Raw genomic sequence first — 138,810 nt, 5'->3', positions numbered from 1 at the left:
CTTGATAAGCAACACCCTCCTGCTTTGCGGTTTTAGCCTTTAAAAACTAGCCTGTAACAGATACTCAGGGTCATTCACCTCCCAATGCTGAGGGACCCTGACATATCAACAATTGGGACTTCTGATGTGTCAGTAATAAATTTTACCTATATATCCAGCCTGTGTGACTTGAGTGGTCTCTAGCGGTGACCCCCTTCCTGAATTGGACTCTAGGGTCCAACACCGTCTCTTGCTCCAGCCTGCAGTCACACAGCTTGCTTCCACTCTCAGCTCCCTCTTGGAATTTACATGAACAGCCCCTCGCCCATGCATGATACTCTGATTTGCCACCCTCTCTCTCTTCGTCTGTCAACTCAGAATTTATACAACAGCTTGGCTTCAGTACCTATCAATTGCCAAAAATCAGTGCACTTGATTCCAAATTCTCACAAATTATAACAATTTCTGCTGCTGCACAAACAGATGATTTCCAAATTTCTTTTTTTTTTAAATTTTTATTAATTTATTCTTGTTACATCTCAATGGTTATCCTATCCCTTGTATCCCCCCATTCTTCGCTCCCTCCCATTTTCCCCTTATTCCCCTCCCCTATGACTGTTCCTGAGGGGGATTTCCTCCCCCTGTATATGCTCATAGGGTATCAAGTCTCTTCTTGTTAATCTGCTATCCTTCCTCGGAATGCCACCAGGTCTCCCCATCCAGGGGACATGAGGCACCAAGTTAGCGTGAAAGTCATACCCCACTCACCACTCAACTGTGGAGAATGTTCTGTCCATTGTCTATATCTGGGTAGGGGTTTAAAGTTACTGCCTGTATTGTCCTTGGCTGGTGCCTTAGTTTGAGTGGGACCCCTGGGCCCAAATCTGCCTATCATAATGTTCTACTTGTAGGTTTCTAGGACCCTCTGGATCCTTCTACTTTGCCATTCTCCCATGCTTCTCTCATCTAGAATCCCAATAGGATGTCCTCCCCTCTGTTCCAGTTTCCTGGTAAGTGAAGGCTTTTGTGGGACATGCACCTTGGGCTAGTATGCAGATATAAGTGAGTATATACCATTTGAGTCTTTCTGCTTCTGGGTTAACTCACTCATTATGATCATTTCTAGCTCAATCCATTTATCCACAAATTTCGGGCATTCCTTGTTTTTAATAGCTGAGTAGTATTCCATAGTGTATATGTACCACAGTTTCTTTATCCATTCTTCTATTGAGGGACACTTAGGCTGTTTCCATGATCTGGCTATTATGAATAAGGCTGCTATGAACATGGTTGAGCAAATTTTCTTGTTGTGTGCAAGAACATCTTCTGGGTATATTCCAAAGAGTGGAATAGCTGGGTCTTGAGGAAGCCCTCCCTATTCCCAGTTTTCTGAGATAGCACCAGATAGATTTCCAAAGTGGCTGTACTAGTTTGCATTCCCACCAGCAGTGAAGGAGTGTTCCTCTCTTCCCACATCCTCGCCAGCATGTGGTATTGCTTGAGTTTTTGATCTTAGCCATTCTGATGGGTGTAAGATGGAATCTCAGAGTTGTTTTGATTTGCATTTCCCTGATGACTAAGGAGGTTGAGCATTTCTTTAAGTGTTTCTCAGCTCTTTGGTATTCCTCTGTTGAGAATTCTCTGTTTAGTTCCAAGCCCCATTTCTCAATTGGGTTATTTGGTGTAGTGGTGGTTAATTTCTTGAGTTCTTTATATATTTTGGATATTAGACCTTTGTCAGATGTAGGGTTGGTGAAGATCTTTTCCCAGTCTGTAGCTGTCGCTTTGTTCTCTTGACAGTGTCACCTGCCTTACAGAAGCTTCTTAGGCTCATGAAGTCCCATTTATTAATTGTTGACATTAAGGCCTGGGCCGTTGGTGTTCTGTTCAGGAAGTTGTCTCCTGTGCCAATATGTTCCAGGCTCTTCCCCACTTTTTCTTCTAAGTGACTTAGTGTCTCTGGTTTTATGTTGAGGTCTTTAATCCACTTGGATTTGAGTTTTGTGCAAGGTGACAAATATGGGTCCAGTTGCATTTTTTTACACATAGACCTCCAGTTAGACCAGCACCATTTGTTGAAGATGCTATCCTTTTTCCATTGAATGGATTTGGCTTTGTCGAAAATCAAGTGACCATATGTGTGTGGATTCATATCTGGGTCTTCGATTCGATTCCACTGATCAACCAGCCTGTTGCTGTGCCAGTACCATGCTGTTTTAAATACCATTGCTTTATAGTACAGTTTGAGATCAGGTATGGAGATTCCTCCGGAGCACCTTTTATTGTACAAGATTGTTTTAGCTATGCTGGCTTTTTTGTTTTTCCATATGAAGTTCAGAATTGAACTTTCAATGTCTTTAAAAAATGGTGTAGGTATTTTGATAGGGATTGCATTGAATCTATAGATTGCTTTTGGTAGGATGGCCATTTTTACTATGTTAATTCTCCCGATCCATGAGCAAGGAAGATCATTCCATCTTCTCAGGTCATCTTCAATCTCTTTCTTCAGAGTTTTGAAATTTTTTTCAAACGAGACCTTCACTTGCTTAGTTAGAGCAATTCCTAAATATTTTATATTGCTTGTGGCTAATGTGAAGGGCGTGGTTTTCCTAATTTCTTCCTCTGCAAGCTTCTCATTTGTGAATAGGAAGGCTACAGACTTTTTTGAGTTAATTTTGTGTCCAGCCAATTTGCTGAAGGTGTTTATCAGCTGTAGGAGTTCTCTGGTGGAATTTTGAGGGTCACTTATGTACACCATCATATCATCTGCAAACAGGGATAATTTGACTTCCTCCTTTCTCATTTGTATATCCTTGATCTCCTTTTGTTCTCTTATTGCTCTGGCTAGAAATTGGAGTACTATATTGAAGAGATATGGAGAGAGTGGGCAGCCTTGCCTTGTTCCCGATTTTAGAGGAATTTCCTTGAGTATCTCACCATTTACTTTGATTTTGGCTATTGGCTTGCTGTATATAGCCTTTATTATGTTGAGGAAAGTGCCTTGTATCTCCGATGTCTCTAAAACTTTAAATATGAATGGGTGTTGGATTTTATCAAATGCTTTCTCTGCATCTAAAGAGATGATCATGTGTTTTTTTTTTTTTAATCTTCAGTTTGTTTATATGGTGGATTACATTGATGGATTTCCGTATATTAAACCATCCCTGCATGCCTGGAATGAAGCCTACTTGGCCATGATGAATGATATCTTTGATGTGTTTCTGTATTTGTTTTGCAAGTATTTTACTTAGTATTTTTGCATCAATGTTCATAAGAGAAATTCGTCTGAAATTCTCTCTCTTTGTTGAGTCTTTGTGAGGTTTAGGTATCAATGTGACTATGACCTCATAGAATGTATTTGGTAATGTTCCATTCATTTCTATCATTTGGAGTAGCTTCAAGAGTATCGGTATTAGCTCACCCTTGAAGGTCTGGTAGAATTCTGCACTGAAACCATCTGGCCCTGGGCTTTTTTTGGTTGGGAGACTATCAATGATTGCTTCTATTTCTGTAGGGGAAATGGGACTATTTAGCTTGTTTATCTGTTCTTCACTCAACTTTGGCAAGTGAAATTGATCAAGAAAATCATCCATTTCCCTTAGATTTTCAAATTCTGTGGCATATATGCCTTCAAAGTAGGATCTTATGATTCTTTGTATTTCTTTAGTGTGTGTTGTTATGTCTCCCTTTTCGTTTCTGATTTCGTTGATTTCAATACTGTCTCTCTGCCTTTTAGTTAGTTTGGCTAATGGTCTGTCTATCTTGTTGATTTTCTCAAAGAACCATCTCTTGGTTTTGTTGATTCTTTGGACTGTTTTCTTAATTTCTAATTTGTTAATTTCACCCCCGAGTTTGATTATTTCCAGACATTTACTCCTTTTGGGTGTTTCTGCTTCTTTTTTTCTAGGGCTTCCAGTTGCGTTGTTAAGTTGCTTACGCGTGATGTTTCCAATTTCTTTTTAAAGGAACTTAGTGCTGTGAATTTTCCTCTTAGCACTGCTTTCAATGTATCCCACAAATTTGGGTATGTTGTTCCTTCATTTTCATTGAATTTCAGAAACTCCTTGATTTCTTTCTTTATTTCTTCCCTGACCCAGGTGTCATTTAGCAGAGAGCTGTTTAGTTTCCACATACGTGTAGGCTTTTTGTTATTTCTGTTGTTGTTGAATTGCAGCCTGAGACCATGGTGATCTGATAGGATACAAGGTATTATTTCAATCCTCTTGTATCTGTTGAGGCTTGCTTTGTGACCTACGATGTGATCAATTGTGGAGAAGGTTCCATGGGGTGCAGAGAAGAAGGTATATTCTTTCTTGTTTGGGTGAAAGGTTCTATAGATATCTGTTAGATCCATTTGACCCATGGCATTGGTTAATGATGTTATTTCTCGGTTTAGTTTCTGTTTCAATGGCTTATCCTTCAGTGAGAGTGGGGTGTTAAAATCCCCCACTATTATTGTGTGGGGATCGATGTGTGGTTTAAGCTTTTTTAGTAGATCTTTTACAAATGTGGGTGCCCTTGTATTGGGAGCATAGATGTTCAGAATTGTGATGTCATCTTGGTTGACTTTACCATTGATGAGTATGAAGTGTCCTTCCTCATCCCTTTTGATTAATTTTGGTTGAAAGTCTATTTTGTTCGATACTAAAATGGCTACGTCTGCTTGCTTCTTGTGACCATTTGCTTGGAATATTTTTTTTCCAATCTTTTACCCTGAGGTAATGCCTATCATTATGGGTGAGATGTGTTTCTTGAATGCAGAAGAATGTTGGATCTTGTTTATGCACCCATTCAGTTAGTCTGTGTCTTTTTATTGGAGAATTGAGACCATTGATGTTGAGAGATATTAATGACCAGTGACTGTTCAGAGTCTTAATTTTGATGCTGGTTCCAGTCGAGCGTTTGTGTAGTTGTGTTTTTTGCCATGGGATAGTTATCTATTTCCTGAGTAGTTTTGGTTGTAGCTTGACCCTTTGGGATGGAATTTTCCTTCTAGTACCTTCTGTAAAGCTGGATTTGTGGATAGGTACTGTTTGAATTTGTTTTTGTCATGGAATATTTTGTTTTCTACATCAATGGTTATTGATAGTTTTGCTGGGTAAAGTAGTCTGGCCTGGCATCTGTGGTCTCTTAGGGTTTGCCGGATCTCTGTCCAGGCCCTTCTGGCTTTGATGGTTTCTGCTGAGAAGTCGGGTATAATTCTGATAGGTTTACCATTAAATGTTATTTGGCCCTTCTCCCCTGTAGCTTTTAATATTTTTTCTTTATTCTGTATGTTTTGTGTTTTGATTATTATGTGACAGGAAGTTTTTCTTTTCTGGTCAATTCTATTTGGTGTTCTGTAGGCCTTTTGTATGTTTATAGGCATCTCTTTCTTTGGATTGGGGAAATTTTCTTCTATGATTTTGTTGAGAATAGTTTCTGGGCCTTGGAGTCTGATATCTTCTCTTTCTTCAGTGCCTATTATCCTCAGATTTCTTCTTTTCATGGTGTCCTTGATTTCTTGGATGTTTTGTGTCAGGGGTTTTCCAGATTTGGCATTTTCTTTAATGGTTGCTTCAAGATCTGTGATTGTATCTTCTAGACCTGAGATTCATTCTTCCATCTCTTGGATTCTGTTAGCAAAGCTCACCTCTGTGTTGCTCGCCTTCTTCTCTGAGGTCTCACATTCTTGTTTTTCTTCTGTCTGTGTGTTTATCATTGAATCCATTTTCATCTTCAGATCTTGAACTGATTTTTTGATTTCTTTCATCTGATTGTTTGTATATTCCTGAGTTTCTTTCATTGCCTCTTTATAGGTCTTCAGAGCTTGAACCGTTTTCTTGATTTCTTTCATCTGGTTGTTTACATTTTTGTGAAAATTTTCCAGTTCCACTCTTCTCTGAGGTCTCACATTCTTGTTTTTCTTCTGTGTGTTTATCATTGAATCCATTTTCATCTTCAGATCTTGAACTGATTTTTTGATTTCTTTCATCTGATTGTTTGTATATTCCTGAGTTTCTTCCATTGCCTCTTTATAGGTCTTCAGAGCTTGAACCGTTTTCTTGATTTCTTTCATCTGGTTGTTTACATTTTCGTGAAAATTTTCCAGTTCCACTCTATGTGCTTCTTTTATGTCTTTCACCAGTATGGCTGTATTCCTGCATTTGATTACAAATTTTATTTGTTTTCTCCATTATCATCCTCATTACTCAGCATTTGAGGTCATTTTCTTGTATTTCTGTTGTGTTTGAATTCTCTGGATCATTTTCTTTGGGATATCTGGAAACTGGAGATGCCATGTTGTTTTGGGTTTTTTTGCATATGCTTTTATGCTGTCCTTTAGACATCTTGCCATCTCTGTTTTTGTTGGGTAGCTTCCAAAGTTGGGTGGAGGGAGTCTGATGATAGATTCACTTGTTTCCTCACAATTTCCCTAGGCCTGAAGCTCTGATGCTTCACTGCTGTGGATGGCAGGAGGCTAGCCCTGTCGTTTGGACTCTCACAGCCAGTGATCCTCAGCTCCCCTGTACTGTGCGTCCTGCAATCGTTCTGTGTCTCTGAATGACCATTAGGTCAGGCCTTCTGCGTCCCCTGCCAAGTCTAGACAGGGACCCTGGGCCCAAACCACATGCCCAGCTCAGCTAGATTCTCAGGGCCTAAATCATCTGCTGAGCTCAGCTAGGGACTCTGGGCCCATTCCATACAGTGAGCTCCCCTAGGGACTCTAGCCCCAAAAGTGCATGCAGAGTCCAGCCAGAATTTTTGGGCTGGGACTGCGCACCAAGCTCAGCTAGGGTCTTTTGGCCCAAAGTGCATGCTGTGGTCAGTTATAGACTCACGGCCCGAACAATCCACCAGGCTCAGCCAGGAATTCTGGATTCAAACTGTGCACTGTGTCCAACCAGAGTCTTAGAGCCGGGACTGTGCTAAAAGCTCAGCTAGAGTCTCTGGGCTCGATCTGTCTGCCAAGTTCCACCTGAGTCTCTGGGGTGGAATTGTGCACTGAGCTCAGCCAGGGACTCTGGACCCACACTGCACACTGAATTCAGCCCGGGACTCCAGGCCTAAACTGCGTGGAGAGTCCAGCCAGATTCTTAGGGCCGCTGAGCCTGTGCGCAAAGCTCAACTAGAGTCTCTGGGCCCACCTGCCCGGCAAGTCCAGCTAGGGACTCTGGGCTGAATCTGCATGCTGACCTCAGCCTGCGTCAGCACCCCAGAACTGCATGCTGTGCTGAGCTAATGTCTTGGGCAGAACTGCTTGCTGAACTGAGCTAGCACATCGGGTGGAACTGAGCGCTCTGCCCAGCCTGTGTCACAGCAGGGGAGCTGTGGCTGAGCTGAGCTAGTGCCTCGGGCAGAATTGGTTGCTGAGCTGAGCCAGCGTCTCCATGGCTCTGTGCAGTGAGCTGAACCCGGGACTTTGGGGCTGAACTGTCCGCCGAGTCCAGTTTGGGTCTCAAGGCACCGCGCGACCCAAATCCTGCCCAGAGTCCCCTCTCCCGCAGCAACTCCCACCAGCCACCACACCAATCATCTCCACTGGAAGGCTCTGAGCCACAAACCTCAGCCACCACCCCTGCTGACGCTGGTGCCGCTGGTGTTCCGATCCGAGAAAAACCGTGCTCCTCTCATGTGCAGCAGCATGAAGGTCCTCCGCACCCTAGTCCCTCCGAACCGTGGAGCACTCCTGCTGCCATGGTGTGGGGACCTCGGTGTTCTGCCTCAGAAATCTGTGTACTTCCCTAAATTGTTCACTGGAGCTTTCAAACACAGTCTACACTGCTTGCCGCCATCTTGGATCTCTCCAAATTTCTTATATCTTCCAAAAGTCTCTTATCCCTAAGGTTCTACTTCCTACTCTTTTTTTTTTTTTTTTTTAAGATTTATTTATTTATTATGTATACAGTATTGTGCCTGCAGGCCAGAAGAGGGCACCAAATTCACTGTAGATGGTTGTGAGTCACCGTGTAGTTGCTGGGAATTGAACTCAGGACGTTTGGAGGAACAGCCAGTGCTCTTAACCTCTGAGCCATCTCTCCAGCCCCTCTACTTCCGACTCTTAAAAATCTTTTATCTCTATGATTTTTCTGCAGTCTGCTCTCAAAAAAAATTTCTTAAAACTATGCTATGTAAACTGTATCTCAGGATTTTTAAGTTTATTGCCTATGGTTTAAAATCTATAAAATTTGTAACAAAATTTGGCTTAAAACTTATAACTAAAGGCTTACTATATATGTGATCCAACTTTTGTCTAGAGTATGTTGTATATATAACTTAGATTCAACCCTTGTTTAGGAAAATAGATATTTTAAACACCAACCACTTGGTTGGCAGCTATCTTTACTAAGGTTAAAGAGTCCATGACAAGTGACTTCACCATCTTAAGATGACCAAATGGCATAAAGTAACAATTATAAAACTTCTCTGTCCTATTGAGCCCTATGCTTATAATTGTGTCTCCTTTTTAGACTAAGGAAGCAACAAGTCTCAAATACTTTGGATTGGTATGGAATTTTATATTATGATAAAAATTTAAGGTTATAAAGCTTTAATCAGATTAACAAAGGCTGATTAAAGATGTAGGTCTAACTACTTATGTGTTTGATAACTGTTCAACACCAGGCTTCTAGAAAAATTGGATAAGTAACAACTTATACTTAATATATAAAGTATATTTGGTAAATAGGATTTATAAGTTCCTAACACCTACTCAGATTCACAGTAATATTTGTCTAGCTTCTTTGTCTCTGCTCACTTTGTTATGCTTTACCTACTTGGATAAACTAAATCATACAGAAAACAGATAGTCTATTTTTATGCTAAAGATAATTTAATTAAATATTTAACTCAAGATGTTAAAGTTCATTCTTAACAGGAATAAAGCTATAAAATCCTAATCTTTTTTATTATTATTTTGTTTTGTTTTTCGAGACAGGGTTTCTTTCTGTAACAGCTCTGGCTGTCCTGGAACTTTCTCTGTAGTCCAGGCTGGCCTCAAACTCACAGAGAATCACCTGCCTCTGCCTCCCAACTGCTGGGATTAAAGGCATGTGCTACCACCACTGGCTTAAAATCCTAAAACTACTAAATTGTAAACTATTATGTAATTTATTTAATGACAAGCTTTATTTATTTAGCCTTCTGTATGTGTTTTCAAACACATTTTAAAATCAGATATACCTAATATATAGATAGGTCTCAAACTCTTCAGAGATCTGCTGTTTAATTAAAAAAAAAAAAAAAAAGTTTCCCTGCTGGCATGGTGGTGCATACTCAGCACTCAAGGATGCAGAGGCAGGCGGATCTCTGAGTTTGAGGCCAGCCTGGTCTACACAGCAAGTCCAGGACAGCCAAAGCTACCAGAGAAACCCTATCTTGAAACAAAACAAAACAAAACAAAACAAAACAAAAATGTTTCCCATAATAGAACTGTCCTGTCTTAGCAGGAGCCCTTAAAGTCTCCAGAGAAGACAGATGAGGCACAACAACTCGACCTGAACTGTGGTAACCCTAACCGCTGGGAAAAACTGCCCTGTGTCTCACCTGCCACCAGGGCCCTGTCCTAATTGGACATTTTTGGGTTGATTGCTGTACTTTGCCTGGCTAAAGTAAGGCCAGTTTTCCCAAGTTCCTTGACCGGAAAAATCTCTCAGTCCTGAGTCTGATAGCTCAGTGCCTGTTCTGCTCTGTATGAGAGCTGAAGATTAAATACTGTCCTGTATGACAGCCAAAGACCAACTATTTCTGCCCCAGAGAACCACAGAAGCCTAGGTAGGGTAACCCATCTAAGTAATGAGCTTTTAATTCATACATAGGTCATTTGGGTTATACTTCCAGCTATAATTTATCCTTCTCAGATCTCTGATATCCACTGCCTTGCATAGCTCTCACTGCAGCAAGCACCCCAGCTCCCTCCTAGAGGGCTTCAGTTGCCTTCTCAGTCTCTTCATATGTAAAAATAAGGCCCCAAGCCTCACTTTCTTAGGCCCCTAGCTGAGAAAGACAGTTTAATTTGCTGCAAGACTCTGAAAGGAGATAAACTCATAAAATAGGTTTCAGTGTAATATTTTACTGTTCCTTTATATTTATTTATTTGTTTGGCTTTTCGAGACAGGGTTTCTCTGTGTAGCCTTGGCTGTCCTAGACTCACTTTGTAGACCAGGCTGGCCTCGAACTCACAGTGATCTGCCTGCCTCTGCCTCCCAAGTGCTGGGATTAAAGGTGTGCGCCACCACCGCCTGACTTATTCCTTTTTTTAAAAAAAGGAACTTGCTTTACAAGGGCTCAACCACCCATGTCTCGTGGTAAATGGTTGGATAGAAAAAAGTTCAAAGTTTATACAAGTTATAAAGATCTAAGAAAATATTTTAAATTTCTTTGGTTGGTTTCTAAGTATAGACTTGAAAGTGGTTCCTGTTGTGCTAAGAAAATCTTTGTCCAATCTATACACACCCAGTATCTGGATAGAGGAAGACGTGTGAATGCTTTTAACCCAAAATTGTTTTTGAGTTCTCCAACCTTTAATCAAGGGAGGGAGGAGATAAAATTAAAAGTTTATTTTTCATTGACTCTTAAAAGTTTTGAGATGCAGCTCAGGAAAAAAATTGCCTCCCGTAGACCACAAGTAATGAACAGATTATCTCTGAACTAAAAGTGATCTTGCATGCATGGGTGCCAGCTACTGCCTGGTATCCACTTTGCTCCCCCCACTGCTGCTGCAGCTGCAGCTGCCCAGCCTTTCACTGTCCTGGGCACTGCTGCTACTGAGCCATTGATGCTATACAGCTCTTGCAGTCCCATTACATTCTCTCTCATGTCTGAGCTTCCAGCCTATGTCTAAGAGCCTCATGAAGACTACAGTGCCCCCGTCACCTTAACTTCTCCTTAATCTTTCTGATACCAGCCTGTGCACCTTGTTTATCGTAACAGGTCCCTATTCCTCCTCAAAGTGCAATGCCTGCCGTAAGCCAGAACCAGTCCCAAAGTCCTATTTGCTCTCGGTCCTTTTCCAAGTGAAGCAGGTCTGGGGGAACCCCGGAGAGTACACATTACTTGGATTGAAGCTGAATAAAGAGCCTCTATTGAAGAATTTCTTGTCACAGGTCTAATAGAACTTGCTAAGATTGAATTTAGAGGTTGGTGAGATGGCTCAGCAATCAAGAGTGCCTCCTGCTTTTCCAGAGGACCCAAGTTAGCACCCATGTCTGACTGGTCACAACTGCCTGTAACTAATGTTCCATCAGATCCTGCATTCCCTATGGCCTTCATGGGCACTTGTATGTACATGCATATACAGACAGACACACATCTACATAAGTACCAATCAAACATAAGTCATTTTTGAAAACATGTATGTGTTTGTCTGTGTGGGTCTATGTGCATGTTGAGTACAGGTAGCTCTCTGGGAACTACCTGACATGGGTGCTAGCAACCAAACTAAGCTCTTTTTCAAGAGCACTGTGTACTCTTAACCACTGAGCCATCTTTCCAGCCCCCAAAAGAAATTTTAAAGCATTCTTTACCCTTTTAATTTTAAGTGTGTGATTGTTTTGCCTGTGTGTGTGTCTGTGCACCATGTACACACCTGACTCCTGTAGAGGTCAGAAGAGAGCGTCAGATCTCCTGGAGCTAGAGTTATGGATGGTTTTGAGTCACCATATGGGAACTGAAATCTGGCCCTTTTAAAGGTCAATAAGTATTCTTAGCTGCAGAGCCATCTCTCCAACCTCAAAGAGTAAGACTTAAGTAAATGGTCTGAGTTTAGTGTCCTAAGCCCACACTGCACAGCTTTCTGACCTTTACCAGCACTTTCATCTTAATGAGTAAAAGCAGAGCTAGTGGACTGCTGCCCAAAGTTAAAAGGGCTGAATCAGATGGATGATTTTAATAAACAGGCAGCCAAGGACAGAGCTTAAGTCCAGCATTTCTCAGCTCGGGGACAGGCTATTTATCAAGACTTTAAAAATTATTAACTGCACAATGTGACAATGTGTACAGAAACTCTGTGAACCTTTGAGAGATTTGAGATTTTTTTTTTCTTATAAAGGAAAACATTTAACTGGGTCTGGCTTAGTCAGAGGCTTAGTCCACTATCATCATGGCAGGAAGCATGAAGGCACACAGGCAGACATGGTGCTGGGAATGTTCTACATCTTGATCAGAAGGCAGCAGGAAGAAAGAATGAAACACTAAGCCTGGTTTCTCAAAGCCACCCTCCAGTGACACACTTCCTCCATCAAAGCCACACCTCCAATAATGCCACTCTCTATAAATGTATGGGGGCCATTTTCATTCAAACCACCACACTTCCTGGAGCCATATATTCTGTATATATCAAAGGGATAAGATACAAACCTGTAGCTGGGCATGGTGCTGCATGCCTGTAATCCCAGCACTCTGGGAGGCAGAGACAGGAGGATCTCTGGGAGTTCAAGGCCAGCTTAGCCTACAAAGTGAGTCCAGGACAGCCAAGGCTATACAGAGAAAGCCTGTCTCCAAAAAAATCCAAAATACCAAAATAAATAAATAAATAAAAAGAAAAGAAAAAAGAAAGATACAACTCTGTATCTACAGCCTTGTTGCGTACTGTGTCCTTAAAGCTGCGGAGTCTAAAGCAATCTCTAAACAGTGTAAGAATTAAGTTATATTGCAATATTTTAGACTTACCTTTCTGAGCCTTTGTAATTCTTTGTCAAGTCAGCCAGGGATGGTATGTTTGTGAGATTCTGTATCATATATGGACACTGTGTGCTTTTTTTTTCTTTCTTACAGGATTTGTTGTTGTTGTTGTTTTATTCTCTGATCCTTCTCAATGTCTTTGTTACATAGTCTGTCTAGGAACAATCCATATATTTATAGGGATTTCCTTTCTCCCAGTGACTTCTCATTTTCATGATAGTACCACCTCCAAGATCTGTTTAAGTACTCCATTTGTCTTTCACTAACTCTCCCGTCTTCTCAGTTCACCTTGCCTTTGTCTCCTCAGCATGATACTTTCCTTGCTCTGATAAAATCTCTAGTTCCTTGACATAACTGTCACTTCTTTCATATCTCCAGTTATCTCCTATCCAACTTGGATTCTACGCAGCTCATTTAGATTGCTCTGCCTTTATTATAGTCTTCTTGTGAAACTCCAGATCACTCTCTACCCTGTTGTTGTACCTGAGTAGCAGCATGACATGGCTCTGGAGAGATGCTCTCGAGGATGTTAGTGGTAATCAGTGGTGGGATTGAACCTGATGATTATACCTGTTAAAAGATTAACTAAAGCACATTACGATTTAAGATTTACTTTAACCGGCTGAGAGATGGCTCAGAGTTAAGAGCACTGAGGTCCTGAGTTCCCACAAGGTGTCTCACAACCATCTAGAATGAGATCTGCTGCCCTCTTCTGGCATCATGTGTATATGCAGACAGAGCACTGTATAAATAATAAATCTTTTCTTTTTAAAGAGACTTATTTATTATGTATACAGTGTTCTGCCAGCAATGTACACCTGCACACCAGAAGAGGGAACCAGATTTCATTATAGATGGTTATGACACACCATGTGGGGCTTGGGAATTGAACTCAAAACCTTACTTTAAAAGTGCTTGTGTGTGTGCATGTGTGTGTGTGTGTGTGTGTGTGTGATGTGCACATAAGTGAATGTGCTCATGGAGGGTAGGAGAGGGCACAGGATACCCTGAATTAGAGTTATAGAGGGTTGTGAATAGCCTGACTCTGGTGGTGGGAACTGAGCTCAGGCCTTCTGCAAGTACAGTCCATGCTCCTAACCCTGAGCCATCTCTCTAGCCCCCAGTTTTAAAGTTTATGTGAGTCACCAGCACTGCCTGAATTGGACTGGTTCATATGTGAAGTTAAGATGTTTTGTTTTGTTTTTGTTTTTTACCCTCAAGGAATGTGAGTGGAAGGTTTTCTTATCTGGTTAACATAATACCAGGCAAAGAGATAATTTTCTTGCTCGATGTTCAACTCATTGCTTTATCTGGACTGTCCCCTTCAAAGTAATGTACTTGCAAATTAATGTACTTGCAAAGCAGTGTTCTTGGTTTGGATCTTAAATACCTTCCAAGCACCATGTTTTGTCAGTATATATCCTGCTCCAAATTCAAAATCCACCATGATCAAGAAGCCGTGAGCTCAGTACAAAATGGAGGATTTCCTCTTCTCTGCCTGGAGAGCCCTGATCCCCACACCCTCTACCAGAGGAATGTCACATAGTCGTTAGGGAAGTTACAGGTCCAACTCCCTTTCTTCTGATAAGAACCCATCCATCATACACCTGGGATTCCTGGCAAACCGTGCACCTGGTAAACCTGGTATTCCAACCCCCAGCCACTGATCTGAACACACTCTGGAAATCCCTACCCCATTCCCAAAGTTCTATATAACCCTTGTTCACCCTGAATAAAATTGAACTGCCTCGCTGAAGCTCGTCCTAGAAGTCTTTCATTTCTGTTTGTGCTCATGGGCCACTGAATTCCCAAATCCTCACTTCTGCTCCTTTTTCCCTCATGGACTGATATCTACCCATGACCCCTGGGGAAAGGGAGGGTCACAATGTATTAAAGACTTGTTATCACTGGGGCAGGGTGGCACAGGCCTGTAATCCTAGCACTCGGGGAGGCAGAGGTAGAGGCAGAGGCAGAGGCAGGCAGATCTCTGTGAGTTCAAGGCCAGCCTGGTCTACAAAGCAAGTCCAGGACAGCTAAGGCTACTGAGAGAAACCCTGTCTCAAAAAACAAAAGAAACAAACAAAAGACTTGTTATGGTCATGTGATGCTACTGGGAGGTCATGTGGAACTGGAAGAGCTGAGGGCAGTTGAATCTTGTGGTGAGGCTCTGTAATTCCAGCTACTTGGGAGGTGGAGACAGGAAGATTTCAAATTTAAGCCCTATCTGGGGCACAGAGTAAATGCAGACCAGCCCGGGTAACTAAGTTAGACCCTGTTTTGAAATAAAAATCAACAAAGGATTGAGATATAGCTTGGTGGTTTGGCTCATGCCTGGGTCAGATTCTTAGCACAAAACAAAGAGGTAAGGCTTAGTGAGATGAAGTGAGGCTCTTGGACATGTGACCTTATGGGACTAGTAGAAATCCAGGCTGTACCCTAAGACCTCTCTCACCTCTGGTCTCCAGGAGATGAGAATTTTCCTGGCCATAGCTCTTGCCATCACACATTGTCTCACCACGATCCAAAGGCAATGAGACCAGATGGCTCAGGACTAAGACCTCTGAAACTCTGAGCCTATGGGAACCTTGCCTTATTTCAAGCTGGTTATCTCAGGCTTCCTGGGGCAGTAACAGAAAAATGACAGCATAATTCTAATAATCCCAACTGGCTGCTTGTGATGGACCAAGCTTATTCTTAATTTTCTTTTAAATTCGAAACTTTAGGTTTCTGTTTTCTTATGTAGGGACCTGGGTGTTTAGCTTCCCATTTAATTACTTTGAAACACTAACTACGATCTGTACTACTTAAACTGTGCTAAGATGCACGTGGATATGTCACACTTTCCCTAATTTTTAGCCTTCATCTCTTCGTCTCCACTCTTATTTGGATGAGGTTTGTAGGTAAAAATGAAAGAGAACATTCTGCATGATCCCCGAGTACCCCCATCAACCCAGGCTTGTCTTGGTCTTGTAGGGGTATTTGTTTAACCATTTTTATTGGTTTCTTATACCTCTACCTCCCTTTCAACCCTTCTCCACCCTATCTCTTCCAACCCCCAACATTAGGTAGAAGAGAAAGAAGGTTAGACTGGAGAGAGTTAGACCTCTATAGGCAACTTCCTGCTGATAGGGTATGTAGTTCCTTGGGGCAAGTCCAATTTTCATCTTCAGGATATCAGCAGTCCAGCAAACCAGAAAACCAGCAATAGCAAACACAGCAGCAGGATGAAACACCAGCAGTGGGGGCAGCATCCACCACAGGCCCTCTGGGGGATCTCCCATTTATACTCTCTCAAGAGTTCCCAGAATTAAACTATCTGTAGTTGGCACAAATCACACCCTTGCCAGAGCACAAGACACACTGTGGTCATCTGCTGTGGACAGTGTGAAGCAGCCCCATATCCCACACCTGTGATTAAAATTTGGTTTTTAAAGAAACCAAATTCTTATTATAGGTCCTAGCCTGGGCCATTTTTCCACTGTGCACTTGACCTGTCATTCTTTCTCCTAATCAAGAACATCACTCTTCCAATTAACCCTTTGTCTTATGTGTTAGGGTCCAAAAAATCCAAAACAACCCAAGCAGACACATGAGTCCAGCAAAGCAAGATCTTTATTTGAATAAGGCAGCAAAATCTGACCAGTTAGGCACAAAAGCTCAGACTCAGAAGTTGACTGGTCTTTGGACATTTGTCATAGTAAGTATTTAAGCAGATGATAAAAATATTGTACTCAGGCCACTACTGATGATCAGGGCTGCAGTATAGACTCGGGAGCTTATGCGTGATCTGGAGCCAGAGTGGTGCAGAGTTTTTAAGCATGTGTGTTTGTGTGTATGTTTGCATACATGTATATGAGCACAGGAGGCTATTAGAGGCTTAGTTTCTCTCCTTTCACCATGTGGGGTCCTGGGATCCTCAGACGTGGGACAGTTGAGTTGGCCTGCTGATCCAGAAGATTTTTAGTTTTGTTTTTAAATTCTTGATTTATTCTATAATCCATTCCACATGTGGGGGGGGGGGCACTACATTAGATACACTTTTGGGGACAAAACCTCTTTTTTCTCAGGGGTTTTGTTTAGAAGCAAGCACTGTAACTTGGCTGACATCTTAACACAATGCCACTCTCACATGTCTGACAGAAGCATGGAGAAACTGATTAATACAGTAACTCTAGTATTAATATGGACACATTTTACAGCTGAATGCGTAATGTTTCCATGGCGCCAGGGTCTGCCTTCGCGGAGTCCCTTCTGCTTCCCGTGTCTTGTTTTTCTTTGCACATCCTCTCATAACACCACCAGAGGAAATTGAATTGAATGTGCAAATTTGATAGACTTCACTGACTCCTGCAAAGCCTTATTATAAGGAAAATAAATATCATGTTCTGCTGATAGCGCGACCTCCGTACTTTAGACAGCGATTAACACGATAAACATTAACTTTAAAAAACTCAACAAATAAATAAACCAGTTCTTTGCAAGCACAATTTACATCCAGCTGGAGTTTTACATGCAGCTGGAGTCCAAAATCTACCTTTCAGCCCTGGCTCGGCTTTAAAGGGGCTGTTACTCTGTGCGAGGGGCGTGGCGTGGCGTGGCGTGCCCAGAGCCACCCGAAGGCGGCTTGCAGGACCGCAAGGGCTGACGGTCGCGTACGCGTGACGCAATCGCCCCGCGTCTGCGCAGACGAAGACGCCAAGGAACGTGGAGCCCAGGGACCATGGCGGCCCCTGCCCAGCAGTCCCCTCAGCCAGTCAGTGGAAAGCGCAAAGGGAAGGCCCAGTTCCTGCCGGCCAAGCGGGCCCGGCGCTGTGATGCAGGCGGGCCGCGGCAGCTGGAACCCGGCCTGCAGGGCATCCTCATCACCTGCAACATGAACGAGCGCAAGTGCGTGGAGGAGGCCTACAGCCTGCTCAACGAGTACGGCGACGACATGTACGGGCCCGAAAAGGTACCAGCCTCGGGGAGAGCGAGCCGCCTGCAGGTCTCTTCCAGGCTGCGGAGGCAGCAGTTGCTGCGATGCGTCTGTACGGTGCTTGCACGACCCCATTTACCTTCCCGCCTCCTCCGGGTGTGGCTGCTTTTGCAGGCTCAGGCATGGTGGGTGTGTGCTTACGGGCTGGCCCCTTAGGCTTTTCTGGCATCTCTAAGTCAGTGGCTCCCGTGTATTGATTGCCTCCTGTGAACCAGGTAGTCTGCTGAAGACCATTCAGAGGCGTACTCCTTGCGACAGTGCGAAGTTGCTACAAGCTAAAATCCCTAGGAGGTAGTGGAAATCTGTCAGGAATGCTATTTTCCAGGTGCACTTGAAAATGCATTTAAGAAAACAACTCGTGAACCCCAAATTGGCTGCCGCGATATTATTGAACACACATGCACACCCTGAAGTGTGGAGAAAGTTAGTGCAGTGGGCCCCATTATTTGAGAGGAGAGGGCAGAATATGAATCTGTAACGGCCTCTTCAATAAGCAGTTGTTTTCGTTACCTGATTGAAAACCCTCTTGGTAGGACAGAAGACTGGGTAACAGGCACATGTCCTGGCTATGCTGATGCCTGTGCAAGTTCTCTTTTGGTTGTGTACTTTTGGCCACACGTAGGGATTACAAGCATTGGCCACTGTATTGGGTTTAAGCAAGCTGTTGACTTCCTACTGTATGCCCTGTTTTTTACAACAGGAGTAAAGATTTTTAGTTCTCTTACACATTTGGTTCTAATCTTCCCAAAAAGAGGGCACCCTGCTGGTCACAATGGTATGTAATGGCCTTCTTAAGGTCCACTCTGACACGTTTCCTCTGGTGAGCACATTGCCTGCCTGCCTGCCATCATCAAGGTGGGTCTCAAAGCATTTTCAGACGACACATAAAGAGAATTCATTTTTTAATGTACGTTTTGGAATTAGTATTATTTTAATCTAATAAAAAAAAGTTTATTGTCAGCATTAAAACCTCTGCCACTGGGGGTTTCACGTAAGTAGTTAATTATGGTGTTTGAACATGAACTGTTGTGTAATTTTTCCCTGTTGGTTTTTATATAAACAGTTTATAGACAAGGACCAGCAGCTATCTGGAAGTGAGGGAGATGATGATGATGTGGAGGCTGCCTTGAAGAAAGAAGTTGGTGACATTAAGGCTTCTACACAGATGAGGCTGAGAAGATTCCAGTCAATGGAGAGTGGAGCAAATAATGTGGTCTTCATCAGGACACTTGGGATAGGTGTGTCTGAGAGATAAAGGTGCCCTAAGATTGTCAGCCCCATAGTATCTGGGCATCTCTTGTCTTAGCAGCTACTGTCTAGACGGTGGCTTCACGGGTATGCCTGTTAATTTCTCTGCGGTAACTTCCCTATGTTTCACCAGCAGTATATCAATGTCAGATGACATATACCACACTCGGGGAATTTGCTTCTTACTCCCCATTTTGGAAATGGTGTTATTTTAGTTTCCTAGTAATGTGGAGAAGTAGAGGGCGGTGAGCATAGCATTGGCTTAAGGGTAGGGACCTGGCTGTGCTGCGTCCTTTCATTGCATATAACTTAACATAGAGTGAAAGTGTATATTGTGTCTCAAAAGAGCAGCTGCTTCTCGGTGCCAGACATAGTTACCATTTAGGCATGGAGGGCCTGATCCAATTAACTGTAACCTGGAAATAGAACTCCTTTGGCCCTCAAATGTGATCACTAATTTGAAAACATGATGTCTCGGGCAGACGTGTGCACTTGAGAAGTAGACAGTGAGGGAGGCACTGTGTCGTGGTGCGGGGCCTTCCCAGCGGAGAGCCGGGTTTCACTAGGGGATTGAGTAAAGCTTTAAGTGATGTGCAGATTTTGTGTTTATGAATGTGCTGTGTAATGCTTGTTACTCTAATTTGTGTTAGAAGAAAACAACAGTGTTATGGTTTAAGGTGGGACATCTCCAGAGCATTGATTTTGGAGACTCTTCATCAACATTTATTTTTAGCAAAGGCAGTAAAGATGATGAAAAGTTAAAATGCTAGATATATGATAGGTTCTGGAGAAATACCAGTTGATAAAAAAAAACAAGCTTTATTTTCCTGTGTTGCTTTTTTCTTTTTCCTTAGAACCTGAGAAATTAGTGCATCATATTCTCCAGGATATGTACAAAACCAAGAAAAAGAAGACACGAGTTATTCTGCGAATGTTGCCCATCTCGGGCACATGCAAAGCTTTCTTAGAAGATATGAAAAAATATGCAGAAACATTTTTGGAACCCTGGTTTAAAGCCCCAAACAAGGGGACATTTCAGATTGTATACAAATCTCGTAATAACAGCCACATGAATAGAGAAGAAGTTATCAAAGAGTTGGCAGGTAAGGTCTCTAAGTAATTTTGTATAGCTGGCTGTAGTTAACACTTATACTCAAGGATTTTTAAGTTTAAGTAGTACTACATTTTTTTTTCAATACATATATCAGATCTAACTGATACTGGTATGTGAGGTAGATTCCCTTGTAAAATCAAAATTGAATATTTGGAAAAGTATACTTGTCTGCCCATACTGTTGGGAGTTTAGTCATTAGATTCCCCCGGAGATGCCAAAGCATGTGAGCGCTCAGGTAAGTCTTATGTAAAACTGGCTGTTTCGGTGTAGTATTTGCATAGAACTTGGAAACATTCTCTTGTGTGTTTTATATCATCCTTGGATTACTTAGAATACTAAGTTAAGCTGTCTTGTTTAGGGATAATGACAATTAAAATCAGTCTGTTCATGTTAAGTACAGATATTATTTTCTTCACTAAGTATTTTGATTCATACTTATTTGGTTTGTACACCTGAGTGCAGTGCCCACAGAGGCCAGAAGGGCTGCCATAGCCTTTTAAGCTAGAGCTAACAGGTGATTGTATAGCCTCCAACATGAGTGCTGGGAACAGATGGGTTCTGCAAGAGCAGTGCATGCACATAGCCACTGAATCATCTCTCCACTCTGCCCACTGTTCTCTTATTAAACGTCTCAAGGCCATTCATATTAATTGATTAAAAGCATTGATGGAGCCAGGCACACATGCCCTTGATCCCACAGTTGAGAGGCAGAGGCAGGAGAATTTGTTTGAATTCCAAGCCAGCCTGATCTACATAGTGAGTTTCAGGCCAAGTCTAGACCTTGTCTTGAAAACATTGAAAACAAAAAAGTATTAATGAAAATTGATTGATGGCCACAAAGAACCATGAATTTTTATAAACCCTGTTTTAACAAATCCCAGGTAGTAAAGTATGAAGGTCTGTTTGACTCCATCAAGCTTAATGATGCCCTTCCTTCTCAGCCCATTTTCCTATTTGTGTTACAGGAATAGTCGGCAGCCTCAACTCAGAAAACAAAGTGGATCTCACGAACCCAGAATACACAGTGGTAGTAGAAATCATCAAAGCTGTGTGTTGCTTGAGTGTGGTGAAAGATTATGTGCTGTTCAGAAAGTACAACCTCCAAGAGGTAGTGAAGAGTGCAAAAGACTCACAGCCTCAGCCTAAGCTGGGAAATGGGGAAGAAGCAAAATTGGAGCCTGCTGGCAAGTTAAGTCATAGTGATCCCTGTGAAGAGAAAAATAATCAGCAGGCGGCACCAGAGAGTAGTGAGGAGCTGGAACAGACAGAACCAAGGTCTGAAGCCCAAGCTAACCCTGAGGGAGACGCTAAACCTGAAAGTCAAGTGTCAGAAGGACCCACGTCAAAAGACAGTGAACTTTCATAGGTCATTCTGTGGGGGAGGTGGGTCTCAGCTGGGGTCACAAGTAAAATTGTGATAATATATTTTGACTTTTTGTGTGCTGCTCAGTGCTGGTCACAGTCCCTGTTGACAGTTTTGTTAGAGCCCTTCCAGGCCTGTGTGTCAGTATGTTCAGACCATGTGCAGTTTCCTAAGGGAAGGCGGTAGGAGGATGCCCTAGGCCTCTGCCTCCTGATTACTTTGGCTAGCTTCCTCTTAAGCACTGCCAACTGATGTGACCTGAACAACATCTGAGTGGGAAATCAACAGGACGTTCTCATTCCGAGGAAGGTATGTAGCTATCCCTGCTGTTTCATTGTACGCATAGAGAGTGGGACTGGGAATTGTATGGGAGTCACTTTGCGCATGGCTTTGTTGTTTCTGTGTTTTTCTTGTTATGTTTATTTTAACATTAAGAGCAAATCTGATGGTTCACCATTGCAGTTTTGTAGAGTACATGTCAGGTAGAGGAGAACTGTTCTGGGTGTAGAGCTATGGGTGTCCTGACAAGGTTAGGGATGAGGAATTACTGCTGAGTCACTTCTATATACTAGTACAAAAACAACGTAGGAAAGCGGCTGTACCAGGGTTTCATTGGTCGCTGTCCAAGCTGTCCTGTCAGTTCTTCACAGGCAGAGATTGAAAAGACAGAAGTGACGGATAAGCACAAAATGAACTATCCAGGTGGGAAGTGGGTTTGTGCTTAAATCTTAACACAAGTTAGTATAAATGCTAAGGTTCCTTGCACAGGTGGCTAAGTAAAGAGTTAGTGACATGAGAAGATATTTCTGCTCACAACCAGAGGTATGCTTGGTAAGCCAGGCCAAAAGGATATGGGAGAAGCAGAGACTAGGCAGCACCTTACTAATGCTGATGGGGCCTGAGCATCCTCAGGTGTTTTGACGTGTTAACTCAGGTCTGACATTGAAACCTAGTGTCACATAAGGGAAAGGGAGGAGAGAATCTTGGTGCCTTCTAGTTTCTTCCTCCAAGATAAAGGGACAGAGGGTCTGGGCATCAATTACTGTTTGCTCAGATGTGAAGTCTGGAGCGTGGTGAAGTTGCTGCACTCAGATTTCAATTTACACTTTTCTTTTGATTGCCTTTTTGTTTATTTGTTTTTAGAGACCAGAGTGTGACCATCTATTTGCCAAATGTACAGTGCTATGTGCTCTTGGAATCTAAATTCACTTGCTGATTGTGCTTTGCTTTTAGATTTGCCAACTTCATTTTCCCTGGCATTTCAGTGTGCTACTTTATATGCCATCCCAGGGTAGGAATTGAGTGGTTGTTTTAAAGCTATACCAGTTAAGACAGAAAATAAGCAGAAAGCAAATCCTTGTGCTGTGGTCAGTGTGCCTGTCCTGCTCTACAGGCTGAGTGAAGCCTGGGACTGTGAGGCACATCCTCCAAAACAGAACAGTTTTCAGATATTCTTACTTGCATTTTGTTCTTGGTACAGCTGAATTTCAGGTTGTTTTCAAAGTTCCTGATATTTTAAAAAATAAAAATGAATTTGTCCCGTAAAGTTTCACATGCTGTACTTTTTTTTTTCCTGCCCCATATTAAATGTCTTTTGATATGTATAGTATGTTTACCATAAAGATGCTTATGTATGCTTATATATAAAAAACCTGGGTTCATAGTTCCTAAAAAGTAAAGATAGTTAAAATTTTATTCATGAATAATCAATACTCCCCCAAAAGAACCAAGTTTAAAGCATTTTGCAGGATTTATTTCAAAATGAGCACCAATCCCATACTGAATTTTACTCCTTTATACTCCTGATTTGAACAATATTTTAATCTTGGGGGGGGGGTGATTTTATACAGACTAGTTATGCAGACATCTAAAACATTTCTCTTAGGACAGTTCATCTTTCTGTTGGATTAATTGGGACAAGATGAATAGAGCCCACTTCATTGTATGCCTGTCTTTGGAATCATTTGATCCTTGACCCTGGAGCTCATTCTCTGTGTTGCTTTGATCATCATAACAGTATCATTCACAATATGTTTAGGGTTTTTTTTTTTTCTTTCTGTTGTTTTCCTAAATACAAAGTAGAAACTATTTTCAAACAAGAAAACACAAATATTAAAGAGTTATAGAAGTGCAGTCACTGAATTATCAGGAAGCAAGTACTAAAATTAACTTCACTACTCAGTCCAGCTTTGTTCACTTTAGCTATGCTCGTCCCCACTCCTGGTCTCTTAACACGTTGCGTTTGATTTTCCCTGTGATTGTCTTCGGGAGTTCTTGCACAAATTCCACCTAATAGACAGAAAAACACACCGTGAGGCACTTGGTTCCATTTGTTTCATCCCAGCTGTCAGTGAAACAGGAAAAACTCTGCCTAAGGGTTAGGGTTGGAGACTTAGGATTCGACTGCCCTCTACTCTACCTGATTGAGAGAAAAGGCCTCTTCCTTAAAACGCTGGGCTTTTAAAAGCTGGGATCTAAAGAGTCTGAGGAAAATCTTAGTGATAATTTAGTATGTAGGGTTTCACCTAAACACCCTGACTTGGCCATTCACCCTTTTCTTCCTCTCAAGATAATACCATATCTTTAAATTCCTTCAGGTCTCTTCTGAAAGTCAGTTATCAATTTAGTTGTAGTGGAGAAAGTGTGACGATGGTTAGATCAGGTCACTGACATGAATACATTTTGGTCCAAATGATGAGATAGTCTTGTAATTAACCAGTAGCAGTTGATAGTACTCCAGTGCCAGAAGGTACTGCAGCCATCCTTGTCTCTAAGTGTGCTTGTTCAAAAAGAGTCCTCTGCATGTGTGTGGGTGTTCAGGTTTAAATGAAGCCACTTGAACACCTTGGGCACTTATAGGGGTATCATAGCCAAGTTTACTCAGTTCATTAGGTGCCACTTCTAAAAATTAGGGACTTAGTGATTCTTTTTTGTTTTTGTTTGTTGTTTTTTCGAGATGGGTTCTTTGTGTAACCTTGGCAGTTCTGGACTCACTTTGTAGACCAGGCTGGCCTTGAACTCACAGCGATCTGCCTGCCTCTGCTTCCTGAGTGCTGGGTTTACAGGTGTGCGCCACCACGCCCGGTGACTTAGTGATTCTTAATTTCCATTCCTTTTCCTCATATAAAGTGGCCTTGCTTAGTCCTGAAAACATTCTTAGGGTTACAGTCTACTTTTTCTTTTTTCCATTTGTGTCTGTAGGCACATTTTCTTTGCGTGTTTGAGCACACCTGTGTGGGTACACAGGCATATGTGTGCAAGTGCCTGTGGAGGCTGATACTGGGGACAGGGATCAGTTAATTCTTCCACCTTTCATGGAGACCAGGTCTCAGTCCCTGGTGTTCTCCTACCTCAGCCTTCCAAGAGTTACAGGCAGGTGGGCCGGCATACCCACCCCGCATATACCTGGGTTCTAGGACTCTGAACCCCAGTCCTCACACTTTCACATCAAGTACTTTAATCATACTCCTAACCCCTGCAGTGTTGTTATTTTTAAAAGTTCTACTTTTTAAAGATCCTTCGTAGTATCCTAAATATAAAACACTTTAAAACAGAAACTTTCAGAGTAAGCAAACTCAAGGGGCATCTTCTAGGATACATCGCAAGTATAGGGTCAAAATCCAACACAGTCAAAGGTAACTTGCACCTGCCTTTCTTGGGTACTTGTAAGGTGCTGTTGAGTTTTTCACATGGTCCTGCAGTTCAGCAGTTAACTTCTCCCGGTTGGAGGACTTGAAGGGTGCAGCTAACACCACAAACGCTTTCACCACCTGCAGCAGAAAAGCCATTGTCTTGTAAAACACAGCCAGGCTTTGGAAGCATTGCCGAACACAGGCCTTGGCTGTTGGAAGCAAAAGCCAGAGATGCTGAATGAAGCTTGAGTACAAGCTATAAGGTACATTGGAGGATCTCTTTCCAGAGGAATGGACTGACCGTGGGGAGTGCCGAGTTCTGTTTATGTATCACATGAGGGCTGGAGAGATGGCTCAGTGCTTACGAGCCCTGCCTGCTCTTCCAAAGGACCCCGGTTCAGTTCCCAGCACCCACATGGCAGCTCACAACTGTAACTCCAAGATCTGACACCCTCACACATACATATATACAGGCAAAACGCCAATGCACATACAATAAAAATAAATTATTTAAAAACAAACAAACAAAATATATCACATGAATTTAACATTTCTGCTCCATTGATTGTATAGGGCAGTCCTTGATTTTGAGGTGCACTTTTATGCACCTTTATAGTTAGAGGCATGTTGAGCAAGACAAATGGAGAGTCTAGAGAATATGGTCTGAAGGAGATCTGACTGCACAGAATCAGGAATGATCTATCTATAAGAGGTCCTTGCCTCCTATTTTTTTTTCTATGTGCTTTGAATACCACTTTTAAGTAGTTATTGAGGTCAATTAGTACAGTGTTTCTAATTGGCATTTGCTTCTGGAGTTTGGTTGAGATCAGTTATACTGAAAAGGTGTGGATGTGGTGGCAGGAAAAGAATATTTTGGAGATTGGAATAGATCAAGAGTTGAGGGGCCAAGAGGATGTTGTTCAGAGTACCCTGTGGAAGGTCACTGGTACTTGAGGGAGGCACAGAAAAGGGTGTAGCAGGGTGCTGAGAGCCACAGTGCCTCAGCATTTTTCTGCTTGCTAAGCTTTCAGAGAACTCCCCGAAGTTTTCTGAATAGACCCACGGGAATTTTGGGAACCTTGGGTACAATTTCCTGTTCTTGATTCTGTAAGAAATGTACTTTGAGCTGTAGCAGTTCTATGAGAGTTGAAATCGGATGCTGTTGCTTATGAGTGTCTGTTCCCCATGGTACAGTAGGACACCAGTTGTCTAAGCAACATCCCCTCACTTCCTTCTGACAGGGCTACCAGCACTTTCTCCTGTGACCAGCACATCAGCCAGGTCTAGCTAGTTGGCCTATACAGATTGCTGAACAACACCGGCTTGACATGTGGTGGAATATGCTTGAAACAGTTGCAAAAAGGTTTCACTCCTTCCTGGTAGAGTAATGAGTGATACGTATTTGTGTCTTGAGCTGATTGCTATGTGATGGGAGGAACTAGCAGGAAGTATCCCAGGCAGACAAGGGAGACCGAGCCTCAGTAATGTCACAGGGATGCTTAGATGAAGTTTGAGCCCCTGAGTTGAGGGGAGTTTCTGTTATGGGCCACCCAAAGAATCCCAGACCTCTTTGTGGGCAGAACTCCTTTGTAAGATAGATGACCTAGCATACATGTACCTTAGGATGAGGATTAAGTGGGTATCCCAAGCTGACCTTTGCCATAGACACATGGACAGCACTTGTCAATGTAATTGTTGCTTCAGCCCTGACATCTACCCTACCTCTCCTCGGATTGGATCTGGACTGCTGACAACAGCTGACTCAACTACTGCTGGGTGCTCAATCAGCGCACTCTCCACTTCAAACGGCCCAATCCGGTACCTGCAGAGGAGAGGCAGCCTCTGATCATCACATTCCTCAAGTAGGAGACCACCCATGCTGCCATGTCATCACTTTCTAAGAACAGCAAATGTACAAACCCAGAGGATATTATGACATCATCAGCTCTGCCAACAAACCAGAAGTATCCATCACTGTCCATCACTCCTCTGTCTCCAGTGACATAAAAATTTCTTCGTATTGTGGCATCAGTCTTTCCTGGGTTGTCCTACCAATCAAAGATAGCATTTGGTGGTTAGTCTGTCTAGAAAAGATGGGTGTGACACCCACTGAGTGACTTACAAATCATATTTCTAAAAGACCCTTTCCTAGAATAGAGCACAAAGGATCTGAACTAAACCTTTCCTGGGAACTCGGGAGCTTACATGCAACCTCTTCTGCCTCAGCTGACCCACCTTCCCTCTCCCAGGACAACCACTACAAGTGGTTTCTTATTTGTAGAGTTTATCTGAGAACTGTCACAGATTTTACAGTTGATGAGATAGACCTGTATTTGACACTGAAGCTCGGGCCCATTTCTGTGCCCAGGCACGGCCATCATGCCTTTTCTGTTCCTACCACATATTCAGAGAAGAAGCAGAAGGGCCGAGCCGACTCCAGCCTCAGGGCAATTTCCCCTTCTTTTCCAGATGGTAGGATATTTCCATTTTCATCTATAATCTGGAATAAAAGAAAGCAAATGGGTCTTTGCCCTTTTTAATATATATAAAATGAAAACAGGTCATGAGTAGTAATTCAAAGGGGAAAAAAGCTAAAGCATTCTTCTTTTCTTGAACCAATCAGATATTTTCTCAACATACCTGGACATCATAGGGCTCTACTCCTTTACCCATGGAGCCTGGTTTAATTTTTTGTCCCTTGCGATTGGCGCAAATGATTCCCTATGAAGAGGACATGTTTTGTGTAAGTGTATAAATTCTGACAACTTAAAATTCCACTATAGGGGCTGGGGAGATGGCTAAGTCAACAAAGTGCTTGTCCTTGAAGATGAGGACCTAAATTTTGATAAGCCAAGTGTACTTACGGACCGATAAGCCCAGTGCTGGGGAGGAGAAGACAGGTGGGTCTCTTGAGTTCATTGGCCAGCCAGTCTTACCTATTTCGTGAGTGCTAGGTTCAGTGAGAGCCTCTCTGGTGGAGGTGGGGCCATTCTGGAGAGATGCTTCAGTGTTTATCAATGCGTACTGGTCTTCCAAAAGTCCCAAGTTCAGCCCCTAGCATTTATGCCTGGCAGCTCACAACTGCCTGTAGCTCTAGCTCCAGGGAAGCCACCACCCTCTTTTGGCCTGTGCAGACACTCATAGGCTAGTGTACAAGGTTTACTCACAATCTCTCTCTCTCTCTCTCTCTCTCTCTCTCTCTCTCTCTCTCTCTCTCTCTCTCTCTCTCTCTCTCTCTCTGTATCTCTGTCTCTCTCTCTTTCTCTGTCTCTCTCCTTCTCTCTCCCCCTCCCTCCCTGTCTCCCTTCCCTCTCTTTCTGTTTTGGTTAATTTTTCCAGAATGCAAGGTCATCTTCTGGGGTGAGGTTTTTAGAGTATTTGATCTGTGTATCAGAGTCACCCAGTGCACTGTTTTGTTTTTTTTTTTTTTTTTTTTTTTTTTTACCACATTTCTATATGGCATCCATGCTGCTGTTTTGAAGACCTTAGTTCTTTCTCATTGTACTGTTTGGACTTTTTGTTTGTTTGTTTTTGTATTTGTATTTGTTTTTGTTTTTCGAGACAAGGTTTCTCTGTGTAGCCTTGGCTGTCCTGGACTCACTTGTAGACCAGGCTGGCCTCAAACTCACAAAGATCCACCTGCCTCTGCCTCCCAAGTGCTGGGATTAAAGGCGTGCGCCACCACGCCCAGCTCCTATCTGGACTTTTGAGAGAAGCTCTCAAAGTCTTATATAATAGTGGAGGCTGGCCTTAGACCACTGATGTAGCTGAGGCTAGCCTTGGATGTGTGGTCCTGTTGACTCAGTTGCCTGTGAACTGGAATTACAGGCATATCCTGCACCTAGTTGATGACCACTCAGCTGAAAGCCATACCTTCCAGGCTTCATTGTGTGCACATTGGAATAAAGTCTCCCAGAGGAAGTGGGGAGGTCCTTCTCAGTGTAATGGAGAGATGAGCCACTCAGGCCCAAACCCCATCAACCCCTAAATTCCCTGAGATATCTCTTGTTCACGGAGGAGGCAGGAAGGCAAATCATAGCAATTCACAAACTATGATAACTACTTGCAGTGAGGTATTGTGAGAAATTCTATAAAGATTTGGGGCATGAGTGAGGCACTTCAAGAACTCAGTGTTCAATCCTCACTCCGAATAGCCCCAACATACTGCCAGACCTCCACATATACACCGTTTGTATCCTTAGAATCAACTATCAAAGGATTTAAAGTATGGTCTTTTTTTTTTAATTGCATCCATATTGAATATACAAGCATTGCTCTCTTGCTATTTCCCAGTAACACAGCATAGCAGCTATTTAAATACTACCTTTAAATAGCAATTTCACATTGTATTTGGTACCATAGGTAATCTAGCAATCTAAAATGTAAAGGAAGATGCATTTATGTTCTGTGAAAATTCTGTCCCATTTGATATGAGAAACATGAACATCTGAGGATTTTGATATTATCTGGGGTCATGGATCCAATCTTCCACAGCCACTGGGGAAAAACTTTCTAAACAAATCTTGTCCTTTAGTATACCACTTCGGTCTGTCCGTAGCCCTCGTACAGCTCCAGCCCAGTTTGTGCCTTCCACTGCTCCAGCACCTCTGGATTGAGTGGCTCCCCTCCCGTCAAGCAGTGCCGCAGCCTCTTGAACTGGTATCTGGAGAGACAGAGTTGCGTGGTGTTAGGGGTAGGGAGCACTTCATCCCAGCTTCAGATGTTCAAGCAACAGAAGAGCTAGGAGAAACAGGTCTTAGAGCTATTCACAACGTAAGTATTTCCTGAATGCCTCCTATATTGCTGCCTATTTTTTAGTTGTGTGAGGCACATGAGGGACGAAAAAAAAGTTCCTGAAGAAACCTATGTTTTGGCAGGTGGAGGACTTAGAGGGGAAAAGGGTAGATAAAAACGCTAATGGTAATATAAGACATTGTAATTATGAGATAAATGATACAACACAGATTAATGGTAGTGGCTGTGTGTTAATAACTCTAGGAACATTCCTAGATTTTTTTCACAGCCCCTATTTTACAGTTGGGGAGACTGAGATCCAGTGAGGTTATAATAAATTGCAAATGCCTTGCTAGTAATAGAGCATCGAGTAGGACGCTCTATACCATGAACCGATCCGGCTGACGTTCCAAGCATATCATCCATGCTTAATCCTTGTCACAGTGGGAGATGAAAGTAATCAGGGCTTACCAATGCCATGTAAGCAAGTAGCAAGGCCCTGCCTCTTAGACTTTGGCTCTGTACTTTTAAATAGTGGCCCGTTAGACTCAGACAAGAAAGCCTGGGCCAGTCTGACTCTCATACATAGTGAGACTCCAAGTAAGCAGGAAGCTACATGGGCAAAATCTACTGTGTCGTCATCATCTTCTTTGTCATCTTCTTTTTCGTTTTTCAAGACAAGGTTTCTCTGTTTAGCCCTGGCTGTCCTGGACTCATTTCGTAGACCAGGTGGGCCTCAAACTCACAGGGATCTGCCTGCCTCTGCTTCCCAGAGTGCTGGGATTAAATGTGTGTACCATCATGCCTGGCTATACTCTGTGTCTTCAAGCAACCCCTACATAGCTTTGGATTTTGCTTAAAACGTGAGGCAAGAAGTTCCCATTGATAGTCACAAAGAGGTGATGCTGACAAGGAAAGAGGAGATGCCTATCTGTGTCACTCTATCTCTCACAGCACTTCCTCCTCTGGGCATCCAGACCTCAGTACCAAAGGAAGATGGCCAAGCCTACAAGACTCAAATTCTTCTTTTTTCTTTCCATGTATTGTGCAACAATTTCCTCTAAGATGGATACTTTCTATCCTGCATGGAAGTTTCTTAAAACTGGAAGACTGGAAGGTAAACAACTAAAAATAGCCCAGGAAGTCCCATAACTGACCAGATTCACTAGACCCTTCTCTGCCAGAGTAAGCAATAAAAGTTGAAAAGAAGGGGCCGGAGATATAGCTTAGGGGTTAGGAGCACTGATTGTTGTACCAGAGGTATTGAGTTCAATTCCCAGCAGCCACATAGTGGCTTATAACCACCTGTGATGAGATCTGCTACCCTCTTCTCAAGTGCAGGCACACATGCAGGCAGAACATTGTATACATAAATAAGTAAGACAAACTTTAATTTAAAAAAATGTTGAAAAGAACACTCAGACAAACCAAACTTCAAAGAAGACTCTGAGAGCAGAGCAGCTGCCTGGACTTGGAAAGGACTTTCCACCCTGCTGAGCTGCCTGCAGACTGTGCAGTGAGTTCCACATTCCTATATTTTGTGAGCTGTCACTGGTGGTGGAATAGGCTCTGGTGATGCTGCTGTTTTTGAGTCATTTCTGCTCCTGTAAGTAATCACTCAAACTCAAGTAAGTAACCCCAATAAAACTCATTGGTTCTCTAAGTTGGATTTGGTGGTTTCTGTATTTTGGTCTGTCATTAGCTACCTATCTGGGGTGAATAGATGCGTATGTTGTGTCTCCCCAGGGAAAGTTTTGTCATACAACACCATATGCTAAATTGTATCTAGTTATATACAAATACATTGCAATTCTACCTGCTAGGTGGATGATTTGGCTAAAGCATATATAACCCTGGAAGCCTTAAGTTTCATTAACTTCTCTTGAAGGATGCATATGGGTGTTTTTTGTTTGCCTGTCTTGCTTTGAAGGGGCTGATTCTAAAGTGTGTGTGTGTGTGTGTGTGTGTGTGTGTGTGTGTGCATCTGTGGTCCTGTAGGTGTGAGTATATGTGCGTGTTCAGGTCCCCATGTCTGTATTTCTTTATGCCTATGTAGGTGACAAGGCAACTTCAGGTGTGATTCCACAGGTGCCATCACATAGTTTTTTGAGATAGGGTCTTTCTCAATGCTTAAGGGCACTGAGCTCCTTAAGCAGGCTCTTCTGGCTTGCCAGTGAGCCAGGGATCTGCTTGGCTTTGTTTCCACAGTATTAGATTACAAGTACACACTACCACACCTGGTTGTGGCTCTGGGGACCAAACTCAGGTCCTATGCTAGTGTGGCAAGCATGTGACTGAGCTATCGCCCCTGCCTGCCTCCCGGATCTTAAGCTGGCATAAGGTATTTGGTAATATCTTGGGACATTTTGATTGGTGAGGATGAAGTAAGAGGAAGGGAGGATGCTACCGGCATCTCCTCAGTATCATATAGAATAACCCCAGAACACAATGTTATTTGGTACACAGTTTCACCACCATGAGAGTCACAGTCTTGGGCCACCCTGTGGGAAAAGGAAGCTCTGTAATGTTGGATGACAGCTTCTGTGTGTGGTTCAAATGGAGAGATCTGCCCAGTACCTCTTAAGGTCCTTTTGTACGAGCATCCGGTACACAGTAGGAGCGCTGCACAGGGTTGTGATGGGATACATGGTGAGCGTCTGAGTGATGGAGAAAGGCAGACATGTCAGGAGTGGCGAGCTGGAGGCCGAAGCCAGAGATGACATCTCCCATCATTTTTTTTTTTCATTACTGCCTGCTAATCATGGAATAAGAAAGTAAGTATTTACCAGATATCATTAGTGTCCTATGCCTAGGAAAAGGCATAGACTATCAAAGTCAGTAGGTTAATTGCTGAGTGTGAGAACAATCAGAAGTATGAACCGGTTTACTCAACTCCAGAGCTCCGTATGGTGAACTCTTGTAAGCCCCCACCCATATTTACCCATGTGTGCTGTGTTACACTGAGACTGGATGTATTCTCTAACCTACTAGGGCCTTTCAGCAGCACCTGTGAAGGACAGCCCACCTTCAGAGAGCAGCGAGTCAGTGCAGACACAGCCACTTTAAAGGACTTAAACTTTGCCAGGCTTACGACACTTCCAGTTCCTTAGGTCAAATCCTCAAGTCTAGTGTGATTCTCCTGTGTTAGTGGCAAATTCTCATGCTCTTAATGGAGGGGCATGCTCCACTGCATCCTTCAGTGTGCTCACAGCTGGTATTAAACATGAGCATCTGGACAGCATTGTCCACATGAACGCAGGCCAGCTAGACCGTCATGATGTCAAGAACACCTCTTAACTCACACAGTATCTTAACTCTCTATGCACCTGCTTTAGAGGCTTAAATTCTTTTTAAGAAATGTAATGTGTATGTCTTAGAATAACACAAGTCCTATAGTTTTACAACTACCATTATCTTGGTAAAACAAAAATGCTCTAATTTTGCAAAAGAAAAGTTGTTGGTTTTTTTTGTTTTGTTTTGTTTTTTGTTTTTTTGAGACAGGGTCTCTTTGTGTTAGCCTTGGCTGTCCTGGACTCGCTTTGTAGACCAGGCTGGCCTCAAATTCAAAAGATCCGCCTGCCTCTGCCTCCTGAGTGCTGGGATTAAAGGCATGCACTACCACATCTGGCACGCAAAAGAAAGTTTTGAAACTGTGGAGTAATCATTTATTTTATTATTTCAGGACACTTGCTAAACTTCATGCAGAGTGCCCCCTTCCTGATACTGTATTTCTCTTAAGGCATTCAAGCCATCTTGTTAGACCCCTTACCAAAAAGTCACAGGCTGAAGGCAGCTTTGACTCACGCACAGGCTGCTTTCTTAACTCTTCGGATGAAATCATGTGTTTATCAGGCTACAGCTGCCACATATTTTTATTAGTATATAAATTTTCTTTGTTTTTAATGAATTATGAAACCGCATTTATATCAAAGAATTATTCTAAAATAAATTATGATTTACTGTCAACAGTGTTGGATTTGTTTAACTGTAGAATTGTATAAGTATTTCTTTGTGAGAAAAGGTCAGAGTGGCAATGTTTAAGAAGCCCTGGTTTAAAAAAAAAAGAAGCCCCGGATTATGGAGATAATAATAATAATAATAATAATAATAATAATAATAATAATAATAATAATAATAATAACAACAACAACAACAACAACAACAACAAATTATTATTATTATATGTGTGTGTGTGTGTTCATTTAATACACACACACATAAAGGCAATTAGCATGTGTATATCCTCAACTATAATCACTTCTATGTGTTGACAATATCTAAAGCTCTAGTTATTTTGAAATGTGTTTTAGGCTACAGATAGGTGCTGTGCTATCAGATATCTTAAGTAGCCATCTCTGGTGGAAGATATGTGGACCTAGTTTGCTAGAGTATTGAAGTCTATGAATTACAAGAGGAACACAGGATGGGAGAAGAAATGGGGGGTGGTGGTGAAAAGAGCTACTGTAAGAAAAAGATAACCTCCTGAAATTAGCTGTTGTCCTTTATGCATTAGAGCAGAAACAAAATATCTGCTTGAGTCTTATGTTATTTAGAACTAGGCTCCTAAGCAGCCACATTTTATCCACCAGTGAGCCCTGAGTGATTGACAGCTGCAGCCTAGATTTCCCATTGGGAGCCGAGAGTGTGTGGTGGGTGGTTCCCCTCCATTTGAAAGCATTCAGAAGTCAACTCCCTGAGACTTTGAAAAAAGTCTTTCTTTGAAAAAAAAAAGAAGGAGAGAGAGAGAGAGAGAGAGAGAGAGAGAGAGAGAGAGAGAGAGAGAGAGAGAACAAACAACCCCCAGCCCCCAAAACTGATTTTCAGAACCTTGGAAAAACCCTAGAGTCTGAGGAATTCCTTTTTTATGGTTTTGTGGGGTCAAGACTCACATCTAGGAAGGTATCAGTGTCGAACTGGGCCATCCGGTGCACAAAAACACAGGCACCTCGAAGCCACGTAGAAAACACACTGCCAATAGCAGCCTTGATCCAGCCAGTGTCTGACATGTTCCACATAATATCTGAGGATGCCAAGTCCAGCCAATACCTATGTACAGAAAAGCAACAGACCAGAGAAAAATAAAAAGTAAAAAGAAAGCAAACAAAATGGAAAGCAAACACTAGTGTTTTTGAGGAGTAGCCTTGCCCAATGCCACAGTGGAAGCAATTGCAGGGTTCTAATTCCTCTTCTCCTTAGAAGGGCTTTTCTGAATCTTACATCATCCGGGAGTAGAATGGGGGCTGGGTTTGGTGTACTTGTCAATGCCTTCCATTGATATAACAAATATTTAGTGAGTTAATATTATGTAGAAGACATTGTTATTGGGAACCACACAAGACAGATATCTGCTTTTATTTTAGGGAAACAGTGTAGGAACAAGCACACAGTAATGTGAAGCAAGAATGTAGATATTATTGGAAAAGTAGATAAGATATTTGCTTTCAAAGTGCTGTGATAAAATACTGGCAAAAGGAGAAAGGGCTTAATTTTGCTCACAGTCCAAGGGTAGAGCCCATCATGCTGGCAAAGAGCTGGCTCTAGGAGCCTGTAGGACCTGATAACACTGAGTCAATAGTCAGGAAGCAGAGCCCAAAGAGTGCTTGCACTCAGCTCACTTTCTATTTTTTATACAGTCTAGGATCGCAGCCCAGGGAATGGTGCCGCCCACAGTGGGTGGGTCTTACCCCTCAGGGGACTTCATCAAGGAAGAAACTCCTAGGCGTACCAGAAGATGATCCCTTGGGTATTCTAGATTTTATCGGGTTGATGATTGAGATTAATCATTGAGTGCCTTAATTTGAAGAGAAATTAAACAGAGGATGTGACAGTTTTAGGTCAACTTGTTTTTAAAGACCCTTCTAGGTAGGTAACTGGCAATGAAAAGAGAGAGGCAAAGGTGCTATAAATCAAGCCCTGATCCTAAATTCTTGCTTAATCAATTAATTAGACAGCACCATTTAGTTAAGGTGGGGCATTGAGAGCTCTGGTTTTTGGATCTATGTCAGAGATACCTTAGTAGCCATTCAAGGAGAGGTGTCACAGCAGCAGCGACACCCACATTAGCAGCCTGGGAGACTGCATACAAAACAAAGACATGGTGTGGTGGTGCACTCCTGCAATACCAACCTTTCTTTGCAGTCAAGTGAGGTAGGAGAATTGGCATAAATCTGAGGCCAACTAGGCTACATAGTGAGTTACAGTCCAGATCAGGCTACTGTGTAACCAAAATAAGAACAAAACCGTAGTTTTCTCTCCTACCTTCCACAAAGGGCATACCCAATGCCAAGGCTGCTCTGTGAGTGCTGAGCCATCTTGGGGGAGCCTGTGGTCCCACTGGTGAAGTAAATGGCCATTGGTTCTTGACTTCCTGTCTTCACGCAGCTGTGTTCTTCAGAGGCTGATCTGCAGATGAACCCCAAGATAGAGGCTGAAGACAGATGAGTTGAGTCTGTGTCATTGTTCTGTGCTAGCTTTCCTCTTACCACAAGGGAGTTAGGGACTGAACCTACCACAGAGGTTCCCTGAGTAGAAATGTAGAAGGACTCTAATGACCAGGGCAACGAAGCAAGAGTGTAGGTCACTGTGTTAAAGGTCATCTTTCTGTGAGCCAAATAGACAGCCAAGGTAACCCACCACATCAACAACAGAAGCAAATACACCTTATTTCAGTCTTTTTTAAATTTATAAAAAATTTAAAAACAGCATTTAATCTTCATAAATTGATACCAATTCAAGATTTAGGGCTTAGAGGAAGATTTAGATTCCAAAGCCAAATACATTAAGATCAGACTTAAGATTTGTTTTTGTTTTTGCTGTTGTTGAGTACCTTCAATATCTCTGACAGAAACAGCTCGTAGCTGACTGAAGAGCCATCCCATCCTTTTCCTGAACTAATAAAAGCCTGATTTTGATCAGGCACTAGGTAACCACATGCTTTGGGGGAAACTGCTTCTGTTAGTTGTAATTAAGCTAAACCAATCAGGATCATTCTTTTCCTTTCCAGTGATTGGTTTAGAAATGGGCCTTGGAGAATTATAGTCCATAGATATTAACTCACAGGAGACATTTGCCCATTTTAAAAAGAGTGATGAGGGCTGGGGAGATGGCTCATGAGGACCAAGATGTAGATCTTAGCACCCATGTTAATACTACACAGGTGTGGTAGCCCATCTGTGATTTAATTGCTTGGAAGGTGGAGGCAGATCCCTTAGAGCAAGCTAGCTACCCAAACGAGTGGCATTGGTGGGCACTGAGTTCAAAGAGAGCCTCTGCCTCAATGAGCAAAGTGGAGAGAGACTGAGGAAGACTGATGTCCTCAGGCCTTTGCATACAAAATGTACATGTGCATTGTGCCTGCATACATGGGAACACACACACACACACACAAACACACACACACACACACCATATACACCATACACATCTTCATGAGGAAAAAAGAATGATAAATATAGGATGCCACCATCTCCCATCCCATTCATCCTGTCTTGAAGCCCATGAGCACTGTCAATGTATGGAACATATACAATGTGCTTATCTGGAACTCTCCTACTCATGCTGGCATCATACTAAAGATGGGACAGTGAAGGACAGCTGAGTTGGGGTCTGTGCTAGCTTCATCAAGCCAACTAGGAAACCCTCAGTACCATTTGCATTGTCTGCACTTGGATTACTAAAGAGGAAAGCATTTGTATTAGGTGACAGCAATCTGTGTAAGACTGTGTAGACAGCTCCCCAACTCCTCCCATCCTTGGACAAATATGCCATCCCTGCGCTGAAGGATGGAGCAGATGTCCTCCATCCTTAGATCTGGTTGAGGCTTATGATTCAATTTGGCACACACAGTGTAGAGGAGGGTTCTGGGATTCATGGTCAGGCTGCAAAGGCTTCTTAGTTGTTTTTACTGTCCTTGGAGACAAGAAAAGTCAGCTCCAGATGAAGATGCTCAAATTGTCTTGCTTGACAGAGGGGGGCATGTGAGGGGAGCTGAGATATTTCTACTGGCAGGCAACACCAATAGTGTATGAATAAACTTGTCTCTGATCTTCTGACCCCACCAAGCTGAAACAGAGACCAGCTGCTATTGGTGAACCTATACAAACTTATGACTCATGGTATATGAAGAAGTAAAGTGTTATTTTCATATTAAGTATTAGTATAAGTATTGTATTAAGTATTGGATAGGCTGTTAGTCAGTGATGGATAACTGATACAATAGTTCAGATTTTTTGAGGCACACACACACACAAACACACACACACACTCACTCACTAATGAATATTATCCTATTAAACACCTTGTGAAATGCCGGGTATGCATGGTAGTGCATGCCTTTAAATCCCAGCACTTGGGGAGGCAGAGGCAGGTAGATTTCTGTGAGTTCAAGACCAGCCTGGTCTACAAAATGAGTTACAGGACAGGTAGGACTACACAGAGAAACTCTGTCTCAAAAAACAAAAAACAAAAAACAAAAAAAAAACAAAAAACAACAACAACAACAACAAAAAACTTCCTCCTGCCTCAACTTCCTGAGTGTAGAGATTACACACATGTGCCACCACATCCAGGTTATGAGGCACCGGAAAAGTCCAAGGTTCACGTATGCTGGGCAAACACTAGCATATTAATAACACCCCTAACTCCCATCTAATTTTAATAATGACTGAATGCCATTGAATCTGAAAAATAGACACCATTAGGTCACAGACATACTCAGTCTGTAATGCTCAAAAGTAGTTTCACAAAATATTAAGAATTTTTTGGTAATTATTTTTTTTAAAAATAGACTGTTGTAACCTGATTCGCTTGCTTAAACTCTATAGGTCCTCCGTTGAGACCTAGTTTAGTTCCTAGCATGACTGTAGTGTTAACACCAGCTCTTAGCATATCAGAAACCATTTTGACTCCAAGTCTCCATTTTGATTATAAGGTGAAATTAACTTCAAATTCTCAGGCCCCAAATGCCTGAAACCAGGAAGGTTCAATGCTTGCTGCTTAGAATAAAACAATGGGTGATTAATGCATGTTATGCTTGGGTTAAAGATAAATGATGTTCTATTAGAGTTAAGGCCTCAACATCCTGCTATGCTCCTTACTCCCAGAGCTGGAACACCCCCAAGAGCTCTCCTACTGTAAATTCCAGCCAATTAGCTCAAAATGCTTTGTTTAGGCACCTGTTTACAGTGTGCTCAGAACAAAATTGACTCTTCTTGTGTTTGACTGGTCAAAATGATGTAATGCTGCCCTCCACTTGCTTCCCACCCGGTTACCTGGTTGTTACCTGGTTACAGTTTCTCTTACTAAAAGCCTGCCTTAGAAACAGACCACAGTCACAGTCTAATACCCAAATTCAGATCATGGACCTGACTGGTCAGTTCTTGTTCAGTGTTCAAATAAACTTCTATCAATCTGAGTCTGATGTTTCAAATGATCAGTATGTGGCTAATCCTGAACCCTAACATGACAAAGGTCATTGATTTTTTTTCTTTCCCCCGGATGGGGAGACCTGGTGGCACTCAGAGGAAGGATAGCTAGTTACCAAGAAGAGACTTGATATTCTGAGAGCATATATAGGGGGAGGAGGTCTCCCTCAGTCACAGACATAGGGGAGGGGAGAAGGGGAGAAATGGGAGGGAGGGAGGAATGGGAGGAAACAGGGGAAGGGCTAACAATCGAGACGTAATATGAATAAATTAATAAAAAAAAAGAATGGAAAAAAAAGAAAAAACAAAACAAAACAAATATTGGGTGAAATTAGATGTTTTGGGGTCCAGAGAGGGGGATTATGTCACTTTATGTAACATTCTAGGCTAGGGAACATCTCTTGTCTTTGGACATTTTTCCATTCAGTAAGGGAACCTACTAATACAAAGCTTTTATTTACATGTTTACTTTTCACTAAAAGAAGAAACGTTATAATCTCTGAGAGGCATGGAAATGTTCAAGGGTGAAGTCTGTCTTTTCTTTCTCCTTGGCTCCCCAAGTTCTGGATTTTCAGAGCTGACTTTTTCCTGGCAACTCCCAGAGTTTTATCTTTGTACTCGAGACTCATGTATTCTCCACTGGATTTTCTAAGATCCCCGATCTCAATATGGCTGGCGGTAAACTTCCCTCTCTCCCTCTCCCTCACTTTGTTCTTTTTCTTTTAGATAGTATTTTGTTATGAATATTTTCTCTCTCTTTTTTTTTTTTCAAAACAAGGTTTCTCTGTATAGCCTTGGCTGTCCTGTACTCCCTTTGTCAACCAGGCTGGCCTCAAACTCAGAGCGATCTACCTGCCTCTGCCTCCCAAGTGTTGGGATTAAAGGCATGCACCACCACACCCGGCTTTTCTGTGAATCTTAAGATGCCTTCTAATATCACATTCTGCTTTGACCTTCCGAATATACCCTATGCCTGCTTTAATTTCCATTTGTGTAGCGCTGGGAATGGAGACCCAGCAGTACTATGGAGTTACATTGCCTGTCCCATCTCCCTTCAAATGACAGCATTCCATTACCCAGTCTCTCAATAAAAAGCCAACCAGCCCCAACTGCTGCTTCCTCCATCTGCTGTGTAAGCCAGCCTGCAAATGCAATTGCAAAAAAAAAAAAAATTACTGGGCTGTTTATTCCAGCCATTATGTTGGGCATGCCATAGTCCTTTATCTCATTTGTTTCTTCTGCAACCCCATACTGTCATTATCCTGATTTCATAGATTAAAATACAGACTTCCAAAAATACCATTTAACTTACTTGCTTGGGTTCACAACTTCCAAAAAATAACTAGATTTTTAAATTTTTATATAAGCTACTTAAAGATTATGCTATCAATGAACATTTTTTCTCATTTCTAATAACATAGGAAATACTTTCTCATGTTAGTTCATCCTCAAATATGACTAAATGTTTCGGTATAATTATTCCCATTTTGCCTACGCAGAAAACCAAAGTAAAGTGATTTGTTTGTTCATCTGCTTATTAAATTCCTTTAGTACCACACATGTGTTGTTAGGTATTGAAGATAAAGGTATTAGCCAAACATGCAAGCAAAGCCTTGGGTTCCTTCGAGAATATAATTTATGACAGGAGCTGTAATGTTTTCTGGAAAGGGTCAGATAGCAGATATTTTAGGCTCTGTGTGCAATGTAGTCTATATCGCAACTGCCCAAATTTGCTATCATTATATGAAAGCAGCCACAGGCATATACAAACAAATGAGCACCTCTGTGTGCCAATAAAACTTTATTTACAAAATCAAGTGATGGACCAGATTTGGCTTTTGAGTCTGGTTTTCCAATCCCTACCTCAGAGGAGAAAAACTGAATCCAATAGAATAAGAGACTGGTCTGATCATTCTGAGAGGACCCAGTGATGTGGAGACACAGTGATATGAAGGAGGAAAAGCCTTGTGGCTCCCATTAAGTCAGCCAGAGACAGCATCACTTAAAATGAAACATTTGAACAGAAACCTGACAAGAAGGAAAAACCGTGAAAAGGACTAGGAAAGAGCATCTCAGGAAAGAGAGGCAGTGGATGTGAAGGTCCTGAGCAAGATCATGTCCAAGGGATAGCAGAAAGACCAGCAGAAGTTGTCGCCTAGGAGCTGGGCAAAGGCCAGCCTCTACAGCCCACTCACACAGGCCACCGAGGGCACAGGAAAGTCACAACAGAGCTGTCTTTCTTAAGCCTATAAATAATTTAATTAAATGATTCTTTTGGGGACAGGAGAGATGGCTCAGTGTTTAAGAGCACTTGCTGTTATTACCGAGGAGGTAGGTTCAATTCCTTCCACCCACACAGCAGCTCACAGCTATTGGTAACTCCAGTTCTGGAAGATCATGTTCCCCCTTCTGGCTTCCATGGGCACTGCATGCATGTGATGCACAAACACACATGCAGACAAAAACCCCAAACACTTAAAAATATTCTTTTTGGGGAAGGAGCCTAGACCAACAACGGACACTGCTGAGTCTTTGGACAATCAGATTCAGAGATGTAGCTACGATTTGTGCTGTTGCTTGTACCTCCCATCCTATACTCACTGAAGTAATTCTGGAAAGCTGAGCCACCCGTCCCAGTAGTGTGGAGACACCAAGAGTTTAGTCTGCAGGTTGGGACATTCTGACACAATGGAGTCCACTGAGCGGGCCACTTCTTCACTGGCCACAATGCACTTGGCCTTTGATGTTTGCAGCCGGTAGAGGATGTCTTTTCTGGTCAGTTGGATCGTTCCTGGCATGAAGACAAGCCCTGGAACAGAAAGCAATTCCTGAGCTAGCAGTTCTGGAGACTGTGGGAAAATGTGGGCCTTGTGTCTGGGTGGAGAAGAACTTCAGATCGGAGCCCTCAGCCACCTGTGCCTTGGTTCTCTGGAACATCCCACAGGACCCTGGTATGGAGACTCATTACAGCTCTGGGTTTGGAGTCTGATAGGCCTTAGGCCTAGTCCTGCCCTTTCAACTTACTAGCCTTGTAAATTTGATCTCTTTGACCTTTATCTTTAACATGGGGAGAATGACAACATCGGATTCATAATGATAGGTTAGTACTAAGAACCATTTTAATGTCATGGTTGAATTGTGATTATGTAGTGATTATGTAATACGTAAGCATCACGTTACATTTTATGACATATTTTCCATGAACATCTCATTCAATCTTTTTCAGTTAAGGTGAGTTTTGTAAGATAATCTACTGGGTATAAGAGAAGAAAATAATAGAAATTTAAAAGGTACTGAGAAACTAGAATTCTTTTCATGTGCTATCTCCTTTTTGCAAATGTTTTATAATATACACACTTCACCAGTGCAACAGAACAGAGTGAAAAACTTTATGCAGATGGGAAAATGCCTGCCTATTAATTTGTGTGTATGTGTGCCAATAAAACTTTATGTAAAGACACTGATAGTTTAATTTTATATAATTTGCATCACAATTTTTATATTATTTGCTGCAAAATATTCTCCAAGTGTTTACAAATGTAAAGCCATTCATAATTTGAGGTTTATACAATATGGACCATGAACTGGGCATGGCTTGTGGGCATGACTCCTTCACTATATTGCCATGTCATAAGTTAAAAATCTGAACTAAGGAAAAGACAGAGATGACATGGCACACACGTTTCATCGACAGAGCAGCCTGCTCAAGCTCTTAAGTCCTCTAAATATCATTCCTGCTGTGGTTTGTGTGTTTGTGTCTGGTGCAGAGAAAAAGATATATTTATCTATTGTTTGTGTGTGTGTGTGTGTTGCATAGAGGTCAGGTGATACTTTTGTGGACTTGGTTCTTTCATTGTACCTTTCTGTGGGTCTTGGACATCGAACTCATGAAGCTAGGCTTGAGCAGTAAGCACCTTTACTAACCCAGCCATCTCAGTAGCCTAAGACTACTGTCCTAAGCAGGCCCAGCAGGGGCATGCAGTCTTTGGGGATAGCTGACTAGTGGCAGAGCCAGCCTGCAGATCTCTGACATAGTGGTCTGGTACTGCCAAAATTTGCCTAGATGATCATGGTAACGCTTAATCATCCCGCACCAGCTAGAGAAAGAATTTCAAAGCTTCTTGTGAGAAGAACACATGGGGCAGGATTAGATGTAAGATGTAAGAATTAGGGCTAGAGAGATGGTTCAGCAGTTAAGAGCACTGTCTGTTCTTCCAGAGGTCCTGAGTTCAATTCCTGACAACTGGTGGCTCACAACCATCTATAGTGTGGTCTGGTGCCCTCTTCTGGCATGTAGATGTACATGCAGGCAGAACATTGCATACATAATAAATCTTTTAAAAAGATGTAAGAATTACACATAAAGATAAGATGTAAGCAGGTGGCTTGACTCTCTAAAGGGAATCCATGAGATATCCATAGATAGCCTCTGCCTTTCACTGAGCACGTGTCACATGCCAAAGGATGATAACTCATCTAAAGGTCACAAAGTCAGTACGTGGCAAAGCCAGTCCCCAGAGACATTTCTATCACTCCCAAGACCTGTGCTGTATAGGTAGGTATTCCTTGCTGAGTACTCGGCAATCAACAAATAGGAAGTGGTGGGGGCTAAATTCTTAGTAAGGCAACTCCTCTTAATTATTGTTGTTATTATTATCATTATTGTATGTGTGCACACATGCATGCATGTGTGTATGTGTACAAGTGTGTGTAGGCTTTCATGCTATGTTGTGCAAGTGGACAAAGGACAACTTTGGTGAGGTCAGTGTTCTCCTTTCACTTTTAGGTAGGCCTCGGGGACTAAACCCAGGTACCAGGGCTTGCATAGTAAGTACCTTTACTTGCAGAGCCATCTTGCCATCATTTTAACTGATTTAGCTGTTATCTCTTTAAGAAAATACCTTAGAGGATCTCAGAGTAATCAATCAATTTAAAAATATAAAGTTATTTTCTCTTACGAGTTATTTGCTCTTAATGATCCACAAGTATTGATTCCTTGGTGGATTTGTGAATGTGTTCAATGGGAAGATGGCCTCCTTGGGAGTGGAGGGTGGGGATTTCTCGTAATGGGTTCAGACAGCAAATACTTGCTGTATGGCAAGTAACTTAGGCTTTACTTCATATGCCTTGCAGCAAAACCAAAATAGCTTGCCATTCGGTGAGCGTAAGCAATTTAAAAATTTCTCATGGCACTTGCTTGTAATCCCAGCACTTGGGGAGGTAGAGGCGGGTGGGCATCTGTGAGGTCAAGGCCAGCCTGGTCCATAAAGCAAATCCAGGACAGCCAAGGCTACCCAGAGAAACCCTGTCTTGAAAACAAAACAAAACAATTCTCAGAAGGATTGACATTCTGTGGAGAAAATAGATGTGCAGCTGCTTCTCTTCATTTAATGAACTTTTAAAAATACTAGCTTGTGTGTTTTGTATTCATGGATTTCATAATTTAAATAAATCATATTGAGTAATATTAAATGCATATTTTATGACAGATAAAACACCCTTAATCTTCTTCCAGCCATGGCTGATTTTCCATTTATGTCTCCTTTTATATAGTTAATGCAAACATTTTTATATTCTTGCTTTCATCTATTTTATTGGCAGTAAGAGCATCTTAACATCTATGAAATTTTCCTGATTATATTAATATTAATATATTATCACTAGTATAAAATTTCTTTTAAGCACCACCTCATCAAGAGCCAGACATTCAATCGTCAATCAACACCTCAACACAGTTTACATCTTAGTTAGATTACAAATTATATAATCATTTCTAGTCATTTCTATTTAAGCTGTTTCCATTCTCCTATGCCATTTCCTATAACACTGCACACACATCTTTATATTCTTTGCAGTAGTCTATCCTTTGGCATTCTTATTTATTTTAATTGATGTCTGAAGTTTGTTTTTTTTTTTAGACCACAAATCAGAGAATTTTTCTGGGAAAGGACGTCGTGAGTATGTTGGGCTCTGTGGACAGTAGGGTTGTTCTTGGCCTCAGTCAGCATGTTTGCTGCAGAGCAAAAGGAGCCAGCTGTATTGCATCACCATCCTACTTATCAAAATAGGGGGGATCTGAAGTCCATGGCTTACAGAGCCCTGTCTGAAAGCACAAGTTTTTACTTGGGGGATGTTGTATTTGGATATATTAATTCTTTTGACTGGAAATTTTTTCCAATGTGGGTCAGAGTTGTTGATATTTTTTTCAAGCTTTTTCAACCCCAAATACTTGCTCTTCTTTTGTATTTTCATGTTACAGAGAACCCAGATACACACTCTGAAGGGAGAACTCTGGGTTATGGGATGAGCACAGCACACTCTGCTCTGTGAAGAAGTGCTCACACTCACGCTTGCTTTTATAGAGCTTTATGTGTAACTCTGAAGACACAACTCTCATTTTCATTTTTATTTGTGTGTGTGGGTATACGTGTACGAGCTCAGAAATTTCTGTTTTGACTAGCTGTAGCCAGCTAGTGAGCCCTAGGGATGTGCCTGCCTCTGCCCCACAGTGCTAGGGTTCCTGCATGCCAAGCTTTTATGTGGGAACACAGTTCGTCATGTGTGCACAGCAAGCACTTCCCCTGCTGAGATGTCCCCCTAGATCTCTAATTATGTGAGTGTGAGGTGGTGTGACTTTTGGCAACTGTCTTAACATCACTGTGTCTTGATGTCCACTCCTAGAAGATGCTTATCACAGTAATACCAATAATTTATTTAGATTGTTATTACTATTACACTATGATCTTAATTTAAATTTTTCTTTTTCTCCTTTCTGTAAAAAGTAGCATTAGCCAAAGCTGGAGTTTCAGGAAATTCTCAAGTTCTGGTCTCTGTGTTTCTGCATGATTTACACTTCCGACATTTGTGGTACTGACCTGTTCTCATGCAGGCCACATTGATGAGCCACCATTCAGGGATGCGGGGCAGAATCACAGCCACCCGGTCTCCTCTCTGCAGGCCACAGGGCTGCGTGAGCACATTGGCAGCCTTTCGGGACAAGGAACCCAGTTCTTGGAAGCTCCATTTCACCTCATCTCCTTTGCCATTCACCCACCACAGGGCTGGGTTGGCTGGCCTCTCTCCAGACTGGCCAGGGACATATAGGAAAAGAGAAGATAATGTGCTATGGATTGGAGGTGTCACCCAAAGACCCATGTGTTAAATTACACTCACAGTCCCTAAAGACCAATATGTTAAAAGACATGGTCTCTATCCTATGGCTCTCAAGCTTAAAAAAGAGAACAATTAGACTCTTCTTCTCACTCATTCCGCCTCCAGCCCCCTCAGTTGCCCTGGAGTAAGCAACCTTCCTCACTATGCTCTTTCCCTGTGATGCCCTAGGCTGCCACAGGGCTAACTGAGCATAAGGTGAAATCTCTGCACCCATTAACCTTCACGTCTGTATCTTAGGTATTTTATCACAGCAATGGAACGCTGACTACCACGGAAGACAGATAGGGCAGCTACTGTTACTTCTTGGAGACACATCCCTTCAGAGTCTGCCTTTTTTTTCAAGAGGGGATGAGCATGTTACCAAGGTGGAGTTAATTTGATCTCATCTCCAAGGACTTTGGATTTCCTGAGAACAACCAAAGGACAGAAACTGATTGGAATGGACCGTGGTTTTTGGCTTTTGGCACTCATGAGTCTCCGTGGAGCTAACCAGGTCCTTGCCCTCACTAATAAAGAACTGATTTGAACATGACCAGTAGAGCAAAGTGAGAGGACCAGAAGAAAGAGATGAGTGAGCGATTGGAGCTCTTTTTCTTTGTTGTTTTTTTTTTTTTGTTTTTTGTTTTTTGTTTTTTGTTTTTCGAGACAGGGTTTCTCTGTGTAGCCTTGGCCATCCTGGATTCACTTTGTAGACCAGGCTGGCCTCGAACTCACAGCGATCCACCTGCCTCTGCCTCCCGAGTGCTGGGATTAGAGCTCTTTTACCTTCTCCTTTTGGGACCACTGGTCCAGTACATCCGCAGCGAAGTTAAAGCTCTTGGGTAATGGCTTCTCACAGCGATTTATGGCTTCAAAGTCATCGAGCGTCAGAGGTGCCCAGAGCTGGGGATCTCTGTGGAAGTGCCGGCTGGCTGGCTTCACAAACCAGATGAATCTAAGTCTCTGACAATGGAGCCGAACCATCATGACTCTCGGAGGACTTTGTCTTCTGACACAAAGCGGCAAATGCCTGAGGGGAAGACAGGTGAGTGGAGAGTGGCAGCTGGAGCTGGGAAGCGGGTCCATGATGAACGCTCCATCCTCACAAAGTTCTGTCACCATTAGCCCCTGCTACTGAATGCTTCTTCACTCTGTGATCAGCTTAGCCCTAAAAACCTGGACAACTGTAGAACTGTCAAACTCTTAGCTTCTGCCCCTGTTGTCTGGATTTGCTTCCAATGTCTCCCTCCATCACCTCAAACTCTGTTAATTTCTCTGCTTGGGTTTCCAGTGCCAGTAAAAGCAGCCTGTTCCCTGAGAACAAAGAGGCAGCCTGCCAGTCCCCAGTTTCTTCTCCCCACTGTCCCTCCATTATAATTCGCTGAAATTTTTCACTGAAGCCCTGGACCATATGCTTTATCACCATATGACTTTGAGAAAATTATTCATCTTCCCATCTCTCAATGTTCTCATTGGCACAGTGGGAAAAATATAATCCCTCATTCTTGCTTATTACGAAGATTTAACGAGATAATGCAAATCAAATGCATAACTTGTAGAAAAGGACTCTCCAGTTATTAATACTGCAGATTGGATATGCAGTGCCAGTGCCATGACACAGTTTTATGGAATGGCCTTAGCATGTGGATCAGGATACCTGGATTTTATTCCAAATTCTTTCAAACTAGCATGTGATATCAGTAAAATTGCCCACCTTTTCTTCCACTTGTATTTTTTTTCTAATTCTATAGTTTCTTCTTCCTTTGCCCTTTTGTCACTGCACCCTATATTATTCAGATGACAGCAGTCTACCGTATGCTATCATTTTTATACAAGAGTCCTTGCTGTCTAGCCTAACTGCTGTAGATAGAACCTACGCAGCTGTGTATCCATTCTTAGCATCAAGCACGACTTAGTGCTAATAAAAACAGCTGAAGCTCTCGCCTAGAGAGAGGCAAGCACGCTCATCCCTGCTGCTACTGCACATGCTCAATAACAGCCTGGGAGGCTGGCGCTGCTGCTGTTTCTACTTTGCAGGTGAAGACGTGGATGGATGCTGATGCAGACTGAAGAAGCTTGCCCAAGATGGTTTTATTCATAGAGACACAAGCAAAGCTAGGCACTCCTGTGACACGTGTCCTCAACCTTGTGGACAGCATCCTTTGTGTTTCCTTCTTAATAAACATTCTTGCCAATGGTGAGCACCCCTACCCTTCTGCCTTTTCATTCTAGAAAGTTAGTTTACAGAGAATGGAAAATATGCACACGCAAAGGGAACCTGGGTCTGCAGTGTGGTGACAGCAAACAACAGAGCGGAGGCCTCAGGGTGCTGTTCCCTCTCCTTGGTGCTGTCATAACTCTTTGCAGCTCAGAGTGATGTCTGGCTTCCTTGGTGCAAAAATGAAGTTCACTATGGTCATGAAGAGCTATTTCTGTTAGCACTGTTGACATTAAACTCTCTTACCATCTATGTAAAAAGAGGGATTATGCATGGGAACATTATAATAAAACTTATTAACCTGTACAATTAATGTGCATTGCTAATTATTAATATAATTTAAAAAGAGAAGAAAAAAAAACAACAACAAAAAAGAGATTATGACCAGCCAAGGACAATACGTGCAGTAAATTTCGAACCCCTACCCAGATCTAGCCAATAGACAAGACATTCTCCACAGTTGAGTGGAGAGTGGGGTCTGACTTTCACATGAACTCTGGTGCCCCATATTTGACCGTGTCCTGTGGATGGGGAGGCCTGGTGGCACTCAGAGGAAGGATAGCAGGCTACCAAGAAGAGACTTGATACCCTATGAGCATATCCAGGGGGAGGAGGTCCCCCTCAATCACGGTCATAGGGGAGGGGAGTAGGGGAAAATGGGAGGGAGGGAGAAACGGGAGGATACAAGGGATGGGATAACAATTGAGATGTAATATGAATAAACTAATAAATTATATTTTTAAAAAAGAAGAAGAAAAAAAAGAGATTATGTTTAGAGATTAAGATGTTTTTAGGTCTAGATAGATGTTTTAAGTTGATAATGCCAAGATGTGATGGAGATTGATTTACATTCAGAATTTTAGACACACCAAGATAGGAAAGATGTTTTCTTCAAGGCTGTCAAATACAAATAGCCAAAACACTAAGAATATAACATTTATATAATTCCTGATTGTGTCATGGCTCTTCTTGCTATAGGTAGTTTATTGTATATATATATATATATATATATATATATATATATATATATATATATATAAATGTATATGTAAAAATATAAAAATGTTTAATTAATTAAAAAAACATTATGATTTTCTGGCAATGTTGTGGTGGTATCAGAGTAAAGGAGAAAGGAAAGGAGAAGCAGAGTGGGTTATGCTCATGATTTAGCTCTCTGCCAAATTGGGCTGCCTTTCCCCCTCTCCCAACATACATGCACACATGTGCACACACATGCACATGCATGTGTAAACATATGCATACACGTACCACACACACACAGTTTCCTCCATAATTGTATAACACATACATGCACAAATACACACACACACACACACAATTTCTTCTCTGAATGATTTTTTCCCAGTTACTTAGCCTATTTACTTCTCAGTCTCATCTGTGCAGCACAGTAGTGATAATGTCATTTTTACTGGCTGGTTGTAGGGCTTCTGTGAGTTCCTGCCTGTGGCCTGGTACAGATCTAAGACTCTAAAGTGTTGAATAAGAACAATCAAACACCATGCCAGCATTGTGGTTCACGCCTTGATCCTACCACTTGGCAGAGGCAGGAGGATTTTCATGAGTTTGAGATGAGTTATAACTACTAGAACCTGTCTCAGCCAAACCAAAACCATAACAAAACAAAATTTGAACCTCAACACCATTTATACTGGAAGACTTCAGTAAAAGAAAAAAATCACAAACACAAAAGCTAATGGATTGGAGACACTAACATTTGTTCCTGACCCTTCTAGTGAGGTACCCTGCATCTCTGGGACCAACTCCAGCTCTATTACCTGAAGCACCCTCACTGTCATCTCCTCTCCTTTTGTCTTTTCTTGATCTCAGTTTAATGAACTGGAGAAAGTCTCCAGACAGGGATACCCTGAACACTCTTCCTGCCTATGAGTAGTACTAATCTTAAAGGAAACACATTCTCATCTGCATTCTTTCCTCCAAATTAAAAGATAATACTTTATCATAGAGTGATGTTATTTCTATAATTTCCCATGACCCAACTAATCATTACATTAATATTCAAACACATTTAAAACCACATGCTGTAACTATATCTGAACTGACTCTACGTCTTGGTGTCTTCTGTGTTAGGAGCAGAAATAAAGCAGAGTCAATACTGCAAATGCTCACATGATTGAGTAGGTTTTGCCATTGACCTTGAGATACCTTTGGTAATAACATTTCTTTGTTCACATGTTTTTGTTTATGTTTGATTTTGGGATTGACCTTGGTACAGACGGGCCTTTAAAGAGAACAGGGAACTCTGAGGAGTCGCCATTTTGTTTTGAGTGAAGCCATTTCCTGACCTGGGATTTCAAGGGAGAGTATATTTGATTCCACGGTCAAATCTAAAGGTTGCTGAGTGTTTTTAAATTAAAACAACATCTTTGGAGAAATAGGTATATAAACATGCTTTAAAAAATATACCCAGAAACATCTCTATGAGAGTGAGAGAGTTGAACTAAATAATTTATAAACACTTCGTGATTTCCCAGAGTTTAAGACGAAAACTTAACAGTGGGAAAAATTATTGGGGCATTAGTTGGCCCTTTGGGTGAATTCCTTTTTTGTTATACATGACAGAATTCTGAATTTTATTTCACAATTACAGAATTTATTGTCTTGCACACAAAGGAATAAAGGCATTGAGAGAAGAATAATTTACCAGCAGCCATTCATCCAGCAAGCAGCAATTCTAGCTTCACTGGCCATCTCTGTGGCCCAAGCAAGGCAAAGAACTCCTGTTTTCCCTGCGTGGCTGAGAACGCTAAGTAGAACCATCCAAGGCAGATGTCTGGCCTTGGGTCAGCAGTGATCTAGCGTGGTAACACAGCCTACATGCCCGCGGCTGCTCCGCTAGCGCTCCCTCCCTGTTGCCGCATGCACCGACCTTACCAGCAAATGGTACTGCTGAGCCAGAAAGGCCTCCTGTTTCTTCCCAAAAGCTGTTTCTTTCACAAAGTTGCTTCCTTCCTGCCTTCTCTTCTTTTGATGGTGTCTATGCCACTGTAGCCCTGAGCCTCTGGTATACAGTTGGGAGGATCAAAATCCCATGGGAGGAGAGTTTTTGTTTCTCCACACAACCTGCGGTTAAAGGAACAGACGCCTATAAGACACAGCTAGAAGGGAGGAAACAAACGCAGGGCACCCTCCTCCCCTGGCTCAGTGCCAAACAAAGACTAAGCCTGCTCAAAAGTGGATTGCTCTCATTGCCACGGCTGATATCAAGATCTAGAAAGCCCATCCCAGAGTGCCCCTTGATGTGATTACCAAGCACCCAGGGTGTTGGTATAGCTGGATCTGACCTGTAAACCTGTCAGTTTAACAAAGCAAAGAATTTCATCAGAACCCGCAACTGATACATTATAGGAACTGTTTCAGACTCTTTGCTGTTAGTGAGTACCTACTGTGTGCAAGCCTCTATTAAATGTCCCTGATATTGTATCACTTGGAAATCACCTTGAAACAATGCCACTGACTGGTGTATGCACGACTTTCGTGTTTTCCATTTTCCAAAATGGTGCTTATTTTCTATCACAAGAACAAATTGTTAATTTTAAAATAACAATTATAAATTATTTCTAGTGAGCATGAAATACATAGTTAACAGTCACATATGTAAAAAAAAATGCAATCTTTCTTCTCTGCAACTATGCTGTTACCTTCACTCTTGAATTCCCATTTTGCCTCAGATCAGAAGACTTGATGTAGCCACTGCTGGGGAGACTCTATCACATTAAATTTTAAAGATTAATCAATCAACCTTAAAAAAAAACCCTTTTCTTCTTCTCATATCCTTGGAGACAGAATAGGGCTCTGTTGTCCCGGGATCACGGATTATAAACATGAATGGTCCATAGTTACTAATACCTGTTTTTGAGGTGGCTTCACTGAGATACCTTACCCTTGATGACTTTGGTTCCTGCACTCTTGGGCTGTATTCTTGGTGAGATGTTCATATAATGGCCTACTCTGTGGCCACCAAGATCAACGGCCTTCTTTAGGGGAGCCTTAACCCTCCAGTCCTCTCTAAGCTACTTCTGAACCCCTCTTGGTACATTTTGAGATGATTTCCTGAGTCATGTTGTCAGGCTGAGTGTGGTTTAGACACTCTCCTATGCCATGGTGCAGAGACTGAGTGTTGGTGTGTTTCTTTTGGTCTTCACCTCAAAAGTGAGGCTTAGAGCTGTTCACTCCATGTCTGGCACTGGAATAGGACAGGGTCCTTTCTTGGACAGTTTTCTATAAATAAATTATTGTCAGATGATTGGGCCATCTCCAAAACACCTTCTAGTTAACCTTTGGGGCAGAATAAATGTTTTTACATAGTTACACCATCTTCCCTCATTTTATGCTCTGAGGTATCTAGAATCCTAAGAGTTTTTTTGTTTTGTTTTGTTTTTGTTTGTTGGTTGATTTGTTTGCTTTATTCAAAGCAAAATTTCTGGATGGTCTTCTCATACTTGTGTCATAAAGACACACAGTGTTTATTGAAATCTGGCTTTTCAATTGTAAGCCTTATTTTCAAGATCATTGATTCTGTTAAGATTTCAGAAGCATGTTTTAGAACTCTAGCAACCTCAGCCAGGATCTTCAGCTCTCAACCCACCAAGCATCGAGCAATTTTGTAAGAAAAACAAAGTCATGAATTCATGGGTTCCAAATAGTTTATGTAGTGATGTTCCAGAAGGAGGTGGAAGCTCCTCCCCCAGGACCAAATGGTTTGTTTCTGGAGGGTAGAGAGAGTGTGGGGGCACAGAGAAGAAAAAAGTCTTAGAATGAGATGTGGAGTGGAGTGTGGCCCATAGGCTGGAGAGGAGGGTGTTAGCACAGTCTGTCAGACTGAATAAGAGAAAAGCACCAGACAAACCAAAATTGAGAGATTTTCTACAAAACACAAAGCCATCTCTCTTTCAAGACAGAGACTGGGGCTGGAGAGATGGCTTAGAAGTTAAGAGTTTTGGCTTCCTCTCCAGAGGACCAAAGTTCAATTCCTAGCACCCACATGATGACTCACAACCTCTGAAACTTCAGTCCCAGGGAATCCAACATCCTCTTCTGGCCTCTAAGGTCACTGCATGTGTGTGGTACACAGACATATATTCACAAAAGCATCTATAAACATAAAATAAAAATAAATAACCCCCACACCCACAAAATATCAGAGATCATCAGTAACAGGGAAAGTCACAAACTAGAAGAAACTAAGTGTTCAGGCCTGACTGAATGTGATCTCCTGGATGAGCTCCTGGAACAAGACAGGGATACTTGGGAGAAACCATGGAAACAGGAACAAAATGCAGAGCTTACTCAGTGAAGGCAAGCTAGTGCTATCTTGGCCACGAGCAATGTATGATGGTAAAAGAAGGTGCTGAGATCTGGTGAGAGGAATAATCAAAATCTTCTGTGGCTTTTGCGACTGTCAGTCTAAAACTAAAATAAAAATTATGATTAAAATCATATATGTGGAAGTAGGATAAAGAATGGATTTTGTATGTGTGTGCATGTACATGCATGCATACATATGAGTATGGCGTGCCTATGTATGTGTGCGCATGGGTTTTGTACTTCTTCGTGTGCATGTGTGTGCACGTGTATGTGCAAGCATGTGTAGCCCAGAGTTTGAAGTCCTCTGTCTTCCTTTTAAAGAGAAGATCTCTCACTGAATCTTGATTCCTTATTGTGGGCTGACCAATGAAATCCAGACCTTTGTCTGTTTTAGTTTCCCAAGCGCTGGGCTGAAAGGTGCATGGCACCATGCATGGCTTTTTATGTGGGTGTTAGGAATCCAAATGCAGGTCCTTGTGCTTGGCAGCAGGCACTTTACCAACTGAGCTGTCTCCCAAGGCCCAGGAACAAGTACCCTTTATTTTTGTACCTAAGCCATTAGGTATTCTGCAAATAACATCTTGATAAACTCACATTCTATGGAGATTTAGGACCAGAGTTGGGTGGATGGCATCTATCCAGGACAAATCCTCTCCTAAGGTGGAGATCAATCCTCTTTAGAAAGCCAAGGGAAGTCTGGCAAAAGCTATATCAAGTGCATAGTGCTTTTTTGCCAAGGGAGTGACTAGTCTGTGGGCAACTGCAGTATTTTAGGAATGCACTAGGGACTGCGGTGTCATGGTGTATTCCCTGGAAAGTGTTACATTTTGGCTGGAGAGAGATTTGTAAAGAAGATAGTAGATTTGTTGTTACATGTAATGATCTGATGGCCAAGAAAACAGGTTTATGGGAGAATAATGTAGTGGAGGTAGGGAAGGACATCTGAGGGACAGGGAGTATCTGATGGGAGAATAGTGTAATGGTGCAGGGAAGGACATCTGGGGGACAGGGAGTATCTGATGGGAGAATAGTGTAATGGTGCAGGGAAGGACATCTGGGGGACAGAGAGCACCTGAGAATTTAGACATGATCATGTGGTCAGGGTGGCATAGCCATAGACAAGGAAAGACGTTTACTCTGGCAATGCCATGGAGGTTGCATAGCAGATGAAGAGTCCAGAGAGAGATAGCAGTTAGGAATTGTTACAAGGGTGACAAAGAAAGCTGAGTTGGCCAGTGAGTTCCATTTCTGTCCCACAAATGATTTTTTTCCAATAAGTTAATAATGAATAATATGCTATTTAAGGGGCCAGAGAGATGTCCAGTGATTAAGAGCACTTGCTAGTCTTGCAGAAGACCTGGCTTGGTGCCCACTATCTACATGGCAACTGTACTCCAATTCCTAGGGACCTGACAACTTCTTCTGTCCTCTGTAGCTGACAGACATTCACATAGTGCGCACACACAAATGCAGGTAAAATATCCACATAACAGAAAAATCAATCAATCAATCATGTAGATGTATTAATTACGTTTGTTTGCTTATAAGTGTTAGAAACCCAGGAAAGCCTGTCTAAAGTATGGCTTAGAAGATAAAAGAAATTTACTGGCTTGCCAACTCAAGAATGTATTCGTTAGTCACACCATAGGATGGTCAAGGAACAGGTGGATCTTAGGATGTTCTGCTATCATCTTAAGTCCTTCTGTGTCCCCTTTTATGCCATAGAGCTTGATTGAATCGGCTTTCCCTGAGCTTGATTTTTTACTTACATAGCAGAAAACACAAGCTCTTGTTACAATTCATATCTATCTATCTATCTATCTATCTACATATATTTTTTCTTTAAGCTTTCCTAACCTTAAATATATTGGCTGTTCAGGCTGTAATTTGGACACGTCTGTAGAAGACCTATGAATGAGTTTAAGTCCTCCCACAGACCAGTCAAGAGGATAAGGAATGAGGAGGAAGTGAGAGGGAGCTAAGGACGGGGACTTAGACAGAGGGCATATGCTATCCTGGTGACTGTGTAGTTAATAACAGACTACTCCAAAACATTTGGCTGCTGCGCAGATGAACATAGGCTTATGGGTCCGTTAGTAAATGATAGATGTACCCCACATACAGGCCCAAGAGATGGAGAGGAGAGATAGTGCCCAATTTTCTTTCTCAGGGTTATCATGAAAAAAAAAATTACTAATTTTTGGGTAACTTGCTTGTAAACATTCAAGTTCTTGAGTATTTTCTCTTGTCAGCACTTTCATCCAGCCCTGGAGTTGAGGCAGCTTGGGATCTTCTAGACTCCTTGTGAATCATGTCTTTGAATGAGTTCTCCAGATTAAGACTTGATTCCGCCGCCCCCCTCCCCCTTACAAAGGACAGGTTGGTTTCTGTTTCCTTGGCTGCATGGTTGTCAAGCAGGGACTTCTTCAAGTAAGAAGGTAAGATAATAAATCACGGCTGGATTGAGGTCCAGCCCTCAAGATAGCATCTGAAAGGTCCAAGCCTTCTCCCAGAGACAATAAGCCACAGGGACCTCATTATGCAACAAAGCCTAAGGAATAGAGGGGACTCTAGGGAGTTCCCTCATCTCTGGCAAGGGTGGAACTCCAGTGTCTGTAAGCCAGCTTAGCTTTCCGGAGGAAGATGACAAGTTGTGTGTGGATAGAGAATCCACACTTAACCCCTTAGGTGAGTCATCTCCCTGACAAAGACTGAGAGTGCTGAATCACCCCCCAGTTCTTCAGCCCTTCCAGGCCTTAGATGCGGGTTTCACTTAGAAAATATCTACTTAGTAATAGCAGCTATCCTTTACATGGATATACTATTTTTTTTTTAAATTATCTGGAGCTCTTATATTACCTCACTGTACTCAGACTCACAAAAGTCTTGTGGAGCTGGCACAAATCGTGCTACTATTTACATAAGGTAGATTTTGAGAGGCTCATACATCACTGGGAGCCGTGTCTTATCTTAACACTTGGTTCTGTATCTTTGTTGTCTTCATCTGCCTTCAGCTTTGTTGGTGCTCCTGCAGCTTGGAATATTGTGTGTGTGTGTGTGTGTGTGTGTGTGTGTGTGTGTGTGTGTGTGTTTATTTTTTATGTAATTTGGTGTTTGTCTGCATGTTTGTATGTGTCTGGTATCCAAAAAGGCAAAAGAAGGCATTGAATCCCTTGAGACTGGAGTTACTGGTGATTGCTAGCCACCATGTGGGTCCTGTAACCGGAACGTAGGTCCTCTGCAAGAACAAGAAGTGCTTTTAGCCGCTGAGCCATCTCTTCAGGCCTGATTAGTAAATTTTTAAAGTATCATTTTGAGCTCATCAATATGATTATGTACTTATATACACACTCAGAATTTAAATACCGTGCATTCATTTTTTAAAAAATGCTCAAATTGTTCAAAAGTTTTCTCAGTGTGGCTTCATGTCCTTTTCACATAATACTATGGACAGTTGAAAACTTATTCTCCTGAAAAGATGTCCCAGACTCAACTTGCACATTTCCTATCCCACGACTAAAATAAGATCTTTCATCAAGGAACACCTTTTTGGGTGTTCTCACCTTGAAGCCTAGACTGCCTGGAATACACCATCATGGTTTCTTGGAGTAAGAAATGGCAGTTTGCAAATCAGTTAATCAAATGTCATTTGCTATAGTGCTTTTCTGTGTAAGAATGACTAGCTGGGCATGGCAGCTCATGTCATATAATCCTAGCATTTGGGAGACAGGCAGAATTGTGAATTCAAGATCCATTACATAACAGACCTGGACCATATAATGACACCTAATCTATATAATGAGACCTGGTCTCAAAAACCAAAAGAAAATAGACAAACAAGCAAACAAAGTAAATGAAAAGAATAACTAATCAGGTTTGGTCTAGCAGTGTTAAGACTGTGATCTTTCCCCCCCTTCTTCTTGAGACAGAGCCTATCTCAGAAGCCCTGGCTGGCCTGGAACTGAATATGTAGATCACCAGGCTTGTTTCAAATTCACAGAGAGATACCTGCTTCTGCCTACTGAGTGCTGGGATTAAAGGTGTGTGGCCCTGTAGCCAGCTAGAAAAGCAATATTTTAACCCACAGTAAAGATTCATAGAGCAGGACAAAGAGTCAAGTAGTCTCCTGGCTGTTACTTATCTGTACCTGTCCACCTAGCCAGATTCATCTTATTGAGGATTCATTTGTGCCTCAAATATTTACAAATTAATATACTTTGAACCAGACTCTGTGAGTCCCTGAGATACTCAGCGACAGCTGTTACAGCTCGCATGTGACTAGAAAAATGGGAGAGAGCTGTGGAGTCTCATCTTTGTCCCTTCTGGGACTAAATGACACATAGCACTCAGGCATGAGCTGCACTTTTGTATGGATAGAGTGGTTAGAGTCAAAGTCTGTGGTGCCATCGACTTCCGGCTCTGTCTGTACAGCTTTCTTGGCTGGATGGCCCAGTGCCCGGGAGAGAGTGCCCCTAATCACTATTCTTTATGTCTTCAGAGACATCCATGGGAGGAGGGAACTCTGAGATGCTACATTAATTCATCAAAACACCATGTCCACTTCTTCGGCAGGCCAGTGGGCAGTATTCCAGGTGCAATCAGAAGAAGAAAGAACTGTTGTTTCCTATGAATGGAAATAAAAAACTAGTATTTAAGTATTTAAGGAAATCAAAAGATCTGCATTCCAGAGCACCAGGTGCTGTGGGTTGGATTACCACACTTACTGCTTTGGGCATTACCGTAAATATTGTCGAGAGGGTAGCTGTTGGCTTGTCACATTTCTCATTCGTTTAGTTGGATGCTCAGCTCATGAGAAATGGGCAGAGCCTCTACTGACACCATAACCATACTTTAGAGCCTTGTTATCATGTTTTCTTTCTCCATGGAACACAAGCTACAAAGGAAGGACTTTTATCTGTTCTGTTTATTATTCTGTCTTTAACACATAAGATGATGCACAGCACAGAATACTCAAATGACATTTGCTAATTGTATTAACATATTTGTTCCACAGCAACGCTGATTTGTGTAGGTTCTTGGGGGACTTTCTTTTTTCTCTTGCCTGGGTCACATATGGGAAATGTCTATGGTATGTCAGTCACATTGAAAGGGAAAGGAGCCTTCACTCCCATGTCTGGCTGGAACCTCAGCTGAGAAGTAAGAATTGCAGCACAATTATCAATGCTGCAGACATAGAGGCGGTATTCTGCTCACATGGAGATGTTTTATGTTAAAGTAGCACTGAGCCAGGCCTAAGGCCTGAATGTACATGATTAACTAAAACTGCATTTTCTCTTACATGTCATTTGGAATTTTTAAACAAGCCTTCCCAAATCCCTTGGACCTAAACTTTTACATTGTCAATTGCAATTCTGCCAGGTGCTTCCCAAGAACCACCCTGTGATCTCATCCAGATTCCCTGGCATCTGCTTAAAGGCAGTAGCTTCAGGATCTAGCAAGATGGCTGGCTAAATGGATAAAGGCATTTGCCACCAAGCCTGATAACCCGAGTTCAATTCCTGACACCATGATAGAAGGTGAGAACTGAGTCACTCAGGATGCTCTCTGACCGCCAGACTTATGCCCTAGCACACATGCACCTCCAATGAATCAATGAATGAATGAATGAACGAACAAACAAACAAACAATTGTTAATGGTTTCAGGCTCATTTAAGCAATGCATTTGTCTTTTGTAAGATGGTGAAATGAGACGCTCTCTTAGAGAAGCCCAGTCCCATGTTCTCTGGAGCATCTTACTTTATTCTCAAGCACCCTTCTTTCCTTTAACTTTCATGCTTAAAATACATATTTAAAATGTCTTTTAGGACCCGAGGAGATATCTCAATCAGAGAAGTGTGTGCATTCAGCTAGCTCGAACAAATAAATAAACCCAATATTGTGGTGTGCACTTGATCCCAGCATTAGAAACACAGAGGCAGGTGGGTTCCATCAGCCAGCCTATGCTTGGTGAGCTCCAGGCAAGTATAGATCTTGTCTCAATAAAACAAGGTGGATGGCACCTGAGGAATGACACTGAAGGTCGTCCTTTGGCTGCCACAAGTACATGCAGACATGTGATGAGCATACACACACAGACACACACTGACACACAGACACACACTGCTCTCCCAACTCTGCTTCATGCTGGTTCCTCATGAAATTCTTATATGCATGGAATCCAAGGACACAGTTTAATGACTAAGAAAAAAAAAAAACCCAAGGCAGCTGTGAGTAACAGCTTGGAGCTTCGTCTCTAACCCTATTGTCCACTTCATAGTTCCAGGTAACAGCAGCAACTCAGGAGCTAAAACTCCCTGAATAGCCTTCCTAGGAAAGGCAGCATTAAAAAAACAAGAAACACTATACTGTGGAGCTCAGTGGTAGAACATAGTCCTATTGGGTTCTGATGAAAAAGGAAAAAAAAAAAAAAAAAACCAAAAGGAAATAAAGCCTAACACTCCAAAGTGGTTCTTTGTAATGGCAGCAACCGTGGTCCTACATTCAGCTCAGCAGCGATGGATGTAGGTTTTTGGAGTCAGGAAACCTAAGTTCAAATTCCAGATGTGCAATGTAGAGGCTGTGTGGCACTTCAGTTCAAAGATGGAGTCTTGGGCTGGGCTCTGTGTTCCTCTCTTCAGCCATCTCCTCTAAGCTGGGTCCACCGCAACACAGGATGAAGTCGGAGGGAAGAGAAGATGAGAAGAGGACACGGTGCCAGGCACATCCTTCAGGTCCAACATGTTTGCTAGCTTGGAAGATGGAAAAACTCATTTTATTAGTTGGAGTCTCTTGGGCCAGGTCTTTTTGGCAAGCAGAGCCTTTGTGTTCTCAGGAGGTCTGGCAATTAAGGTTGCTCAAATTTCTCTGCAGGGGAATGTTCTTTGAAATGATTTCACTCCCAGGGATTCTGAGTCCACACATGGTTGTTCTCATGTGCCCTCACCACAGACTCTGCAAGTCTTGGTCTAAGAGTGTATTAGCTTTGGGTAGCTGAAGAACGCCCAGGGAGACGTCAAGTACTCTAGAGCCTGAGTTTCTGTGCTGGGGCGGAACCTGGAGGACGGTGGGAGGCCAAGCACCGTGATTCTGATGACACTGGAAGCTCTTCTCACTCACTCTCACCTGCAGCTTGGTCCACACCACTCTTCTCCCTCACTCTTGAACTCTGCCAGGTCTAGAGCCAGCTGCTGGGTTCTCCCTTTCTCTGCTTGTCTCTTTCCTCACCTGTGCTGTTCTTTACTGTGAAGAGTTTCTTAGTTTGACAGAATCTCATTTTTCAGTATTCTATGATTTGGGGTACTAACCAGAATATCACTGTGTGTCTGTCTTCCACAGTGACCTGTGAGCCTCAGGTGTGGGAGCTGTATTGTAGACGGTTTTGTGTGTGTGTGTGTGTTTGTTTTGTTTTGTTTTTTGTTTTTATTTTTAAACAAAACCTGTCTTCTGTCCCTGATTCAGGAGGAGAGGGAAAATGACGGTATTCCGGCTTCTACTTCTTTGTCTCCACAGATGCTTCTTGCATTTACAAATCTCTCTTATCGCCCACTTCTCCATCAGTGACTGCTTCCCACAAACACATAAACACTATGAATTGTTCCTGACTTTAAAATCTGGCTTATCACTCTGCTGCATCCCTTCTTGCTTCTATTTCTGTGCGTTAAGTTTGGGACAGAGGCATTGAATGGAGCATTTTCTTCTAATCATCCCTCAATCCTCTCTCCTGCTGTTGGCCTTCTGGCTCCAGAGCTCCCTTAAGACTGTGTTGGCCATAGCCGTTGACACCATCATTGGCCAAATTTGATAGTTTCTCATTCATCTTCATGTCAGCACTATTTGATGTTATTGACCTGTTTTTGCAGCTCTCCTCTTTCCTGTCAGCTTTCTTTTGTCAGAATGACTGACAGAAACATGTTGGGGGGGATGGCATTTAACTTATGGTTTCAGAGGGGTTTGGTCCATGTGTTTTTGCTTTTGTTTTTGTTTTCTCGTGGTGGCAGGTGTGTGGTAGAGAAGATTCTCTATCTCATAACAGACAGAAAACAAAGAAAGGGGGAATGGAATGGGGTCACTATAACCCCAATGCGTGGTCCTGGTGACCTATTTCCTTCACTGAGGCAGGTCTTACTAAGGGTTTCCCACACACTACCATTATCTGTAGGCCAAGTGCCCAGTCATGAGCCCGTGGGGGCATTTCATATTCAAACTGTAACAGTGTCCATCGTTTCTAAGTAATTTTTCTCTGACCTGTCTGACTTTTCCCACTTCTCTGAAATGTTGCTGTTTCTTGGAGCTTTAGCTTCATCCTGTTTTTTTTTTTGGTGTAATACGCTGTCCATGGCTGACCTCTGTCACAGTCAGCAATCTAGTCACTATTTATATACAGAAATTTGCCAATGAAAATTTCTCAGATTCAGATTCACAAGACCTTAGGGATGGCTGAGGGGAGACTCTGTGACCTGCAGAGTGTTCCAGGGATCCAGCTTCCAAGAGTGTCACCACCCTGGAGTGGGCTTTGAGTGAAGCAGCTGTCCTTGGGTGCAGTTGTTCCTGAAGTAACCCCGTGAAGTCATCGGTTCACCACATTAGACTTTGGTCATTGTTTTTGTCTGTCAATGGTTCTGTCTGGGAGGAGTAGGCATTTGTTCATGTCTCCTCAGGAAGAGTGTCACACAACACCTGTAGTATGTCTTTCCTCTAAGTTTACCAATGAAAATTAACATTTTTCTTTGCCTTTCCCCAACTCTACCCTCAGTACCAATACAGGTTCATGGGATTCTAAAGTTGGAGTGCTTTGATGCATATTTCCATGGTTATTCTCTTTGGATATGTAGCTGGTCTCAGATTTGCCTACTAGGAGCCCTTGGAAGTCAGCTTCTGTATTCTCTGGCCATTTCCTTGACAGTTTTTGACCTCTCCTCAGTTTGAGACAAGAAACTCAGGCTCATCTGGGATTTTCTGTGAGCCACAATTTGAACACATTGGTCAGAGAACTCCTTACATGGAGAATACTGCTAGAAATCAGTCTGTAATCCAGATAGACCTACTACCATTAGAAGCAATTGCTGCTAGCTCCTTTAAATACAGAACACCAAACTACATCTCGTTTTGAAAATTTTGAATTCATGCAGATATCTTCCAATCAACATTTTTTTGTTGTTATTTTTCATGCTTGGACTATTTCTTTAGCATTCCTTGTGAGCCATCAAGTCATCTATATTGCCCCTTTCCCCCAGTTCAGCTTTTTCCTCCTTTAGGAACTTATATAACCAGGGTATTGGCTTTCTGTTTGTTGTGTAAGATGCAAACACTTCCTAGCCAGTCTTTCATCCACAATCTCTGGCCTCAGGTCACCTGCTTGGGGATTTCTGAGAAATGCTCCCTGTTCACCTAGATGAAAACAGATCTCCTGTTTTCAGGGCGCTGTGTGAGCCTTTCCCCAACTGCACCATTTGGCAAATCTTCAAAGCTTATTTTTCTTAAATCTAAAATCTATATCACTAAAATGTTTCAGACCTCAGAGGCACATGGCACACAAAGCCCAGTTACTCCTGTAGCAGGGAACCATCCTGAAGATATAACACATGAGAAGGTTCTATAATGAGATATATGAATGTCCTCACTGCTACGGTTTCATATCTTATCACTTTAGGGGATCTGCCAAATGAAATGTGAAAAACAGTTGTTTTTCAGATTTTTTTTTTTTTTTTTTTTTTTTTTTTTTAAAACGTGTTTTTTTTTTATTTATTTATTATTATGTATACAGTGTTCTGTCCGCATGTACACCTGCACACCAGAAGAGGGCATTAAATCACATTATAGATGGTTGTGAACCACCATGTGGTTGCTGGGAATTGAACTCAGGACCTTTGGAAGAACAGGCGGCACTCTTAGCCACTGAGCCATCTCTCCAGCCCCCTGTTTTTCAGATTTTTAAAACCATGGATAAGAGATGGTGGACGTTTATCATTCTTTATAAGACAGAGAAAGAAAAAAAATAAACTAAGAATATGTATCTTGCTTTCATACTTTTTTCTTTCTTTCTTTCTTTCTTTCTTTCTTTCTTTCTTTCTTTCTTTCTTTCTTTCTCTTCCTTTCTGTTTAGGAGAGGGAAGAGAGAGCAAAGGCAAGGATGGACATGAGTCCTACGGACACACGCCACTGTGTAAATGTAGAGGTGAGAGGACAGTTTGTGGGTGTTGGGTTTCTCTTTCTACCATGTGGATTCTGGGGATCAAACTCAGGTTTCAGGCTCAGCGGCAAGCTCCTTTACACTGTGCCATTTTACTTGGCCCTGCGTATCTTTTCAAAGAACCAATTCTTTATTTCATTGATCATTTGTTTAAAAGTGGGCCTACTGCACATCTTTTCATAAGGATGAAATAAATGCATAAGGCCCCAAGGCCCGGTTTGTACAAAGCAGTAAAAAAAACAAGCCCCTAGGAAAAGCTTTTCAAGTCATACACTTAATTATTCATTCAATGTTTGGGAAAAATTGAACAGGAAAGTTTACAAAACAAAACAAGAGACCCAGTGGCTTTTAAAGGTTTTGGAGGTGAAATTTTTCTGTTAAAGAATAGGAGAAATATTTAAGTGAAACTTGGGTTAAAATATTGAATATGGGCTGGAGAGATGGCTCAGTGGTTAAGAGCACTTGCTGCTTTTCCAGAGGATCAGGGTTCAATTCCTAGGACCCACATGTAAGCTATAACTGTCTGTAACTCTAGTTCCAGTGGATCTAACACCATATTCTGGCATCTGTGGGCACCAGGCATGCATGCGGCACACAGATATACATTCAGGAAAACACACATATACATAAAATAAGTCTTCAAAAATTCTGAGTCATTTTAGATGAGATATTTTATTATTTACATACAATCTAGGTAGGACCATAAAGTTCTGAGGGCTGTTCACCTTCCAACAGCATGAGGCACACCACATTTTAAACTTACTGTTCTTTTCCATTGCTTTGGACCTACTATAGGAGCATGGCTGCCAGACCTATGTATGGTCTTTAGTGGAAGTGAATCTTCACGCTGTAAAGGCAAACTTTCATATTTTTTTTTTTAAAATAAGAAACCTGACAAGCAGTATCAAATCTTAATAAACTAAGTTGTCTGGAAGTGGCATTTTAATGATATTTTAAACATTAATTCTATTATGATGGAAGTTTTAAAATTTCACTTTGTGGAGTCTTCATTCATGGTATACAGAAATGGAACTAATTTTAATACATTTCATTATGTGATGTAGCTTTGGTGAACTTCCTTATTAGCTCCAACACTGGTGTGTGTTTTCTAGAAACACACACAATCATATCTGGGACTAGAGAGAGTTTTACTTCTCCCTTTCCAACTTAGAAATGTTTTCATTTTCTTGGTGAAATGCTTGTCAGTTTTCATCTCAGGAAGGACATCTTTAGTCCCCCTCTGTTGAGCATATTTTAGAAAATAAATAGCAGGCTCTGTGGTTGGAATGCCAGTTGAATTAGAAACCAATGAAGGAGTTATAAACAGAATTTTCCTAAGTTTGGAAATGATGTGGTGCCCTTTTAAAGGAAAAGCTAATTCAATGCATCTTTTTCCTGGCTTGAGCATTCCGGGTTGGAAAGTTGTAGTTTTCAGATTATCCACTGATAACATCCTAATGGACTGTAGATAGTCCCCTCAGTAAGTCACTGCCAGCCTTGGTTTTAAATTATGTACTCGGGATAAAACTACACTACCTTAATGAACTGGAAGTGCAGGTTAGCAGCTTCCAAAATGAAAAAGTGACAGAGACAGTTTACTGCCTGAACAGTCACCCAAAACTCTCTATCATCTTCAGCCTTCTGGCTCAATGTATCTGGTACACACATTTGTGAGACAGGAAGTATTGGGGACTTGCTTACCTGTCTTGGCAGAGTTTGGCCGTTAACTCTGCCTGCATCCAATCTTGCCCATATTTAAGCAAAATTCTGTCTTTTGCAAAAACAAGGACATTTTCTCCAGTGGCTCCTTTGCCACATTTGAAGCCATCTTCATAAGGAGGTTCTTTGGTACTCATCATCTTCTTTGGGGTAGGCTGGGTGTTGCCAGGAGTTAACCTGTCTTGTCAAAGAATTTTTAGAATAATAAAAATCTTTAAATGCCATATTCTGTAGGTCTCAGGCTTTTGAAGACCTTATCTAACTATTTTACCTTATCTATCTATAGAATCATATCAATCTGTTAGACCTAGGATACATATTCTTGTGATAAGAATAGACTAGACTCTGATGGGGTTGAAGACTAGCTAGTTTAGTCTTACAATTAAGCTTAGTTGTTTAGGGGTTAAGATGTTTTTAGGTCTAGATAGATGTTTTAATTTAATAGGGATGAAATATGATAGATATGGATTTTCATTCAGAATTTTAGACTCACCAAGATGGAAAGACATTTACTTCAAGTTTGCCAAATACAAATATTGAAATCACTATTAATGTACCATTTATCTAATTCCTGATTGTTTCATGGTTCTTCCTGCTGTATGTAGTTTATTTTATTTATGTGTAATAATATAAATGTATATGTTAAAAAAGAAATATAATTAAAAAAGAAAAGAATTATTATGCACTAGGGCACAGGAGCTTGTCTGGGAGCCTGCTCCTGAAGCTCCTTACTGCCCTCTTGTGACTCACTGTGGGGCTGCAGCTTTGGCTGTGCCTTGCTGCCTACATGGCAATGGGACCCTGAGATTACACCATGAGACTCACCCAACCCCATAAAAGAAACACCATGAGTTACGAGTTACGGCAATTACATAGCACAAACATGAGCCTATACTGTGAGCATGTGTTAGGTGGCCTTCACTGTGGTGCCAAGATACAGATGAAATCAAAAGAATGGGGTCACTTTGACGATCTCTCCCACGCATTTCAGTTTTCTTTCTAATGAGCCTGGGCCCCCCACCCTTGTTGCCTAGCCCATCCTGAATCAGTTGGATTTACAAAAGCACTAGTTTCAAGACAGGAAAAGAATGGGCCATGGCCCACAGCATTGTTAGCATGCAGACCCAGCTGGTCGCCAGCCTCAAGGAGTGATTTTATGTTACATGGTATGGCGGCACCTTTGTGGCACGGTCACCTTTGGTAAGTGAATCATCCTACTCAAGCCATTCACAGGCCATCAAGCGTATTCCTAGGTATGAGAGGAAAGAGACATCTTTCCTACAGTCTGTCCTGTTGTAAGACACACATGGGACAGAGGGAGGGTGGTGGAGGGGAGGGAAAGGGAGAAGAGGAGAGAAGAGAGGCAAGATGATGATCCTTCCTTTCCACCACATGGCATGGCGTGGCATGTGATGACTCAAAGTTAGCCTGCAGGCTGGGGGGATCGCTCTCCATGCATATGTACCTGAGCTCTGGTCTCCAACCTCCTCAGCATGCCTGACACCCCAGCACCCGGGTGAGGACGGAGAGGTTCTGGTGGCTCACTGGCCAGCCAGTCCAGCCAAACAATGAGTCTCAAGGTCAGCGATGATACTGTTTCATTAAATAAGGCGGAGAGTAATTGAGGAAGACAGACAGCACTGACCTCTACCCTCCACATGCACACACGTGCGCGCACGCACACACACACACACACACACACACAGGCTCACACACGTGCATGCACACACTGTGTTCCACAGAAAATACTATAAAATGAAGTAGGTCCTTTTAGGTCCAGGTAACCAAAGGACCTCCTAGAAGGGCCCACTTTTCTTTTTTTTAAAAATTAATTAATTAATTAATTAATTTATTCATATTATCTCAATTGTTATCCCATCCCTCTATCCTCCCATTCCTCCCTCCCTTCCACTTTCACCTATTACCCTCCCCTATGACTGTGACTGAGGGGGACCTCCTCCCCCTGTGTATGATCATAGGGTATAAAGTCTCTTCTTGGTAGCCTGCTATCCTTCCCCTGAGTGCCACCAGGCCTCCTCATCAAGGGGACGTAGTCAAATATGGGGCACCAGAGTTCATGTGAAAGTCAGTTCCCACTCTTCACTCATCTGTAGAGAATGACCTCTCCCTTGGCTAGATCTGGGTAGGGGTTCAATGTTTACCACACGTATTGTCCTTGGTTGGTGCCACTATTTGTGTAGAACCCCTGGACCCAGATCTGCCCATCATAATGTTCTACTTGTATGTTTCTAGGACCCTCTGGATCCTTCTATTTCCCCATTCTCCCATACTTCTCTTACCTAGAGTCCCAAAAGGATGCCCTCACATCTATCCCACTTTCCTGGTAGATGAAGACTTTCATGGGACATGTCCCTTGGGCTAGTGTCTAGTTATAAATGAGTATATACCATTTGAGTCTTTCTGCTTCTGGGTTAACTCACTCATTATGATCATTTCTAGTTCAATCCATTTGTCCACAAATTTTGGGAATTTCTTATTTTTAATAGCTGAGTAGTATTCCATAGTGTAAATGTACCACAGTTTCTTTATCCATTCTTCTACTGAGGGACACTTAGGCTGTTTCCATGTTCTGGCTATTATGAATAAGGCCACTATGAACATGATCATGATTGAGCATATGTCCTTGTTGTGTGCTGGTGCATCTTCTGGTTATATTCCAAGGAGTGGAATAGCTGGGTCTTGAGGAAGCCCTATTACCAGTTTTCTGAGATATCACCAGATAGATTTCCAAAGTGGTTGTACTGGTTTGCATTCCCACCAGCAATGAAGGAGTGTTCCTTTTTCTCCACATCCTTGCCAGCATGTGGTGACACTTGAATTTTTTATCTTAGCCATTTTGATGGGTGTAAGATGGAATCTCAGAGTCGTTTTGATTTGCATTTCTCTGATGACTAAAGACATTGAGCATTTCTTTAAGTGTTTCTTAGCCATTCGATATTCCTCTGCTGAGAATTCTCTGTTTAGTTCTGAGCCCCATTTCTCAATTGGGTTATTTGGTTTGGTGGTGTTTGATTTCTTGAGTTCTTTATATATTTTGGATATTAGACCTTTGTCAGATGTAGGGTTGGTGAAAATCATTTCCCAGTCTGTAGGCTGTTGCTTTGTTCTGTTGACAATGTCTCCTGCTTTACAGAAACTTCTCAGCCTCATGAGGTCCCATTTATTAATTGTTGACCTTAAGGTCTGGGCTCTTGGTGTTCTGTTCAGGAAGTTGTCTCCTGTGCCAATGTGTTCCAGGCTTTTCCCCACTTTTTCTTCTAGACAATTTAGTGTCTCTGGTTTTATGTTGACGTCTTTAATCTATTTGGATTTGAGTTTTGTGCATGGCGACAAATATGGGTCCAATTGCATTTTTCTACATGTAGACATCCAGTTAGACCAGCACCATTTGTTGAATAAGCTATCCTTTTTCCATTGAATAGATTTGGCTTCTTTGTCAAAAATCAAGTAGGGCCCACTTTTCAAAGGCCAATGTGTACCTCTCAATGATGCCACATTGGGGAGCAGTCCTTAATACATAGACTTTAGAGGAAGTACCTGTATTCGAACCATAACAACCCTCAAGATCATGAATTATGCCTGGCACACAGTAATCAGTGAATGGCATTGTATGAACAAGTACTTATGGAGTTGCCTAAGAGAGAATGATAATTTGAATATGACATTGTCTCATGGCACCGTGCTTTTCTATTTGACTAGGAAATTGTTTTGCTTTTTCTTTTGTTTTAAAATGTGCTGATAACCTGGAGAGTAGAATTCATAATCTTCATGGGTGCTTATGACTTAGTTGGGAGCTTCAAAGACCTTAACTACTGAGGAAACACATCCTCGCCAGTCACCCAAGGTTCCTGGAGGTCACAGTATTCCCCCTCTTTGGTTGAGAACATTTAAGCCCTGTAGAGTTAGACCAGAGGAAAATGGTTTGTTGCGGCATTTTCATGATTCGTGTCATTTAATTCAAAGTGCACTCTCCCTTTGTGTTTCTCCTCATCTTCCCATTTAACATAAGGATACTCTCTGAATTCCTAACCATGATAATCTCTACTTAGTTATTTATCATTAACTCCAAGCACGATTGCTTTCTTAGAAACAAACTTTGCAACTTCATTCCTTTAAAACGTATCGATATTTGCTTTGTGTCCAAAGTAAATAGGATTCTTTTTTTTTTTTTTTCATTTTAAGCATTTTGCAAAATTGCAAGGAAACTTTATTCAAAAGCAGGGGTACAGAGTGAAGGAACAGGTCAGAAGTATACTATGGAGAGTGACCGTGAACCACAAGGGTGAGTATGCACTATGTATGCTTAAGATTTCAGTGTCTCCTACAGTCGTTATGCAGATAAAAACACAACAGATGGACATTACAGTTTGCTGTTAGAATCTTCATTTCACTGATGCTTTTTTTTTTTTTTTTTTTTTATCTGCTTCTAACAGCCATCTCTGGGATCCATGGGAATCCATGTGTTTGTATATTGGATACTTCTAGCAGTTCAATCATCATTTGCTTTGTTCACAGTCAGACAAACTCACTCCTGTGGAGCCTGGGTACCCATTTTTATGCACCACTGGAGAGGGCAGGAACCCCTGAAAAGATGACACAAAGCATCCCAGTTGCTAAGGCAACAAGAGAAGGTAGAGCCAGCAGGAGGAAGAGAGAGTGCCTATTTTCTGCCAATTCCAGTCTCTTTGACTTGATGCTTGTACCTGCTGATCTGCTGACCACTCACCGGACTCACACCAGATCTGTCCCTGACCTAAATTTGGTTCCCCACATCCCTGTTCTTCCCAGGAGTCCAGCTGCCATGCCACTGTCTCACCTTCTTGTTCTTCCCTAACTGCAACCCTGTCCTTGCTTCCAATCCCATCTTTGTCTCCAGGTACAAAGTTCCCACACACAAGCCTCAGCTTCGATTTCTTCTGATGCTTAGAAGTATCTTGAGGTAGCCCAAGACAGGGCGCTGCAGAGGAGGCTGGTACTCTCCTGGTGCTGCGGTTGACAGACTATTTATCTGACAGTGCGGATAAGCACTGGACGCAACACATGATCACTTCTCGTTGGTTCAGCTGTGCCACACTGGAGTTTCACACAACGGAGGTTTTCAGGGGGACTTTGATGGGCACCAAGTCCTACCTGCTGATGAGAACTTAGAAACCATGTCTTGCTCAGCCTGCTAGGGCTCTGGCTACATTTTTTCACTTCCAGATCTACTGTTACCTAGGATGACAGAGTCAAACCTCAAAAATGCTAACAGAAAAAGATGGATTTGTGATTATACTAAACCATAGAACTGTACCTGTTAGTGGTGAAGATTGTATGCTAAGTGATTACATTGCAGGGAAAGTTCTTCTGCAAAGAAATCGCAGGGAGCATACCCACGTCAGAAACCCTGTGTGACACCATTCCTCCCCACAACTGCTGCTAGTTTTTGTTGTACCTGATGTGTCATTGTTTATTGTGTTATTCACGTTGGTGAAAGGCTGGTAGCTCTGGAATCTGTAAATGATCCAAGATGCAAATTCTTGTCTGTTGAAGATGGTCATTTCATACTGTGCTTCCCAATTTGTTACTTGGCCAGAAAGTGAGTGTTTGTCCTTTGTCTTGTAAAATCTGTCCTATGAAGGGTGTGGATGTAGCCAAAGCAGAAAAGTCCTTAGGAATGCTGGAAATAACAGAGGCTAATCTCTTACTGTGAGGTTATCCACTTTATTACTGAAATGTCACACACCCCTCCAGTATAGAGACACACAAGTGTATGTATGTATGTATGTATATCCATTTGTGTGTATGTATGTATGTATTACATATGTATGTATGTATGTATGTATGTATGTATGTATGTATGTGTGTGTGTGTGTGTGTGTACGTCTGTATGTGTGTATGTGTGGCATTGTTGTAGGGAAGACAGAGAAAGGGAGAGAAGGGAAAAGAGAGGGGTTAGGAGATAGGGGACAGAGAAGAGAACATTCCATAGAAACGGTCATATTTGTTTTGACTGACCAGCACTAGATGACTGGACAAGGGCTCCATCCAATGATGAGCCAGAATCGTCCCACTTAAATACCTTCAATCAAATCAAACCTGGTCTGTTTTTTTTTAACACCCACAAGGAGGAAATGTCATAATGGGCCTTGTTGGAACATGTTGTCATTATTACTATCTTAATAATAATAGTATTTTAATATTGGATTATTATTATTATTTTTACTTTGTCTGGCTAAATTTACATAAGTCAGTCAAACCTTCTCATCGCTGAGCAGCTGAGTGTTCTATCTGCCTGGCTTGTTCTAGTCCATCAATCCTCAGGGCTTGGCTTTCAGAGAGAGGTTCTGGGTCTCATTCAGGTCTGACTACATAACCGCTGTCCATGTCCTGCCAGCTACCAAGTGGAACAGGAGCGCCCGTGACTCAGGATGTTTTACCAGCTAGTGGCAAGATGAACTTTGTTCTCATGCATATTTGACCTGGGTCTTTGACCCTTATAGTCGAGGTTACTGCCCTCTGTCAGGTAATGACTGCTTTCCAGAGGCACACTCTGTACTTTCCACAGTTTTGTGGGTCTAAGGGAAAACATTCCAGAACTCAGAGTTTGCTCTTTGGAAAGGGTGCTTTGTCTTGTTTGTTTGATTTGCAGAAAACTAAGGCTAGGTGTCTGGGTTAGTTGGAATTATATTTTAATTTATTTTCTCTTGTAACAATCATAAATATAAATTTTGTAAAATGATGATTGCATTTATTGTCATGACCGTAACTTTTCAAAATTTGTGTTTATTTACATATTAACTTTCATATTGTTACTGATTGGCCTAAAGGCCATATTATGAAACATGAAAGTGAATTTTTATGATTGATTATTTGGAGTCCTTTCTTTTCTTTCTTTCTTTCTTTCTTTCTTTCTTTCTTTCTTTCTTTCTTTCTAAAGCAACATATACTTTATTTTATTTTATTTTTTACCTTTTTATTATTAATTCATTCATATTACATCTCAATTGTTATCCCATCCCTTGTATCCTCCCATTCCTCCCTCCCTCCCGCTTAACCCCTACTCCCCTCCCCTATGACTGTGACTGGGAGGCACCTCCTCTCCCTGTATATGCTCATAGGGTATCAAGTCTCTTCTTGGTAGCCTGCTGTCCTTCCTCTGAGTGCCGCCAGGCCTCCCCATCCAGGAGACGTGGTCAAATATGGTGCACCCGAGTTCGTATGAAAGTCAATCCCCACTCTCCACTCAACTGTGGAGACTGTCTTGTTCATTGGTTAAATCTGGGTAGGGGTTCGAAGTTTACTGCACATATTGTCCTTGGCTGGTGCCATAGTTTAAGCAGAACCCCTGGGCTCAAATCTACCCATCATAATGTTCTTCTTGTAGGTTTCTAGGACCTTCTGGATCCTTCTATTTCCCCATTCTCCCATACTTCTCTCACTGAGAGTCCCAATAGGATGTCTTACCTTCTATCCCAGTTTCCTGATAAGTGAAGACTTTCATGGGACATGCCCCTTGGTGTAGTGTCCAGATATAAGTGAGTATAAACCATTTGAGTATTTCTGCTTCTGTGTTAACTCATTCATTATGATCATAGGGTTTCTCTGTGTAGCCTTGACTGTCCTGGACTCGCTTTGTAGACCAGGCTGGCCTCAAACTCACAGCAATCTGCCTGCCTCTGCCTCCTGAATGCTGGGATTAAAGACATGCACCACCACGCCCGGCTTGGAGTCATATTCTTATAGAACTTTAGTTCTCAACAGTTAATAATGCACATGGTGACTCTGACACACAATTTGTATGTCCTTCAGAAACATGACCTTAAGTTGCTTTTTTAGAACTGACATGAAGGTTGAAAGAAAATTTCAATACTTTTAGAAATTTGTGCTAAGCAATATTCTGTACATAATTATTGTTGGATTAATAACCTAGGCATTATAAAGCAAGGGCCTGTTTCTCTTAGTCATGTTCATAGGCATAATCATGTTTCTGTACACAGTTTTCACATGTTTTTTTTTCTCACACTTTACTATGCATTCCCCATTCTGTCTTTCACATTGTGGGCGTACTTCTGGATATTTCCCAGAGAATTTTAAACAGCTTCCTTATGAGGATTCAGCATAAGGTACAGGATTTCCATCTATTCTAAGTTTATGTTTGTATTTTGGTTTTTAAGTCATCTCGAAACTTGGGGAAAATTGTGTTTAGAGTTTTTAAAATGTGGAGCTGGGGATGCAGCTCAGCTGGTAGAGTGCTTACCCAGAACGCACAAGGTCCTGGTCCAAACCTCAGCACCACAAAGACCAAGAATGCACACCTGCTATCCCATTCATGCAGGTCTAGGCTGCAGGAGCAGAGGTTAACAGTCATCTTCAGATAGATGATGACCAGCCTGGCTGGTGGGAGACCCTGTCTGAACAAACAAACAAACAAACAAATCCTTAAGCATTCTTTTTTTTGTTTGCAGAAAAAACAAAAACCAACATTTTGGGTCCTATATTTTACACACTGCTTAAGCAGGGGTAAACATCACCTTTTAAGAGTACCCATTGTTCATTTTACCCTTATATGCACAGTGATGAATAACCCCTGTGTTAGGAAGGAGCCACCTCTGTCTGGCACAACAGTTTCTTGTCTGTCTGCGCTCTTCCCATTGCTCATCTCCAAAACCAATCTACCTGTTAGGTCCAAAAGAAACTCCATTTCCCCAAGTTCCAAAAGACAAATGACTGTCTGTTAGCATACCAAAAGCCCAAGCTGGCCTCCAGCCTCCTTCAGTATCTCAAGCACCTGTCACACATTTCAAAGTCCATGTTAGCATCTGGGCTCTTCTCTCCTCCCCCCCCCCCCCACCACCCCCATCCTAAACTTCCCCAGCTGGTAGGCTTCCCTACCCCGAGCTACTCACTCTCCCTATGCCCTCTCTCTCTTTCTGTCTCCCTCCTTCTCTTTCTTTCTCCTTTCGTCTATCTCTATCTCTCTCTGCTCTCCCACAGTCTCCACACCTCTCTATCTACCTGCTCTGCCCCTGATTCTCTCATAGCCAGGTCCACTCCGCTGCCTTTGCTCAGTTTACTTCGTTCCCTCTTTGCTCTGGACTCTTCCAGATGCCTTTGCCTAGTAACGCTCTTATATCTACAATAAAAACCTTCCCCTTAACCATACCATGGAGCTTTTATGTTGTCAGTTTATGCACTACCTTTCACACATCCCTGAGTCTTGTGAGGGTGAGTCTCTTATTCTGTACCCCACTACTCAGTATCATGATACACTTGTTTGTGTATTGACAATCTGACCCTTCACAGGGCAGATGGAACCACCTGTGTGAATAGTTCACACTTTCTCTTCTGTCTTATAAAGAGATGTGGGACAGTTTTCCCTTTCGTTCTTTGCCTTCAAACGGAAGCTGGTGCGTTAACATCCCTGCAAAAATTTCCAGCAGATCCCTGCAATCGGAATTGACTTGGGAAAACATCCAACTGACATGTGACCATGTTTATTCAAACTTTAGGAAATTAGTAATTATTTTTAGAATTCTTTTTTGTTTGTTTCTCTTTTTTTTTTTTTGAGATAGGATTTCTCTGTGTAGTTTTGGCTATCTTGGACCCACTTTATAGACCAGGGCAGCCTCAAACTCACAGAGATCTGCCTGCCTCTGCCTCCCCAAGTGCTGGGGTGTGCCACTGCACCAGGTTTACTTTTGAAAATCTTGTTAAAGAGAAAGTTTGCCTCATGAAGCATTTTGGTTACTTTTCTTGATCACCTAAAGCTTAGCCTGAAAATATACAGGCCTGCGTCATTGACTCATTCAGGCTTTCTTCAATGATGTTGTCTTATTTTCCCACTGCTGTGATAAAATACATTCCCTGATAAGAACAACTTGTTGTCTTATGTTGCCTTCTGTGGTGGGAAAGTCTTAGCCATAGGCAGGAAAGGTTTCCTATAAGAACCACAATGCCAGGTGGCTATATTGCATATGCACGCAAGAGATAGGGATTGAACAGGGAGCAAGGCTGGGATACAAAGTCTCAACACCCAGGCCCAGTGGACCTGCTTTCTCCAGGCGGGATCTACTTCCTACAGGTTCCACAACCTTCCCAATAGCATCACCAGCTGGAGACCAAGTATTCAAACAGATGAACCTCTAGGGGCCATTCCATCTTCAGGCCACAGCATGTGCTTTAACCCATGACGGATACTCCCTCTCTCCTCCTTTCTCTCTCCCTCTAGCCAAGCATCAAATGTCTTATTTTGGGTACATCTCAAATTGAATTGTAAGTATAAGTCTTCGTGAGTAGTTAGTGATGAATGTTTTCCATAATTCATATTTTACAGGTCTTTTTCTGAATTTATAAGCCTTTAATACATATTATGTTTGAAATTTTCATTTTTATCAGCCTAACCAAGACCTTTCAGCACCTACCCTGTTACAGTACTGCACAAAGCAGGTTTATCCCCTCTCTAGGCAACACACTCTCATCATGCACTGACATCATGTGTTTGTCAAGTCTGCTCTGCAGTGTGGTTACGCAGTCACATTTCTAAGCAGAAGAGTAGCCATTCCTTTCCACTCCTGACTTTTTTCTTTTTATTGAAAAATAAAATCATTCATATTACATCTTAATTGCCATCCCATCCTGTGTATCCTCCCTTCCTCCCTCCCTCCCGCTTTCACCCCATTCCCCTTCCCTATGACTGTGACTGATGGGGACCTCCTCCCTTTGAGTATGATGCTAAGGTATCAAGTTTCTTCTTGGTAGTCTGTTACCCTTCCTCCGAGTGCCATCGGGGCTCCCCATCAAGGGGACGTATCCAAATATGGGGCACCAGAGTTCATGTGAAAGTCAGTCCCCAGTCTCCACTTAACTGTGGAGAATGTCCTGTCCCTTGGCTAGATCTGGGTAGGGGTTTGATGATTACTGCATGTATTGTCCTTGGTTGGTGCCTTAGATCAAGTAGAACCTCTGGGCCCAGATCCACCCATCATAGTGTTCTTCTTGTAGGTTCCTAGAAACCCACTCCTGACTCTTGAGTCTTGCCCATTGAATGCTTGTCACTGTTGAGTTTGAAGGCTTGAAAATGGCTTAGAGTCAATGTGTTGAATTTGAGAGTGCATATGGACAAGTCGAGAGAAACCGGTAAAGAGCATTGTCAGAGTCAATGGGAACTTACTTAGGGGAATTGTCTTCATTCGTTACTTTAGAGTCTCAAAGACTTAAAACCTCATGAAACTTAGGAAGTCCCTGTTGCAGGACGTTTGATCTCAATGTGAGCTGAGTAGGAAGGTCAGCTGGGTGCTAGCTCTCTGAGCTAGCAGGTTTTTCACCATGACATCTGGCTCCTGAGTCTTTATTGGTAAAATAGAATGATCTGGGATTCTCAATTAAAATAACAAGCCCTCATAGCATTCAAATCGATTTCTCTCTCCCTTGGCTTTCTCCAAGGAGAGATGCAACCATGTCATCTCCCTGTGTGTAATTTGAATCTTTTCAGATCTTTAAATGGTAAAAATCACCTAGTCTAGGAGAAAACTGTGACTGAGAGCAGTTGTTACACAGCACTGGATCCAGGAGCAGGCAAGACCATGGTGAGTTAGAAATTGCACTTCACTCAGGCACTTTCACACTCAAGGCCATGCAAGAAGTGAGAGGCTAGAGGCATCTCTCTTTTTTTATTTTTTCAATATTTAAAAAATATTTTATTAATTTATTCATATTACATCTCAATTGTTATCCCATCCTTTGTATCCTCCCATTCCTCTCTCCCTCCCATTTTCCCCTTACTCCCTTCCCCTATGACTGTGACTAAGGGGGACCTCTTCCCCCTGTATATGCTCATAGGGTATCAAGTCTCTTCTCGGTAGCCTGCTATCCTTCCTCTGAGTGCCACCAGGCCCCTATCCAGGGGATGTGGTCAAATATGGGGCACCAGAGTTCGTGTGAAAGTCAGACCCACTCTCCACTCAACTGTGAAGAATGCCCTGTCCGTTGGCTAGATCTAGGTAGGGTTTAGAAGTTTACTGCACGTGTTGTCCTTGGCTGGTGCCATAGTTTGTGTAGAACCCCTGGGCCCAGATTCGTCCTTCATAATGTTCTTCTTGTAGGTTTCTAGGACCCTCTGGATCCTTCTATTTCCCCATTGTCCCATGCTTCTCTCACCTAGAGTCCCAATAGAATGTCCTCCCCTCTGTCCCACTTTCCTGATAAGTTTCTCTCTTTTTTAGAGCACTGACATTTACTGGAGCTAGGGGTAGCATTCTCTCAGAGGCTAATGCAACCTGTGAAAGATGATTTTTTTGAAGCTGATATATTCTAAATATACCAAGGGTTATTATTTGGAATAACACCATTGCCACCAATATATGCCCTCTATAACTCTTTCAACTTGGGTTTGATTATGTTGGCTTTCCTAAGAAGCCTTTTTATTGCTGCCTTATTGAAACTTCCTATCCCGGCCACTTTCTTTCCAATAATTCTTGTTGTAAACATGCTTGGGCACATTATACTTAAGCCCATTTAAACTTAAAATGTATGCAGAGATTATTTTTGGACCCACTTGCAAACAGTTTTCCCTGGCCTAGAATCATCTCCATTCCCATGGCACAGATGAAGAAGCAGACTCAGGAACAGGAGCTGTATTAGGCAGAAAAATGGCTATGAGAGACTTATGTCTGAGGAGTAGGGGAATCTTGCAAGGTGGAGGAATAAGAGCGACACTTTGTTTATAGTCCAGATTCTATGGCTGGGCACTGACCTGGATGTGAGGCTGAGGCAGCATTCTTGTTTGCAGGCCAGCCCCTCTGTTTGTCACTTATATGGCTGGATATGGACAGTGCCACTATACTCCTATGTACAGGATCCTGAGGCACACATTTTTTTTTTTTTTCGAGACAAGATTTCTCTGTGTTAGCCTTGGCTGTCCTGGACTCATTTTGTAGACCAGGCTGGAAATATTTCTATTTATTTATTTATTTATTTTGAATATAATGCTCTGCCTCCATGTACACCTGCAGGCCAGAAGAGGACGACATCAGATCACATTATAGATGGTTGTGAGCCACTATGTGGTTGCTGGGACCTTTGGAGGAACAGTCAGTGCCTTTAACCTCTGAGCCATCTCTCCAGCCCCTGAGGCACACTTTTATCTTGGCTTTTAAATCACTTAAACCAAAAGCCACCTCTCTCACTATGCTCCCATCCTGACCATGTGACCCGTCCCACAAGGCCACCTTAATTAGACATTTTCTGGCCTCTTGGGATCCAGTCATAGCTGTACAGAATACCCTGCAAATGGGCCAGTGCCTGATGCCATATTTAGAATCCACAAGATGCCACCTTCAGTAAGAGTTTAAAAGGGGCAGGTCACATAAGAGATCATGCCTTATACAGAGCTATGTAGGTATTCCCAAGTGAGACTAGGCTGCTGTGTGTTCTGCTTGGCTGTGTGCTTGCTGAACTTGCATATTCCTTTGAGTGTGTGCATCTTTCCAAGAATCAGGCAGATGTAGAAGGAATTTCTCAATAATGACCTCCCCGTAAAGGTATGACAAGAGAAGAAAGTAAGTTTGTTCCTGTAGCCTCCTCTGACCACGGATTTTTCTGCTTCTGATCTTCTTAGCCTCTAGTTATACCATATGGTGCTACAGACCTCAAGGACCTGAGTGGCAGAATTCATAGAACTAAGACCTTTTGGGGGACTTTGGGTCCCTATAGGAGGCTTTAGTGAGAAAGGTCTATCTATAGAGGAATCCTGGATGAAGAGCCTTGGCAGTGATTGGGGCTCCTGTCATTGTCTTTGGGAAAGGGATGCACATGGTCCCCTCTGGCAGGATACTTGATCACGTTGTGAACTCTAAGATTGCGTCCTGGAAAAACCTATTTTTAATTGTGGTGTGGTTCAGGCCTAGCACACACCTTTAATCTTCTGTAAACAGGATTAAATAAAGTCAACCCTATGTCAAGAAGGAGAGCAAGCATCCAGCTGACAAGAAGTGGACACGGGGAAAACCCAGAGAGTGAAGAGGACATGTGGAGGATGGATAGAGAGATGCACAGGAAGTAGAAAGGAGAGATTTTTCAGTTTGAGGGGTTGTTACTGACAGCATGGAGAAGGAGAAAAGGCTTTTTTCTTCTAGGAAAGTAAGCTGAGTGCTTTTTTTTCCCTCTCTGAGCTAGTAGGCTTTCACCCCTGCATCCGACTCCTGAGCCTTAAACTTTTGTGCTTTTCTTTAAAAAACAAAAACCAACCAACCAAACAAACAAAAACTACAGTCCCCTATGGGGGAAAGCCTGGGATTAAAGCTTTAAGGTCCCTGGACAGGGATGGAGGGATACCTCCTGGGTTCCTGGACAGGGATGGAGGGAAACCTCCTGGGTTCCTGGACAGGGATGGAGGGATACCTCCTGGGTTCCTGGACAGGGATGGAGGGATACCTCCTGGGTTCCTGGAGGCTGGGCCTCTAAGTCTATGACGGTAAATTTAAGGTAGTATACAGCAGCAGCAGCAGCAGCAGCAGCAGCAGCAGCAGCAGCAGCATTATTGTGGGAGGGGATTTGGGGAGGGGAGGGAGAGGGGAGTGGGCTCACCTAAATCAGGATGGAGAAAATGGCTTGGCAGGTAAGTGTTGCCACCAACCCAAAGTTGAGCTCAGTGGACTTCCTCTCTAGCCTGAGCTCTTGCAGGCTTTGGGCAGAGCCCCCTTTCTGTACCCCTGTGTTCTGGCTGTCAACTGCATGTCCAGGGCTCCTCCAGAAGCTGCTGTGAAAAGGGAGAGTCTGACCCTGGAGTACCTCAAATTGACAGTTAGGGAAAATTATGGAGGGCAAGCGTTCATGCACAAAATGACAGACCCCACAGGGTGCTCTCAGGTCAGTATTTTATTCCCACAATCCAGTCTGAGAGCTCACTGTGGCCATCTAAAGAACAAAGGACTTCCAGGAAGGGTAAATTTTGGAATAATAAAAATGTTGAGGTCTTTGTTTTCTCTTTCATACTTACCCTTCCTTCATTCCATCCTCACCCCAATGCCCACCCCGCCCCACCCCACCAGGCAAGGACTGGTGTCAGGTCACAAAGATGCTCTGGGTTGATGCTGCTCATATCTGACCAAACTCCTTTTGTCGAAGTTCTTTCCTTTTGATTTTGCCTGTGACAGTTTTGGGCAATTCTGGAACAAACTCAACCTGGGAGGGAAGAAAGTCGTCCTGATTTAGGTCTTCTGTGGTTTCCTTCAGTCCCGCACTCCTTGCTTTACCTCCACCCATCTCCCTGTCCTGGCTGACACCTGTGGTGACCTCCATGGGCTCTGCTGAGTGTTGGAGTTCTCTCCTGACCCTGGAGGAGGGTGTGGTTGTGAGGCTCACTTTGCCCCATGAATACAGAGTGGAAGTAGAATGTGTCCTATCCATGTGGAAGAGCTTGGAGCCACTAATATTGGCCACTGTCTTCTCTGTCTCTTGCAGGACAAGGCAGGTGCCTCTGTGGCGTGGCCATTCCAAGATCTTGACACTTGGAAGGCTGAGGCAGGAGGACTGAAAGTTTGAGGCCAACCTGGCTATGTAATAAGTTCTAGACTAGCCTATGTTACACAAAGAGACAGTGTCTCAAAAATAAAACAAAGGCAAAACAATGTTGCATACCATAAAACACAACACAATTTTTACCACCAGCTTAAATTGCAGGACAGTTTTCAATTGTCCTGTGACTAGATCATCTCACTATTATTGGACATATTTGCAGGCTTACACATGGCACTTAAAACAAATGTAACACAATAAGTATTTCAAAATATATTGCATGTTCTAAGAATAAATATTTCCTTTTGTTAGCTTCATGTATACATGTTATTCGGGTTGAAAATAGGGTTTATTTCTCACGGCGAATCACATTTAAAGTATTGATTTTTGTCTTCATAAATTTTACAGGATAATAAATAATGTATATAATTTGTAGATACTTTCCTGATATTTCTCTTTTGGCTAATGTACATCAATGTGTTCAACTTGGATTTCTGGTACAGGGTAGGGATTCCCTAAGAAATGCTCCTCCCCTTCTCAGCCCCTCATCCCCTCTCCCCTCAGCCCCCCATCCCCGCCCCATGCTGCCCTCTGTACGGCAAGGCAGCCAGTGAGAGGCCATCCAGCCTGGCTCACCTTCCTGGGGTACTTGTATGGTGCCGTCACTGACTTCACGTGCTCCTGTAGCTCTTTGGTAAGCTGTTCTTGATCGTGTGACAGAAACTCTGGGGCCAGGACAATAAAGGCCTTCACCACCTGCAGAATGGGAGCAGAGGTCAGATGCCAGCCAACTCCTATTCAGAGCTCACCAAGTCAATGGACAAAGCCCACTGTAGGCTGGGGTTGCTATCTGGGCCTGGGAGCACTTTGGAAAAGGGGGAGAACCAGGTTCAACTTTATGTTCTCCCTGTTTCCACTGCATGCAATGGAAAAACACCTGGTCTCTCTTTACCTTAACTTTCTTCTCTGTAAAATGGTTACAATAGAATTTCATTCCTCACAAGGCTTTCATAGAGAGTCCATGAGGACACAGAATATATATGAAGCATGTGGCCTGCTTAAATGTGTTATTACTACCATTACCATTATTGATGTCAATATGTATTTACTGTGTACACTGTTCTGTATCTGGAACTCAATGAGCCATAATAATTATAATAATAAATTAAAACAGCAGTGGCTGTTATTAACAATATTGTGATGATTTATTTTATACCATTAGTTCCATCCCCATTTACCTCACTTGCACAAGTCCTGGTACACAGAAGTGTCCAATAGACATTGTTAAGCCAATGCATGCTTGTTCTGAAACTCACATTCCTCTGTGTACATGTGTGTGCATGCGCACATGTTTGTGTGTCTATTTGCACACGTGTGTGTGCCCCACTACTGTGACTTCTCAACAGAGATGGACTATAACCAGGAAGCCAAATAAACCCTCACGCTGCCCCCATTTGCTTTTGCCAGGATCTTTTACCACAGCAACAGAAAGGAAGCTAAGATGTCCACTGAATTATCCCTGAGGCCTAGAGATTTCATTTTAAAAGGACTGCAATACTTTCTGTTCTACTTTATTTTCTTCGGGACTTAGGCAAGCTACTTAAATGCCCCACACCTTTCTTTCCTATAACAGGAATGTGAGACAAGTCCTCGGGGCACTGAGTTTTGATTTACTTTTTAACTTTTTGCCCTATCTCCAGGCACAGACTAGTAGGTTTCTGGAAGGTGACATGATTTGGCACAGGGCAGCTCACTCAGTGTCAACCTTTTTCAGACCACACCGTGTTAAGTGCGTACATACACCAGCAGCCTGAGTTCCACCTTAGGTTCCTAGGTTATGCTAAGACCTTAGAGGTCTCCCCACCCCAGCCTCTCCAGCTTCTGCATGCAACAAGAGGCATCTGTGCCCTCCTTACCTCTCCTCGAGTCTTGTCCGGGCTGCTCACCACAGCGGACTCTAGCACCGCTGGGTGTTCTGCCAAAGCATTCTCCACCTCTGTAGGTCCAATGCGGTACCTGGAGAAGCAACTGATCTGAATGGATGCCAGGGCTGTAGAGAACCAACTCTTACACCTGATACTTTGAGAGTTTCATAGCCACTTGACACAGAGGGGGGAGGTCATAAACAGCCAGACACTTAAGACTAGTATTTTCGACCCAAACTATGAAGACTGGAGCATTTAATATTAAAACTATGTGGCTCGGATATTCCTAGGGATGCTTCACTTGTGCCTCTGGCGAGGGAGGTGGCAGATTGATGGCTTTTTGTGAATCTCTGTGCATTTGGCTAAAATGGCTTCTCTCAGCATCAGAGGCCTTGGGATCCTCAAATCGTACCCTAGAAATGCTGTGTCCCTTCCTCATCTCAGCATGTCATTTTATCTTTTTGTTTTATAGGTTTTCTCTCATCCTTTCCTTTCCTTTCTTTTCCTTCCTTCCTTCCTTTGTGGCACTAGGGATTGAACCTAGGCCCTCACAATGGAAGGCAAGTCCTTTATTACTGAGGAATATCCCACCCACTTAAAAATTTTGAGATAGAAAGGGTTTTAGAAAGTTGCTCACACTGGCCTTGGAATCACTGTATTGTCCAGGCAGCCTTAGATTTAGGCTCTTTCTGCCTCAGTCTTCTGAATACATGGGATTATAGGCCTGTGTCACTACTATGTGGGCTCCTCTTCATAACTGTGATGTCTTACCCTGCCTTGAACTTTATTTTAATTATTTCTTTTGGCTGCAGGGGTGGTGGAGGTGTCCAGCTACTCAGGTAGTAGAATATTCTAGACATGGCTATGTTCAGAGTCAGACGGAGGCTCCCATCTCCAAGCCGTGGAAGAATGTCAGGCAGGCAAAGTTTCATAAGGCATTTGAAGGTGCCAAGAACCAGCCCAGGACCAGCCACACCTACCCAGAAGCATTGATGACATCATCATCCCTTCCCAAGAACCAGAAGTAGCCGTCGTTGTCAACAGTTGCTCTATCCCCACTATTGTAAAAGTCCCCAGATTCTACTTCAGATGTTTTCTCTGGATCATTCTGCAAAGAGAACAAAGTACCTTTGTTGAAGGTAGTGAGCTTAGAGTTGATGAGCTTAGGGTGATGGCTGGGTTTGAACTCTGCACCTGGCACCTGGCACCTGGATAAGTCCACACAATGTGGGCTCTATCTTTGAGCACCATTCAGCTTGTGTTTAAAAATAGCATCTGACTTTTGTGTAACTCTCCTCTAGAATAGTTTCCATTCTGGGCTATAAGCTCAGCATGTGCACCAAGGGGACAGCTGAGAAGACCCAGGAGCTGCAAGGGAATTCCATTTGCCAAGTACAACCTAGTATGACTCTCACAGTAATTCCATGAGATAGGTGCTTCATAATGTAAGTTTTCCTGTGACAATACAGAACAATATAAAGTAAGAATAATAATAAGAAACAATACCACACCCCCATATGCCCGTTATCTAGGTTCCTCCAATGGTAATGTCTTGCAAAACTATTGTTCAATATTCCAATCATGATATGGATATTGATCCATTCTCCAATTTCTCTCAGATTTCACGTGTGTGTATGCGTGTATGTGTGTATGTGTGTGTGTGTGTCACACAATTTGCTCACAGACAAGGATTCTTCATCCTACCATAGCAGCCAACCAATACAGCAGCGCCATCCCTCTGCTTCATCATTCTCCTCTCACCAGCTCTAATTCTCCGACAACATTTAATTTCTAGGTTTTTTTTTCCTTGACACAATATGATAATTTAGTGTATGTGCGGGGTACAATGTGATAACACACAAATAATGGGTAAAGATCAAATATGGAAAAATGACTGAATTAAAAAATTTACCAGAAGGTTAAAAAACATATTAAAATAGACAGAAAGAACCAGGGAACTGAAAATACAATTGAGAGATGGGGGGTGTGGGTGGGGGGAAGGGGAGGGAGAAAAGAAGAGAGGGAGAGTTGGAGAGCTGGAGAGAGGGAGAGAAAGGAAAAGGAGGGGGTGTGTAACAAAGTGAACAGAGTCTAAGGGACTTGTAGGACATCCCAAGGCCACAAAAGATGCACCACCAGAGCCTCAGAAGAAGGGGAAGGCGGAAGGGGCATTTTTATACATAATGGCAGGAAAAGCTTCCAAATTTGAGATAAACTAAAAAAGCTGTGTCATATGATCTTACAGAAAGGAATTATGCGAAATAGACAATTTCACAAAGTTAGAAAGGAGATGAGAAGTCAGCAGATTCTGGGGTGAAAGGTCAACAGATGCTGGGAGTGAAGGGCAACCAGATGATGGGGGTTAGGGGCCAGTGGACGCTGAAGAGAGATTCAGTACATGCTGTGGTTAGGGGTTAGGGGTTAGGAGTTGGGGGTCAGCAGATGCTGGGTGTGAGGGGCCAGCAGATGCTGGGTGTGAGGGGCCAGCAGATGATGGGAATGTGGGGCAAACAGATGCTGGGGGTGAAGGACAAGCAGATGATGGGGGTTAGGGGCCAGTGGACGCTGAAGAGAGATTCAGCACATGCTGTGGTTAGGGGTTAGGGGTTAGGAGTTGGGGGTCAGCAGATGCTGGGTGTGAGGGGCCAGCAGATGATGGGAATGTGGGGCAAACAGATGCTGGGGGTGAAGGGTCAGCAGATGCTGGGGGTTAGGGGTCAGCAGATATTGTTTTTAAGTTACTAGTATTATCTGTATGCCCGGCTAGCCATCAATCAAAACACTGACACTTGTTATTTTTAAAATAGCCTTAGTTAACCTGGGGCAGGGCAGACATTAATCTCCTAAACTACTCCCCATAGTGGAGCAGGTATCCTATACCTATACCTATACCTATACCTATACCTATACCTATACCTATACCTATAGGCTACCTGCCCCAATCCCATGCCATCTGCTTTTAATAATGTGTATCAAGCTACCTCCCATCCATAATCCCAAATACTTGCTAATGTTCTTCATCTGGGCCAAATCTTCCGTCCATGCTAGCCATGTGTTTCTCTTCTATCTAACCCATGGCAACCTTCTTCTCTTTTTTTTTCTGGGTCTTTCTCCTTCCTCCTTGTAGCAGTCTTTTTTCTTCTTCCCAGAATTCTCCCCCCCCCCCTCCACTCCAACCCCCCCTAGCCTGGGGGATTTTAGCCACACCTCTATCTCCTCTACCCTGCCCAGGTGGGATGGCCTTTATTAATCAAAAAAGGTGAGTCACAGAGACAGCAAGCAGTAATTAACATCAAAATACATCAGACCATGCCCCAACAAGCAGCTGCTGGCATGATGGGTCAAGAAGATGCTGGGGTGAGGGGTCAGCAGCTGCTGGAGCGAGGGATCAAAGGATGCTGGGGTGAGGGGTCGGCAGATAACATCAGAATTTTTGGAGAAAAGAGACGGAGCCTGAGATTAGTCACCCTTCTGTGGTCCATCTTGAAGCCCAAGAATTCCCTCTTTGGGATCACTACTAAGCAGGAAGGTCAGAGTTTGTATGATCAGGGACTTCAGCAGGTCTTCTTACTGTGCAACCCATTTTCTGCAGTCCCCCAATTTCTCATTTAGGGTATGGGGGGGCACTAGACCTGCTTTGCTCATTTGGCATGGGTAAGATGTGCAATGCTTTTAATTGCAAAGGGACAACTGGGCTTATTGGAGATCCAACCTGGTGATTCTGAGGTCAATCTTGTCTCTGCTCCATCACTTAGCTCTTAAATCTCAAATGGGCTAGGACTGAAAGGGCTGTGGCGATGTGCCAAGAGCTTAGAGTGTAGTTAAAATGGGCTTCCTTAGGTTGGAGCGGAGAGAAGATGACTTGAAGTCTTGTGCTGGGTGGGGTGGGATGCGGTTACCTCATATCCCATGAAGAGGCCTAGAGGTCGAGTGGGCTTGATCCTGATGCCAATGTATCCTTCAGTGTTGGGCGGGAGGATGTTGCCCTTCTCATCGATGATCTGGAACAAGGAGCCTGTGAATCCCACAACGAGGGACTCGCCCAGCCCTCTGCGTCACTACTTGGCTCACCAGGAGACATTCATAAGATAATGAGAACTACTCATGGAGAAACTGTCAGAAACTAGAATAAAACTGACAAACTATTTGAATCAGCAAATATGGATCCCAAGATGAGGGGTGCTTTGTTTCATGGGAATGCAGCTATTCCTGCTGTGTCTCCAAATCAGAAAACATTGTCACCAGCGGGTACTATTTATTCTTCTTCCCCACACGCCATGTGTGCTGCATCTCTCTGCTAGGTGAGTTGCATCAGCATCCACAGTAAGGCATTTCTGACTGCAGGCTTCCACAGGAAATTGGGGAGTGGGGTGACTGGTGTGAGGGTATGGCTGGTTCTACCATCTGCTGTCACACATAGCTCCCATAAAGCGCTCCCCATCAACACCCTCAGACCAGACCTGGATGTCAAATGGACGAACGGCCTTTCCTATGGAGCCTCGCTTGAGCTTCATTTCCCGGAGGATAGCACAGCTAATTCCCTGTTTATACAAAAAAAAAAAAAAAAAAAAAAAAAAAAGACAGAATTTGGCTAAAGCAGAGTCACACATATGATGTCCAATTATGAGGCCATTTGTTGTAAATCGGATTTAGGTTCAAGGCATTGACCCAACTCTATTCAAAGGACACTTGTTATTCCAAACATGGGCTGGATCTGTACTACATATAGGGTTGAGAGACTCTAAGGAAAGATTGAAACAAAGCAGGTAAGCCTGAGGCTGTGGCACATCAGGTGAAGGGTGGACATGCATATCTACCTTGCTATTGCGTAGTGATGGGAATCGTGCCTCAGCTCCTTGGGGACAGACTGAGATGGTTTAGGCTCTTATGCCTCTCCCTCTGCCAGTATCTCTTAACCCTGTCTATCTTCCTTGTGTTTTTGACTCCTCCATGTAGTTGTCATTCTCTTTGTTTTGAGTGCTTTACAGTAAGTACACCTATCTCCTCCTCAGCCAAAGGGAGAAAATGGACACTTGCTTTTCATTGTTCTTGGAAATGTTTGGGAACAGCTACCACCTCCTCTTTTCTTGATGTTTTGAGTCAAGGCTTCTCTATTGTGGCCAGGTGAACTTGGAACTCATTATGTAGCAAGCAGAACTTGAACTTGTGATCGTCTGCTTATCCTCTTAAATGACAGGTTACCAGCACACATCTCTCTATGAGGGATCTTTTTACACAGTGTGAAGTGAATACTACACACTCAGTTGAGGACTATCCTAAGAATTATTATTCTAATGCTGAGAAGAGTTTATAGAACATTCATTTCTTGTGGTATTTTCTCCACCCAGTGCCTTTGTGCAGTTCAAGTTCACAGGCATATAACTATTATTTGGCTGTTTGTTTTCCTGAATGGACAGCAAGAATCACTAAGCTATAGACTGTCCCACTCACTAGTGTACACCTAGCATCTGGCACAATGCCTGCCTAAACTACACAATGACCACAGTGACTTTAGTGTGAGCTATGGGCTTAGCAATGTGGCCAGCCCTTAATATATGGCGATTCATCAATAGTGGCGTTATAATAGTATCCATATTAGAAAGAAGAATGCTAACACTCAGAAAGATTGACCGATGGGCCTATGATTTTGAGGTTTATAATGGTCAGGGCTGAGCTCCTGGGTGAAGAAGTTCTTCTCATCTGCTGTGCCAAAATTATCACCGTAAGTCAATGAGGCTATTTCTGTTACTGTAGGTGAGAGACAGAGGCCATTGCTTGTACTGTAGGGCAGTGAGACCATTGAGTTCTCTGTAGGTGAGGGAGACCATTGCTCTCATTGTAGATCAGTGAGGAAAGCATGATTGAATGAAGAATGTGGCATGCATGAAGGAAAAGAGCACCATCCATGCAAAAGTCACCAGTGTGGCTGGTTCTCACCTATTCTTTCCTTGTCTGTGTATAAACTATGAATCATTCAATAACAGGTGCAGTGTCATAACATTTTTTTCAGTTTGGAAGCAAATCAAGTCACTGGTTTGCTTGTTTGTTTGGTAAAAATATCACATAAGTATGTGACCAATACCTAAAATATTCAAGGTATTATAGGGCCTGAAATAGCACACATTCATTTATTAGCTAGAGAGATACTGGGACGTGCCTTCATCCAGCCACTAGACATTAATGGCACATGTCTAGAAAAGATGACCACTAATGATGTCCTTGAGTTTCATAAGGTGCATGATACTGTAAATGCCCTGACCACCTGCTAGCTCTGTGACTCTCTGGGATATCATTCAGTGTGTGCGTGTATGTATGTGTGTGTGCGTGTGTGCATGTGTGCTTTTGTAACATACAGATTGTCTTTGCTTCCTCATCTACTACTGCTACAATCTCATAATTTAGCCTGCATTGTCCTCCTCAATACCCAGACATGAACTTTGAAAGCCAGCTCCCAACCACTTCTTTGTGTAGCTGCTCTAGGATGAGGGTAGAATTGGCAGGATCTGCTGACTGGTCTCTGCCTTGCAGGAGAGATCATTCTATCCCAGTACCCCCAGGGAGCTCCCCTGAGCTAACAAACCCAGACAATGTCAAAGTGTTTTTTAAGTTTTGTCTAATAGCTTTCAGTTTAGTGATCTCTCAATGAGTTGATATGCATGTTCTTTCTGCTAAGTGGGGATAAATTATCCTTGAACCCCAAAGGCTCTCCATTGGCTTTGAGTCACACAATGGTTCATGAGTAGCCCACTGGTTGTGCTCTGTAGCTGAGCCCATTCAAATGGTGCAGAAGGAGCCTATTCACCTACCGTTTCTGACTGTCCATAGACCTCATGAATATGAATGCCTGTCCTTTGCTTCCACTGTTCGAACTCCTCAGGCAGCAGGCTCTCCCCACCACAGGTGCAATGCTCCAAGGTGGGGAACCTGAGACTTAGGGGAAGGCAAATATGTCAGGTATGGATGCTCTGCTGGAAATACAATGCATCAAAGAGCATGCAGCTTGGTCATTCAGATTATTTATCCATATGCTTTCTCATTTTTAAATCTACCTTCTGTTGTTTTACTGATAGCCACAGCCAGAGGGATGGCACTCCCTCTCTATAAATCCCTGCCATTGTTTCTAGCAGGGTGTGAGTGGGTGATGGTGAAGATGTTGGGTCATATCACTGATGTTTTGGTTAAGTTTGGATGTTGATATAACAAGAGGGAGATGAGTACTCATAAGAACTCACCCTAGAAAAACCTTACTATGTGTGCAAAAGGGACAACTCTATAAACAGTAAGTGGTGAGGGACAAGACTCCCAGGGACAGTAGGCCATAAGAGAATTTTACTGCTTTCTATGAGGGATGTGCTTGCTCTGTTCCAAGAAAATAAACAGTGGTTTTATTTAGGAGACAAATAGAAGTCTCTGAGGCATTGACAAAGTTCCATTTTTCTGACTCAGCTCAGGTGAGTGCTTGCACAGGCATTTTTAATAGTTCATTAGTTGGTAAAGTTTCATCATAAGCAATTTTGTATTTTTTGTTATGTCACAAATAATAAACCTCCCCACAAATGAATAAATCTATAAAGGTGTGAGGCTGCAGGCCCAGGCCTTGAGCTAACTAACTAGACTGATAATTATTACTACACCCTCCACACTCCTACCATCAGAAAACCCGAGGAAACACGAACCATTACACTTAGAGATTGCTGTTACCAGCCAGTGCTACATACTTGCTCACTTTCTGCTGAAGAACCATCCGGTATACGGCTGGTGCAGCAAGGCACTGAGTGATGGGATATTTGAACAGTACCTGGAAATGGAGAGATAAGGAATTTTATTTTTGTAGCTAAGGTTAAAAATACCAGCCAATTGTTAGCACTTAGGTTGTGATTTCTCTTCCAGAAAGGCCTACCTATTTATTTTTGTGTTAATTACTTTAATACATGAACAGTAGGCATGGATTTCATACATGGCATGTGTCAGGTACTGTGATGGCAAATGCAAAGACAGCTTATTATTGTTCTATGTAGTATAAAGGAGAGATACTAACAGAAGAGATAAAAAAGATGTGTTTGATAAGGTGGAAATTGGTAGATGTCATGAGACAGATGTAGAGCTCTACCAAGAACACAACAGAGGGCAATAGGTTGGTTGGGTATTCCAAGGAACTTATGGAAGAAGGCACTGTGACATGCACAAGGTGTCCACAAACAGAGAGGTGTGGACGCTCGTGAAGACAGAAGGTTTCATAGGGTAAAAGTCCCAGGAGCTGAACAAACATTTGGCAAAGTAGAATAATGTCACTTTAGATGCAAGGCCAAAGAACTAGAGATAAATGTAGGAAGAATGAGGTTGGAGCCTAAGGCTCTAAAGTACTCAATTTTCATCATTATTTATTAGAGTTGAAGTCATCAGAGTTTCAGATTGGGCTGGAGATAATCTGAAAGAGAAAGGCACATCATAGAGGATGCGTGTCATGGGATCCACCCTCTTTGACTTTAAATGCTGTTGCTTAGTTCATCTGCCATGCTTTCTTTACCCGAAGGTGAGATTATTCACATATTATATTCCATAGGCACTCCTGCTGAAGGGTCTGCCTCCACTCAGTACCTCTCTGGAACAATCAGCTTTGAACTTTTGGCTTCTATTTCAGCAAGGTCTCATGTTTAAATCCTTCCTGTAAATCTGAGTTTGAATCACATCGATGCTCACTGCCCTCATGCCAAGCAGTATCATTCTGCATCCTAATAACCTCCCCACCCCGATGGCAGCCATCTGTGTGTCTAATCCTACTCCAGGCAGATGAGACAAAGTACTGAGATAATTCCTTGTATCCTATCAGACCACCACAAATTAAAGCTGGTTATCATCAACAACAGAAACCTACAAACTCATGGAAAGGGAACAACTCCTCACAGAATGACTACAAGGTCAAGGCAGAAATAAAGAAATTAAAGACTTCCTAGAGTTCAGTGAAAATTAAGGCACCACATATACAGATTTATGGTACACAATGAAAGTGGTGCTAAGAGGGAAATTCATAGCATTAGTACCTTCATAATAAAATTGGAGAGATCTCATACTAGTAACTTAATAGCACACCTGAAAGCTCTACAACAAAAAGAGCAAACACACACAAGAGGAGTAGATATCAGGAAATAATCAAACTGAAGGCTGAAATCAATAAAAAAGAAACAAAGAGAACAATACAAAGAATCAATGAAAGAAAGAGCTGGTTCTTTCAGAAAACCAGCAAGATAGACAAACCGTTATCTAACCTAACTAAAAGGAGGACAGAGAATACCCAAATTAACAAAACCAGAAAAGGAAAGGGGCCATAACAACAGACAGAGGAAATCCAAAGAATAATTAGGTCATACTTCAGAAACCTGAACTCCACAAAATGGGAAAATCTAAAAGAAATGAACAATTTTTTGATAGATACCACTTGCCAAGGTTAATTCAAGAGCAGATAAGCAATTTAAATAGACCTATAATCTCTAAGGAAGTAGAAATAGTCATTAAAAGTCTCCCAATCAAAAAAAGGACATGGACAGATGGTTTTAGTGGAAGATTTTATCAGATTTTCGAAGAAGAGAAAACATCAGTACTCCTCAAACTATTCCACAAAATAGAAACAAACAAACAAAAAACATTGCCAAATTCATTTTATGAGGCTACAGTCAGCCTGATACTCAACTCATACAAAGACACAACAAAGAGAATTACAGACCAGTTTTCATCATGAAATTTCATGTAAAAATATTCAATAAAATATTCACACCCCAAATCTAAAATCACATCAAAAAGACCATCCACTATAATCAAGTAGGCTTCAGCCAGGTGATTCAGGGATGGTTCAACATATGAAAATCTGTCTATGCAGTCCACCATATAAAAAAACTGAAAGAAAAATTCCACATGGTCATTTTGTTAGATGCTGAACAAGCCTTTGACAAAATCAAATCCCCTTTCATGATAAGAGTCTTGGAGATATCAGGGATACAAGATGTAATGATTTAAAATAAGAAATAAGGCAATAAGATAATAAGATGCCAGGCAACAGATATTATATTATATGAGGTTTATTAAATGTGCATGGAGAGAGAAGGAAAGGGGGAAAGGATACCCCAGAGAGAGAAAGAGAGAGAGAGAGAGAGAGAGAGAGAGAGAGAGAGAGAGAGAGAGAGAGAGAGAGAGAGAGAGAGAGACAGAGACAGAGACAGAGACAGAGACAGAGGAGGAGAGAAAGGGGGTAATGGAGGGTAAGAAGAGAGGGTAGCAAGAGTAGAGAGAAAAGGGGGTAAGAGAGGGCAAGAGAGAGGGTGCCATGAGGAGGATCTGTCTTTTATATGCTGGGCAGGGCCACGCCCCCATGGCAAGTAGGCAATGACATCACAGGTAGGCAGACTGAAGCAGAATCCCAACACAAGACCCATACCTAAACACAATAAAGGCAATATACAGCAAGCCAATAGCCAATATCAAACTAAATGGAGAGAAACTTAAAGCAATTCCACTAAAATCAGCGACAAGACATGGCTTTCAACTCTCTATGTATTTAATATAGTACTTGAAGTATTAGCTACAGCAATTCTTCAACTAAAGGATATCAAGGAGATACGAATTGGAAAAGCAGAATCGCTATTTGCAGATAGTATACCCAAGCGCACATAAGCAATTGCAAAAATTCTACCAGGGAACTCTTGCAGCTGATAAACACCTCCCGCAAAGTTGTTGGATACAAAATTAACTTAAAAATCATTAGTTTTCCTATATACAAACAATAAACAGGCTGAGAAAGAAATCAGTGAAACAACCTCATTCACAATAGCCACAAATAATATAAAATATCTTATGGGTAACTCTAACCAAGCAAGGGAAAGACTTGTGTGATAAAAAACACTTCAAGTCTTTGAATAAAGAAATTGAAGAGGATATTAGAAGATGGAAAGATCTCTCATGCCTATGGATTGGTAGAATTAACATAACAAAAATGGCCATCCTACCTAAAGCAATCTACAGATTCAGTGCAATCCCTATAAAAATTCCAACATACTTATTTACAGACCATGAAAGAACAATACTCAACCTCATATGGAAAAACAAAGAATCCAAGATAGCTAAAATAATCCTATAGAATAAAAGAAAGTCTGGAGGTATGACCATCCCTGATACCAAGCTGTAGTAATAAGAACAGCATGGTCCTTACATTAAAAACAGACAGGTTGATCAATGGAACAAAATCAAAGACTCAGACATAAATTCACATACCTATGGACACCTGATTTTTGATAAAGAAGCCAGAAATATATCATGGGGAAAAAAGCATCTTCAACAAATTGTGCTAGTCTAACAGGATTTCTTCATGTAGAAGAATGCAAGCAGATCCGTGTTTATCACCCTGCACAAACTCAAGTCCAAAGACCTCAGCATGAAACTAGATACACTAAGTCTAATAGAAGACAGAATGGGGGAAGAGACTTGGATTCATTGACATATGAAACAACTTCCTGAACAGAACACCAAGTGTGCAGGCACTAAGAGCAACAATTAATAAGAGGGACCTCATTAAACTGAAAAGCTTCCGTAAGGCAAAGGACATTGTCAAATGGACAAAATGTCAGCCCACAAAGTGGCATAAGATTTTCACCAACCCTACATCCAACCTAACAGAGGGCTAATACAGAATATATAAAGAACTAAAAATAACAAAACAACAACAACAAACTAAGCAATTCAATTAAAAATGGGGTACAGACCTAAAGAGATTTATTAACATAGGAATCTCAAATGCCTGATCAATACTTAAAGAAATGTTCAGCATCTTTAGTCATCAGGGAAATGTAAATCAAAATGGCTGAGATTCAATTTTACACCATCAGAATGGTAAGATAAAAAACTCAAGTGACAGCACATACTGACGAGGATGTGGAGAAAGGGGAACACTCTTCCATTGCTGGTGGGAGTGCAAACTTGTACAACCACTTTGGAAATCAACATGGCAGTTTTTCAGAAAACTGGGAATCGATCTACCTTAAGACTCAGGATGCCACTCTCGGGCATATACCAAAAGGATGCTTCACCATATTACAAGGACATCATATTCATAGCAGATTTAAAAAAAATAATAGCCAGAAAGTGAAAACAACCTAGATGTCCCTCAACTGAAAAATGGATAAAGAAAATGTGCTACATCTACACAATGGAGTACTACTCAGCTGTTAAAAACAATGATATCATGAAAAATTCAGGCAAGTCGATGAAACTAGAAAAAAAATCATCCTGAGTGAGGTAACCCAGACCCAGAAAGACAAACATGATATGTATTCACTTAGAAGTGGATATTAGGTATAAAATAAAAACAACCATGCTACAGTCCTCACACCCAGAGAGGTTAAGGAAGAAGGAGGTAAGGGGCAGGGGAGGAAGCAAGGATTTCCCTGGGATGGGGGAAATAGAATAGACTTCTTGGGTGGACCCGGGGTGGGTGGGATTGGGAACAGAAGTGATCAGGTGAGGAAGGAGACAGGAAAAAATAGTGGGAGAAATGACTGGATTTGGGGGGTACTTCCAGAGCAAGATAGAACCCTAGTGCAATGGAAATTCCATGGAATCAATGAGAGTAACCCTAGCAAAGACTGATACTAATTGGGTCAATGAAGCCTGAACCAGCCATCTTCTCTCATCAGGCAGGACCTCAAGTGGAGGGATTGAGACACCAACCCAGCCACAAAGCCTTCAATCTGCAGATTGCCCTGTATGAAGAGTGTGCTGGGACCTGGGCCTAGCAGAATCGTCATCAAAGAGACAGAGAGACTTCATCCAGAAATTGATGGTAGCAGATGCAGAGTATCACAGCCAAACATTAGACAGAGCTTGGGGAGTCCTGAGGAGGAGTGGGAGGAAGAATTGGAGGAACCAGAGGGACCAGGGACACACCATTAGAATAGAGCCCACTGACTAGGACTCATAGGAACCTGCAGAGATCAGGGAGCCTGTAGGGTCTGACGTAGGTCCTCTACATGTATGTTATATCTGAGTAGCTTGGTGTTATTGTGGGGATCCTAACAGGCAGAGGCTGTCCCTGACTCTTTTGACTAAGTATGATACCATTTTCTTCCTACTGGGCTGCCTTGTCCAGCATTGATGTGATGATATGTGCCTGATCTTCTAGCTTGTTATAGCGTGTTTAGTTGATGATCCTGGGAGGCCTGCTCTTTTCTGAAAGGAGGAAGAAAGGGGTGAGTCTGGAAGAGAGGGTTGTGGAGGAGGGAGGAAGAGAAAACTTCAGTTGGGGTGTAATATGTGAGAGAAGAAGAATAAAAAGAATAAGAAGGATAATAATAATTATTATTATAATAAAAGAAGAAGGAAAAGAAGAAACAATTCATAAAAGCACTAAGTAGAAAATAAATCAAAACAAGCTCCCAGAGTTTTTGGGTAGATGTATGGACATACTTTTAAATTATTCAAGGTTACAACAAATGAAAACCTGGGATGCATATGGTATAGTAAAGGAGTAATTTGGCTTGCAATAGAAGGCAAATTAAAATATAGCTATTTTATCTTCTCTCCACAATGATCTCTGAATAGTCCATGTGTGCATGCACCATGCACATGTGTGTGTGTGACATAGATGTTCCTTTAGAACTAAACACTTCATAGTATTTTATTCACTGCATTCTGACTAGCTGTGAGTCTCTGTATCAATGGCCGTACATCCACCCATACACTGGTAGCATTAATTGGACTCAGTTGTTTAAAAACAAAAAAGTACACATGGTTGGGAAAGAAAAGTGGTGAAGGGCATGGGAGGAACTAGAAGGGAGTCAGTGGGGCATGGATTTGACCAAAATACTTTGTACACATGTGTGATATTATCAAATAATGAATAAAAGTATATTTCAAAAGCCTACTTAACACATAAGAAAGCTAAGGCTATAATTGGTGGCTAAAATGTTAATTAATATAAAAAATTGAGTTAAGAGGCTAGGTTTGTCATATCCTAAGAGTTTACACTTTATTACAATGAGTAACATCCCACCCTGGCACCCCATATACCCACACTTGGTACCTGGCCCTAGCAGAGCCAGTACCCAGAGATTTGGCCTTATCCTCATTGCTTTAGCTCCTCCACATATGTGTATTAGGGATTTTCTCCCCACAAAGTTTGATCCATAGATCTGAGGACTAGTCCAGAAAGATGCATTTATCCCAGCTCACACTGTGATCTGATCCTGATACTATGACTCGGGCTCAGTGTCCCACATAGTGAGAAGTTCAGAACCAGGATTACATGAGTTATGCAGCCTTCTTGGCTTTAACTGAGCCTTTCTCAGCTGAGTCCAGTTTTGGGAAACACTCATTTCCTCTCTGAGGGTTTTGAGTCCAGGAAGCTAGCCTTCTTACCTCTATCATGACCTTGGGGTCAAACTGAGGGAGGTGGTGGATGAAGAGTGTAGCTCCTGATGTCCATGGTTCGACCAGGCACCCCACGGTGGCCAGAATCCACCCTGGGTCTGACATGCACCACAAGACGTCAGATGTCTTCAGGCTCAGAAGTTTTCTGCTAACTCCAAAAAACAGTGGCCTCAGCTATTCCACCATGGCAACACGTCAACAAGGACTGCGGAGCCATTTTCAGCCAAGGAATTAACCCTCCCACTCATGTCATATGATTTGTGTGGGGCTCCTGAGCACCCAAAATGCCCCACCATGTCATACTTCCTAGACACAAGTCACTGAAATTAATTCCCTGCTGATGACTCCTCAGACTTTGTTTAAAAACCTGGGGTAGAGCCTTCTGCTGTCTTGCTGGGTCTGAATCAGTCACTGATGTAAGACTTGGTGATTCTTGAAACATCCCTATAGCAGAAACAGTGGCAATATGGAAGGATGAAAACCTAATCTAACCAGAAATATTTGAAGGCTAACCCTGAACTGCTCTTGGCCCTGGGCTAGTAAATCTCCTATTCACCCTTTGGCTTAAAGGGTTTGGTTTTGGCTTTCTGTCCTTCGCAATGAGGAGGTGATTAGTCAAAACGTAATGACCAGAAGATGAAAAGTAGGGGACCTTGCTTGTCTGCTTTCTCTTACTCCAGTGTTGGTTAAAAAGTTAGCGAATGGTGCTCGGTCGGTTCTGAATGTTACCAATTGGAGAGGGAGAGGATAAGAGGTGGGGATGACTGGCTTAAAATTGTTGAAATAATTCACCAAAGCTTAGCTTTAGCCTTCATATATAGTTTTTCAAGACGGTCTTTCTGTGTAGGCTTGGATGTCTTAGAACTCACTCTGTACAGGAGGCTGGCCTCAAACTTACAGAGATCTGCCTGCCTCTGTCCCCTGAGTGCTGGTATTAAAGGTGAGTGACACTGAGCCTGGCTGCCTTCACACAGTTTTGTTCAAGACCTGTTGTAGTTCAGTTCCAGGCACTCCATTAGTAAGAAATGCCAAGTTTGTTTTTCCAATAAAAGAGAAGGGTGGAGGGCTCTTAGGACAGTTAAAGAACATTCTGTCTTTTACTGACTTTTAGAGACACAGTGACTTTTTACTCAGGTGGCTTGCAGAATGCCCTCCTATGAGAGTGTTCAACAGAACCCAGAGGAGCCTCTTGTATCACCCTGGGTCTATATCAGCTAGCATTCAGGTCCCAGACTTTCATCTCTCAGACCGTCAGAGACTGATGCAGAAAACAGGAGCAGGGGACAAGATGGAGACACTTCCAATCAGAGTGACATCCCTTCAAAATGCACATGTGAAGACACCCCTTGCCTCAAAGCTGGAACCCAGCCTTTAAATACTCTTTGCCTACCATGAAGGCATACTGGACCGAAAGGCAAGTCCCTGGTTGTGCTTTGCCATCTTGGGGAAACCTGTGGTCCCACTGGTAAAGAAGATGGCCATGGGATCCTTCATCTTTGACTTAATACAGGTGTGGCCTGGGGATACTGATCTGAAAAGAGAGTCAAGGCAAAAGAAGAAAATAAATCATGCTGTTGCTTTCCCACTTTCCAACAAGGGAACACGAAGCATTGAGTGAGGAACTTGGGACTCTGGAAGCCTGGAGGACAACTGGTGTTCCCATGGGCTGGAGTGGTTTGGATGAGGGGGGCTGCTGTGTCTTTAACTGAAAATGGCGAAATCTACAGGCCGAGACATTACAGAACACTTAGCTAGCACTGTCTGTACAGCAGCACCACTTTAACTAACTGAAGGTGGGAACTCATTTGATGCTCCCAACAGCTCTGGGTGAAAAGCAGGGGAAGCTGTGTCCCTTTGGTCTGCTTGTTTTCAGGGGCATCTTCCCCAAGGATGCTTGTTATCCATCTCTGATTGCAGAGGCAAGCTGTCCTGAATATAATCTTAACACTGAGGATGCACCAGCACTTCTGGCCTTCCTAAGTAAGACCTGGCACCACACTGACTGGGTAATTGGATGGTTTCCCAAACATTTTCTTAATTTTGAACTGTTTTCAGTAAAGTCTCTGATTTTATGGGAGGGCACTTCTCTTTATTGTTGAAACAAATGGCTTTAGAAATGGAGGTGTCACTCCAAGGGAGCAAACCTTGCATGGTTCCTGCCCATGCTGTGAGTATTGTGGGATGTGTCTAAATGCTCACAGAGGCTTTTCCTGGAGGAGAAGGAGTCTTTGTTCTGTCCTATCTTAAGCTTGCTGGGGAAGGTGTCTCCAAAGGTACTCAGGATATAGGACATAGCAACCCCTAAAGTTACTATCCCACTGCAATTAAAAATTCAATTTCTTATTCTTGCTTGGTTTTTAGAAATGATCTCATCATGTAACCCTGGCTGTCCTGGAACACTACCACACAGTGTTTATGCTGTTTTCACCTTAAAATTTCACTTTCATTAAACCTCTTCATATCTGCATTTTTATATGTAAAAGGGTTTCTTATCGACATAGGATATGCAATGCACTCATCCTCTGACATTAATTACAGTGTCCCTTTGCTTGGCCTCAGGGAGGGTGTACTTCAATGACAAAACATGGAAATCCAACTTCCTGATTTTTCAGACAAGGAACTAAGTAAGGGTCAAGAAAACCAAGGAAGAGATGCAAGAAGCCCAGGGATTCACAGAAAAAATATGGCATGATTTGGAGGCGGGCTTCTAGCATCCAGTCTGGAAGGCTTCTTGTACTAGTTACTTGTCTTATGTTTGGGAGTAGGTGATCTCTTCCCCTATTTTATTTTCAGAAACTATATGAGACCAAAACTCACTTCATCAATGACTGGAAGTTAAGCCATCCTTCATGTTTCTGATCAGAAACCACCAGCTTGGTTTTCAGAGCAGGACACTCGGAAGTCACAGAGTCCACCTCTGACACAAGGCTGCCTGTGGTTACGATGGCTCTGGCTTGAGACACTTGAAGTCGGTAGAGGATGTCTTTAGCTTTCAGTTGGGTAGTCCCAGGCATGAAGACGACCCCTGGGGATGAGAAAGGATGGCTTGCTTTCACATCCATGGGCTTAGGGCTGGCTCATCTCCCAAGAATTCCCACAATACTGTGCTAAGTATGGTCCATAGACCACCAATATCTACACCATGGGGGATAGAGAATCTCATACTCTGTGCTAAATTTGCTCAGTCATAATCTGAATCTTAACAGGATCTCCAATTGATTCCTAGGAACACAAAAATTGTAGGCTCATCCTTAATCCTTTCTAGTCTAGATGAGTCCAAACAGAGGTTAGATGGACCTTGGATTGCAGACATTTAAGCCAGATAAAGTTACTGTGCCTGTGAAGACAACATTGCTGGTATTTAGGGCTGGCAACATCACAACACTACCTGCCCCATTCCCTCTTCAGTCCCTTGAAGCCATCTTGAATGCCCTCTGTTCCTTTTACCTCAAGTTTAGCCACATTGTACTGTGAACATTCCTGTATATTCTCTTTATCAATACCAGCACAACTACCAGCAGTGGGTTCAAGCCTGGCTGCCTCACTGAAATCACATCCTTTTTGGATGCCCTGATCCAAATCTCCCTACCACCCCAAGACCACAAAGCACAGGCCATTTCCATCTACCCTTCTTCTCAGCCCAAACACCTATGCACTCTGTCTCTAGGAAAATACCCCATTCCCTGTTCTGACACTGAATGCACCTCTTACTCTTCATCTTCCTGTATCCTTCTTTATTTTTTTCATTTTTAAAATGGCTATGTGTATTCATGTATGTGTGTGCACATGTGTGCACATATGTGTGTGTGCATGTTCATGTGCACCTCTGTGTTTGTGTGTGTGTGTGTGTGTGTGTGCATGCTAGTCCTGATTGGAGTCTTTGCACGTGGGTCACTTCTCTTTGCTTCTAGCCTTCTTTAATTCTGTTCACCTCAGAGGACTCAGCTATGTAGCCTTGGCCTTCAACTAGCCATTTCTTAGTTCAGATACATAGTTTTTCTTCTCTATGTTCTCTTTGCCTTTGCAAAGTAGTAGCTCTTGGTTCCATATTGTATTCTGTTAGGTAGTGAAAAGTAGGGAAGAAGAGAGGAAGGGAAGAAGCAGGAAGGAAGGAGGAGAAGGCATGTGGCAGGAACATGCATGATGAATCCATGCAAGATGAGAATCCATGAGTCCTGCACAGTTTGCATGAAATATCCCTTCAAAGGCTCAGATGTTGAAGGCTTGATCCACAGCTGGTAGAGCAGGGATGGTGAAGGGTGTTTGGATGACAAGGGATATGTGCTAACCATTGGATTAGTCTGTAGATGGACTTATAATAGGATTAGCTTTTGGGAGGTGGTGGGAAGTGGGTCTTTATTGGAGTAGGTCATTGGAGGTTGTCTTGTTCCTGGCCTCTTCCTGCCTCCTGTGTCTTGTTTCCTGGTCCCATGAGGTGGGCGCAATAATCTGACCTATCACATGTGCCCGTAATGATTTGCCTCACCCCAGGCTGCAATGAAGGGAGGTGGCCATGGGCTGAAATCATGAGACAAGACAAACCTTTCTGCCTTTAACTTGGTGTTTCCTCAAATACTGGCTACAGCAATGAAAGTCTGAAATACAAAGGCCCAAGTGGATTCTAAATTATACATAAACATGGATAAAGAATTTTAAAAGGAAGGTAAATCTCTGCATGAGGTTTTAAATTATTAACACATAGATATAGTGATACAAATGAAAAACCTCCCTATAGGCCCACTATTGTAGAAGGCTACTGTGACAACTCTCCCTGTCCTTCCACTTCCTGGAAAAAACAGGCTAGACAGGAAGCTATTGATGAGAACTCTTAGAGACTGTGATAGGGATCCTGAAGTGTATCTCTTCAGAGCTGATGGCTTCTGGTGGAGGTGAGGTGGGGGTGGGGGTGGGAGTGGGAGTGGAGAGGACTCAATTTTCTTTAAGGGGCTTGCCACTAGGAGTTTGACCTTGCTCCAGTGAGTGTATGGGTAGGTAACATGAATTGGACTTGGTATGTTTCCATCTCTTTTTGGGGGTAGCTCACAAGGGTGTGTATGTGGTGGGGGAGGGGGAAGGACTTGGAAGTGAATGTTATTAGGGTGCATTATATGAAATTTCCAAATAGTATATAAAAATATTGTGTGGTGTGGGGAGCGAAGCTACCTATGCAGAGCCAAACCATATAAACATCTCTTGGGGAAAAAGATTCACAGCATCATGCAGGAGAAATCAGGAATATTTACCTCCAGTGCTTGGGGACGCCTCCTGGGAGAAGACCCCTTCACACACACTTAGGAAGACATAACCTTGCTTTGTAGGTCTACAGCCAAGTGCAATTAGGCTGAGAAGTGCTACAAAGAAAGAATCGTAGGTCCAAAAATTGAGTTGTATTCTGCAAAACAACTGGCTTTGATGTTTTAAAAATGTTGCCATGCAGGAAAGTTGAAAACACTACAGATGGAAGAAAGCTGACAACTACATACAATGCACGATTCTCATTTGGATTTAAGGAGGAACGGGCTCTAAAGTATATCACTTGGGTAATGTTTGTTACTCGTGTATGGGTAACTATAGTGCACCAATACCATCCTTGTGTCATAGCTTTGCTGTGGGTTTGCGAAGCGAGCATCTTGGGTTTTAGCAGATTTTTATGTTCCTTTGCTTGGAGGGGCTTACCTAATATTTGTAGGTTTTGTAATATCCACACAGATTCTGAGAGAAGACAGGAGGTATTCTGTTTGGGAGGCATGATATTAATAGTGGAATGTTTGGGGAAAAGGAGGAAGGCACATGAACATATGTGAGTGGGAGAGACATCCTTGAGGAATAAGGAAGAATGGGGAAGAGACAACGCTTTGCTTCCTGATGAGCAGTCTGTCCTCAGAGGCGGCGGTAGGGGCTTCCTCTCTGCTTCCAGCATAGAAGCCAAGGCTGGAGTCTCAGAGCTTCGTCTGTACCAACCTGCAGCCATGGCACCTACTGTCCCAGCACTGAGATCTGATGGGTCCCGTGTCAATTACTGACCTGTTCGAAGGCAGCCCACTGTCACCAGCCACCACTCGGGCACTCGAGGCAGAATCAAAATGAGACGATCTCCCTGCTGCAGGCCACAAGTCTGCTCCAAGACATTTGCAACGCGGCAGGTTAAGTCCTTCAGCTCTCTGAAGTTCCACTTTACCTCATCTCCTTGGCCACTCACCCACCACAGGGCTGGACCTGGGCCTCTCTTGCCCTCCTAGTTAAGATAATATACCAAGCGTTACTCCTGCTTTCAAGGAAAAGGTCAAGCGACGTCCAGAGTCACTTTCCAGTGTGAGCCTCGCACAGTGAGATCCCATCTGAGAAGTCAGGAATGGATTGGGGACTGCCCCCGAGTCACACACACATGACCACAGATACCCTTCAAGCTTCCCATGGAAGACAGACAATTCTGTTTCTTCTTTTGTCTGTTCTAGGTTCACATAAACAATGAGTTTCTCTCTTCAGTTTTCATATCCATGAAATGGTGACAACAACATTGCCTAAATGACAGTGAATTTTAGATAAATAAACCACATTGGTGTTTGGCACAAAGTAGTTGTCTCAGCAGAAGACAGAGCCATTCAACTTATGTGAAGAAACAATGGCCCCCAAACTGCTGGATTTGAGGAAAGACCTGCATAATCTAATAGGAACAGCTCAATTCCTGGAGAAGCCCAAAGTGACCCCTGTGAATTGTAGTTAAAATGCAAAGGCCTGAGGCACAGGAGTGGTCTGAATGGCCAAAAAAGAACAACCAATTACCAATTATTTAACTTTTTTTTCAAATGTGAGGGAAAATTAAGATATTCACAGATAATTCAAACAGGAGGGAATTCATCATCTCCAGACTTGCCTTACAAGAGATGCCAAGAGTCCTCACCTTGAAATGAAAGGAACTGGAAATTAACAAGCAAAAAACACAGTGTTTTCTTATAAACATGGTGACACGTAAGAACATGAAACCATTATTGTCATATTTGCAGCTTGTAACTCCACTATCATTTAAAGTAACCTAATATGATTATTTATTTACTTATTTGTAAGTGTGTATCTGTGCACATGTGCACGTGTGTTTATGGGTGTGCACACCACAGCATGCACTTGGATGTCCGAGGACTACTGTCAGGAGTCCATGTTCTTCTTCTTCTACCATGTGGGTCCTGGCAGCTGAACCAGGTTTGGCAGCAGCTAGTGCCTTTACCTGTTGAGTCCTCTCACTGGCCTCTGCTCTCATTCTTTAGTTGTCTTTAAAAGACAATGACAAGCCCATGTTAAAGTGTGTACAAAAAAAAAAAAAAAAAAAAAAAAAAAAAAAAAAGATGGAATATGCAGTATCAGGAACATACAGCTGGTGTTGAATGGGACAGAGCTGTGGAGTAGGGTTTCTTATGTGATTGAGGCCAAGCTGTTGAAAGTAAAAATAGACTTTTGTTGCTATGGAATATTACATATAATCCCCATGAGAAACACAAGAAAAATATCTATAGAATACACATAAAAGATGGAGAAAAAAGTCACAAGTGTCCCCATAGAAACTCAATTAACACAAAATGACAAAGGACAGCATGAAAAAAGTAACAGAAAATGGTAGGCAAAATGGAGCATTGTCTATCTCATTTATTGTCTTATCCCCATACTAGGTACTTACCAAGTCTTTATTTCTTTGAATGAATGAATGAGTGAAGTGTGTAAGAGACAGAATGGAAACAAGTTGATGTGAATGTGAACTCTCATGAATACATTTGTGGACTGCTTCAGGACTCAATAGCAACTATCTATCATCTGTGTATCTATCTATCATCTAGGTATCTATCTATCATCTATGTATCTATCTGTCATCTATGTATCTATCTATGTATCTATTTATGTATCTATCTATGTATTTATATATGTATCTATATATGTATGTATGTATGTATATATGTATCTATCTATCTATCTATCTATCTATCTATCTATCTATCTATCTATCATCTATCTACTTTCTATTGAAAGGGTTTAAAGATATAGATGGAATGGCCATGATTTAGGACCTGATAGTAATATAGGCTTTAATTTCCAAGAACAGTTGGGCTTGTAAATTTGTAGCCTTAGTGAGCAACCGTATCCCACCCATGGGCTGTGCTGCCTAGCTTACGGCTTAATTTTGTTCTTTGTTTTCTAATGAATGATTTCCCAAAACCCAAGATGATTTTACACAAATACATTACATTTCCATCTTCTATCTAACAAATTAAATGTGTTGAAAAGTGAGTGGAATAAACATTGGCAGTTTGGCAGTGCTGTTGATTGCGCTGCAGATCAGTTTCTGAGTGATGCTTGCTAGTGATTCACAAGAGGTGGCATGGAAAGCTGCAGCTTTCCCAGGAGTGCTAACCAAGAATGACCCCGTGCTAAGTCATCCCACAAGCGTTTACAGAAGGACTACTAGGTGCAAGACACAAAATGTCACCACAGGCTAATGTGAATGGGTCTGAATTACTAACCATGAGTGAGGCAATTAGAAACATTGAAGCAGATAGAGCCAAGATACTTGGATATTAATGGGATGGGAGGTGGAGGTGGTTTGGAGTTACACTTGAAATGGCAATGGCTGACTATGATGTTATAAAATCCAGCCATCTTGGACTTTCCTACAAGATGATGTACTTGGTTGTTAATCCCAGAAGCTGGTGTGTGAACTTACTAACCAGAACTTTATGGAGAAAATGTGGAACAAAGTAATACCAATGCCTTCTTATCACTGCGTTCTCCTTCCCCATCTTATGATTCCAATGCTCTTAACTAGACCTATGATCTGGGCAAAGAAGAAACCCCATTTATTATCTCTGATGCAGAGGTGTTTTGGCCTCTCATGTGGTGAGACTAGGCTAAATATTGGACTGTGGAATCAGTCAGCCTGGCTCCAAATCCTGTTTCCCTATTTGTTAGATAGATAGGAGGTTCCAGCAGGCCACTTAAGCTCTCAGATCTTCACTTTACTCATCTGGAAAATGGGAAAAGCAGAAGATCAAATGCAAAATGGCTGACATGGAACAGAAACATGTTCTCCATGGCAGGGCTGTTTTTGTTTGCTTATTTATTTTTGTTTTGCATTGTCATGAAAGTTCTGAGGGAACAGGATAGTGGAGAAAGGACGAGGGTGAAGGAGATCATTTTGGCCTCAAACAGTGACCTCTGAGTGTGTACTCATGGGGAATGTAACATTTACAGCTGCTCTTGTCTCCATACAAAGATGGGTTCTGGGTGAGTTTTCACTTTGCAGGGCTTGTCAGCTAGGGCTGAGTGGCTCAGAATGTCATACCTATATAGCAAAGACCCCAGTGTCACTGCTACTTTTCTATTAATCTATGTTTTGGGAAAAGACTACCAAGGTGGATTTTCTGCAGAGATGCATAGTGTCTCTGCAGGCCACAGAGACTACTTCTCCCAAAGAGCCCTCTTGAAGCTACTCTAAAGTTTGTATCTGACATGGAGGACACGGGGAGACTTGCCACCGTCATAGGGTAACAGGTTACTTGACTTAGATCAGTGTGGTAAATGTTTCTGTGCATATCCTGAAAGTCTTTCCCTTATCTTGGCATGGCCTACAGTCAATGTGGTGAGCTGAATTCTGGTTAGACACTCCTACTAACTGATGGTGAGAACTCAGGCTTCCATGAATCTGACAGCTAGAACTTTGCTTGCAGAACAAACATGCATCAAATACTTTTACCCACTGTATGAGTGAGTTTTAAAAACAAATTTACCCTCATTTCATAGAAAGAAAAACCCACCAAGGCTTAGAAAAATGAGACAATATCCAAACTAGGAATCTAGCTCTCAGGTGTAAGCCTTTCCCACTACACAGAAGCCTTGAAGAAGCTGGAGGTCCTTCTGGATCTTGAGAGAATCCACGAGCCCCTCTGTGTCTGTTTACCTATTTAGAGTAAGATAAAGCCACTAAGCTACCCCCGTTCCCATAGCTTCATCACCACGCCCTCGTACCTCCTCCATTTGAGCCCAGTAGTCCAGCACATCGCCTGCAAAGTTAAATTCCTCAGGGGAATCATAGTCATTCCACCTTTGAGCTCTAACTTCTGAAAAAGACCGGGCGTGCAGCTGGGGAGGGCTCAGGAAGAAACCGTGAAAGATTTTGCAGATGCTCCGTGGAATCTGGAACATCTTCTGCCACTGCATATTGAGGCAGTCCTCTGGCAAGAGACACAGAACCTTCAAGTCATTGCATGCCTAGAGAAGAGATGGTTTACATGCCAATCAACCTGCAGGAGCCTTCTCTGTACAGCACTGATGTGTGAACCTGACCCATCACTAGAACTGTTACCTCTTGCTTCAGATGGGGATTTCTCTACCCAGCTGAGGAACTACAAGGTATAAAATGCTAGGGAATGGCTGTGGCTGCTACATTAGATTGAGGCATAATCATGAGGGACTCATGAAACTCCCTCTGATTTGATTCCAGGGTGGTAGCCATGTGGCCATCCCTTCTGAAAATCCTGTCCCATACTACAAGTTGTCTTCACTCTGGAAACCTTTCTTTCTGTCAAGCGCAGTCTTGACGTGTCCATGGAAGCTGTCATATCTTCATCTAAATCCTATGCCCCCAAAACTGAATAATCATCCCTGTGATCTTTAAACACAAGCTAAAGCAATCACGGTCCCTCTCAGAAGTGTGTGTGTGTGTGTGTGTGTGTGTGTGTGTGTATGCATGCACACACGTGTGTTTGGTACCAAAGAATAGGTCAGACTGTCTCCCATTGGGACAGAGATAGAATGAAAAGTTGGGGGAGACCCCTGAGGTTATGATTTCTATCATGTGAAATAGATGACACTGACGCCCAGAGACATGGAGATGAGGGCAGCAAGGGTCCTGGAGGTATTCAGTCTGTGGCTCTCAGTGTTGCCAAGGCCCCTCTGCCCCTCTGCCTTTCTGTCTCTCTGCACCTCTGCCTTTCTGCCTCTCTGCCCCTCTGCCCCTCTGCCCTTCTGGACAACAGTTTCCAACCTACCAGAGTCAACACAGCAAATGGAGATGCAGAGAGATGGAGTAATTAAGCCTGACCTAAAGAAATGGTGTCTTAACTTCTGCAACAGGCTTAGAAGGAAGAAGTAGAAATTGGTGTTTGAGTTAGATGGTGCAGGGCAGACTTTAATGCATATTACAATGTTCAAAGACCCTGGGTCTATGTATTTCTGCCTGTCCTCCTGAGGTGCAGATCTTTCTCTATAGCTGCATCTATTTCTGGAACTATGTATCAATGCCTAAAATTTCATCTCTATTTATCACTCTCTGTAGTTATATATCTACATAGCAACAATTACATCAATGCTAATATATAGCTATCCATCAAAGTGTTTGTTGTTGGGCACTAAGTAGTCAACACAATGTTAGATTCTTCCTTTGTCATATTTCAACAAATGGGAGGTGAAAGCTTGAAAGAGAAAAATCTATTGTGTCTAAAGAATGTCAGAATCATAGAACAATTTCTCTTTTATTTATGAAACACTTATTATTCCACATGTATTTTTAGATCTTATTCACTGGAGGAAGGTCTACCCTCTTGAAGGATATATTCTGAAGACACTATGAAATGTTTTGAAAGCCTGGTGCTTTGAAGTGTTTTAAAGTATATTCTGCAAGCAATTTGGCCAAGTGTATTTGAAGTTTTCTGGGCCTAGGACCCTAGAATGACATGTACAGTGCCTTGAGAATCAAATGTATTCAATAAGCCATTAGACACAAAATGTTACTTAAAAGATTGACATGTTTAATTTGTTCTTGAGGAACCTAGAGTTGCAGAGTCAGGATTTGATTTTTGGCTTTGGCTTTACCACCTACCCGTTCTGGGGTTTGGGGCACTGATACTTACCACCCTAATTCCCATGATACTTAGTGGCATAATCACTTGGCCAGCATTGAGCCTAGAACATACTAAGACTTTAAAAATGTTGAGGTATGTTTCAACTGCCAACAGTTCTGATTCTTCCCGTCCCCCACCATATGTGTGTGTGTGTGTGTGTGTGTGTGTGTGTGTCTGTTTGTGTACATGCATGCACATACATGTGGAGGTCAGAGGGCAACATCAAGTATTTTCCTCAATATGTCTCTGCTTTAGTTTTTGGGACTAGGTCTCTCACTGGATCTGGTGTTGGCTGATTTGAGGGTTGTTGAGCCCTCAGGATCCTTATGCCTCTGACTCCTGGCAGTGGGATTATAGGGATGACATAGGTTGCTTTTTATTGCTGTAATAAGCACCATAACCAAAAGCAGCTTGAAGAAGACATGGCCTATTTGGCTCATATGTCTCGATCATGCTCAATAGTTGAGGGAAGTCAAAGCAAGAGCACAAACAGAAACAGAGGAAGGGACTTTGAGGAATGCTGCTTTCTTGGTTTATTTTTAGTAATTAGCAAGGTACCCAGGAGTGGCACTACCCACAGTGCAACTCACACAGGGGGTCCTCCCACATGAATCATGAATCATTAATCATGAAAAGTCCCCTACAGATTTGCCTACTGGTCAACCTGATAGAGGTGCTTTCTCAGGTGAGGTTCTCTCTTCCCAAATGACCTAGCTTGTGTCAAGACAGCAAAAAGCTAACAAACATAAGGCTCATGCCACAGAGCACAATGCCTGAACTTTTGTATGGGTGCTAGAGATCAAATTCACGTCCTAATGCTTGCTCAGCAAGAGCTTTACCAGGTTAGAGGAAGTCACTTTAAAGAAAGTGAACGCTCTGCACAGAGACGTTTCTTTCAGTGACTCTCCTGTCTTCTCTATTCACTCCCAAGCACACCAGTCCCTGCCTGTGAGCCAGCCACAATGCTAAACACAGCTCATGTATGTTCCCAGATATCCCTCTAACCAACATGCTTATCATTATATTACAGTTAAAGAAAGGAAATGTCAGAGAAGTTAAGTGTTTTGACCAAGGATGCATAATTTGTAAGTGGTGTTCCCAGAACTTAAGACTGGATTCTCAGGTTTAAGGCTGTTGAGAAAGAGGTAAATACACATAGACACACAGACGCTCATGTGCAGGCACACACACACAGCCTGGGATGGGGGTGGGTGGGGGGCTTTGTCTTACCTGGTACTGTGCAGAATGCAGGTAGGCTATGACTAGGAGAGGAAACGTGTAGGGTCTGTTCTCTGTGTACAGTCCTTCCCAGGACTGTAAACAGAGCTGTGGAACTTGTCCCCTGGCCGAGGAGACTGTTAAACAGATACTTCGGGAATTGGATGATGCTCTGAGGAGTGGGGGATGGGGTGGAGATGTTTAGCCAAGAGATCAGAAAACAGTGCCGGCTTCCAGCAGGGGCAGTCAACTAGGGGAAAAGACTGTGCAGAACCTTCCCAGTTCTCACATGCTACTTAAGGTGGGGCAGGGTAAGAAAAGTGGAGTCTTCATAAGTTCTCTGCAGCTAAGTTGCTCCCCGTTCCCAGGCACACTTCATCATTTTCATTTATTCTGAAGCTGAAGGGCCACACACCTTCAAAGCTGAGACCCATGTCCCAGAGGCATAGCAATCTCAGTGTGAGCCTCACCTCTGCGTGCAGCACCTGTCCCTTCCTGATTGAGCCCCTTGCTCCATTCCTCATGTCATTTGTACAATAAAAATGATAAGTACTAAGGATTTTGTTTGATTGTTAGTATTGGAGTACGTAACTCTTGAGAGGCTCATAACACACTGTGATAGACTCTGTTGGCTGTGTAATTCTAATTAAGACAAACAATTCTGTGTATGTGCAGAAGGCAGGGCCTTTGTAGTTCCAAATGTTTAGGCTTAAATCTCTGATCTGCCACTTGTAAGAAGAAACCCTGGGTAAATCATAACATCTTTGAATTGGGGCAGCTTATCAATAAATGATGTTGGATTATTGTAAGCTTAGCTCTATGAGATCATTGAAAGGATTATGTTAGTCAGTAGAGAACTCAACCCAGGAATTTAGACAGAGGCTCGATTTTGATGTTGCACTGATTGTTTAATGAAGGTGACCATACACTGTGCCTGGAGCAGTCCTTTTCTATTGCTCTGATTTTGGGGATACTGTTGGAGAGTGGAGGGCCTCCAGGGTTCTGGCCTGGATTTCCCAACACTCTTACCCTTGTAGCCTCTGTTGAACCTGGGGTAGAAATGCCTTGGCTTAAAAGTTACCACCAAAGAAGACAAAGTGGGGGACAAGCCTGGTGGATCTCATCCTTTCTGAATGATTGATTTACGGTGAAATTTTAAGCTCAGGGTAGGCTGGGCTTCCTGAAGATGGCTAGGTGAGGTGACTGGCCACTGCAAACTACAAATTAAATATCCAAAGTACCACGGTGCAAAAGTCACTGAGAGAGAGGTGGAAAGTGAAGCAGGATCTTCACTTCTGGAAAGTGAAGCAGGATCAGGCAGTAGAACCTGAGAGAGGCATTCTGGACCTAGCAGATGTCTGCTGAGCTACCACAGTAATACATGGCCAAGAGGACAGGCCTGAACAGCTTAGTTGCACTGTGAAGGTTTCTGTTCCTCTATGGCTCCATTACAAGATGGCCTGCAGTAAAGAAAGGATGATTCTGCAGACTCCTCCTCCACATTAACATGTCTGCTGTTAGCCTAAAGCCACTGACTTGAAGTTCTAGACAGAGAACTCCAGGGGGATCACAAATCACTTACAGTCTTGGGTACATAATGAAATGTTCACTAATCTTTACCCTCTTGTGATTCAGTTCTTCTGGAACCTGCACAGAAGCAGGACATCATAAAGTGGCAGAGACACTCTTGGGCATCTTTTCTAGGTGACCTTGTGTAGTGGAATCTCCATCCTGGTTCTTTATATAGACTACCTTCTATAATCCTATAAAGGACCTGTGATTCACTCACTCATTACACACACTTACTGAGCATCTTTGAGGCACAGATGTGGCTTTGAATAGGCCAAACAAGGCTATTGCTCTCCAGAACTTTTGGTGCCCTGTGATAGACAGCCAAAAGACCACAAACAAAAACCTAGGAGCACTGTGTTCTGCAATGAGATGCACAGCAAGTCATGATTTATACACAAAGAAACAGATGCTGAAGCTCTTCTAGAACATTCTCAGAGTCACAGAGGACTTTATACAAGGCAGGACAGGACTTTATTTCCATTTTTCTGAACTTAATTTTTCCACTGAGTTCTCTCAAAATATTTTGGTTCTATGGTTTCTGATGTGCCTGTTTCTGGTTTTAGGTTTTTCACCCAGGGAATACATATGAGCTGGCTTACTGAAGCTATTCTTCTCTGAGAAAATGAGTATGGTTTGGATTAAAAATTTTTTCATTGTCTTTCCGTTGCCTGGTCATTCTTATCAACCAGATCTGTGTTGTCTTTGAAACTCTACAAAATCATCCTGTAGTTGAATCTTTGTTGTTCTCATAAGAAGGCACCAATGGCTTTCTTATTCACCTCAGATTTCGTGTGGACTACAGTTTGGAAGACACTTCCCAACACCCAGCACACAGAAAGCATTTTTGAGACAGCAGCTCTCAGTTTACAAAGAGACTTCGACCCAGATGTAGAGAGTGGAGTCTGGGTTCTATATAGATCCTCTGTAGTTGTTATACAACTGTTTCTAGTTCCCCATTTGAAGATGAGAACAATAGTATTGACTCCTATGATAGTTGTGATAATTATAAGTTATATGTACACTACTTAGAGGAGGACCTGGCATGAGTTAAGAGTGCTGCTGTTGCTAATTATAAGGAGAGATGAATAGTAAGAGAGAAGAAATAATATCTGCTTGTTTGTTTATTTGTTTAGGTGTATTCATCAACACAGGCAGATAGTTGACCTAAGAGCCAGCAAGTATTAATCACATCAATACCCTTCATATTAGAGATTTAAAATGTTCATTATTTAAAGCTTATCCCCTGCCCCCTGTTTGTGTATGAGCGCTTGTACTAAATGTGTGAGTATGTACATGTGTGTACATGCCAGATGACATCAGGAGTCAGTTTTCTCCTATTGTGTTGATCAGTCTCTTCTTTTTGTTGGGCTGAGTTCTTCAGGATAAGTGACCTCTAAGCTTCCAGGCAATTTCCTTGTCTTAGAAGTCCATCTGGTCTTTTTTTTTTTTTTTTTTTTTCAAGACAGGGTTTCTCTGTGCAGCCTTGGCTGCCCTGGACTCACTTTGTAGACCAGGCTGGCCTTGAATTCACAGAGATCTGCCTGCCTCTGCTTCCCACATGCTGGGATTAAAGGTGTGTGGCACAACGCCGGGCGCCATCTGGTCTTAAATATTGGAATTACAGATATGTGGCATCAGATCTTAAATTTTTATATGGGTTCCAGGGATCAAACTCAGGTAATCAAATTTGCATAGCAAGCACACTTACCCACTAGCCATCTTGATGGCACTGCTAGGCTGTTTAATATTTTTCTTTTCCTTTCTTTCTTCTTTCCTTCCTTCCTTCCTTCCTTCCTGTCTCTCTCTCTGTCTTTCTGTCTCTGTCTCTCTGTCTGTTTCTGTCTCTGTCTCTCTCTATCTCAGTGATGGAGACTGCTTAGTGGACCATCACTTTACTACTGAGATACATCCCTAGTCTGATTATTTTTGCTTCTTATTACAAAGAAATTGTAAACACAGCCTTATTTAAACATATAGTAAAGCCTTAGGACATATTTTTTTTCTTTTCACTGACTGTTGTATGTATGTATATAAGACATCATGACCAAGGCAACTTATAAAAGAAAGTGTTTAATTTGGAGCTCATGATTCCAGACAACAATAGAGTCTTTGACCACCATGGTAGTGAGCATGGCAGCAGGCAGGCAGGCATGATGTTGGAGCAGTAGCTGAGAGCTTATATCCTACCCACAAGGAAGAGACAAAGAGCAGAGTTGGGGGAGATTCTGGGCCTGATGTGAGCTTTTGGAGTCTCCAAGCCCACTCCCAGTGACCTGCCTCTTCTAACAAGGCCACACCTCCCTAATCCTTCTTAAACAGTTCTAGTTCTACCAACTGGAAACCAAGCATTCAAATACACACCTACAGGGACCATTCTCACTCAAACCACCACACTGACCAAACAATATGAACTTAAATGTATTCTAATTCTTCTACATAAGTCAAGTCACATCATAAAAGACTATGTAGATGTTACTATTATCATGACCATTTTACCAATGTGAATGTTGACACTAAGAATCCAGCCAGTTGACCAAGTTCACTATAGACAGAAAGGGCATTTGAGGCTAGTTTTACCTGAGTGTAAATTCTTGGCTGTTAGTCACTATGCTCACAACCGCATGTTTATCCTGGGAATAGCTCCAGCTCTTTTGCAAGTCCTCTGTCTCTATTTCTATAGTCAACATGTCTTGCTCCAGCCAGCAACAAAGGTCTGAGGGAGAACAAAGCTCAGACTTGAGCTGGTGGTTTGGCTCAACTCCAAATACCTGTTCATATTACTCTGAGGACCCCTAAGACATTTTATTATACAATAGCACATGGGACTTAGTTAAAATTTACACACAGACAATACATGCCGAAGGTTAGAAGAGACTCATCAAATAACTCATGGCAATGAACAGAAAGATAGCAGCAGAGTGGTTTCTGTAATATTAGCGTTCAGAGGCCACATGTGTTGGTGCCTTCACTTCCAGCACTCAAGAGGCAGAGCCAGGAATAGCTTCATGAGTTAAAGGCCAGCCTGTTCTACATAGTGAGTTCTGGGCCACCAAGAACTACATAGTGAGTCCTTGTGTTTTAGTTAGGGTTTTATTACTGTGAAGAGATGTCATGAGCACAGCAACTCTCATAATAGAAAGCATTTAATTGAGACTGGCTTACAATTCAGAGGTTTCTCCATTGTCATCATGGTGGGGAGCATGGAGGCACACTGACAGACATGATGCTGGAGAGCTAACTGAGAGCCCTACATCTAGATGGACAGGCAGCATGAAGAGAGTGAGATACTGGGCCTGACTTGAACATCTGAAACTTCAAAGATTACCCCAGTGATACATATCCTCCAACAATGCCACACCTACTCCAGCAAGGCCACACCTCCTAATTGAGCCACTCCCTGTGAGTCTATGCAGGCCCTTTTCATTCAAACTAGAACATCCTGTCTCAAAAACAAACAGACAAACAAGCAAATCAACATTCCAGCACATATCAATGATTAATCATCTATAAACTGTCTTTCTTTATTAATATCAGAAGATACTAGTGAGGTACTAAAGTAAACAGAAATTGGAGTCATTTTCACATGGAAGGGAGGAAGATTAAATGGATGTCTCATTGTATGGAGAAAGCCCAGACAGGGAGATAAAAGAGAACCTAGCTTCTGTCAATAAGTTCACTGCCTGCTAATGAGAGAGGGAGGGAGAGAGAGAGAGAGAGAGAGAGAGAGAGGGAGGGAGAGAGAGAGAGAGAGAGAGAGAGAGACAGATAGACAGAGACAGAGACAGAGACACAGAGAGAGAGACAGAGAAGGAGACACACACACACACACACACACACACACACACACACACACAGAGAGAGAGAGAGACAGAGAAAGACAGAGAGAGGGAGAGAGAAAGTAATTCAGAAGAACAAATTGAAACTTAAAACCTTTCAGCACAAAACCCGAATTACCACAGCCGAGTGTGTAGTGGTCTTCCCAGAATATGTCAGGTCCTGGATTCCATCTTCCACACCACAGACACACAGACGCTATAGAGACACAGACGTATAGACACTCAGATGCAACAGATATTTCAGAGTTGTTGTTCAGGGGAATAAAAGAGACTCTGCAAATAAGGTAGAATACTGCCATTGCCCTCAGTTGGCCCCACTCCACCAGGACTTCATAGTCAGACCCTACTTCTGAAGATACCACAGGTTTCAGACACAAAATTTAGAGGAATTGAGCTGGAATTGACCTGAAAGACTCTTCCTTGAGGACTAGCTCTCATAATATTTGAATCTATGTAAACTTCCAAGGAAGGAAAGCATTCAGTAGTCCTACCCAGCTGTAAATCTTGCAAGCCACAACAATAACTAGCATAGCAAGATGCTCCCAAGGTACAATAGTGGCACTTACATCTTGTGGGCAAACACTAGCTGCCTAGTTGGACGTAAGGAATACTTAAGGGGTGAATTTTGCCTAGGACTACAAACGTGGCCAATTACTTGTGTGTGATAATCTCATAGACCTTAGAGGAGAACACACTTACGCTACTTTCCTAAACTAGTGTAACTTCTAATTGCATGCTAAATACTTATCTTTGTGCCCAAAGATAGGTAGTTCTTACTCTTCATCAAAGAAGCTACAAGCTTTTGGCTTCTTTCACCGACTCTACCTCCCACCTCAGTTTGTCCTGTGTGTCAAAGCTGGCCTTTGACACCTAAGACTATTGGAAAACACATACATTACAACTCATAACAGTAGTAAAATTGCAGTTATGAAGTAGTAATAAAAGTAACTTTATAGTTCAGTATCACCACAATATAAGGAACTGTACTGAAGGGCTACAGCACTAAGAAGGCTGAGAACCACTGCTATAGGACAGTAGTGGCTTATGGGAGAGCATCATAAATGAGTCTCCTTATAGCTTACCCAATCCCCAGTGGTCATCGCTAAACACTTAAACACTAAACACTAAATACATATATTAGACTGTGTGTGAAGCAATGATTAAAGAAGAGAAGAGTTGGAAGGGGGAAGAAGGAAGAGTGGAAATGATATAAATTAAAACAAATTAGGTTAAAAAAAAAAAAGAAAAACATGACCACTCTCAAGAAAAACAGGTCATCAGTGGGCAAAATTGATGAACAAGATTGGGATTAGTAGATAATAATTTTAATAAATGTTAGAGAGCAGTTTAAGAACTGAAGAGAAGTAGGCTACAGAGAAGCAAAAAGAATCTTTAGCAGAGAAATACAATTTGTATTTGGGAATCATTTACTGAAAAACTTGTTTTAAGTTAAAAATTAATTAATTGGATTTTCTAGTAGAGTCAAGATGATCAATGAACCTGAAATTAGATAAAAAGAAACAACTTCTCATTATAATAGAGAGAACTTTGAAACTGGAACTGGAACATTGGCAGACCTTGGAACCAGTTAAGTGCCAGAAGAAAACAAATAACCCAAAATCTCAGATTTTGGTGAAAAACAAATTTATCGACTCTTAGAATAAAAGAAAGAAGTATAAACAGAGGAAATATAAGAAGAAAACCACATAGGCATATAACCGTATTCTTCTTAATAAAAACTATAGACAGTGCTGAGGAGATGGTGCAGCTGTTATCCGTGTGCACTACCTTTGCAGAGACGAGATTTAGGTTCCTAGTTTGAATGTCAGGAGTCTCACACTACCCCTAACTTCAGCTCCCAGGCATTTGATGCCCTCTTCTGGCTTCCAAGGACATCCACAAAACAAAAAACAAAACAAAACAACAACAGCAAAATGCCTGTGGAGAGAGACTGGGAGAGGGCAAGTGAAGGGAGGAGATGGGAAAGGGAAGAAGAGAGAGGGAGAGAAAACACATAAAATAAATATTTTGAAAATAGAGAAAATGGTGTGAAAGCAGACAGAGGAAAGCAACACAAAGAGACTATGGCTCTAATCACCAGTGACTATCACCAGACACAGAAGGCTAGACCTCTGCAAGGAGGTTTATTAGGTGGTGGTCCTCTTTCATGTGCCTGCAGGTAATCTGTAGACAAAAGCACTTCAGTGGAAGCCTAGGGGCTTGAGTAAGAGTTTGTCACAGCCAGAAGCTCTGAGATCTAGAAGGGTGGTTTCAGTGAACACACTTTGCTCCAGTGTCACACTATGGTTCAAGTTCCAGACCTAGAAATGGCTCCATGGCCCTTGTAACCTTGGCAGAAGCCTTCTGTGGCTTTAGTTCTAATGCCACAAGCTTTGTCAAGGGACCAGAAGTGAGTTCACATACATCCAGCCAATTAGGAGACAAGTCTGTTTCACCTAGTCTCAACTGCAGATCCTGAAATGACACTCTAACACTGCCCGCAGCTCTTCTCAGCTATAGGGTGACATGGTCATCACTGCACATAGATGCAGAGGGAAGTGTGCCCACGTTGGTCTCTAGGACATGCCTATCAACCCTGGCACTGCAGTAGCTCTCGAAAAGGCGCCCAAGCTTGTTCTACTCCAATAGTAATCCCTCCTGCACAGAACAGCTAAGATCTGCCTAGATACATCTCTAGGGGCACATTTATGAACTCCAGGCATAAAGCAAACCCAAAGGATCCAGATCTCAATTCCTCAGTGGTGGTCTGAGAGCAATTCTGCCATACTAGGCCTGAGCAGAAGTCATTTCCAGTGTATTCTTTAGGGCAGGCTTGCCAGCCTCAGTTCCTCGGAGGGCCCTGAATCTTGGTTTCACTTTCTCTCACACGCAGGGGGCTGAACTCTGGGACGTAAGCATCGGAAGAGGGGTTAAAACTTTGACTCTGTCTTAGATCCCGAAGCAACCCTACAGCTTGGTACCAGGGCCTCATAGCCTCAGATTGCATTGATACTTTCTGACCCAGAACCCTCTCGATTTTAAGCAACAGTCCTGCTTGAGACTTAGAGGGAGTTACAGTCATTTGCAAGCCAAGTAAAAGATCTGTTCTGCACCCTGGAGCAAACCCCAGTCCCCTTGCGTTGGTCTAGTCCAACCATGGACCATAAATGTAGGAGGATCCCCTTTTCTACTCCAGGGGGATTCCTTCCTGGACCCCAGTTTAGGCAAAGCCACACCCAAACACCTGTTTTCACAGAGAGATCCTTTATTAATCAGAGAGGAAAAGTTAGAATGGCGTCGTTCAGAACCCATGTCTGATTCGCCAAAAAGAAATGTCAGCAAGCAGTCATGGCGCTGGTTCTAAGAATATTTGGTTGTGATCCTTAAGGCAGCCGTGCCATATCAAAGATCTAAGACCTAAGGACGGAAAGCAGTATTTGTTTCTTCAAAGGTACAGGCCGATGTAAATAGTGAATTACATAAAAAGGAATCAGCCAAACTGCATACCATTAAAGAAAAATAATAAAGCTGTAGCAGCCTACCACAGGACTTAGAGGCCTGTGAGTTACCAGAAGGAGAATTCAAAATGCACAGAAGCTCAGTGAGGTAGAAGAGAACACATTTAAGAAGGAAGAGTAAGTGAGGTTGAGGGGAAAGTAAACATAACTATCATTACATGAAATATAACCTTATAGGCAGAAGTTGTAAACTAATTTAATTATTTGTGCCGAAACTAATTTATGAACTGAGTTAGAATTATACATAATTTAAAAACAATGTACATAGTTTCTGCCAATAAGCTGTCTTTGTGCTGTGAATTTTACTGTATTCACAGTAAATTCACAGTCCATAATTCTGATAACTGGAAGATATAGCAAAAATAAAAAAATACATTAGAGTAATGATAAAAGAATATGTGAATGCTTTCATATCTCTATTCAATATAGTGATGAAGTCCTAGCCAAAACTAGCCAGGGGAACACAGACGCCCTCAAATAAGAAGCGACTGGTACATGAACACTGAAGATGACGGGGTTGCTGTAGAAAAGCCATGAAGACTCACCCACCACACTTCTAGAACTACTAATTTGATAAATTTATAGGGTACAAAGATAAAATATAAAACTCAATGGCATAAAAAAAATGAGTGGCATTTCTATGCACTACCGACAAAATTACCTAAATAAAACAAAAGAAAAAAGAGAATGGAAGCAAGAAAGTAACTCCATTCATAGTAGTTTAAGAGTAAAATAAAATACTTGAAAATCAATTTAACTACAGAGGTAGCAGCCCTGTGTACTTTCTATGCACAATAAAATATTGATGGGAAAAACAGGAGCCATAGGTAAATAAAAATATATTCTGGGTTCATGGATCGGAAAATTATTATTTTTAAAATTTTCATGGTATATACAGTGACCTGCAGATTCAATACAATACTTGGCAAAATTCCAAAATTGCAGAATTCCAAAATTCACACGGAGTAGCAATGTGATCCTGACTACTTAAAGTGACTCTGAGCAAAAAGAACAAAGCCAGAAGCATTGCAGTACCGAATTTCAAAATATACTTCAGGACTTTAGTGATTAAACAATGTGATCCAGACTTGATAACAGATGCTTCCATGAGTGGAAGAGAGTGGAGAGCTTAGAAATAAACTCACGTATTTGTAGTCAGTTTAACCCAGCTGACACACCAAAGGAAAGAGAAGATATCTAATCTCTCTCTCTCTCTCTCTCTCTCTCTCTCTCTCTCTCTCTCTCTCTCACACACACACACACACACACACACACACACACACACACGGAGGCAGGAAGTGAGAGAGAAAAACTACGTAAAATTATATATATGTTAATTAGCTCAATTGTAGTCCACAATGTATATCTCTATTAAAATATTGCATATACCTTACATATTTACAATATATCAACTTCTCAGTTATACTTCAATAACACTGAAAAGTTTCAAAGTAAAACCAATATTTAACACAAATTTAATGAAACCCAAGCCTCTCAGTGGGGGGGGGGGGCATTGTTGCAAATTCTGGGTTTTATGTTACACTTTCTCTGTCCTTCGTTGCTCCTGCAGCCCTCATATGCTGCTTTACGTGCACTATACCAAAAAGACACAGGCTAAGAGGCTTAAACCACAGGATGCATCCTGTCACAGTTCTGAAGGCTAGCCACAGCCAGCAGGTATTGGCATGGGTGGCTCCTTCTGAGGCTGTGAGGTCAGGCTCCATCCCAGGCCCCTCTCAGCTGATGGATGACCATATTCATGTCCATATGATATTTTCTTGTATCTACCTATATCTACATTCAGATTTTTTTTCTTGGTTTAGAAATCTTCTTTTCTGTAGGCCAGTATAAACACATCAGGGAATGGAGCCTATTTCTGTCTTTCTTAGTGACCCATCTATCATCAGTGGCTTCCTCAGCATCCCCCCAAAGGGTAGAAACGGTAGTAGAGTTGGTTTTGAGTGTCAGAAACAAGGAACCTTCCCAAATGCATGAAACCAGTTAAGATGAGAAACTAAAGTCACTATCATAAATAAATTGCCTAGAACATAGTAAGTTGGCAGTGTTACTAATTCTTCCTTAATCTTCTATTGTCAGTTTCTTTTGGCACCTCTAATGCCTACAGTTGAAATTCCATGGTGGGGGGTGGGTGGGTGGGGGTTAGAGACTTTATTTTATATAAAACTTTGAATTTATTTTTAGTGCCCCACCCCTCATGTCCTCATGTGCTTGTGGATGTGGATGACAGGCTTGGACCTTGCTTTCCACCTCATTCAGGCAGAGACTATCTTGCTTCTGGCAAGCACTCTCCTCTGTGGGAAGCCGTGCCAAGTCAGAAATCCCGTGCTTAGGCTGCAGGCTGTGACCTTCCAGTTGCTGACCTTTGCCTGAGGAGGTCTTTGTGTTCCAGGCTGTCTTTGGACTATTTACCTTTGAAAGAAGTAGGGAAGTCCCTACTGAGAAACACATAGAGGCTTAAGGAAATCCTTTCAGAGAGCTACTAAAAAAATAAGAAGTTTTTACAGGGAACTGTTCAGGCTATTGTGTTCTTCTTGCCTTGGGAGCTAGGGAGAGAGGGATCAGAATAGATCCTATTGACCTTACTATATAAAGTCTTACTAGTCCGCATTAAAGAGAGTCTTGATCAGAAATTTCCCGACTTGACTTGTTATTTCTCGTGTCTCTGTACCTTACTTTCAATCCCCACTCCTTCTTTCAGGTGAACCCTGATTCTATTTTTCCCCCAAATCTGGGACTCATCAGTCCTCCAGGCTAGCTAGCTGGTGAGCTTTGGGCCTATCCTCTTGACTCTCTTTTCCATATTGTAACAGGAGTGCTGGAATTACAAATGTGTCACACGTACTCTGGTGCCTCATATTTGACCAAGTCCCCTGAATAGGGAGACCTGGTGGCACTCAGAGGAAAGATAGCAGGCTACCAAGAAGAGACTTGATACCCTATGAGCATATACTGGGGGAGGAAGTCCCCCTCAGTCACAGTCATAGGGGAGGGAGTAAGGGGAAAAGGGGGGGGGGGGGAGGAATGGGAGGATACAAGGGATGGGATAACCATTGAGATGTAATATGAATAAATTAATAAAATTAAAAAAAAAAAAAAAAAACAAATGTGCACCCCAGCCAGACTTTATGTGGGTTCTGGGGATTGTCACCAGGCTTACTCAGAAGGTGCTTTTAATGGCTGAGCCATATTGCCAACCATATTTGTTAAACACTTCCCTCAAGTGTATCCAGCACTAAAAATCATGTATTGGCAGCTGAATAAATAAAGGAGAAGGTCTGAACACTGCCTGGTTTGTGGTCAGACCAGCTGTTAAGCAGCGTCCTTGAGCTTTGTTTCCTTTCCTTCTGGGTTAATAGACTGGGCTCAGCCTGAGAACCTTGCAAGGTTGAGGCTGCTAATCCAAATCTGGACACACTCCTGTCCTGGAAAACTGAAATATTTTTCTGATGCAGGAAGAAATAGAGAACTTGGACACCAGAAGGTGCACGTAAAATAGACAGGCTACACAAAGTAGACTGGAGCATTGAGGGGAAGACTGATTTCTAGAAAATTCTGCCTTCATACTATTTATTGTCACCATCCATAGATTGGCCCTGGAGCAGCACAAAACTAGCTTGTCAATGCACGACCTTTCCTGGGACACTCTTCCACCCAGTTGCCAAGGAATGAAGAAATAATGAACTCTCTTGGAGGCTAGAGGGAGCTCCAGTAGGAGCTCATGGGTAGTGTGTCCGCTAAGGAAGAGGGAGACCCAAACTACCTCCCATCAACTGGACTCCTCCAGATTGACCTCCCTGCTGATCCTGTTGGCAAGAGGCACCAAACACTGACATACCAAGTTTAGGTAGGAAGAGCTCATAGTGAGTTATGGCTTAAAGTATTACTCTAGCTTCTGGAACAATATGTATTATAACATATTTGCAAACGTAAATAAATGATAAAACAATCAGATTGCCCTGAGTAGTGCACTGTCCTCTGGGAGTTCTTCTATAGTACAGATTTTAGGTATCGCACTCCCATATTGCTTCCACTGCTCAGCTTGCTGGAAGAGCTGGACCAGTCAAAGTGGCAATGGGTTGGGCAATTCTTTACCTAGCTTACAGCCTCAGAGGGCCCCAGCTGCCTTATTTTTTGGACCTTCCCCTTTGTCAGCAACCCAGTTCTAGTATGAAGCTAGAAACTGGGAAGTTTTGGGTGGATGTCGACAGAAAGACTGGATCATAGGAGTTGACAGAGCTTCCTTCTCTCCTGCTCATAACTCCCTCCAAACTTCCCCTCCAGCTCCCCCTTTGCAGCAGACAGGCTCTTGTAGTGGCAGAGCAAAGAAAGCCAAAATGATGCAATCAGTTATTTTAGTGCACACAGCCTTGCCTGGATGGTGAGGAAGCTTCATGCTCGCCTTTTTCCTGCACATGCATCTCTCCCACATTTTACTTCCTCCTGCTTGCTTACCTGAACCTGTACAGGGACCGTGTCACTTGCTTTCCACAGACGAACAAATTGAGGGTCCAAGCGGGCAGTGTACCCTTCCTGGTAAGAGACCTAGGTGAGACACGTTTACCTTCAGCTCTGAAAGTGAGTCCCTTTCCCAGAGGGCCCCCACTTGCTTCCTTTTAGGTAAGGTGACACCACATGCCCTGCCCTATGAGCTCTTTTGGCTCTTCCTCTTTCCCACGTCAATTACCTTGACCTATTTTGGCTGAAATATTTCTCAAACTTTGGCTCAGATGGCTCACCTTTGAGTTACTTCTTGGTGCTTGGTGCTTAGTGATTGGTGCTTGGTGCTCAGTGTTCAGTGCTTGGTGCTCTTGCTTCTTGCTTTACACTGCTTCCTTTCTTTTTCAGTGCTACAGAGGGGAAGCAGGGTTTGGGCCACAGCCTGGTGGGGGGTGGTGCTCTAGCATCAACTATTTCTCAAAACCCCCAACATGTTTTTTTTTTTTTTTAAAGGAAATCAATATTAATTCAGCATGAAATCTCCTATGTTTACTCTAACTTTAAAATGAGTTAAGTGCCATGGACAAACAAAACTAAATACTATGAAAACACAAGCTGTTGGCATTTGTAAATCCTATTAGGTCATAGTTTACTGCCAAGTATTTGAGACTAGTTTTGCTAAAGGAGGGGTTATCTTTTCACTAGTTGTTGATTGCTATGGTAATATTGCATAAATGTACAGCTTTCCAATCTCAGGGACTTACACCACATGTATTTTCTTCCCTTGGGTCTGCAGCTTCTGGACAGGGGGCCGTCTGGGCTTATTTCTGCTTCCTGGAGCCTTTGGTTTGGATGACAGTGAGTTCCTAGTGTGTCCCCTCTTTATCAGTGTGGCAGATGGCTACAGATGAAGTCAAACCAGGTTAAGAATTCTGAGACCTGCTGGCACCATTCCTGCTTACAATTGAGATGAGTGATAGACACTGGGCTCGACTTCAGAGAAGCAGAAATCTCTTTCCTTGGGACAGAGGGGGCAGTGATAGTTCTAAATAACAGTCGACTCTATCATAGAAGGTCAGGAAGCCAGCACTTAGCAGTAGTGGAACTTCCTAACTGGCTGGAGGAAGATGATTTTGGTACAGCCATAACTCCTGCCCGAGTACTGAGCTCATAGTGATTCTAAACAGACTTGTCTAGCAATGTGTGGGGTAGATATCTGGAGAGGGAACTAACTGTTGGGTAGAATATATAAGAGTTTGCCATATCACTCAAGCCCCTCCCTCCTTCATAGGCTGCAGCCTTGAATCTTTAACTTTTCTCTCACTCCTTTTCTCATTCATATACATAGAAAGCGTAGATGGCACAAGCGGCTTCTATCCTTTCATGCACCATGGCTCAGCCAACAGTTACAAACAGTGTTCTGACCCACATGCTCAACTGGGTGTTGGTGGGGTGAGGGAGACAGGTGCCCAAATGTTCTGTCACTAGATGTAATGGGCTCTCTTTGGTTCTTTCTGTGGCTGGTCTCAGCACTGCTGTACAGTTCTTTCAGGAGAGTTTCCTTCCTTCCTTCCTTCTGATGCTACACTGGCCTTCTTTCTCCTTAGTGTTCATGCCGCCTCCCTTCCTTTTGTAACCTTTAAGTATTATGTCTTTTCAAGACCCTGTCCTCAGTAATCTTCTGTTCCTCTCACCATGTGTACTCCTTGCCCATCTCAACAATCTCCTGGGTTGCTAATTACCTAAACTACATGTATTCTTTGCCCATCTCAACAATCTGCTTGGTTGATTATTACCTAAACTACATTCAAAGTCTTAATCTCTCTAAGCTCAGACTTACATATCTGACTAATTATTCAGCTGTTGCAGACTAATATTAAACACACTAGATATTAATATTTAGCAACTAGCACTGTTAACCTGAATGAGCATGGCCACCGAGTGAAACTCCATATTCCCACATCCCGCTCTACCCTTCTCAGTAAGTACTGAAACCATAAACCCCAGTTTGCTGGGCTAAAATCCCAAGAGTCATCCTTCAGCAGCCCTTCCCTTCCAACCCCCTCCCCATTAGCTTCCATGAAAAGGTTTCTCTAAGCACTTCCCAGTTTCCCCTTTAACACATTTTCCCTTCAGTCAGCAGATGATTTAAGAATGCACAGTTGACTGAGTTTTTGCTCTGCATTAACTTCTTTAACTCTTCAGACTAAGCCCAAATTTCCTAACACTTGATAAAATGACCTCCTCTGGTACTGTGCAAAGTTGACTGTGGTTCTTGGGTGCCATAGTCTCTAATAAAGAGATTCATCTTTTCTGGTTCTTATCCAGTTCTCCTCTCAGCACGCGCTGGGAGCAAGTCTGTGACAAAATGCTGCAGCTTGGGTACTGGCAGTCCTATGTGCCCTCCACATTGGAAGCTAGAGCTATAGACTGCACTTTTGAGAGGAGGTGGACCATAGAGGTGGCCTGGTGGGGCATGTTTGGTCATTGGGAACATACTCACAGCAGGGGAGCAAGATGCTGACTTTCTTCATTCCCTTTCTTCTCCATGGCTTGTAAGGTGATATTTTGCTCTATTATATACACTTGCCATTATATCCATTTGCCGTGAGGTGTAAGTGCTGCCTCACCACAGTACTAAAATAGTGAGTCCAGGCCAATACAGGGTGAAAACTCTCAAACTATGAGTTCAAACCAACCTTTTCTCTTGATGAGTTGATTAATTCAGTGTCTTTGGTGCAGTAAAGAAATTGAATGAACCTTCAATCTCAGTAGTGGGTCTAGGCAACTAGACACCATCAAGACATATGCAAATGAATGTTTTTTGTTTTTTTTTTTTTTTTCATAGAGATCCACTTGTCTTGCTTCCCAAGTACTGGGATTGTCATGTGACAATGTGGATAGTTTATTTTTTTAATTTTATTTTATTAATTTATTCATATTACATCTCAATGGTTATCCCATCCCTTGTATCCTCCCATTCCTCCCTCCCTCCCATTCCCCTTACTCCCCTCCCATATGACTGTGATGGAGGGAGACTTCCTCCCCCTGTATATGCTCATAGGGTATCAAGTCTCTTTTTGGTAGCCTGCTATCCCTCCTCTGAGTACCACCAGGTCTCCCATTCAGGGGACATGGTCAAATATGAGGCACCAGAGTATGTATGAAAGTCAGTTCCCACTCTCCACTCAACTGAAGAGAATGTCCTGTCCATGCAAATGAATGTTCTTATTTAATACTTGAAGCTTCTCTAGGATCAAAGACAGAGATTGTCAATCATTACTTGTTGACTCTGGACATTACTGGGAAACAAGTTTGTTTTTTTTGTTGTTGTTGTTGTTGTTGCTTATTTTAAAAAGATTTGATCTTTGCCATTCTGATGGGTGTAAGATGGAATCTCAGAGTCATTTTGATTTGCATTTCTCTGATGACTAAGGACGTTGAGAATTTCTTTATGTGTTTCTTAGCCATTCGATAATTCCTCTGTTGAGAATTCTGTTTAGTTCTGAGCCCCATTTCTCAATTGGGTTGTTTGGTTTGGTGGTGTTTAATTTATTGAGTTCTTTAAATATTTTGGATATTAGACCTTTGTCAGGTTAGAGTTGGTGACGATCTTTTCCCAGTGCGTAGGCTGTCACTTTGTTCTGTTGACAGTGTCTTCTGCCTTACAGAAGCTTCTCAGCCTCATGAAGTCTCATTTATTAATTGCTGACCTTAAGGCCTGGGCTGTTGGTGGTATGTTCAGGAAGTTGTCTCCTGTGTTCCAAGCTCTTTCTCATTTTTTCTTCTAACCAGTTTAGTGTCTCTGGTTTTATGCTGAGGTCTTTGATCCACTTGGACTTGAGTTTTGTGCATGGTGACAAATATGGGTCCAATTGCATTTTTCTACATGTAGACATTCAGTTAGGCCAGCACCATTTGTTGAAGATGCTATCCTTTTTCCATTGAATAGATTTGGCTTCTTTGTCAAAAATCAAGTGACCACATGTGTGTAGGTTCATTTCTGGGTCTTTGATTCTATTCCACTGATCAACCAGCCTATTGCTGTGCCAGTACCATGTTGTTTTAATTACTGTTGTCTTATAGTACAGCTTGAGATCAGGAAAGTGGGACAGAGGGGAGGACATTCTATTGGGACTCTAAGTGAGAGAATCATGGGAGAACGGGGAAATAGAAGCATCCAGAGGGTCCTAGATACCTACAGGAAGAACATTCTGACAGGCATATCTGGGCCTAGGGATCTTGCTCAAACTATGGCACCAGCCAAGGACAATACGTGCAGTAAACTTTGAACCCCTGCCCGGATGTAGGCAATGGACAGGACATTCTCCACAGTTGAGTGGAGAGTGGGGACTGACTTTTACATAAACTCTGGTGCCCCATATTTGACCTTGGCCCCTGGATGGGGAGGCCTGGTGGCACTCAGAGGAAGGATAGCAGGCTACCAAGAAGAGACTTGATACCCTATGAGCATATACAGGGGGAGGAGATACCTCTCATTCACAGTCTTAGGGGAGGGGAGTAAGGGGAAAATGGGAGGGAGGGAGGGAGGAATGAGAGGATACAAGGGATGGGATAACAATTGAGATGTAATATGAATAAATTAATAAAATACATTTAAAAATATTTATTCTATTTTATGTGTAGGAATGTTTAATGTTTTGCCAGCACCACATACATAGTTGATACCTCAGAAGGCCAGAAGAAGGCATCATGTGAAGGAATCTGAGTTAGGATTGGTTGTCAGCCACCATGTGGATGCTGAGAACCAAACCCAAATCATTTGAGCTGGCTGTAATGCACTTAACTGCTATGTTATCTCTCCAGCCCCAACACCAAGGTTTTGCTGATATGAAATTTTCCAGCATCTTGAGGGAGGTGTTAGAATGCCCTCCACCACAGTAGAGTTTATTGCCTCTTCTACCCAGAGGATGCAGCTCCAGCATATGTGTGTGTGTGTGTGTGTGTGTGTGTGTGTGTGTGTGTGTGTGTGTGTATGAGAGTATATTATCACCCTGAGTGTCAGGAAAGCTTTCAAAGGTGGTTCAATTCTCTGCCTGTTGGCTGTATTGTCCCTTGCAGTAACATCTAGGAGAGAGACATGTATGGTTGTTAAATTAACATACTCCAAAGCCTACAAATTCAGTGGGGGGAGGGAGCTGGCTCCTGGCCCTATTTCCCATAGGTCTGTTACCTCTCTTGGTCGTTGTTTGTGCTGTTGCTCTCACAGACTGATTGTAGACCTCCAATATTACTTTGATAAATAGATCATTAAATTATCACCTTCACCTGTGCTGCCATAATAGTGTGCCTAATAGTAGACTGAATAATGGCATACCTCAGAAAAATTTGAATAAAGCAATCACTTGACAAAAACCAGGCGTGTTCCTTATATAAATTAAGAAAGAACATCATAAATAAGAGACTGTAACGCTAAGTCATAATAAACCCTAATAAGTTAAGACATAAAGGCCATCCTTCCTCTCATCTCCACCCTCTTCCTTGACATTCCCTTTTGTCCACTCTAGCTCTCTGATCTTGCAAATATTTCCTTCAATGACATCACTACCTCAGTGGCGTAAGCTGACTGTATCCCATGATACTGTCTTGTTGATCAGTGAAGTAAGGCTCCCCTAAATACAGAATTAGGAACTACTGCCTCAGAGCACAACTGTTCTGGGGAAGGGTTACTGGTTTTATAATGTGCTTTTAACTTCTTTGATTCACTTCCCCCGATGGGGTAGAATTTCTGTTGCTTCTTCTAGAATCTTGGACAATCTTGGTGACTTGCTGCTTATGTGGCCTTTAAGGTAGGTCTTAAAAGCTGACTTAATCTTGCTCATGTACATGGGGATGTCAGAAGAGAACTTCGAGTGATGCCCCTCATGTGCTGGACACCATTTTACAGGGAGATGAGGCATCTCACTGCCCAGGAACCTGTCCAGTATGTTAACTGGCTGCCAATCAGTCATGAGGGTCTGTCTGTCTTTGACACTTCTAGTGATAGGCTAATTAACATGTTGAGGTTTTTCTTTTATGTGGCATCTCAGGGTTGACCTCAGGCCCTCATGCTTGCAATGCAGATACTTTGTCAGTTGAGCAACAATCCTACCATGACTTAGTCTTAATTAGCTATTGTCTTAGAGTTACTATTGCTGTGATGAAACATGACTAAAACGCAAGTTGGTGAGAAAAGATTTTATTCAGCTTGCACTTACATATTGCTGTTTAGTATTGAAGGGAGTTGAGACAGGAACACAAAAAGTATAGGTTCGTCAAGTCAGGAGCGGATGCATAGGCCATGGAAGTATTATGCTTACTGCCTTGTTCCCCATGACTTGCTCAGGCTGCTTTCTTATAGAACCCAGGACCACCAGCCCAGGGATGGCACCACTAACAATGGCCCTGGGGCCTCCTCCATCAATTACTAATGAAGAAAATGTCTTACAGCTGGATCTCATGGAGACATTTCCTCTACGGAGGAGGCTCCTTCCTCTTTTATGAATCTAGTTGTGTCAAATTGACACAAACCCAGCCAGTGCACCTAGGTATAAAGTCTGAGACTACTATCCTGTGAGGCAATCCAGCCTTGCAAGAAGGCCTTCCTTTGTTATTCCAGCCCACAGAGGGTCCATGTGAGTGAAATTCCTCTAGAAACTCCTGATTGTATCAATCAGATCAGGTGACTGTACACATTGCACAACTTGAATACCAAACACTTATTTTTCACAGTTGGGAATTCACAGTTGGGAATTCTGGCTAGTTCAAGACCACAGTGATGATTGATTTGTTTCCTGTGAAGGCGCTCGTGCCATGCGGACAGCTCTTTTCTTATTGTGTCCTCATGTGATGGGGAGAGATTGATCTTTTTCTCACTCTCTAAACCCACCATGAGGGATCTGCCATTATAATCTCCTCTTAGCCTGGATACAAAGACCCCTTCTAAATACAGTCAACATACAAACTTGGGGGCAACATAAACTCATCCATCAAACTCTTTCAACTCTCAAGTCATTAAACCAAAAGTCTTAGAAGTATTGGAACATGGACATAAAAAAAATCGCTATTCCCGCTTCATACATAATAGCCAGAACGTGGAAACAGCCTAAGTGTCCCTCAGTAGAAGAATATACTAAGAAACTGTGGTACATTTACACTATGGAATACTACTCAGCTATTAAAAACAAGGAATTCCCAAAATTTGTGGACAAATGGATTGATCTAGAAATTATCATAATGAGTGAGTTCACCCAGAAGAAAAAGAGACAAACGGTATATACTCACTTATATCAAAACACTAGTCCAAGGGATACGTCCCATGAAAAACTTTACTTACCAAGAAAGTGGGTCAGAGAAGAAGACATCCTATTGAGACTTTAGGCGAGAGTAGCATGGAAGAATGGGGAAATAGTAGGATCCACAGGGTCCTGGAAACCTACAAGAAGAACTTTGTGACAGGCAGATCTGGGTCCTGGGGTCCTCCTCAAACTAAGGCACCAGCCAAGGAGAATATAGGCAGTAAACTTAGAACCCTTACCAACACCTAGCGGACGAACAGGATATTCTCCACCGTTGAGTGGAGAGTGAGATCTGACTCTCACACGAACTCTGGTGCCCCTTTTCTTACCACGTCCCCTGGATGGGGAGGCCTGGCGGCACTCAGAGGAAGGATAGCAAGTTACCAAGAAGAGACTCGATATTCTAAGAGCATATATAGGAGGAGGAGGTCTCCCTCAATCACAGATGTAGGGGAGGGGAGAAGGGGGAAGTGGGAGGGAGGAATGGGAGGAAACAGGGGAAGGGCTAACAATCGAGATGTAATATGAATAAATAAAAAATAAACAAATAAATCTTGATCTAACCACTTTAAAAAATCGCTATTCCCATTCCTCTTTCAAATTCTCAGCCCACAGAATTTGTAAGCATAATGAAATGATTGTTTTAAATATCATCATTTGAGGTTAATTTGTTATGTCACAGTGTGCTATAGTGACAGGTTGTGTGATTGTGCATGTTGTGGGGTTGTGAGGCAACTTTCCAAAAGTGGGTACATGAAAGAGGAACAAAAAAAAGCTCACAAAGATGAGGGGGTCAAGTTCCATTATGTGGTGAAAAGGACAAGAGCTCAGACATAGTAGACTGACTTCTGTTAAAAGTACAGGCTGGTACGAGTACTTCCTCTAAACCATTTGCAGGAAGCATACAGTGGAGTGGAGGGAGTCAGAGTCTAGACTGAGGGACAGAACAGCTTTCTCTTAAAGGCAAAGGGCTTCCACTATTCACAGCACCCAAGGCAAGGCTCATGGGCTGGACCCAGTGTAATGGGATGTAGTAAAAATCAATCTCAAGGTGGGAGAGAGAGCTCAGAAGGCAGAGTGGTGGCATGTTCTTATAAGCCCAGATCTAGGGAGGTGGAGACAGGAGGATCCCTGGGCCTCAATGACCACTCAGTCTAGCATAACCAGGGATCTTCAGGTCAGAAAGGAATTCTTTCGTAAAAGAGATGGATGTTGTTCTTGAGGGTGACACTCAACATTTTCCTTTGGTGTTCACATACATGAACATTCATGTGCTTGCAAACTTTCACACACACACACACACACACACACACACACATACACACACACACACGTACATGAATATGGATGAGCATACATCTATACCCACAATTGTTCCCACTACAAGATAATGATAGCAGGCCACAGGCTAAGAACAGCCAGTCAGGATCAACAGAAAAGGAGTATATCACAGAGATAATTAGTATTTAGGTCAGATAGTGTCACTTAGCTGAAACTGCCCAGTGCCCTCCACAATGAGAGAGCTTCGGCTGCACAGAGATTTTCTCCAGTCCAAGAGCTTTCATTAGATGAAGTCCTCAGCATGACTGTTTAAGAGGTAAGCCTTCAGCCACAACTTAATGTGAAAAATAAGCCGAAAGAAAATGCAGAGAAAAGACTTTAGAGAGAAAAGAGGCATTGAGGAATGTCCAAATGCACCTGCAAGCTTTACAGGAGCTGGGTAATTTGTGACTAAATAGCAACTTAACCTTAGGGGTTGTCTTAAGCCGTCCTTTATTCTTTTTTTATTATTTTATTGTACTTTATTTATTCTCTGTCTGTCTGTCTGTCTCTGTCTCTCTTTGTCTGTCTCTGTCTCTCTTTGTCTGTCTCTGTCTCTGTCTCTGTCTCCTCTCTCTCTCTCTCTCTCTCTCTCTCTCTCTCTCTCTCTCTCTCTCTCTCTCTCTCTGTTCTGGGTGTGGGTACTTATGGCTGTCAGAGGACAACACGCTAGTTGTTTCTGTTCTCTTTCAACCATGTAAGTCTTGGGGATTGAACTCAGGTCATCAGACATGGTGGCAGGTTCCTTCACCTGCTGATCAATCTTTCTTTCAATTTTCTTCTAGTGCAGCAAATTGGGGATCTGAAGCTATGTTTGTGTTACATGATGATCAGCCTCCATGTACAACTCCCATCAGCCAATCAGATTTGATCATTTTAGAAGCAAGTTTGTGACATTGAAGCTAGGAGGTATCAAAGTCATATGGTAGGAAGTGAGGAAAGCTCATGTTATGATACCACCCTAAATTTTCACACTGAGCAGGATGGATGCAGATGCTCACATGTGGAGGAAGAGCAGATGTGATCATTTGCTCCTATGGAGCAGAGTGGAGTGGCTGCCTGCTTCCTGCACCTCTCTATTGTTGGCTATACTCCCACAAGTCCTGACTGACAGACCATGAAATGTCTCAGATCTTGAAATAGAACACCTTTAAAAGTCTAATTTGCTTATAAACCTTGAAACCCAATGAGGCTTGATTAAAATAACAGAATTCATTTTCAGATCTCAGTGACTAATTCATAGGTTATTATTGTTGCTAATGCCATCTCCACAAACTTTCAGGATATGGTAACCAGTGTGTGACCCAAGTAAATGCATGAGCCCATGCTGCCTAATACATGTGCCTTGTGGATGAACTCTTTAAAACTTAACAACTCTTCTTTAACACAAACAACTGGGGGTTTAGTGTGTGTTGGGGAGGTGTTAGGTAGAGACCATTTTACATGGAGAATTCTGACTGATTCAGCCTGTAGAAGCCACAGCAAGCACTCTGATGGGGAAAGAGGAGATGCTCAAAGCACAGGTGTTCTATAGACAGACCCTGACTCCATTACTTGTCTGTTATATGACTGGGCTTTATCATTTGATCTCACTAAATGTTGATTTTCTCCTCTGAAAAACTTAAGATAATGGCTCAAATCAGAGTGACAGTGAACAGCTCCTGGCAAGTCTTTGGTAAGTAGTGTTCTGTTATTGTCACTGAGTGTTCTCAAGAAGACTTGCTGGCTCGTGATTTCATTCCCTAATTGCTCAGTTCTACTGAGAACTCACTAACCCTTGGTCTCTAGGTTACAGGTGAGGCTCTGCCCTCTCAACATCATTTCTGGACTCATAGATCTGCTCATCAGGTAGCCTTGGCTGTTTCATCAACAGCATCATAAATCAGTCCTCTAAGGGTTCCCCAGTTCATACATTTCTTCAGACATCTCTCCCTCTGTCTTGCCCAAGAATTCCCTCAGAATTTTGATTTTGAAATGCTTTTAATATTAATTCTAGGAGGCATAGATACAACAAGGAATGTGACCAAAAGTGAGTGGCATGTTTTGAGGTACAAAAGTTGAGTCGGCAGATGTCACCCCGATGAGGCAGGATGGCCCATGACATATGTAGGATGGTGCCTTGTACATGACAAATGTGCAAGTGGTCTCTTCTGCTTATAGACTTGATGTCCCCAAGGATTGAGGCAACTTGGGGAAGATACTAGGGTCCTGTCCACACACTCCTCCTTTTTAGTTTCTTTCTGGTCCCTTCTCTTTTCTTTTATCCCTCTCCTCATTCTGCTTTCCACCTCTCCTTTCCTCCATTCCCACCCTCTTTCATTTGTAATTGCTTTCCCTTGCCAGTTTAACTTTTTATGACTTGACCTTTTTTTATTTTCTTGCAAATCTCTCGTTCTCTTTTTCTTCCTTCTCTTAGCATTGGAGAGGTCATTGTTTTGTGTCAATAACCAAGCAAAGACAGAAATCATATACATGCCTCTGCAGGAATGACTTTATGTCTTTATAGGAAGACCAAGAAGTCCCAGGAAAGGAATAGGGAAGACAGACTCCCCAGTTAGAGCCTGAGGGGGTCTCACTGGGCCTGGGCTTGTCCTGATGTTTTCCATTCCTTGGACCGAAGCTTTGCTCGCTCAATTTTTCCTGTGATGGTCTTGGGCAGGTCTGAAACAAACTCCACCTGTTGTGAAAAATCAGATCATCATAGGTCATTGGTGACCACAGTGGCATTGGAGATTTTAGAAGATCTGCTGTGAGCTCATAAGGTGGTGGTGGGGGGAGGGCCCAGGTAAATGATGTTGGAGGATGGGCGTTGTAGGTCAGCTCTGTTTGCAGTAAGCACCCTTACAAGATCTCTTTAAACCAGGGCAGGAAGAAAATGGCTAGAACAGGGCAGAGATGTTCAGAGCACTGGCTTTTACATGTAGTCATGAAGAGAAAAGCATCAAAATGAACATGACATAGCCCAGAGGCAGACACCTGAGCTCCTACATAAAACTCTGCATGCTTGGGTCCTACTCTTGTCAACATAGGAAAGCCGCACTTAACCATTAAGTGCATTAATGGGTAATCACAATGCCTCTAGGTTGTTATTGAAATAACATGAGATTGTGCATGGAGTGGACAGCCATGGATATCAGTTGTGACTATTCACCTGGACTAGAGGAGACAGCTAAAGTAGACATATGAAAGCTGGGAAAAAGGTTTTGGATTTCGTCTCAATTCTTATGATATGTGCTTGCCCAAACTACAAAATCTCACTAATGTCAGTGTTCTCTCTCACTTGAAGCGGAAGATTTTCTGTCCCTTATGTTCTTGAGTATTAAGGTATAGATGAGGAAAATTCACTGAGTTTTATACTTAAGTGACTCAGATGTCTATGGCATTAATCTAGGAATCAGGCATCTGTAGATTCAATGAAAGGTAAAACCTGAGATTCTGGTAAAGAAAGACCGTATTCTTGGTAGCTAACATCAGAATGCTTTCATAAGAATTGTAAGAAAGGACTTTGTTCAAGCCACATAGAAATGAAGCCGAGGTTGAAAAATTATGGCCTGTGGACAAAATACATAAGCAAAGTCTCCCTCATTTAGTTAAATAGTCCCCCTTTATCCATGGCTTGTTTTCAGTGGGCTTTTGTTTCATTTGGTCCACTGCAGGCTAAAACAGTAGATGGAGAATTCTAGAAATAAGTAATTTATAAATTTAAGTGAAGTTTCGACATGATACTGTTATAATCGCTTTATTTTAGTACTGTTGATGTAAATTCCTTGTTGTCTCTGAACTGTGAGCTGTATTTGTTAGAAGTATTCAAGTATGATGGTTGATATCATCAGAACAGTTAACCTTTGATGCAATTGCTCCATTTTGCTCCTTTTGGCACTTGGAGACAATACCATTGTCCCTTCTAATACAAGCCCCCCAGTAGGGGAAACCAACAAACAGTGTTACAACAAGAGAAAGTTACAGACCATCATGATTATAAAAACAAATGAGAGGTCCTTTATTTAGGGCCGGAGACCAAGAGCAGTGTATGAAGCCAAAACCCACAATTACATCATGTCAAGGGCAAGCAGGAGTTCAAAAGTTTCAGGTCAGTGATTAAAATAATTTGTTTCAGCTTATAAAACAGTGGAACTCCCAGTGCATAGCAGGGTGGGGGTTGAGGGTAGGAGTTCTGCTGAGCAGGGTGTGGTCAGCAAGGGCTGGGGAGCAGTCCGGGAGAACCAGCTGGACCAGGATGAAATGGACCCATTTTGGGCAGTGTGTGTTCTGTATCAGTATAACTATGACCAAAATGCTTTATAGAACATCTCATACAAGGAAGGACTTCTGTTGGTTGGTGGTTTTAGAGATTTCACCTTTAGGCCGCAGCTTGTTGGCTCGAGGCAGAACACAAGGTGGTGGAACATGTGCAGGAAAAGACTACCTCTCACGCAGAAAGCAAGCAGAGAGCAAACACACCTGATCAGGCCCAGTCATACCCGAGCCAAGGACGAAGGGGTGAGATCGCGAAACCAGGAGCCAAAAAATCTCCTACGAGAGCGTCTGAGGAGGTTGAAGTAATGGAGAAAAGGAACGTGAAACAGAATACACAAGGGGAAAAACCAAGTGAATAAAAGGTTGCTACATCAACGGTGCAAAGTAAACTGGCCCCCCCCACGTGATCTACAAAGTCCAGGCACAAGGTCAAATCCCTCAGGCGGGTATGACAGGGCATCTTGTTCTTAAAAAATAAGTAAGGGCTGGAGAGATGTCAGTGGTTGAGCACAACCACGCTCTCCAGAGGAACCCGGGTTCAAATTAATAGCAACCACAGGGCAGCTACAACTGTCCTGTAACTCAAAGACTGACACCCTCACACAGACAGACAGGCAAAACACCAATGCACATAAAATAAAGATGAAATAAAATTTAAAAATAATTTAAAAGCGTTTGTTTTTAATTATATGCATATGGGGTTTTGCCTCACATATAAGTCTATGTACCAGGCAGCATTACCTATAGAGGCCAAAAGAGGGCATCCAATCTCTCTGGAACTGGAGTTACAGGTGGTTGTAAACTGCCAGTGTGGATTTTTGGGAATCCAATGAGATTCCCATCTCCCTCCTCCAAGAGTGCAGCTGGTTCTCTATTAACTCTAACAAGACTCCCGACAGATCCAAGCCCCTTGCCTCCTTCCCAGGCTGTTCCGCTAACTTACTCTCCTCGTGCCGCAGTAGCATAATTAAGGCCAGGCTCTCTCACCAATTTGCTGTCATCTCTGCTTCCATAGCCCTGGCAATTGCCAGCCGTTCCCTCTCTTGAGCTTTTCTCTATGGTCCTGTCTCATCCCAGAGGGCAGTTATGGAAGTCTACCCTCAAATCCTCGGCTTTTCGCTCTCAGTTATCAACAAAAAAAACAACCCGAAATCCGGAGTGGCCTTGTCAGTGGTTTTTCTTACGCACCACCCTCACACACAGAAGGAAAAGTCAATATTCTCTATCCCGTTTTTTACAGACAAGAAAGCCAGAGCAGAGAAAATATTGGGTAGTTACCAGAGGTGGATTCTGACCCACCAGGCATGTTTGTGTGTCTTCCCTTTCAGTTTGAGGCCAAAGTCTGGTTGTGGACTTTGATATTCAGCTGCATTCCTCTGCAGGAATCGGAGGCTGTAGCACCCCTACAAGCCCTCTCAGATTGCCTTAGTAAGGATTGCTGTCCTTGCCAGGTCATCTGCCTTCCCATAGCAACTTGCATTCCGTCCTGTCCTACATGGGCTATAATGATTCTTTCCCCTCCCCCTCCACTCGGACAGTTTTGAACTGTCTTCTGATTTGTTGGACGAGGGTCCACGTTCCTGATGAGACCAAAACACAGTGTACTTCCACCTGTTCAACCTTCCCTTCCCCTGCCCTCTCTCATTCTGTTCTTTTCTAGAGGTGCCTGTCAGAACTTTGTTAAAACACTTGCTGTGATGTCCCTCCTGGGTCTACTGCGCTGGGTGCCTACATAGACAATTAGCCTGTACTAAGACACTGGGCAACCGAGGATACCTAAGACTTAATTGACTCTAAGCCCAAAATTGGTAGCTCTCACTCTGCAACCCAACCTCAAACATTTCCC

At 42.4% G+C, this 138,810-nt stretch overlaps 3 protein-coding genes across 5 annotated transcripts; 1 reads left to right on the top strand and 2 right to left on the bottom strand.

The window, feature by feature from the left end:
* The first annotated feature begins 17,308 nt into the window (after positions 1-17,308).
* Thumpd1 (THUMP domain containing 1) lies at positions 17,309-21,754 on the top strand. Its single transcript, XM_051145129.1, has 4 exons — positions 17,309-17,590; positions 18,678-18,852; positions 19,717-19,965; positions 20,942-21,754. The coding sequence occupies exons 1-4, from the start codon at positions 17,360-17,362 to the stop codon at positions 21,340-21,342; spliced, it is 1,056 nt and encodes a 351-aa protein (XP_051001086.1). The 5' UTR covers positions 17,309-17,359; the 3' UTR covers positions 21,343-21,754.
* A 1,787-nt stretch (positions 21,755-23,541) lies between these two features.
* Positions 23,542-47,403, bottom strand: LOC127188827 (acyl-coenzyme A synthetase ACSM4, mitochondrial). Its single transcript, XM_051145128.1, has 13 exons — positions 47,066-47,403; positions 46,003-46,213; positions 41,729-41,936; positions 35,964-36,107; positions 34,595-34,751; positions 32,283-32,362; positions 29,511-29,634; positions 27,612-27,692; positions 27,370-27,471; positions 26,892-27,019; positions 26,694-26,793; positions 24,990-25,109; positions 23,542-23,628 (listed from the first exon to the last, which is right to left on the bottom strand). The coding sequence occupies exons 1-13, from the start codon at positions 47,399-47,401 to the stop codon at positions 23,542-23,544; spliced, it is 1,878 nt and encodes a 625-aa protein (XP_051001085.1). The 5' UTR covers positions 47,402-47,403.
* Positions 47,404-80,587: 33,184 nt separating this feature from the next.
* On the bottom strand, positions 80,588-124,268 carry Acsm1 (acyl-CoA synthetase medium chain family member 1). Of its 3 annotated transcripts, none has more exons than XM_051145125.1 (14): positions 124,105-124,268; positions 107,614-107,819; positions 103,630-103,840; positions 100,423-100,630; positions 98,996-99,136; positions 97,594-97,753; positions 90,912-90,991; positions 90,000-90,123; positions 87,654-87,734; positions 87,093-87,194; positions 84,174-84,301; positions 83,185-83,284; positions 81,905-82,024; positions 80,588-80,935 (listed from the first exon to the last, which is right to left on the bottom strand). In XM_051145125.1, exons 2-14 carry the CDS (start codon positions 107,803-107,805, stop codon positions 80,849-80,851), a joined length of 1,734 nt encoding a protein of 577 aa, XP_051001082.1. In that variant the 5' UTR covers positions 107,806-107,819; positions 124,105-124,268; the 3' UTR covers positions 80,588-80,848. The 3 variants fall into 3 exon arrangements, with proteins under 3 accessions (XP_051001082.1, XP_051001083.1, XP_051001081.1); XM_051145124.1 differs by lacking the exon at positions 124,105-124,268 and adding an exon at positions 110,718-110,891 and having other exon boundaries at positions 80,589-80,935; XM_051145126.1 differs by lacking the exons at positions 87,654-87,734; positions 124,105-124,268 and adding an exon at positions 110,718-110,894.
* Positions 124,269-138,810: the final 14,542 nt, after the last annotated feature.

This window comes from Acomys russatus, chromosome 5 (assembly GCF_903995435.1).
Source record: "Acomys russatus chromosome 5, mAcoRus1.1, whole genome shotgun sequence".
Classification (NCBI taxonomy): domain Eukaryota; kingdom Metazoa; phylum Chordata; class Mammalia; order Rodentia; family Muridae; genus Acomys; species Acomys russatus.
Note: the sequence above shows the minus strand (reverse complement) of the source record. Positions and strands in the feature narration are given on the sequence as shown.

What these genes read in the sequence shown, in the direction of transcription:
- Thumpd1 (XM_051145129.1), top strand. Translation starts at nt 17,360, where the DNA reads ATGGCGGCCCCTGCCCAGCAGTCCCCTCAGCCAGTCAGTGGAAAGCGC. An exon ending in ACATGTACGGGCCCGAAAAG is followed by an intron (nt 17,591 to 18,677) that starts GTACCAGCCTCG and finishes TTATATAAACAG; the next exon opens with TTTATAGACAAGGACCAGCA. An exon ending in CATCAGGACACTTGGGATAG is followed by an intron (nt 18,853 to 19,716) that starts GTGTGTCTGAGA and finishes CTTTTTCCTTAG; the next exon opens with AACCTGAGAAATTAGTGCAT.
- LOC127188827 (XM_051145128.1), bottom strand. Translation starts at nt 47,401, where the DNA reads ATGGTGACAGAACTTTGTGAGGATGGAGCGTTCATCATGGACCCGCTT. An exon ending in AGCTTTCCAGAATTACTTCA is followed by an intron (nt 36,108 to 41,728) that starts GTGAGTATAGGA and finishes GTTCATCTGCAG; the next exon opens with ATCAGCCTCTGAAGAACACA. An exon ending in GGGTATGCCCTTTGTGGAAG is followed by an intron (nt 34,752 to 35,963) that starts GTAGGAGAGAAA and finishes TTCTGTACATAG; the next exon opens with GTATTGGCTGGACTTGGCAT.
- Acsm1 (XM_051145125.1), bottom strand. Translation starts at nt 107,805, where the DNA reads ATGCAGTGGCAGAAGATGTTCCAGATTCCACGGAGCATCTGCAAAATC. An exon ending in CGGTCCAGTATGCCTTCATG is followed by an intron (nt 97,754 to 98,995) that starts GTAGGCAAAGAG and finishes TTTTGGAGTTAG; the next exon opens with CAGAAAACTTCTGAGCCTGA. An exon ending in GATGTCATCAATGCTTCTGG is followed by an intron (nt 83,285 to 84,173) that starts GTAGGTGTGGCT and finishes TTGCTTCTCCAG; the next exon opens with GTACCGCATTGGACCTACAG.